Source organism: Eptesicus fuscus, chromosome 21 (genome assembly GCF_027574615.1).
Source record: "Eptesicus fuscus isolate TK198812 chromosome 21, DD_ASM_mEF_20220401, whole genome shotgun sequence".
NCBI classification, from domain to species: Eukaryota; Metazoa; Chordata; class Mammalia; order Chiroptera; family Vespertilionidae; genus Eptesicus; species Eptesicus fuscus.
Window position 1 is genome coordinate 19,445,799 of NC_072493.1, and position 138,170 is coordinate 19,583,968.

The following is a 138,170-nucleotide window of genomic DNA, read 5'->3' on the forward strand; positions in this document are numbered from 1 at the left end:
GTCAGGCGTGGGGCCAGTGGCCTCTGCCGGAGCGAACTCTGCCCTGGAAACCGCACACGGTGGCGTCACAGCCGTGCCAGATGGGTGGGCGTGGCCTTGTTCCTCTTTGTTTACAAAAACAGCCGGTGGCAGAGCGTGGTGGTGGTGGTGGGGGGGGGGGGCAGCCCTCTGCAGCTGATGCTGGTAAGTTTCAGTCTTTGTTGAATGAATGAATGGACCTGAGGGGGTTGTTGCCAGGCCGCCTCCCTGTCTGGTGGCTCGGTTTGGGGGGGTGGGGTGGACACGGGGCTGGGGGTCAGTTTTCCCGTTACCTCAGCCTCTGACTTGCTGTGTGACCTTGGGCCAGCTGCCAGCCCTCATCTATAGGATGGAGGCAGCTACCTCCCTTTGCAGGACTCCGGGAGAGAATGAAATGTAACAGAGGGCACGGAAGGGCCTGGAAGAGGACAAGGAGATCCCCACTGGGCAGCTCAGGGCAGGCACGCCCAGCGTCCTGGAGGCCTGGCAGCCCAGGCATCGTCACTTTGGCAGAGGAAAGAAGGGGTGGGGGCAGCCAGGAGCGTGACCCGAAACACAAACAGTCCCAAAGAGGGGCCGAAACTCCCAGCTTGGTGAAAACACGCCTGGCAGGTTTCTGTCCTGCCTCCGAGCAGGGCAGGGGAAGGTGCCCCAGGCTGGTGTCTGTTGGCAGGAGTTGTCAGTGGCTGGCAGGGCCTGGGCCCCTCACGTGCTCCTGGGCGCGCATCCAGCCAGAGGCGGCCCCAGGTGCCCCGGAGTGCCACTGTTGATCAGCCAGGACATGGGCTCCAGAGCCCGAGGTTGCACCGCAGGAGCCAGCCCCCCAGCCCCATGCAGGGACCCCCCGCCCCCTGTCCCCAACACTCTGCAGGGCTGCCCAGTGGTCTGGTCAGGCACGCTCTCATGGGACCTGGAAGGGCAATTTGGGAGCACGTATGAAAGTAGACAATACAGCTGGGCCGGCGTGGCTCAGTGGTTGAGCATCAACCTATGAACCAGGAGGTCACGGTTTGATTCCCGGTCAGGGCACATGCCCGGATTGCGGGCTCGATCCCCAGTGTGGGGCGTGCAAGAGGCAGCCGATCAAGGATTCTATATCATTGTTGATGCTTCCATCTCTCTCTCCCTCTCCTTTCCTCTCTGAAACCAATAAAAATATACTTAAAAAATAAATAAATAAAGTAGACAACACCCATTTCCAGGGACCTGAGGAATTCACCTTCTCTACGGATGAGTCAGTCAGAGCTCTGTCAGGATCCAGAATTCACTCCAGACAGGCCACACACAGCAGAGAGAGTGTTAGTGACTTCCAGAGGTGTGGTCAGGGTCGCCAGACCCCGTGAGGACAGGCGAGGTACCAGACCAGGCCGGAGAAATGCTCTCGAGAATGCACGAGGAGGAGCGTAGGGAAATAGCAATTGCACCTTGGTCTGCAATGGAAACACGCTGGGAGCAACCTATCACTGGAGGGAATTGTTTTCAAAGCCATTACATCCAGACTATGTCCGTCAGGTCAGACAACATCAAGCTGCGGGAACAACTGAACTCTGAAATCTAGGATTTAACACGGTTTTTCTTTTTGCTCAGCCTGAGTCCAGTGCCGGGGGGAGGGGCGGGGGGGGGGCATGCCGAGCGGAAGCGGGGTGGGCGGAGAGGAAGGCGCATCCTCGGCTCCATGCAGTCACTCAGGGACTCAGGCTGAGACAGTCTCCTCTATTGTACAGGCCCCACCTTCTCAACAGGAGGCTTCAGGAATCAACCCTCGGGGGAGAGGAAGGAGGGGGAAGAGGAAGAGCAGGGAGAGGAAGAGGGGGAGGCCTCCTTTGAACTGCCCCTCACTAGAAGTGACACTCTACTCACAGTCCATTGCCTCCCCACCCCCCAAGCTGCCTTCCTGGACACTCAGGGCGGACAGAACACTGGCTCTCTTAGTCCTAATATCTTTACTACCCAGAAGGCTAGCGGTTAAGAAAAATGAGGTTGGCCCTCTCTAGTTGGGCTCAGTGGATAGAGCGTTGGCCTGCAGACTGAAGGGTCCCAGGTTTGATTCTAGTCAAGGGCTCATGTCCAGGTTGTGGGCTCGATCCCCAGTAGGGGGCGAGTTGGAGGCAGCCAATCAATTATTCTCTCTTATCATTGATGTTTCTATCTCTCTCTCCCTCTCCCTTCTTCTCTGAAATCAATAAAAAAATAGTGTTTTGTGTTTTTTTTGTGTGTTTTTTTTTTAAGAGAAGAAGAATGAGGTTGCTCTTTAGATGGTGACATGGGAAGAGGTCCAGGACATACTCTTGGGTGAAAAAGCAAGCAGCAGAGCACTGCACACAGTGTGACAACATTTATATTAAACAAACAGACCAGTGGCAAACAAATACTGTCTCTATTGTGACCATATAACCGCACAGAAGTGACCTGGAACGATGGAAGTCACCAGGAGAGAGCGGTCACCTCTGGGGAGTGAGACGGGATCTGGGTTCTCGTCTCCTCGGCAATGTCTTCACTCTGCACACACACAACGTACGCACACACTGCGCTTGAGTAAGTAAGAGTGGGGCCAGGCCTGGCTGGTGTGCTCAGTGGTTGAGCGCCGGCCTATGCACCAGGAGGTCACGGTTCGATTCCCGCTCAGGGCACATGCCCAGGTTGCAGGCTCGGTCCCCAGATGGGGACGTGCAGGAGGCAGCCGATCCGTGATGTTTCTCTCTCATCGATGTTTCTGTCCGTCTATCCCTCTCCTTTCTTCTCTCTCTAAAAGTCAATAGAAACATATTTTTTTTAAAAAGAGTTTCGGGTCATGACCTGCACCTTCTTCCAGGGGCCAGAGGACCCGTCTGAGTCTAACTCCGCCACGGACTTTCTCTGGGACCCTGGGCAAGCCATGGGCGTCTTTTTGGACCTCAGTTTCCCCAACTAAAAAATGAACCAGATGCTCTTGAAGGCCCCTTAGTCCCCCTCCCGCCCCCCATCCCACCCCCCACGGTGCTCATTTCACTTCTCCTCGCCCCTCCCTCCTCTGTGAGTCCCAGCGGAGCCCCCCAGCCCTGGTGGCCTATTCCGTGTTGCTGAATGGACGATTTCTAGAGTCGCCACATCAGACTTGTGCCGTGGTATCCCATCAAAGGCCACGCCGCGACTGACTGAACCCACGTCCTGTTATTGGACCTTCTGTTTGTTTCCAGTTGCTCCCATCGCAAATACAGAACAATAAACATTTTTTTTGTGCACAAAGCGTTTCCCATGCTTTGAACGTATACTTCCTCCGTATCGATTCCCAAACGGCTCGATTCGTGTGTGAACCCGAGCGAGAGCACGTGTGTGCAAAGCCTCTTGTTAATGGCAAGCTCTCATGGATGTGAGGGAGGGTGGCTGGGCTGCGCATCAGGTCAAGCAGCTGACCCCGGGGAGCAGGGCACCGCGGCCGGGGATCGTGTGTCTGCGCTTCCGAAGCCCTCGCTCCACTGCTAAGTTGTGTGAGACCTGGGACCGGTCTCCTCTGCCCCTTGAGCCCCGGACTTTGGCGATAAAGGACCGGGCTGAGGGACAGTTGTATTGGTTGTTGTTGTTTTCAGTTACAAACACAGAAATGCCAGGTCAAACTGGATGGACCAAAGGGAGTATTTAAAGAGTCAGGGCAACAGCACCGGGTCTGGCTGTACCCAGGGCCTCAAACAACGTCACCTTTTTCTTTGTCTCTGTTCCCTTGTGTGCTGCTCACGTTCACGCAGGCTGTTCCCAGGTAGGGTCGGAGGCCAGAGGCGGCTTGGATCGTTGCCTTTTCCTGGTGGGGATGAGCAGGGGAGAGGGGCCGACTCCGCCTGGGTACCACCTGTCCCCACAGCTGAGGGGGACTGATGAACTGAGGGAGACAGGAGTGGCTCCCTCAAGAAAATCACGGTGCGTAGCCAAGAGGTGGGAGGATGGGTGCTGGGTAGGCAGGGACACTGATGCCACACGGGTTGCCCACTTAAATCCATTATTTTACTGCTTCTTAGCACCGGCTCTGGGAACTGAACGCCCATCTTAGAGCAAAGGCGGAGGCTCAGTGAGATCCCAGGCGGAGGTGGGCCCCGGCCCAGGATTTCTGAGCCCCATCAGGACTTGCTCTGATTCACTCCACTGCCCCTCCTCTGATGCCCCGTTCCTGTTCGAAGGCCTGCCTCTGCCAGCCTTCCCATCACAGCCTGTGGCCCCTCCTGGTATCTGGGGACAAGGAGAGGACAGGGGCCCCATCCCTTCACCCCCTCCCACTCTCCACCGCACCCAAGAAATGAAGCTCTGCTCCCTGGAACCCATCCTCCGGGGGTGACATCATCTGTGCTCAGTTGTCTGCAGAATGTCTCCTCTCCATCAAGAACCAAATCGGAGGCTCTGGTGAGGGACTGGGTGTGTGTGTGTGGAGGGGGGGGCAGGGGAAGAAGCCAATAGACAGCAGCAGGGGCTGGAGGGAGGGCAGGGGATCTCTAGGCTTGGCACACAGCTTAAAGCCCTCCTGGGACCAGCGTGGCTCCAGAGACCTGGGAACACGAATTGGAGCCAATCGTTCGGGCCTCAGTTTACCCATCCGTACACAGGGGCTTGGGCTGAGAACTTTCTAGCTCTGAATCTCGTGAAATCACAAAGTTGTTTAAGAGTTCCTCACACTATAAAGAGCTCCTACAAATCCATACGATGAGATACCCCAAGAGAAAACTAGGCAATGAGCAGGCAATTCTCCCTCCCATAAAAAAAAATCCCCAAATAGTTAACAATTGACAAGGGAGAAAGTTTAAACTCAGCAGCAACCAACAGGATTGCAAGTAAAACCAACAAAGCAACATGACTTTCACTGATAACAATGACCTCAGGCCTGGTTGTGGGGGGTGGGGCGGGCACTCAACCACTTGGGGGAGGAGTAGAAACAGGTGCTGCTTTCTGGAGGGTAATTCCTCGTGTAATAAAAGCCTTAGCACATTGTGGGCGGGTGATCCCACTTCGGTTCCCCTTTCCAGGACTCTCTCTGAAGGCAAGAATCATGGAGATTTGCAAAGGTAGCTTAGCAAAACAGGCAGTAGCCGGAGAAATAGTCTTAAAATCATAGCTCATGCCACCTTCTCCCCTGCCCCTTAAAATGCTCCGACGGTTTCTTGTCAGGCTTAGAATACATCCAGCTCCTGACCCGATAGGCTGGTCCTGCGCCTGTTCTTTCTCTCTCCCTCTCACCCCCTTTGGCACCCTGCTGTCTCCTTTCTGTTCCTCAAACATGCCAGGCCTGGCCCAGCCTCAGGACCTTTGCACTGGCTGCTCCCTTACAGATAAGCCCCGTGAGAGGGTCCCTGTATGATTCACTGCTGGATCCTCGCCTGAACCCTGACATCCATAGATGTTCACTGAATAAATGAACAGCTAAGAGCGTGAGCTTTGGGGTCAGGAGAAGGTATGGGCTTGAGTTCAGGATCCACCACTGATTCGCTGTGTGACCTTGAGCAAGTTCCGCCACCTCTCTGAGCCCTGGGCTCCTCCGGTGGGAAGTGCAAACAGAAGACCTGCCCCGTGGGGTCCTTATCAGGATTTACTACTGTAAACCATATCAGATCTGGTGCAGAGAGAGCCCTTGAGAACTAGTGATAATTACGGATATTTCCAAGATATCATCTGTGATTGTCCTGCCGTGGCATGGAAGCCCCTCCGTAGCATCGTAGCATGAATCCACCAATAGGATGTTGTAGAAAACAACCTGTGGACATGAAAGGGGGTTAGAGATAACCGTTTAGCCCGGCTGGCCTGGCTCAGTGGTTGAGCGTCGACCTATGAACCAGGAGGTCATGGTTCAATTCTCGGTCAGGGCACATGCCTGGGTTGTGGGCTCGATCCCCAGTGTGGGACATGCAGGAGGCAGCCAATCCATGATTCTCTCTCATCTTCGATGTTTCTATCTCTCTCTCTCCCTCTCCCTTCCTCTCTGAAATCAATAAAAAATATATGACAAAAAAAGAAAAAAAGAATATACACTGTGTAGTCACTCCTTTCACCATCCAGGGAATGGGTCGCGTGCTCGTAATAATTCAGGCAGCAAATAAAGAAAAAGCCTCCGATACTTCACGATTCTCATCCAGATCTCATGCTATATTAAGTGAAAAAGGCATGACTGCAATGAACTCACGTTTAATAAATAAAATTTATTAATATACACTCGTAAGGGAAAGCCTGTGGGATTTACAATAACACGTTAAGGTAGAGTAGAAGACAGGGTAGAAATTGCTGGCATTTTCAGAGCCATTGGCTTTCCTGTGCTTTCCTCATTGGCCAACACGCGTTACCGTTTGCAATCTGAAAAAGCCCACGTGACAGTTAATGGAGCCCCCGCGCCCCTCCTGCCACCATCTGGCTCCTTGCTTCCCAGGCCTCTTGAGAAGATCAAGTGTCCTGCGTTGCCTTAGGCAGCCGGGGGTTTGTGTCAGGACCCCAGAGTGAGCCCCGGCTCTTAGTGAACATCCAAGGATTGAAGAGATTGGTGCCTTGTGGTCCTGGGATTGGGCTGTGTCCGGAGAAGAGTCCTAGATTGGCAAGAAGAATGCATTAAGCTAAACACGCATCTGGGCACCCTGGGCATCAGTCGGGATAAATGTTTTAAAATCACCAAAACCAACTCACGTTGGCTTAAGAAAAAAAAGGGGGAGTTTATTGGTACATGTAACTGAAAAACCCGAGCCAGAGAGCTTCAGGAATGGCTGGATCCAGGCGCTCAAATGGTGCCTTCTAGACTCTTCAAGGCTCCGTTTTCCCCTGTCCTGGCTCTGCTCCGAGGCAGGCTCTCTCCGTATGGTGGCAAGATGACCCATCAGCAGCTCTAGGCTCATGCTCCTGTAGCTCAGCAATCCCCCCCTGACATAGGGCTTCTCCCCCAAAGCTCCAGAAAAAGCCGCCAGGAGACCCTGATTGGCTAGACTTGAGTTTCCTGCCCACCTATGAACCATGCCCTGGGTGCTGATTGGCTGGCCCTGGTTCACAAGCTCATCTGGCCACCAATCGGGATGGGGTCCGCTCTACCAGAGCCCTAGACTGAGAGGGAACCTGGCGTTGTTCGCACAGGACCGTAGGGGGGCTGTTCCCGGAGGGGGCGCTCCTGCCCGCGGTGTGTGGAAGCGCAGAAACGCCCTTGATCGGGAACGCTGGGCCCATCGGGACACCCTGTGCTCAGCTCTGCTGAAGAGCAGAAGAGGAAGGCCCGCCGTGGGGAGGGGAGGTTGTGGGGGGAGTGTCGAGGCGGGTGTGGAGGAGGAGAGCCTGGCCTGGGGACTGGGAGAGGTAGTTCAAGGTCAGCGCCCAGGCCTCAGGTTCCCCATCTGGAAAGGGGGGTGATGTGGTGAAGCCCACAGGCTTCAGGACGGCGCTGTGTGTTGTTGGAGGTTACCGGGCTCCAGCGGCCCCTCCCTTCCCACGCACTCGGAATGATCTCCTAATGGAAGCTCGTGGACGGCTGCGATGCGTGCTGGCAGCGCAGTGATATCGTTTTTCCAGGAGGGGCCTGCGAGCTTGGCTGTCCGTGGAGCTGGGAGGCTATTTCTGGCCAAGACCGAGGTGGTGGACCTGGGGGGGTGGAGGGTGTCAGGCACACAGAGGGCGGGAAACCTGAGCCGGGCCTCCTGCCCAGGGCCTGGGAAGGAGGGCTGCTGGTGCTGCGGGTGGGGAGGGGCCGGGCCGGCAGGAAGAGGCTTAGGCAGCTGGGAGAGGAGATGGTGGGACTTGAATGTCCCTCCTCCCGGCACCTGTCCCCCGGGCTGGTGACCTTTGACCCCATGCCACACACAGCCCTGGGGAGAAAGGCGAGGAGGGATGCCTCCTCCTCAGTGCCCACCAGGTCCCTGCACCTGAAACAGACACAGTAACAAATCACTGTACCGGGCGAGGGCCGATCTCAGTGTTTACAAGGATCCGCTCAATCAAGCCTTGCAACTGTGTGAATCCGGTGTGGCTAACTAGCCTCCGAGGGAAGGAGAATCTCAGACAGGTGAAGTGACTTGCCCAAGGACAACACAGCCTGTGAGCAAGGGAGCCACAGTCAGCATCCGGACTCCAAGGCTGGGCTCCAAGGCAAGGAAGGGCCTGGACACAAGTGCTGGGTGAGCCAGAGGCGGGAAGAAACGCACTCACCTCGAGGAGGGAGGGAGGGAATGTGGAAAGGCAAGCCTTAATCCGGGCCTTCGAAGGATCTGCGCAACCTGGACGGGATTGAAAGGTGCAGGGAAGGGCTTTCAAGCAGGAGGGAACAGCATATGCAAAGTCACAGAGGCAGGCAAGTTCAGGGGACATGTGGGACGGACAAGAAGCCTGGCAGGGGCCTCTGCCAGTGCTCTGTGGGTCCTGAGGTCGCTTGAGCAGTGGGCTGAGGCGGGTACTGCTTTGCCCTGACAGTATCTTGAGGCCGGGAATCCCCAGCATTTGCTGGAATCGCCGAGGGGTGGCTGACCTCTACCCTTTGAGTGATTTCATGGGTTGGGAAGCAAAGCCTGGCAACCTGGGGCCCCAGAGGCGGGACTGGAGGACACGGAGGGGCAGGAGCCCTGCCTCTCGCGGGCCTGCATGGAGGAGTCCCCCGGCCTGGGCGGCTGTGGATGGGCAGGAAGCCGGCCATGCCTTCGTGAGAGCTGGAGGAGAATGGCCTCTGTGTGAGCCACAACAAAAAGGCTTTTCTGCCAAGTCGGAGGGGGAGGAAGCGGCCGGCTTGGCCCCTGCCCCCGCCTGAAAGGAGGCTCTGTTGGTGGCCCCGGGGTCTTCCATGCCTAGAATGTGTGGGGAGGGAAGGCCAGGGTGGCTCAGTGGTTGAGCATCTGTCTCCGGGTGGGGAGGCATTGGGCTGCTGCGAAGTCGGTCCCTGTAGGTTCTAATCCCGGCACAGCCGTTTCCTAGCTGTGTGACCTTGGGTAAGTCACTTCACCTCTCTGAGCCCCATTGTTCTCACGAGTAAAATGTAAGTGGGGGAGCATGCGGGTCGACCGAGGCCGCCCAATGCCGGGCACTGTCGCCAGCACTGCAGCCACCATCCTCTGTTCATCTTCCCAGCAGTGGTCCGGGGGCAGGTCGCGTTATCCCTCCCACTGAGGTTTAAGTCTGCAGTATCCGGGCTGAAGCCACAACTCCACGCTGTGCAAACGCAGAGGAAAAGGGGCTGGAAGAAAACCCGTCAGGTGTCAGTACTGGCTGGGGGAGTTTATGGGACTCATCTTCTTCCCCTTTCTCTGTAGTGTCTTCATTGTCTTACTTGGGAATTAGCAAAATCTAAAGGAACAAAAGATGCGGAAGGGATGGGGGCTGTGAGGGGCCCAGGGTGAGTTTAGGTTACAGCCAAGTTCATCAAAAAACCAGTTTAAAGATGCAGGCTCCTGTTTAATGCTGGGGTAGCGGGGCATCAAGCTGGGGCTGCTAGTGTCTTGGGGTGGGGTTGAGGACTAGCTGGGGTGCTCCACCCATCCCTCCCCAGAGACCTCCTTCACCCAGCCGGGCCCCAGAGGGAGAGGAAGGGGCTCCAGAAATGCGCTGGCTGTCCCCTCGGCCACTGGGTTTCTTAAGATTTTACCGAAGAGCTTGGGGGTGGGAGGCCCCTCAGGCAGTTTCCTGCCGGGCTGATCCCTCTGCCAAGTCTCAGTGAGAGGCCCTTCCGCCTCTGGTCCCTGCGCCCCACACTGCCTTCCACCTGTCCGGTGACCTCGGGCAAGGTTTCAGCTGAAGGCAGACCTGGGTCGGGGTCCTGTGACTTCTGCCACAGAAAAGCTTAGAAGATGGGAGTCCTTCCTGGAGCCCCAGGCCCCCTCCCCATCCCCCCCCCCCCCCCGCAAGGTCCCTGTGTGGGGGGGTGCGCACAGGCGTTTCCAAACTTAGCCTGACGGGCCTTGGGGCTTCCTAGGGCCAGCATTTCCGACTCTCAGCCAGTTTTCAATACAAAGAGAGGAAAGGGCGGGGTCAGGGGGGTTGGGGAGGGGTGTGCAGCTGCGGGGGAGGGTGGAGCCCGGAACAGGTTGCAGGACCCCGTCCGAGGAGTTGTGGGACCCATGACAGCTGTCACTGCATTCCTGGGGGTGCAGGCTGGTGCCCGATAGGATGGCCCAGAAGACAGCCGGGCCTGGGCGTGGGGGGAATCCAAGGCGGACCGAGACCTGAGGGCCGGCACTGCGTGTCCCCTGCTCTCCTGGCATGGCCCACACCCAGCCCGGGCGAGCCTTCTTGCTGCTTCAAAGATGCGAGGGCAGATCTGGGGTGCCCCTCACCCTCCGAGCAGAGCACGAGGTGAGGGGAACGTTTGGAGTCCACAGTGGCATCTTCTCCCATTCCCTCTTGACCAGGCTGGTCCTCGGGCTGCTCAGAGCCCAGCCTGGATGGGTGCAGGGCCTCCCACGCCTCCTGGGTGTGCAGGGTGTGGGAAGCTGGCCTGCCCTTTCTCGCCAGGAATGAATGACACATCTTCCCCACGCCTTCCTGTCCCACCCCAGCCCCCTGCCCCAACCTCCTCCCCGCTATTGAGGGCAGCTGCCTCTCACTCTCACCCCAACTCCTCCCTCCCAGGGCCCCTGGGAAGGAGTCCCACAGAGCTGGCAGTGAGGCCTGTTAGGTGTGGGAACAAGTCCCCCCTCCCCCCACCAACCCCCCACTCCCGCTGGGGACTCTGTCACCTGTAGCCCCTCCAGCTGTAAGCTCCGGCCCAAGGCCTCTTAAAAAAGAGGCCACGCTTGCCGGCCATACGGTTTAATCAGTGCAGGTTATTTACAGAAAGACACATATGGGGGTGGACACGGACCCCCGTTCCCCCTTGGCTGGCTCTCCGTTCTCAGGATGGAGGGGGTGGAAGCTGCTGGACCCGCATTTGGGGGCCAGCCCATGAGAAGTTCTTCCCTCGGGGCCTCGGGATGCTGGGGGGCAGACCACTGTCAGGTCAGGGCCGCAGGAAGCAGGGGGACAGAGCCGGCTATACAGTACCATTTCCCACAGCAGCCTCGCCTCTGCTCGGTTTGGGGAGGAGAAGGGAGCAGCTCGCTCTCAGGGCTGAGCCCAGGAGCCTCCAGGCCCCAGTGGCTCCTGCTGGCCTCTCCCACCAGAGCCCAGGGAGACAGGGAGCTGCAGGGGAGAAACCCCCTCCAAGCCTGGTGCATGCTGGGCTGTGGGCACCCACACAGGTGGGCATGCTCTGTGACATCCAGCACCCCAGCCTGGGCACCCATCACCCCCCTCTCTCCCAGGAGAGCGGGCGTACTGGTAGCTGGAGCCTGAGGCTGGTGGGGTTCCGAGACCCCTGAGGATGGAGGTGTGGGTGAGAGAGGATGGGACTGGGCCCAGGTGGGCCCTACAGCTCAGAGAGAAGGTAGACTGGGGGCTGGAGGCCCAGCCGGGGAGGCGAGGCTCCTGGCTGGAGGGGCCTTGGCAGACGCCCTTTGGTCCTTGGTAAGGCGGGCCCAGAACCCCTTCTCTAGACAGATAAGGAGGTGCGGGCTCAAGGGGTACGTGGGAGCTGGGGGCCGCTGGCCCCTCTCTGGCCAGGGGCGGGTAGGGTTCTTAGGCACAAGGAGCTCGGGCTGCTGGGGTTGTGAGAGGTTGGTTGGGAAGGGACCAAACTCCACATGGACTCACAGCCAGGGTCACCTCCCCCTTCCATCCCCCTGACCTGGGGTGGCCCCGGCAGCCTACACCTCCTTAGCCGTTCCTAAGGCAGAGAAAGACGTAGGTGGGCGCAGACCACGGGAGCTCCTGGTCAGGCCCTGGGGCTCAGGCTGCGGGAAGAACCCCCCCCCCCCAGCTCAGCCAGGCTCCCACCTGCGCCTTCTGACCCTCCCCTCTGACCCTCCCCTCGGCGGGCGCTGTGGCCTCGACAAAGGTGGGTGGGGGCCTAATTCCCGGTCTGGAGCTAAACTCCATTTAGAAAGCTCTACCCCCTGCCCCGAGGGACTGGCCCTGGCCAGGAAAGTAGAAACCAATGCTCAGTTAGTGTGCAAAGACAAAACAACAAAAATCCTGGGCATAAATAAACAACGGGGGCAGGGCTGGCAAGGATGTCGGAGGGCCTGGGGGGGCCCCACCCAGGGGCCGAGGGAGCCACGGGAGGCTCTTGCCGGGTGCCCCAGGGGCAGTCTCAGAACCACAGGCGCCGCCAGCCTGGCCCTAGCACCGTGAGGAGCAGGAGGCGGCTCAGACCCACTCCTGCAGGGAGCGCTTGCAGTACAGGAGCACGCGGGGCGCGCCCTTGCGCTGCATCTGCACCAGGGCGTACGTGAGGCCCAGGATGCACAGCAGCAGCAGCAGCGGGGGCACCAGCACCATCACCATGTTCACGGTCCGCGTCACCTCCTCCATCTGCACCACCACGCGGCTGCCCCCGTCCTCGCCCGTCCCTGCCCCGGCGCCTGGGCCGGCCTCGCGGCCCTCGTCACCCTCCTGGCTGTCCCCGCCTGCCCCGGGCTCTGCACCCGCATCGGGGTCGGGGTTGAAGGGCGGGCGGGCCACGTCGGGCCATCGGGGCCCCGGCTCTTCGCAGCCCATGAAGTCCCGCAGGATGGACTTGGGGTAGCCGGGCTCCATCCGCAGGCGATCGTTGTCGAACTTCCAGTATCGGGTGCCCTTGTAGAAGTAGGTGTAGGCTGCGGGGCAAGCAGGCCGGGGTCAGAGCGGGGCCCGTCATCAGCCGAGACCCCCGCAGAAGACCGGGGCGTGCGTGCTGCAGGAGCCCTGGCTCGGAACACCCTCCTTTTGTCACGGCCGGTCTGGCTCAGTGGATAGAGCGTCGGTCTGTGGACCGAAGGGTCCCAGGTTCAATTCTGGTCAAGGGCACGTACCTCAGTTGTAGGTTCAATCCCCGGCCCCAGGTTGGGTGTGTGGGGGAGGCAACCAATCGATGTGTCTCTCTCACATAGATGTGTCTCTCTCTCTCTCTCCCTTCCTTCCACTCTCTCTAAAAATCAATGGGAAAAATATCCTCGGGTGAGGATATGACAACACACACACACAAAACAACCTCTTTTTACTTGCATCCCTGAGCATTTTCAAATCTGCCTCTACCCAATTACAGGTGCCCTTGACCCAAACCCTGCAGAGAGGGGCAGGGTTTGGGTCAAGGTCACCTGTGCTTCTTGGCGGGGCTGACACCGACGAGGGCAGTGCAGGGGGCAGGGTCCTACAGCCTGCTGGGCAGGAGGCTGCAGTCCGGGGACCCTGTCCTCTGTCCCAGGTCTGGCTTCACCCCACATGAGGCCGGCCCGTGTCTCGCTCAGGGCCACACAGCGCGCCTGCAGCGGACCTGGAGCGGAGCCCAGCACTGCCTTGGCCCGGCTCTCTGGCCTTGGGCGTCCTGCCACGTCCCATCAGCCCCAGGAAGGGCCAGAATCATGGGGTGAGTCTACACCCCGCTGAGCAGGGAGCTGAGAGCGGCGGCAGAGGGATGGCGTCACGTACAGAAGTAGGGCGATCACCTGAGCCATCGCAAAGCCCGCAGGGAATCTAAGAACCAGGGCTATGGCTCTTGTAAGCTCGCCAGAGGCCACCCTGGAGAAGTGAAAGCCACAGCTCCCTGTCGCTCCGTCATAATGACAGAGATCTGGCTTCCCTTCCAGGTGGGTGAGTGGGCACCTGGGAAGACTCCCATCCCATCGCTCTGAGCCAAGCTCGAGGCTGCCTGCAGGCTGCCTGGCGAGCAGGGCGGTTCTGAGCGCCCGTTCTGGACACAGGCGGGCCTGGGTGGGACTCCTGACCCTGCCACTTCCTCGCTGTGGGGCTTGGGGCCCTTTATTCAAGCTCCGTGGTTGAGTGTGTCCGTCTGTAAACCAGGCTGGTGAGGTTACAGGGAGGACCAGGAGGGTCCTGGGCTAGAAGCTCCCAGCAGCCCGGGGCCTGACACAACTGTGTCCCCCACACCTGTCCTCACAAAGTCTGATGATGGCCTGGGGCAAGCCCCGCCCCCCGTGTGTGGAGGAGGGGGTGGCGCACGCTGGGCAGACTGCAGGGTGCTGGCCTTGGTACCTGCATCGTTGCTCAGGAAGGCCCCTCTGGGGGAGACGGGGATCCCCTGCCAGACACTGATGGGCTTGGGGTAGCCGGGGTCTCCACGCTGTGTCTCCTCATTGAAGCGCCAGTACCTGTGACCGAAAGCACAGACCGTGGGCCCGCGTGGGCCTGGCGCCGGGTCCCCCGTGGGCGGGGTTCTCTCCGGGTGGGCCTGGGAGCAGGGCCACGTTCCCTGTGGGGAGGGCGCTCACCTGTCCTCCTGGAAGAAGAAGGTGTGCCCTGTGGGCTCCCACCAGATGGCGGTGTCGATGCGGTCGTAGGGGATGCCCAGGCCGTAGCTGGTCAGCGGCTGTGGGTAGCCGGGCTCCAGGTTCGCTTCTCGGAAGAGCCAGTAGCGGTCACCTGTGCGAGGAGTGGGAGGTGGTGAGAGCAGGGCTGGGGGCGGAAGGGGTGGGCAGGGCGGGGGCAGAGGAGGGTTATTCTGGGCCCACAAATCCATTCACATCCACTCATCTCACACACATACACACACACACACACACACACACACACACACGGTAACACTCACACCCTTATACACAGCACAGGCACTGACACCCACGACAACACACAATGCAGCTCACCCTTGTGTCACACCCACTCTGCCCTCATGGACAACTGTGACACACTCGTTTACACATTAGTACACGCACGTCACCGCTCACACCTGAACACACACCACACCCCAGTCACACGACATCTAAGGGCCTGCGTTCCCATGTGAACACTCACCCCCAGCAGTTCTTGTAGAGAAGAGCGCCCTGCCTGGCCTCTGGGTCCGAGGGCTGTTCCCGGGGGCGCCCCAGCACACGGCCCAGGGCTCCCCACTTTTGGTTTGGGCCCAGCCCTGTCCTGGGGGAGCTGCTGCCTCACTGAAGCTCAGGGGGGGGGGGCCCTGGGACACAGGTGATCAAGGTGCTGCCCAATGGGTGCCAGGCCCTTTGCCCTCCTCCTCCTCCTCCTCCTCGGGCCCAGCCCCGCCCACACCCCAGCTCACCTTTGAAGAAGACAAAGCGGCCGTCCTGGCGCTCGTAGGCAGCACTGATGTCACTGGGCAGACCTCGCCAGAAGTGCCCAATGGGCATCGGATAGTTGTCCAGGACGCGATTGTGCCGGACCCGCCAGAACCAGCGGCCCTGGGGAGGGCGTGGGTGTGAGCGGACAGAGCGTGTGCACTGCCTCGGCCTGGGAGAGGGACCACCTGGGACCACCCCTGCCTGGACCAGGGAGGGTCTGACGGAGGCACTGAGATCCTGCGGGCAGCACTGCGGGGAGCCCTCGGCGGAAAGGGGGGGGGTGGGGGGGCGGGGGCAGACCCCTGGCCTGCTGTAGGACTCCAGGGAGATCCCTCATCCCTTGGCTGGGGCTCCTCAGTCTAGTCTCCTGGCTTCCCAGGGCTGCTCAGTGAGGAAGTGGGGGTGCTGAGCAGCAGGTGGGGCACGGCTGTGGGGGTGGGGAGGGGTGCTCTCGGACTCTGAATCTGGGCCAAGGGGCCGAGGGAGGCACGGTCAGGGGCCAGACCTTGAACACGAACATCTCCCCACGCAGCATGGCCACCGTGTCAAAGTCCCCGTCGCAGATGTTGGGGCCATACTGGTCAGGCCGCTCCGTGGCTCGGGGCTGGACCGGGGGGCCTGGCCTTGGGGGCCGCTCCGGCTTCCCGTCTGGGGGTGGAGGCTGGGGCGGCCGGGGGGGCCGATGGTCTGGCCGGCCTGGCCGCCGGGGTGTAACAGTGGGGAGGGGCCGGGTGGGCTGTGGCCGACCGTCTGGGGTGCCTGTAGAGTCCGGGGAGGGGGAACAAGAAATGAGGAAGCTGCCCGGCCGGTGTGGCTCAGTGGTTGAGCATCGACCTATGAACCAGGAGGTCACGGTTCGATTCCCGGGCAGGGCACATGCCTGGGTTGCGGGCTTGATCCCTAGTAGGGGGCGTGCAGGAGGCAGCCAATCAGTGATTCTCTCTCATCATTGATGTTTCTCTCTCCCGCTCCCTTCCTCTCTGAAATCAATAAAAATATATTAAAAAAAAAAAAAAAAAAGGAAGTGAGAAGGAGGCCCCAGAACCCAGCCTTGTCCTCCTCAGAACCCTGGGACCCCAGGCCCAGCCTGAAAAACCCGTGCCCCAGGCGAAGGGCCCGCCCCGGTGAAAGGCCCTGTCTGTCCACAGCAGACCCCCTCCCTGCACCCCCACCCTCAGGAGGATCTCCATCCTTCTCCATAGAGCCCCCTCGTTGACCTTCCCACGCAGGGCTTAGGTCCCCGGGCCCCCGGTTCCCCCAGTTCCACTGGAGGCTCGCGGGACACACACATAGCAACCCCTGCCCAGTTCCATCTGATGCCCAGGCTGCTAGGGATACAGTGAGGCATGTCTGCCAGTGCCCAGCAAGGTGGGCATTGCCGGTACCAGTGAGGTGCCTGGCGTGGGCACTGGGCGCAGGCCCTGGCCCAGCAAACCGGCCCTCAGGAGACCTCACCACTGGGGCCTGGGTGAGGGGGTGCCTCCTGCCTGAGGACACTGCCAAGTGATAAACAGACAATATTAGCGGAGCGTCCAGGACAGGTTTGGGCTGGGAGCGACAGGAGGAGGAATGGGGTCCTGGAACCTCTGGTCTAATAAGAATATCACTGAGGCTCGGAGGAGAGGGGGCCAGAGATGGAACCCCCCCTCCCCCCCGCCGTCCCCCTTCTCGCAGGCTCCAGCAGGAGCCACTGTGAGGGCTCTGGGTGCAGGTTCTGGGTTTGATTTTCAGCATCATCTGAGTGATACGGACACGTCACCAATCCTCTCTGGGCCTCAGTTTCTCATCTACAAAATGGGACAGCAGCAGCACCTATGCCGCGTGGGGCAGGGTTGAAGGTAGGCGTGCAGAGTCCACCGGCGTGTCCGTGCCGCTCGCTCGCTCGCTCGCTCGCTCACCGTAGAGCTGCTGGATGCCCCGGAGGTCGTCCTCGGGCAGCTGGAAGTTGTCGATGTCCATCCACTGGTAGAAGGGCGCCATGATGGCGCTGGGGTTGCTGGAGTGCTCCAGCCCCAGCGCGTGGCCCAGCTCGTGCACTGCCACCAGGAAGAGACTGTTCCCTGAGGTGGGACAGCAGCACCGTCAGCTCTGGCCTGGCCCAGGACCTGGCCCCCTGCACCCGTGGGCTGAGGCTGCCAGGGAGCCTGCCCTTGTTTCCGCTCTTAGAAGAGGCTGGGCTGTTCTGACTTCTGGGCCTTCGACTTCCCCATCTGAGCAATGGGTACAATGATCCCTTCTCTTCCCTCCCACTCCCTGAAGACGGTAGGACAACAGCTGGAGACCAAATGTCAGTGCCCCAGAGGACCGCACCGGGGACGCTCTCCCCTCCCAGCCCTGCGTTCCCAGCTCTGCCTCCTTTGCCCGCGCCTGGCCAGCTGTTCTCACCATGCATGTCGGTGCTGGAGAAGGTCCAGGGCTCATCGGCGTCGAAATGGGTGTCCCCGCCCAGACCGGGGCCCGGGAAATAGGCGTGGGCCAGAAAGCCGCCTGTGCCATCAAAGGGTGAGCTGTCGCCATGGAAGCCGGAGGCAAAGAGGACCATGATGTCGGCCTCCTTCTGCCTCCGCAGCCTGATGTCCTGGTAGGGCACCTCCTGGAAGACCAGGGGCGTGGCCTGCTCCCACACGCGGAAGGCCCGGCGCACCGCCTCCAGCGAGTGGTACCAGCCCAGCTTCTCCGTGTAGTTCTGGATGCTGCAGGCGGGCGGGGAGACAGGCGCGTGAACCCAGGGCCTGGGGCTACTGCCCACTGCTGGCACCCGCTGGGTTGGAGGCCAGGACACGTGGCCTCACGGAGTGTGCAGGGCCCCGCCCGGTGTGGCTCCGTCGGTTAGCATCGTCCCATGCACGGAAAGGTTGCTGGTTTCACTCCTGGTCAGGGCACATGCCCGAGTTGTGGGTTTGACGCTTGGTCAGTGTATGCGTGGAAGGTAACCGATCGATGTTTCTCTCTCTCTCTCTCTCCAAAAGGAAAAGGTCTGAACCGATTTAACAAGGATGCCTGAAATATCAGCCATTAGTCTACTTGGAGGTGAATTTTAAAAAGAGGAATGTCAAAACCAGGGATTCATTAGGATATTACCAAGGAAGGCTGCATTGTGCCAAATAGGCCTACTTTCTGGAAGAAAACGTTAAGTAAATGAATGTACAGGGGATATGTAGCGGAAAGACCCAAAAAGGGCAATGCAAATGGCTGAGGTTTGGGGAACACGGGGCTATCGGTTCTGAATGTTGGGTTCCAGGTCAGGCTGACCTGAGGTTCAAGGCCATTATCTGTGTGACTTTGGGCAAGCGAGTTCTCTCTCTGAACTTGAGTTTTCTCGTCTGTAAAATGGGTAAAGGTTAGCGCTTTCACCACGGTGTCCCCGTGAGGGTGCAATGAATGAGCTCGTTAAATCAGAGGAAGCGTCTGTGTGCCGGACGGATCTCCAGCAAAGCTGGCTGGACCGTGAATTCACTGGGGGCCTGGGGTCTAAGAGGCCGTGGGAGCTACGCCTCCTGGGGCGACGGAGCTCTGGTGGGGCCGAGGCTGGACAGACACAGGAAGAGGAGCCCTTGGGGACCGCCACAGGCTCGAGGCTCGGAGGCTCTTCTTGCCCGAGGACTCGGCACAGAGGAGGGTGGTGCCTGAGGGTTTTTGCAGGGGACTTGCTGCCTGCCCACCCGGCAGATGCCTGGATTCCGGCCCCCTCACGTCCCGCACCCTCAGGTGCCTGACACCCCATCCCCGCACTGTGGAGGCCCTCAGTGTGTGCGGGTGCAGTGAGGCCAAGCCAGGCAGCTGGGGGTGGGGGAGTGGGGGGAGGGAGGGGGAAGGGCGGGGGAGGGAAGGAGGAGAGAGCGGAAGCCACTCCAAAGGTCCCCGACCTTCTCAGGAGGAAGACAGCCTGGGGTGTGCAGCCGCGGTCAGCGTGGGAGCCAGAGTGGGTTAGGACTGTCTATACTGAGCACCCTGGGGGGGGGGGGGGCTGCTGAGAAAGGAAACCTTCCAGACAAGGCCACTGGGAAGCCGGGGTCCCTACCTGAAGGTCAGATGGGGGTTGTTCCACTTCCTGCCGGTGAGGGCATAGCGCTTGCGCCGCCGCCGCAGATTGGCTTTCACATGCACCCCGAACTGATCGGGCACGCCACAGCGGGGCCGCTTCATCCACCTGGCTCACGGGCGGGGAGCGGTGAGCACACAGCCTCCTCCAGGCAGTCCTCCTCCGCCCACCCTCCCACCTCTGGCCTTCAGCTGCCTCGTAGGGTGTGGTGGGAGACGAGCTAAGCTTCCGTTTCCTCACCAGGAAAATAGGTGCCATGATCTCGTCCTGGAAGACTGGACGCCCAGCGAGGCCTCCGCAGAGGTGAGCCCCTTCTCAGCGGAATCCCCCCGGGGTGGGACCGTTACTCCCCAGGCCTCCTGCCCTTGATCCGTTTTGTTCTGTGCATGCTCATCAAGGATGGGGCTTTGGGTCACTCCCCCTCTGTCCCATTCCGAGCAAAGCCTAACTGTGCTGCCCCATCCCAGGCCTGCATGCTACCGAGTCCCTCCATTCCTATCAGTGATGGCAGACATCACTCATCTACCCTACGCTCCCGTGGCCAAGCTGGGATTCGGCCTCAGGAGCTTTCTCAACACAAGGCTCCAGGCAGCCACTCCCCACCCATCAGAGCTAGCACAGAGGATCAAACCATCGGTCATCTCTTCTCTAGACCACGCTTTTCTGGTAACCCCGTGTGCCAAGACCTCACGAGAGCAGGCCAGGAGGAGGGCAGGGGCCAGGAGGGTCTGGGAAGGGCCCGACAGAGGGACTCACGTCTTGGTCTCTTCGTCGAGCACGCCGGTCACAGGGATCCCGTAGAAGCGCTGCATTTCGGAGAGGGCTGAGGCCAGGATCTGGGCCGAGCGCATGGTGGACATGTGGCGGCTGGGCTGAGGCAGGTAGCCGTAGAGTCGCAGCCAGTTCTGCAAAGGAGAGACCACCAGGGTCAGCACGGCTGGCTCTGGATACATACGGCCTGCACCACACCGCCGCCCACCACCGCCGCCGCCGCCGCCGCCCAGAGCCGCTCTATCTCATCTCCTTTTCCCTGCTTTCACCTCCTGCGGTGGTTTTTTTCCCTCTCTTAAAAAAAAAAAAAGTTTTTATTGAATTTGGGAGAGACAAGAAGGGAGAGGGAGAGAGATAGAGAGAGAAACGGACTGGGGGCAGAACCGAACCTGAAACCTGGACATGTGCTCTGTCTGGGAATCAAACTGGCAACCTTTTGGTGCATGGGACGACACTCAACCAACTGAGCCACACTGGCCAGGGCCCTTGGGTCTATTTTCACACGAGAGCCCAATCAAAAGCCCTTTACAAGTCAGGTCTGGTCTCCAAAGACTTCTCATCTTAGAGGAAAAGCCAATTTTTACAGAAGCTACCAGGCCCTCGCTACCTGACCCCACCTCAGCAATCAGCCCTCACTCCTACCATCCACCCAGCCAGGCTCCCTCCTGCCTCAGGACCTTTGCACGTGCTGCAGCCTCCCAGATGTCTGCACAGCTCCCACCCCATGTTCTTCAGGTCTCTGCTTCAGCCTCACCTACTGGAGGGTGTTCTCTGACAACACTAAAAAAGACCCCCCACCTGCTGTACCCTTGCACCCCCTCTCCTCCTTTCCTGCACTTGTCACCATCTGGCACGCCGCATAGGTCACTTAGGTGTTTATCACTTGTCTCCCCCACTAGGACGACGGGAGGACGGGATCCCTGATGAGCCTGGCCGAGCTGTAGTGAGAAAGGGGACTCTGGGCTGCCCACCTCATGGCCCCAGGGCCATGAGCACACGACCACAGTGGGAGGCTGGGGCACAGAGGCCAGGGACTTCTGTGGGCCTTGGCCACATGCAAAGGTGTCCTTTGCACCTTTCCTGGCCCGCCCTGGGTCTCTGGGTGCCCCCAGAGTGACAGGACCTGAAGGCCTGCTGCGGGCCCACAAGGCAGGATGATGACCGAACATGGTGGCTGCTCTGGGCTGACAGCCAGGTGTCAGCTGGCCAGGGCCACGCCCCGATCTGTCTGCCACCCGTGTCACAGCCAGCTCCTCGGGGACTTGCTCCCTCAGTGCCACCCTCAGCCCAGCCCTGGTATCCGGCCACACCCCGGGCTCTGCAGCACCCAGACTGCCGCTGGAGGGAGCGCTGCTGGGCCCAGGAGGGCAGCGCAGAGACACGCTCAGAGCCACCAGGCTTCTCAGGCCCGGGAAACAGCCACAGAACCAGGAGGCAGAGCCGGGGGATGAGGAACAACCAGGGCTCTGGGGACAGACAGGGCTGGGGACATCTCCAGCCAAGCCTCGTCGGGGTGCGGCTCTGCTCTCCGAGGACTTGCCTCCCCTCCTGGGTTTCTGTGAGGACTCAGCGGGGACACTAGCGCTTGCACTGTGCTGGGCAGGGGAACGTGCTCAATAAACGTGCCATTAACGGCAGAGCCGGGGCTGTCGGGCTGTCCCAGGCGGGGCAGGCTTTTGCTTCTACCCACGGGGCTGAAGGTTCCAGGTTCCAACAGCGCCTGAGGGAGGCGGGTGGCCTGCCCTGCCCTGCCAGCCCAGCCCAGCTGTGTGGCCCAGAGCACCTTCCCTCCGCTCCACCAGACACTGGCACAGTCTGGGCACCTCCCCTCAGCTCCTGCTCTTTCCAAGCACGGGAAACTGTTCCCCAAGTTCCTGGGTGTGTGTCTAAGGGGGGACACCCGCCACCCTTAATGGCTGATTTTCCCGAAGAAGCTTGGAGAGGTCTAGAAGGTGAGGTCATGATGCTGGGCCAGCTCAGCTCCGCAGGGAAAGGGATCAGCCGGAGGCGGGGCTGCTGCTGACTCGAGAGGGCACCTGACATCACTTATTTGCATAAGGTAAAAATATCTGCGGGAGCTCAATCACAGGCACCCGGGCTGATTAGCGGTGTCTGCTGAGTGACAGGAGGGCAGGGAGGGGGAGGCTCAGGCTGGGGCCCTGGGGTGGGGGGAGGGGAGCGAGTTGGGCCTGTCTGCAGGGAGGAGCTCAGAGCCCAGCAGAGGGCATGGGGTGGGGGAGGCCTTTTAAAAAAATATTTTTTTTTAAGTGAGTTCAGAGAGGAAGGGAGAAGAAGAGAGAGACAGAGATATCAATGATGAGAGAGAACCACAGCACGCCCCACACTGGGGATCGAGCCTGCAACCCAAGCATGTGCCCTGACTGGGACTCGAACCGTGACCTCCTGGGTTATAGGTTGACGTTCAACCACTGAGACTCATGGGTCGGGCACGGGGGTGGGTGGGAGGCCTTTAATTCTGGCTGCAGTTCAGGGGCTGATGGGAAGGTCCCAAGGGTGCCTACGGACCCTCCTTCATACAAATGAGCACCTGTTTGAGTTTTAGGGAAGCCGAGAGCTTCCATCTCAGTATCAGCCAAGCCTCGAACCCGCAGCCTCCTGGTGACAAATGCCTCCAGGCTAACGCCAGGGTGAGAAGCAGAAGCGGAGGCTGGGTGGCATGGGAGGGGGTGGGGGGAAGCAGAAACACTGGGCCCAGAGGTCAAACCTCTGAATGACAAGGCGAAGAAGCAGAGTGTGCCTGACTGACCAACAGCTCTGATGGATGGGAGCTGCCAATCCATCTACGCCTCCCACACAGACTGTGGGCCTCTCCTTTCCCGTGTCCAGGGGCGAGTTTCTCCCCCCTACTGCTGTGCTATGTGTGATGGCCCAGGAGGGAACAGTGTGGGACAGGGGCGCACAGCTGGGCTGCTTGCACCCTAAGCCCCAGCTTCCTGAGGGGCTCTGCCGCCATGGGACAAAAGTGGGAGCCATTTCCAAGGCCATGGCTGACCGAGTAGGGGAGGGGCTGTGTCCCAGCTCCTGCTACTCCCCCGGGGGGTGGGGAGGACTGACTGGCCCTTACCCAAGGGGCCTCCTTTCCCTCCCCTCACAGAGTCTCACAGGTGGAGGGCCAAGCAGGTGGAACTTGGTTTCTCAGCCGGGGAAACTGAGGCTTGGGGAGGCCAGTAAGCAGCAGAATAGAGGGTCACTTGGTAGGAGGCAGGGAAGGTTCTAAAGAGAACTCTGGAGCCACGAGGCCCCTCCTACCTGCAGCCCATCCTGAAGACCCCGCCCACCCTGGCTCCTTCAGCCATTTCTTCCTTGAGCTCCACAGGTGTGCACAGATGCTTCCTGTGAGTGGCTGGGCCCAGGCAGGGAGACGTGGGGCCATCAGGAGTCTGAGAGGGGATCCCTGGCCCCCTGCCCCTAGGAGAGGCCATACGCGCAGCAGGCCAGGGCTGAGACTGGCCACCCGGTCAATGTTCACAAGAACCCATTCCCGTTCCACAAACGGTGAGGTTCAGAGAGGGTGAGTGGCCCACCCAGGGCTGCACAGCTGATCTGGCTAGAGCCCGAGCCCACAAGCGGTGCGACCGGACCAGGCTGCTCTCGAAGCAGCACCAGCTCCGCTTGGCCTGAGGCTGGGGACACGGGGCTCTGGCCCTTCCTTCCCAGGAACAGTGCCCGGCATAGCACTGGGGGAGGGCGCCCGATCCTCCCCACGCTCCCCAGCTCTGGCTGGGTCTGGGCACTGGGCCATGTCAGCTGGGCTGCCCCCCAGGACGGCCGAGACAATGCCCAGGCAGGCCCGCAGGGAGGGTGTGTCTGGGAAGGAGCTTCCAGATGGATCAATACTGTGCATTAAGCACAGCCGTGGGGGCAGGGGCGGGGGCTGCGGCTGTCACCACAGCCAGCTCCTCCCACCGGCCTTATCAGAACCTGCACGATAAGGACAGTCGCAGGGCTCCGCTTTGCTTCGGTCACCGAGGCTCTCCAAGCAGACCCTGGCGGGGCTGCCCAGACCCTTCAGGGCGCTGGGGCCTTGCTGCGCTCGCTCCCACCCCGCGTCGCAGTCTGAGGGCTCTTGGGTGCAAGCCAAGGCCATGCCGGGCACAGAGCGGGATGATGAGCCTGGGGGAGTCGCAGACTCTGCAGAGGCAGAGCAGGCACCCCAGGCCCGCTGGGCCCAACCCTGTCCATGGGGTCTGAGCCAGGCCTAGGCTCCCCCAGTCTCAGGCTGGAAGGGACCTCAAAGCCATCAAGTCCAACTACTTCACTGAAACCTCCATGGGCCACCACTGGGCCAGGGTCCCATCAGGCCTGCTCCCCTGAAAAGATGGGGGCTCAGGGCCAGCAAGGAGGCCCGTTCCATCTTCGGGCAGCCTTGACGGTTCGCCCTTCCTCAGGCAGGGCAGAAACCTGCCCCTGTGACATCTGCCCCGTGGGCCGGCCTGCTTGTCCACAGAGCAGGCCTTGGAGTAACGGTCTCCCAGCCCCTGGCCCTCCTCTGCAAAGTGTTCACTCCCCAACGGCCGCTCAGGGGTGACAGCACAGGTGACCTAACCAGCCCCAAGGCCGCACCGGCCAGGCCACCCCGTCCTTGGAGGATGATTTACTACTTTTAGAAGCAGCACGGTCCATATCTGAGCAATTCTATAACTGCCCTTTGAGAAGGGAAGGCTGCGGGTGGGAGAAGGGGCTCTGGGGGGCATGGGGCCGTGCAGCCAGAGAAGCAGGAAGGAGGCTCGCGGCCTGTGTTCTTGCCTCTTCTTTACCTTGTGGCCTCCCCGCCTGCCTGGCTTTCCTTAACCTGGAGCAGGAAACAGCAGGGTCCCTTGGCCAGTGGGTGGGCAGGGTGGGGTGAAAGAGGCCTGTTTGCTAGTGGTTTCGGCTGGCTGGGGGCCAGGCCCGGGCCTCACCTGGAAACCCTCAATAGGTGTTAATCTCCTAGATGGGGATGTCCACAGGGCAGAGCCTGGACGGCCGGACAGGTGAGGGGGCAGGCTCCAGGTTCGGCCATCCCTCACCTCCACCATCCCCTTCCAACCTGGCTGGGGCCCAGCACGCCCCTGCCTGGGCCTTTCCACAGGATGGCTCTCTGGCTCTGACCTGCAGCTTGAACCCAGCGTGGGGGCTGGGCGCTCAGGCTCCAAGCCGGACCGACTGGGTGCAGATCCCAGCTCTGCCACCCCCCGCTGGGGACTTTCTCTCACCCAGTCTCAGTTTCCTCTTCTGTACAATGGGGGAATGACAGCACCGACGCTTACAGTCAATACCAGAACTAAATGTGAAAATGCTTACCAACCAGCCGTGGGCCCTGCCCAGGACAGAACCAAATGTGTTGAAGGTGCTCAAAAAAGCAAGGGATCCTGCTGGGCCCAGGTGAGGCCACTGCGCACAGCGGTTAGTCCGCATTTTACACGTTAACGCATGGACTCTCCCCAGTAACTCCACCCAGTAGATGCTCTGACGATTCTCATTCTGGAGATAGGGAAACTGAGGCTCGGATGGGTTCAATGACTTGCTCAGTAGCCAATGCTGTTTGCTCCTCACTGTCACTGCTTTGCCACCATTTCCTAGGTACCAGGGGCCATGCCCACAAGTGTAGGACATGGCGCTGGGCTCTCACCCTCAAGGGTGCAGTCGCTCCTGGGAGAACAGGGTGGTGTCCGGAGCCAAGGATCAGCTTGGAGAGGCGCCATGGCTCCGGTAGCTCAACCATCAGATGGCAATGGGATGGGGGCATCCACCAAGGCTGGCTCATGGCTGGGACCCAGGCCCTCACCTGTCAGCCCAGATGCTGGAGGTTGAATAGCCTTGCTTGTTTCTCGCTGTCCCCCCATGGGGAATGGGATCGGGCCTGAGGCATCCATCCTTGTCTCTCGATTCATGTCCAGCTCTAATACCTCTGCTGTTCTTGCCCCAGGCTGCAAATTCTGTGCCCCCTCCCCCAAAGGGTCCAGGCATCCCAGAACCAGGTCTTTCTGGGGTTTATCTTGCCAGATGGCACCTACTGTGTGCCACAGGCCTAGAGTGTTCGGCCACCTTCAGGGTCCCAGGTCCTCACATTCATTATGGAGTCTTCCCAGGACCCTTTTTTGCGATGGAGCAGGCTCCAAAGTGAGCCACATAAATCTTGGGACGAATCTGAAGATGCCCACTATCTTAGTCCATTTGGGCTGCTATAACAAAAATACCATAAGCTGGGTAGCTTATCACCACAGACATTTATTTCTCACAGTTCTGGAGGCTAAAGTCCATGCTCAGGGTGCCTTCGTGGTCAGGATCCATGCAGGCCCTGTTCCTGGTTGCAAACTTCCTGGATGCTCACTGTTCTCACATGGTGGGCGGGGCATGGAGCTTTTCTAAGAGCACTAATCTCATTCATGCTGGCTCTCTATTCCTCACCTCATCACCTCCCAAAGGCCCTAATATCATCACCTTGGGAGTTAGCTTTTAGCATATGCATTGGAGGAGGGGGCGGGCATTGGTGAAACACTCAGTCTATAGCACCCACTTTAATGTGTGCTGACCATAGCTGGCCTCACAGAAGTCTAGCTCCCAGCTGGGCAGAGGTGACTTTGGCAGGGCACATCTGGAGCAGCAACAAAAGGTGGATGGAGGGGGCAGCCAGAAGCCAGCACTGAGCAGGGAGGGGCTTTTCCATTCTGGCCAGCATTGCCCTTCTGAGTTGGCATCAGAGAACTTGGGCAGTGGGTGCTGGGGTTCGGAGGAAGGCTTCTTGGGGGAGGGGGGGCGGGGGTTCTATGTCATTTCCTCTCCACCCTTCTTGGGTGGAGCAAGGTGAGGTGTTTGTCCAAAGGTTGGAATGTGCAGGTCGGACTGATGCTTTGTTCAAACAAGGAGGACACCCTTCAAGGAGGCAGCTGACTGAGGGGACCCCAGAGCAGCCCAAAAGCAGGGACCTGGCAAAGGGCTGGGCATGAGGGGCACGGCCCAATCGGATCCTGGGTCCCTGGCGGCACCCATCAGTCCAGTTCTCTGGGGGTTTTCAGATACACTATGGAGGGATGGTTTGTTAGCAGAAAGAGAACAGACTAAAAAGAAGGGATGGGTGGGAGAAGAGAAGGGTTGCCAATAATAAGGCTCACACTTTCCTCAAGGGCCGGCCCGGGCCTCTGGAGTTTCTGCTCCGTATTTAAGAAAGGGTATTAATAAGAGTGTAGGAGGGGGTGGCCAGCATGGAAGTGCCTGTGGAGATCAGAGCACAGGAAACCTGGGGCTATGGCTCCCCAGTCAGATCTGGGGGTCAAAATCAGAATTCAAGCTGACCGCCCCTCCCCCCCCCCCACACACACCTCCTTTTGCTCATTCTGCTCAGCAGCCAGGTAGGGGCAAGAAAGGTACACAGGAAGGAGTCTGTCCAGGGAAGATGAGTGTGCCCATGCTTTAGTGGCAGCTGCATCATACCTGTGACCTCTGGCAGCCTGAGTCATCTGGATGGGGCTGGCTGAGGGCCTGAGATTATATCTGGGGAGCAGGGGGCCAGTGGGAAGAGACCATAGCTTCTCTGGTGAAACCAATGGCATTTAAGCAGGCCAGGTGCCGTAGCCAACAAGAGTGGGACGGAGCTGAAGGGGGGCCTGGACTCAGGGGCGCGGGGGGTGGGGGAAGGCCAGGAGCTACAGCTGCTACCTCAGTCAGGTGAGGCCTGCATGTAGGCAGGGGCGTCAGGCTCCAGCCCAGAACAGCTGGAGACTGGCACCTGGCATCCAAGGGAGAGAGGAGGACAGGGCAGAGTAACTCAGCGGTGGCTTCTTTAAGAAAGACAGCCTTGCCTGGCTGCTCAGTGGGTAAGCATCGACCTATGAACCAGGAGGTCACAGTCTGATTCCCGGTCAGGGCACATGCCCAGGTTGTGGGCTCGATCCCCAGTGTGCGGTGTGCAGTCAGTGATTCTCTCTCATCATTGATGTTTCTATCTCTCTCTCCCCTCTCCCTTCCTCTCTGAAATCAATACAAATATATTAAAAAAGAAAAAAAGAAAGACAGCTTTCTCCAGGAGGGGGCTTGGCAGGTTGCAGGTGTCTGCCAGCTCCTAGCACATGCCAGACTCCTGGTTCCTTAGTCTAGTGAAACTCCTGTGGTTTCTGCCTGGGAGGGAGAGGGGCTGGCCTTGGCTCCGTTACCAGGATGCTCAGAGAAGGTGCCAGCCATGACCCGACCTGAAGCCTGGAGCTGTGTGTGTGTGTGGTGGGGGGGGGGGGGGGGGTTCTGGGACGAGGACCAGAGCCTTCCTCAGGGGAGGGAGGCTCTGGACACAGGGTGCAGGCCAGGCCCAGGAGTCTCTGAGGCTGGTCTTAGCGAGTGTGGACAACTGTCCCCAAGCCTCCTGGCAAATGCACTGGCTGCTGAAGCCATTCAACTCTTTGGGCCTAGATCTGGCCAAACTTGGCGAAACTCCAAGGAACAGTCTGTACCCCAAAGCCAATTCCAGGAGCAGGGACAGCCCCCCTGTCTCTAGCCCTCCATCTACCTCGGTTTCCATGTTGGGCCCCCTAAACCTTCCAGTCTCTTCCAGCAACAGCCAAACCCAAATTCTCCGCAAGAGAGAGGCTGCGGGTCACTCTCAGAGTCCAGAGTGCTAACCATTACACCATGGAACCTCTCCTAGCAGGTCACTCTCAGAATCTCTAGCTAATGCCACCAAAAATTTAGGGCCATGGTCTGTGACCCCCATCAGGACCTGGGAGAGGAGGGGGTGACAGAGGAGCAGAAGCAAAGGAAGGAGAGAAGGAAGCCCTGCAGACCGCAGGTCCCAGGGCCTCATCTCCTGGCCACCTAAGATGACACTTCCTAATGCACGGCCACCAAATTCCAGCGTGGTAGGTAATTGCTTCCTGTGCCGCGATGCCATTGCTTCTTAGTGGATTAAAAAACGGCTCCGGGTGTGTCTGTGACCTGCAATCCTTTAGCACTCCACTCCAGAGAGCGGCAGGTGGGTCCAGACACGCTTCACTGGGTACTTGGCTCCCAGGCTGAGGGGGCAAGACCCACCGGCAGAAGCCCCCTGAGTGCCTGTCGCTATGAATGAGGGGGAGGCGGCTGGGCCGGGCATGGGCTGGGTTCCCACTCCACCTCCTGCCAGGACCCGGCTCCCTGCAGCTTTCCCTGGCCGGCCAAGGAGCAAGGGAAGAGCAGGTGGGGAACTGGCGGAGAGGTGTAACTTGAGCCGGGAGGAATTCCCTGCCCTTCCTCCAAGCTTTTATTAAAGTAGGGCGGGGAAAGGCAGACTTCCATCGGAAAATCTCCCAGGCAGCAGGGAGATGTGGGGAAGCCGCTGGGGGCTGGGAGAACGGGCGCTCAGCCCGGCAGCGGGAGGCTTCAGGCCGGCCCAAGGGCACCGAGGCCCCAGCCTACCCGGGCGAGCGCAGAGGCGGTCTTTCCCGGCCATCCACTCTCCCTTCCTAGTCGGGACAGGGAACCGGATCATAGAAGAGGGGGCCCTAGCCGGTTTGGCTCAGTGGATAGCCTCGGCCTGCGAACTGAAAGGTCCCAGGTTCGATTCTGGTCAAGGGCACATGCCCAGGTTGTGGGCTGGATCCCCACTGGGGGACTTGCAGGAAGCAGCCGATCCATGATTCTCTTTCATCATGGATGTTTCTCTCTCTCTCTCTCCACCTCTTCCTTCCTCTCTGAAATCAATAAAAATATATTTTTTAAAAAAAGAAGTCGGGAAAGAGTGTACCCCACTTTTAATTTGGGGCAATGGAGCTGGTGCCCTCACTATCCTGCCCTGAAGGATGGCGCTGGGTGACTCCATGGAGCCGCTAGTCCTGGCTAGACCCAGCTCTTCCCCGGGAGGCCGCACCTGTCCACCCATGGGACCCACCCAGAGCAGGGGCCCCGTCAGGCGGGCTCCGGGTGAAAAGATGTGCGGGGTCCGTCCTCTGCGCAAAGGGGCCTGGGCGCAGAAACTCCAGTGGCCAGGAAGGCCGGGGAGACTGGGTTTCTCTCTTGGACTCCACCTGGCCGTGGCGCGGCTTCGGTCCAAGAGCCCAAGAAAGTCGCCAAAGCGCCCCCGCCACCCGAGTCTGCGGTCTCGGAGATTTGCATCCCTCCCCCCATCCCGGCCCCCGCGCGTGCCTCAGTGTACCCCAGACTAGATGCTTTCTAGGCGGGGACGCGGGGGCGCCGCCTGATCAGCTCGTTCCCCCCCCCCCCCAGGGCAGCCCCCACCCCACTCGCAAAAAACGTCACGGCGCCCGCAGGGCTCTCGAGGAATCGGCCGCCGGGAGGGAGGGAGGGAGGGAAGGAAGGAGGGGAGCAAGGGCCGGGGGCGTCGGAAGCGGCTCCCGGACCGGGGCTGGGGCGGATCAGCGCCCAGGGCAGGGTTGTAGTGGTGGGGAAGGGAGGCAAGCCCTGCGCCCCCCCAGGGGTTGGGAAGAGGTGCGCAGCAGAGGGAGAGCCGGGGGAGGGCCAGCTTGCCTGGCCCCTTTCTGCGCCTCCCGCCACCCACCCCCAGGGACTGGGGGGCTCGTCTCCTCGCCTTCTACACCCCGGACGCAGGCTGCGGGCGTGGCTCCTTCCCTGCCCCCCAAGTCTCCCAGCCCACGGCGAAGTACGGGCGGGGGTCCTTACCTCGGCATTGACTTCTGCGTCCTCCGCTGCGCCGCGGCCCAGGCAGCCCAGAGCCACCAGGAGCAGCGGCAGCAGTCGCGGCCGCGCCGCCGCCTCCCGGCCGCCAGGGAGGCTGCCCGCCCAGGACGGCCGTCCGGGCGCGCTCCGTTCACTGCCCATGCTCTGCGCGGCCAGCCCGGCCGGGAGCGCCGCACGCGGGGATCGCCCGCTCCGTGTCCCTTCACGCGGCTCGGAAACTTGCGACGCTCCCTGGCTCCCCGCCCGGCGGGCGCGCGGCAGACGGACTCCCGGTCCCGGTCCCCGCCGCCGAAGCCGCAGAGGTCCCCTCGGCAAATTCCCACGCCCGCGGAGAAGCGGGCAGGGCAGATCCGGGCACGCGGAGCCGGCCCACGGGGGAGAGGGCCGGCCAGAGCCGCCAGCCGCCGGGTCCCGCAGCCTGGGCGCCCGGGGCCCGGCTCCCGAGTGCAATTGCAACTCCCGAGCCTTTGTCTGGCTCAGCGCTCCGGCCGCCCGGTCCCGCGGCGCCCCCTGCGCGCCCAGCTCTCTCTGTCCATGCCCGGGGCCGGGCGCTGCCCAGAGCGCGCGCCTCCCGCCCGGGGACCCTGCTCGTCCCGCGCCCGATCGGGCCCGGGTCCCCGCGCAATCCCGGGAGGAGGCGCAGGGAGCCGGTCGGAGCGATGAGCCAGCCAGGGAGCCGGAGCCCGACGTCCCCGGCGAGTTCGGCGCAGCTGGGGCGCTCCCAGCCCTCCTCCCGGCGCGCGGTCGCCGCGGCTCTTAAAGGGCCAGTGCTCTCTCTCTGCGCGCGGCCGCGGGCGGGGGGCGGGGGCTGGGGGGCGGTGTCTTCGGCGGAAGCTTCTTGGTAGCAGGTGCCGGCTGTGGGGCCGGACAGGCGGCCCTTTCACTCTTTCCAGGCGGGGGGAATCCTCCCCAGCCCACCTCCTTCACTCCGATCCCTGCTTTTGGAGAGTGGGGTTGATCCCTAAAGTGACCCCTCACCGAGCTTACGGGTAAGGAGAAATGAAGACTCCCACTGCTCCCACCCGGTGGGTGGGTGGGGCTACTGAGGCTACGGTGGGCAGGAAGGAGGGCTGGGAGGAAGGACCCAGTATCCTGTTTTAGGCTTCAGCAGCAGCAACAACAACAAAAGATGAACAATATCTAGGGATTTGTTGTTTTCTCAAAAGCCCTTCAAGTCTTTGGCCCTTCCAGTGACTTTTCTTAATTGCAAAGGGAGGGGTTGGTTATGTTGCGTGTGCCTGCAGTGAGACCACGCCCGGGTTCCGGAGGGACAGGTAGCGACCTACGGTCCCTCTTACCTGGGGCACGTGGGCACGTTACTTCACGTTCCTGAGCCTCCATGTCCTTACCTGGAACGCGAGCTGAGGGCTAGGTATGCTTCCGGCCCCTGGCCTGGCACACCTCAGGGTTCCGAGTGGAGGACACTATTTTGTGCAAGTGCCATGTGACAGTTGGGCCTGGCCAGGTGCTGGGCTGGGAGGCACATCTTCCCACCGCCGAGTGGAGCTTGCAGCGCGAGATTTAACCCTACCCCAGGCCAGCTTTGAGGTCCCCTCCACGTGGACCTCAAAAGCCTTGAAAGGGGGGCGGTCCCTAGTCTAGAGTCTGAAGAGGCTGTGTGCCCACAGCAGGGACAGCCCTGGCCCAACACATGGGTGTCAGGGGTTGGATGTGAAGGCGCCCAGCAGGGCAGGAGGGCTCACCTTCCCTCCCCTCTGCCACCTCCCAGCCGGAAATGGGAGCTTTCCTCACCACAGGAGCTTTCTCTTGAAACCTCGCCTCCCGCCGTCCCCCCGCCCCCCTCTCGCAGCCTCACCTCCCGGAAATGGGCAGAGATCTGGCAGAGTTTGAGAAATTGACTTGTTCACCGACCTGCCAGGTGGGAAAAAGGAGCACTGTTAAAGAGAACAGACTGAAGTTAAAGCGGCAAAGATAGATTTTAAAAAGCAAAACAAGCCCAGCCAGCGTGGCTCAGTGGTTGAGCATCAACCTATGAACCAAGAGGTCACGGTTTGATTCCTAGTCAGGGCACATGCCCGGTTTGCAGGCTGGATCCCCAGTGTGGGGTGTGCAGGAGGCAGCCGATCAATGATTCTCTCTCCTTATTGATGTTTCTCTCTCTCTCTCTCCCTGCCGCTCCCTTCTCTCTGAAATCAATAAAAAAAAAAAAAAAAGTTAGCCGAAACCGGTTTGGCTCAGTGGATACAGCGTCGGCCTGCGGACTGAAGGGTCCCAGGTTCGATTCCGGTCAAGGGCATGTACCTTGGTTGCAGGCACATCCCCAGTGGGGGGTGTGCAGGAGGCAACTGATCGATGTTTCTCTCTCATTGATGTTTCTAGCTCTCTCTCCCTCTCCCTTCCTCTCTGTAAAAAATCAATAAAATATATTAAAAAAAATAAAATAAAATAAAAATTAAAAGAAAACGAAACAAACAAAAAAACCTATGGCAATAGAGGAAGAGAGAGTATAGAACTGGGCCTGATTCCCAACACAACCAGTAACAAGTGGGGATTTACAGCTGAGGAGCAAAGGGGTAGGGCATTGGTGGATGGCAAATGACTAAGAGGAGACATCAAGCCTGGGGCCGGGGTGGGGGGGGGTGAGATTCTGGCTGAAGGCAGGCCAAGGCGATCAGATTTCACCTGGGGGGCAGTGGGGTTCTAGAGGTTGACCAGATATTAAGGGTGAGGAATTCTCATTAAACTGACTTAGCAGGTTTCTTGCTAAAACTGCACCCTACAGAAAGTACAGGCATGGACGCTGCTGGGGAGAGGGCTCAGGGGCGCCATACTAAAGGCTGATCAAGCAAAGAATCCTTGCAGTCCCCCTCTTGTTCAAGGGAAGAGCCTTTTTTTTTTTTTTTTTTTTCTCTGAACAACCTAAGTCCATTTCTCACTTGGTTGCCTTTATTCCTTTAGAACCAGCTGGACCATCTGTCGAGAGACTTGGTGACAGTGGATGATTGCTGTACTACACGACCCACAAGACATTTGACGGGAGGGATACTTGGAAGATAAACGGAAAGACGAAGATTAAAGGCTGAATCGGCTCGTGTGCCCCAACCTTGTAGACCTTCGTGGAGAGACTGGGAGACGTCCATGACCCGTGGCCCTTCCTCAGCGGTGACGCACCATTTCTCCGGTCACCTCTGGAACAATCCTGGTTACGGCCGAGATGCCAGGTAGGTTTCAGGGGACGGAGGTGCAGCAGTTGCTTCCGATCACTGTGCAAGCGCCCCCTTCTGCAGCCAGGGTCCCATGAAGGGCGATGCCATGATGGAGACTATCGGGCTCGGTTTCGCATAGCTGGGGAGTCCCCAGTTCACGGCCAGTGGTGAACCAGGGACAAGGTGGATTGCAAGGTCAGTTGCTTAAGCAGTGAATGTGGTTGTCCCCTCTTATCTGTGATTTCACTTTCCGTGGTTTCAGCTACCTGCGGTCAATCCTGGTCTGAAAACATTAAATGGAAGATTACAGGAATAAACAATGCATACGGGCCCTGGCCAGTTTTGCTCAGTGGTTAGAATGTTGGCCTGTGGACCGAGGGTCAAGAGCTCGGTTGCAGGTTCCCCAGCCCCAGTAGGGGAATGTGGGGGAGGCAGCCAATCCATGTGTCTTTCTCACATTGATGTTTCCCCACCCCTCTTTCCCCCTCTTCCTTCCCTTCCACTCTCACTAGAAATTGTTAACGTAAAAAAAAACCCATTAAAACCTGTAAAGAATTTTGTGAGTTTATTTGAGCCAAACTGTCGACTTATGCCGGGAAGCAGAATCTCAACGAATTGAGAGAATGCTCCGGAGAATGGCGGGTTACATTTGTATTTATACATTGCCATCAAAGGAGGGACATAGGTGGGTTACATGAAATTCATTGGTGATAGATTAAGGAGGTGGGATAAAGCAAAGCGGTGGGAAATCCCTGGGATTGGATAAAAAGTAAAATGATGGACACATAACATACTTAGGTGAGTGCAGGAACAATTAACATGATAATGAAGGAATTTGTGGCATCTGTCCTGGCGCCCACCACATTTGGTTGTACCCCAGGGGCTCCAGAAAAAGAGAAGTTACAAGCTACCCAGACATTTCAAGGGTATGTTATCATAGATGCAAAAAGACAGATAGGCTCAGTTAAGGTAAAGGTTGACCTTGTCAGTGAAGATACCGGCCTAGGACATAACTGCCCACCATAACTGCGTTTAGTTAAAGTTTGATTTCAGACCATCCTTTGTGGTTACTTTAGGTCTCTGAGTTTGCAAGACTGCCATGCAGGCCTCCCCTGAGCTTGTCAGGTCAGCATGTGGCCCCTTTCATCCACAAAATCTATGGAAAAAATATCCTTGGGTGAGGATTAAAAAACCCCACAATGCATATATTTTAAATTGCCATCATTCTGAGTAGCGTGATAAAAATCTCGTGCTGTCCTGCTCTGTCTTGCTTGGGATGTGAATCATGCATGGGGCATGGTCCCAAGGCTTGGGAACCACTTAGATTTCTTGGGTGGTGGTGGTGGGGGGGGGGGGTAGAGGCTGCTAATTTAGCATATTTATCAGCCCATCTATTTCCTCAGGCCTCATCTGAATTTTTTGTGCTATGTCCCTCAAGTTTCTTTTTATTTTAAAGATTTTAAATTGATTTTTAGAGAGAGAGGAAACGAGAGGGAGAGAGAGAAAAAAACCACACACAACATAGACGTGAGAGCGAAACAGCTATTGGCTGCCTTCTGCACGAGATTGAGCCTGAAACCTGGCATGTGCCCTGACTGGGAATCAGACTGGCAACCTTTTGGTGCATGGGACAATGCCCAACCAACTGAGCTACACTGGCCAGGGCTGTCCCTCAGTTTTAACTGCAGCGATCTTCTGGGGTAATAACAATGCCTCTAGAAATTCTGCTGTTTGGAGTCCATTTTTTACTGGGGTACCAGCTGCTGTCACGAATCCTTCGTGTTTCTGTAACATACCCAAGTCAGGTGCCAGCACAAAGGCACAGCGGATATCAGTGTGAATGTTAACCTTCCCTCTGCTCCTATGCCAGCCCGAGTAAGAGTCATGAATTCGGTAACGTGGGCTGATTTGGCATTTGGCGGGGCTCGGTATTCTAGAAGTTTATGTTGGGCTGCGATGGCATATCCAGCCTGGAGGGCCCCAGCCTCCTTCCGGAGGTGAGAGTCATGGACGTGAAGAGGAAGGTCAGCTTGGGAGAGGGGGTTTTCTGGTAAAGCTAGCCTAGGACAGAATAATGACCTGGTGTGACTAATACAGTTGTGGGGCGCCCCATCTGTGGGCAAAGGAGGCAGGGTTAAGACAATGACAGTGATGTATGGTGATGGGAGAGGGAGAAAGGAGTAAGATTTCATAGGAGGTAAGCTGAGACGCAGAAAAGTGCTGTATATTTTATTAAGCGAAGGAGTCTGCAAAGCCTAAGGAATGTGTATGTCGAGCGGGTGACCTAATACTACATCAGAGGTAGCTTAGACAAGTGAGGTGGTTGCAGCCCTGGCTCACAGGGGGATATGCCTTGGCCTCTGGGTCAAAGGCCAAACTAGAAGATCCCAGAGATCTTTGATGTCCATTATGTTTCAGGGGTAACATTCCAAGGGCGTGACCCTCTTGCTTCGTGCACGAGCAAAAGGCAAGGAGTAATTGAGAAGTCCAAGGATGGGAGGTGAAAGAAGAGAGCCCTTGCCCGGCCAGCGTGGCTCAGAGGTCGAGCATCGACCTATGAACCTGGAGGTCACAGTTCCATTCCCGGTCGGAGTACATGCCCAAGTGGTGGGCCCAATCCCCAGTGTGGGGCGTGCAGGAGGCAGCTGATGAATGATTCTCTCTCATCATGGATGTTTCTATCTCTCTATCCCTCTCCCTTCCTCTCTGGAATGAATAAAAAATATATTAAAAAAAGGAAAGAAGAAAGCCCTTAAGGTTCTTGGAATCATCGTTGGATAGGGGGTCCCAGACTCCTGGGTCTGGGGATGCTTCCCTAGTCATGGCATAGAGGAGTGAGGCAATCGTGGAGAAATTAGGCATCCACATCGTACCCCACAAGACCTAAAACACTTTTCAGTTGTCATTTTCTGGGAGAAGAAAATGTTGAATTGTAGAGGCTCTGTCTGTGGAGACGGGCTACCTGCAGCTGAAATATCATGACCCAGATACAGAGAGAACAGTTGGATATTGTCTCTAGCCACTACTGGCTTATGAAGGTGTTCAGTGTCCAGAGGAATTGTCACAACCGTCAGAACAGAGAAGGAGGCCATCTACATATTGGCTTAAAGTGGAGTCTCCTGGGAATGTCAAGTCCCTCCAATTGGCCATTAGGGTGTGCAAGAAGGAAGTAGGAGGAGCCTCAGTCAGTCCTTGGGGCATAACAGTCCAAGTATATTGGTGGTTTTCCCAGGTGAAGGCAAACAAGTATTGGGATGCCTTACACAGGGGGTCCTAAACCAGACGGAACACGAATCAAGGACTGCGAAACGCTGGGTATTGGAAGGAACACCCGACAGGATAGTGTTGGGATTGGGCACCAAGGCAAACCTGGGTTTGACGACTTTATTGATAGATCGCAGATCTTGGACTAACCCATACCCTTGCCTATTTGGTTTTTTGGCAGCCAAAAGGGGAGTATTGCATAGACTAGAAGTGGGGACCAGACGTGTTTTGCCTAACAAACCTTGGGTTGTTGGGCAGAGTCCCTCACGTCCTTCTGGCTTTGAATGACATTGGGAAATCATGGGGAGGGGCAAGCAGACTGGAGGCAAAGGTCTAGGTCACCCTGTCTGATGGTGGTTATGATCCAGATCCGAGTAACGGCACTAAGCACGGTTAAAGAGAACCAGAGTTGACAGAAGTTAAAGTGGTAAAGATGGATTTTACTAAAAAAACTATTGCAGAAAAAATAGAAAGAGAGAGAGAGAGAGAGAGAGAGAGAGAGAGAGAGAGAGAGAGAAACCATTGCAAAAGGGAGAGACTCCAGTATAGAATGGGGTTCAATTCCAAATACAACCAGAACAAGTGGGGATTTATCAACAAGGAGCAAATTGGGTGTGTGTGTGGGGGGCATTGATGAATGGGAACTCACCCAGAGGAGAGAGGAGAGGTCAGGTCCAGAAGGATTCTGGCTGAAGGCAGGCCATCAGGGTGATCAGATCACTCGGGGGGGCGGGGGGGGGGCAGTGGGGATGGGGAGTTGGATCAGGTAACCAAGGGTGGGGGTTTCTTGCTAATCGGATTCAGCGGGATTCTAGATAAAACTGGATTCTAGAAGGAAGCACATGCCTGGGCCCTGTTGGGTGGACGGTTCAGGGGGGCCAGGCTGAAGTTTGGTCAAACGAAGAATCGGCAGCATCAACAGTGGGACATTACCTGGTGTTTGACAGAGGTTCCTTGGGGAAAGGAAGTCCGGGTTTGGAGAAAAGGGGGGGCAATTTCACCCCTTTCCATGGGCAAACTTCTCTGTGGGGTCCCTCCCATGGGAAATGGATTTCTAAATTTTTTTTGCTCTGAAATTCCCTTTTGGAGAGTGTACAGTAACGTCGGAAATGAACAACAGAGCTGTCCCAGTTTAACTGCACGCCTTGCCGTCTTTCACACTATTTATTCCCAAGCAGCCATTTTTTTTAAAAAAAAGTTTGGATTTAGGGTGCTACCTAGTAAAGAGAAGTGCCTGGGAGCCGTGAGCTGAGAGGCCTATGGTAAACTATTGGGTCACTGTTTTTCTCTTGGTAGGAGCTTCCTCTCGTGTGAGTCCTCTCTGAAGGAGATGGCATCCCCGGGACCAGACCTTGAAGTTCCCAGTGATGGGTTCCGGCTCCTACAGGTAGCTCGGGGCCCAAGGTGAGTTTGTACATCCATCCCTCCCAGGGGTCTGTGGCTCTCTGGGGTCTGGCCAGCACCCAAAGCCTGAGGGGACAGGGGGACTGAGAGGTGTGAACCCCAGCCCTGCAGTCAGCCAGCTCTCAGCATTATCCACATTTTACCGTATCGTTTCACCGAGACCCTCGCCTCCCCCATCCCTTTTCCGTGGAGTCTTCTGAATTTAAGCCCAGACACAGCATTTCACAGCACACGCTCCTTCCGAGACCCTGGTGGTGTGAGGGGTTGTCCGAACAGCTCTGGGTTAGACGCCGGGTTCTCGGGGTTCCTGCCCCACCCCGATTTACGGCTCCATCGGGTTCAATCGTGAGCAAGCCGTCGTCCCTCCGTGGGGTTGTCGCCCCAATTGTAAAGGGAAGCTTCTGGCTCAGGGAGTGGCCCAGGCCCCTTGTTTGGTAAAGCAAAGGCCCTGTGGATGGGAACCGGGGCCCCGCCCCCACCCCGGCCGCCCCACCCTGCACCCCCCACAGGCCTCTCAGGCTCCTGGTGCCACAAGACAAAGAATAAACAAACAAGACGAGGCCATTTCCCTCTCCCTGGGAAGCAGAGCTCGGGTGGTCTGCTCTGTGGCGCTGCGTGGGGAGCCCAGAGTGCCAGGTGGAAGCGGGCCAACCCGGCGAGGGATGGTCCTTCCCCTGCCCCGCGGGGAACATCTGAGGACACCGAGGCCAGATGTGTTGATGTTGCACCCTCCCTGGTGCGATAACATCCCCATCCCGAGCTGGTCTTCACTCCACGCCAGCCTGCCTGGGGCGGGCAGCCGGCCTGGGGCGGACCGGCCGCTCTGGTCCTGCCCGAGTCTCCGGAGCATCGGAGCATCAGACACATCGCCTGTTAAGGAAGCGCCCCAGCGGCTTCTGCACTGTCAGCGCGCACTCCAGGTCTGGGCGCCCGCCAAGCCCCTGCCGCCCCGCCCGGCCTCCGCCCCTCCCCCACCGAATCTCCTACTTCCTTCCTCTGTCACCACCTTCCATTCTCCATTGACGAGCCGGTTATTGATCTTGGTCCGTTTCTCAAAGTTGCCCCACGCTCATTCCATCCATACCCCTTGCTTCCCCCCTCCCCTCCCCCCCTTCCCCCGCACCCCCACGGTCCAGTCCTCCCAGTTTGTGGATGGAGGTGCTCCATCGCACCCAGCCCCTCCCAGGAAGAGCAGGCACCCCGGACGGAGGCTGGTGTCCCTGGTGAGGAAAGCCAGGTGGTCTGTGGCTGCCTGTGGGAGGCTGGCTTCCATCCTGAGCCGGCAGCCTGCGGGAAATTGGGTGGCTGAGCCGCACAGAGCTGGGGAGGGGGCTTTTCCTCATGCACCCTGCCTGTGCGCCCCCCGCCACCCACCCCCATTGTGAGCATCCAGAGGCCCGGATGAGCCTGATTCACCGAGCTGCCCAGGTCAGGGCCTGGCACAGAGCAGGCGTCAGTAACTGCTGACTGCACAGCCGGATTGCCGTGTTCCTTCCGTGCCAGGAAAGGCGCTTGGCTGCCGCTTCTCCGTCTCCAGCGTGACCTCAAAAGCCAGAACGGACTGGCCAGTCAGAGTTGACTCAGCAGATCAATGTGGTGGGGCTGGGGAACAAGGCACCGAACGGGACTTCGGGGACCTTCGGCGCAGCGACTGGGAAGCACAGGTGCAGGAGGCCTGGCCCCCGTTCCCCACCGTTCCCTCAGTTCTGACCGGGGCGGGATGGAGGTGAGGGCAGAGGCGGGGCCTGCCTCTGACTTCTCACGTGACCTCAGGCTGGTCATGGAACCTGCTCTTCTATGTAATGGAATAATCATTCCTCCCAGTTCATCTTTCAGGGGGCTTATTGGGAGGAACGGACGAGAAGATCCCAGAAAGGGCTTTGGAATTGTTTTAGTATCTAACTGTCTATTCTTACACCGATGACGAATGGGAGTGGCGACCTCCAGCCTCATGCCAGGCCCCGGGCTCGGTGTGGCATGTGTGACCTCACTGGTGTGCAGGCCTGGCAGGCTGGGTGACCCCACCCCAACATGAACGTCTCTCGTGGCCACGTTAGAAGTCGTAACAGACTTCCAGGGTCCCCCCAAACTGTGAAGCACCTGAAGAAGGGGGAGGGGTGGGTGGAGAAGAATCATCTTTTCACATAGTTAGATAGAAGCAACCCAAAATGAAATAACTGTAATTTTTATTTGTGGAAGATAATTTAACACTGTAACATAAAAATATCTCTTTATCCATCACTGGAAATCCAGGAGGCCACCCGAGGACCAGCCCTTTGCTCTGTGAGGGCTGGGAGAATAAAACCTCCCGTGCAGCCCCTGGCCCTCTGTCCGTGTCCCCGCAGGGGGCCTGCAGGTCGCTGGAGGCCAGAGAGCCAGCCCTGGATGGGGAAGGCGCCTCTGCCTCTTTGGGAAAGCTGATGGGAAACCAGAGGTCACAGCAGAGCGTTGGAGGCCTGGCTGAAAGCCACCAGCGAGGCCAAAATGAAACATCTGCTGGAGTCTCCCCAGGCACCTGGCTGGGGCGAGTGGGAGGAAGGAATGGAGAAAACTGATGCTGAACCTCAAATTAGCACCCTGTGCCTTGGCCCTGACATGGCCTTTGCTGGCGTAGGAGGGGCTGAGGCTAGCAATAAAGGGACGAGCTTCAACGAGGGAGAGTGACAGACCCGCTGAAGGACCCTCTGTCCTGGTTTGAGCAGGGATGAGCCAGGACACATGGTTTTGAAAAGGCTGGTTTGAAGCCAAGGGCCTCGCAATGCAAACAGCTGAGGGAGCCGTGGGTGTGTGTGTGGGGGGGTAGGGTTGGGGGGAGGGGCTATTTGTTGGCGGGACTACAGTGGGGATTCTGGCTGAGTATGGGTGGGCTCACCGGGTGACCCCATTTTTATTTATATTTTTGCATAAGAACTACAGATCTAGAACTAGGGAGCCCGGTCTGCCCTCTACTGGTGGTTTTTGGGAACGACCACAGCACAGCAGGACCTGCAACCCAAAAGGGCCAGGAGAGGACCAGGCCCCGGGACCACCAGGCCTCCGAGGCCGGTTCGTGCAGGCTCCTCCACCTCTGCCTGGCTTTTGGTGGGACCTGGGACGAGGAGGGCCTCTGGCGCTCACTTCAAAGGCATCGAGAAGAACTTGTTCCCGGACTTGCAGCGGACCTGCTCGGCATGCACGCGCAGCAGCATCTCGGAGTCTTCAAACTCGTCCACGATTTCCTACAGCCGGGAGCCAGGAGAGGACAGCCACTTTAGGGGACTTGGGACCAGAGGGCGCTGCGAACAAACAGCTTACTGAGATCCCTCAGAGGTGGTGATGAAGGGAGACCCCGGGCTCTAGCAGCTCCACCATCTTGTGAGGTCGGCCCTACCATCCCAACTCGGCAGAGGAGGGAGTGGCTGCTCAGAGCCCTGCAGTACGGAATCCAATAAAACCAGGATGGGCACCCGGGTCTGCTGGGGCCCCCCGCAAGCTCTTTGCCACCTCCGGCACCATCGGGCCAAGAGCAGGGGCGGCTGCTTGGTGCAGGCCCCTGGCTCGATCTAGCATGCAGGTTTTGTTTGGCCTGCAAAATGTTTTTGAAAAACATACAAATTGGTTGCCAACATTAGGAACTAGGGAGGTGATACATAAAAATCTGGATTTCTGGCTTCTCTGGAAAAAACAGGAGTGGCAGCAGCACGAAGCCACATTCCTGCTCAGCAACACTCCCACCGTCTCCCTGACCCGAGGGGGCGTGTGGGCAGCTCTACGGACCGATGGGAGAGTGAAATATTTCACCTCATCACAATATGAGAAAGGCCATGAAGGTGGATGTTCCTTACACCCGGCTCGTTTCACTCATTTCCAACCCCTGCCAGGCCCCCGGGGGCATCCCAGCCTTTGACCTGCTGGCAAGGGGCTAGGACTTCAGGGAAGGCCCGCAGCGTCCTCTCGGATTCGTGTTCTGGGGCAGCGCCGCTCAGGTTTTATCGAGCACACAGATCCCGAGGGAGCTTGTTAAAACTCGGTTCTAACAAGAACTAAGACGCCTGCTAGCACTGCCTTGGCGTCTGCAGTGCTAGCAGGCTCCCGGGTGACGCTGCAGCTTCGGGAGCCAGGTAAGGCGGCGGGGTCTCCTGCCACGCCATCGATTTCCCGGGGATTCAGGGTTGCACACCTAACCCCCGGGGCCAATCAGCACCTCCCACTTCCCGACACCCCTCACTCCGGAGTTCAGCACCTTCCGGGCTCCTGCTCTGGGAACTCACCTGCAGCTCCCTCAGGCACTGGCCTTCCAGCTGGAGACGCGCATCACCCACGCACCAGGCCAGGCTGATGTGGAAGGAAGGGTCCTGCAGGGGAAGGGCAGAGAGGCGGGCGGTCACCAGGCGCCAAGGCCGGCCCGGGGATCACAGCAGATCCGTGACAGAGCTGTCATGGCATCCCCGCTGGATCCCTGGACTGCTCCATGGGAGAGACCCTCAGTGCTGATCCGAGTTGGTCCCAGGCACCCTCTACAGGTAAACAAAATAGCCCTGGACCGAACTGTGTTCCCCCGGGTTCCTATGCTGAAGCCCTACCCTCCAATAGAGGGTAGGTGGGGTACTTGGAGGTGGGGTCTTTGGGAGATAATTAGGCCATGCGGGTGGGGCCTTCATGATGGGATAAGTGCCCTAAAAGAAGAGACAGCTGAGAGCTTGCTTCCCCTCTCCACCACGTGAGGACACAGTGAGAAGACGACTGTCTACAAACAAGGAAAAGAGGCTTCACCCAATAATGACCATGCGGACACCTTGCTCTTGGACGTCTAGGCTCCACAATTGGGAGAAAATAAAATTCGGTGTTTAAGTATTTTGTCCTGGCAGCCCGAGCTGAGACAGTTCTGTTCGCATAGACTTTCCTTTACCTAGGGGGGCGAGTCATTGAATCTGGGACGCGGGAGAGAACCCAGGCTCTGAGCCTGTTTCCTGATCTAAAACGCTAAGACAGATGGCACACTTTTTAAGATGAAATGAACAAAAAATCAAAGTGTCTAAAACTATGAAGAAACAATCATTGTCTCCATTCAAGTTCACACTTATCTACCTCAGGATGATTGGAAAAGAAGATATTAAGCAAAACCAGCGGCCCTTTAAAGCCCTGATACTCAGCTTGGAGTTTGAGAATCCCTGGAGACCATGAGGGGAGGTGCAGGAAGGTATATGAAGCTATACCCTTTGGGGTGTCAATACTGAGGAAAACTGCCTCTTACAAAAATCCTATATAATAATAGAGGAATATGCAAATTAGCTGGATGCTGTAATGTCACGATAGAACAGCAGGGACCTGAGGCTGCATGGCGGCTGGCCGGGGCTAGGGACCTCAGGCCGTGCCTCCCGCTCTGCGGGGCTTGACAGGGGACTTCAAGTTGCGCCCCCCGCCTGGCAGGGCTTGATGGGGGAACTCATGCTGTGCCCCGCATCCGGTGGGGCTTGACAGGGGTGGGGCCGGCTGGGTCTGGGTCTCACCCAATGGGGGTGGGGCCAGGCGGGCGTGGGTCTCCTGCGTTTTTGAAGTGTGTGTGGGTGGTGGGTGTGGACTTGACTCTAGGTCCCACGGTGCGCCCCAGACTCTGATAGGAGGGAGAGTTTCATATACATTTTACTAATTTTCTTTAATCTCTGACACTTCTATTATAGAGAAAGGGCAAAGAGCAATATTAAAATATTTCCTCTAATTAATTCCCTTTTAATGTGTACGAATTTCGTGCACCAGGCCACTAGTATAAAAATAAAATTAAAAACAATATGGAGTAGAAGGCATAACTCTTGTGCATATTTAAGATGCAAACAAGAGAATTCTAAGGAATGTCGGCCTTCGGATGGGCTGCGTCTGACCACATCTCAGACCCCACAGCTTCCAGGGGTGCGTGTCCTCTGAAGGCTGGCGCTGGGGACACCTGGCGTGGGACAGTTCTGGGGGGCTCTTCAGTTTGCCTCTAACCGAGGCTGGTTTTACGCGAGTAGAAGAAGAAGGGGCCGCAGGAGAAGGAAAGGCCCGTGGGTTACCTTGTAGAACGTGGTGAGGTCAAATTCCTCCATGACTCTGTCTACCTCTGAAACCAGGTCCAGGAACTGGGCGTGGCCGGAGGTGACCTCCAGCCCAACAAAGGTCCTGGGTGGGAGACAGAAGTGGAGAGAGACCACAGGGCGTGAGACACAGCCACCGAGAACAGGAGCATCTGTGAGGCGGTGGAGGACGTGACAGACGGATGGCCGAGCAGGCTGGACCATGAGTGCTTGCTCCCCGTCTCCTGTTCATCCTCCCTCCTCCGTCTGGAAACCGTCCTTCCCTCGGTCTAACCACACGCCTCCCTTCCTCCCCAGGGTCTGATAACGCTGACAGGAGTGCTTTCATCGGCCACTGCCAAGACTGCAGACCCCGAAGCCCCTGGACTCGTCTCTCCAGCACCACTTTGGAGTCGCCCCTTTCTCGAGGACTTGGCTCCGTGGCACCGGCTACCCTCCCATCAGCACCCAGACATGTCCTCTTTCATTTTTTAATCCTCACCCGAGGATATTTCCCCGCTGAATTTTAGAGAGAGTGGAAGGGAGGGGGAGAGACAGAGAGAAACATCGATGTGAGAGAGACACATCCATTGGTCGCCTCCCACATGCACCCCAACTGGACTGGGGGCGGGATCAGACCTGCAAACAAGGTACGTGCCCTTGACCGGGAATCAAACCCAAGACCCTCCCGTGCACAGGCCGATGCTCTAACCACTGAGTAACGCCGGCCAAAGCCATCAAAAACTCGTGAGCCTCACAAGTGTCCAGTGATGAACGTATCAAGGACAGGCTGTGTGACGTGGAAACAGGTCACAGAGCTGGAGATAGGAGCTAAGCGTTAAATTGGGGGCAGAGCTGGGCAGGAACTCAGGTTTTCTTCTAGCCGCAGTACACCAGGATGTTTTCTCTACCTCTGCCCCTCCCTGCCCCTCCTCTATTATTTCTCTTAATGAAAGAAAGGCTCAGATTTGGGACCAATCGCCTTTGTAGTCATAGAGTCGGTTAAAACACAAGCAAATGAAAAACTGCGACAGACCAGGCCAGAAGCAAAGCACCCCGCCCCAATCTTTATTCTAAAGAACCTTCTGGAAATGACGGGGTCTAGGGGGAAGACCCACCTGGTTTTCTCTTCATTGGTATAAATCTTTACCCGGTCGGCTGTAAAGCAGAATCTGAAATTTAGAAGAAAAGACCACATTTCAGGAAGAATAAGGAAAAAAAAAAATCAGAAAAAAAATTTATAGTAAAAAATAAAAAAAAAAAAAATAGCACTTTGAAAATATAGTGAACTCACAGTGCACTTAGTATTGCCCCCCTATCATACAGGCAGTAAATTGAACCCTAACATATTAGAGCTGGACAAGACCTTAAATAATCACCCAGTTCAAGGAACACACAGCTTCATCCAGAGGCCAGCAAGATTTCTACTTTAGGAATAGCCAGTCCTTCCATTAAACGGGTTGAGACTATCTCAACTTACCGACGGGAACCGAGAGAGTCTTATTCGTCAAGTAGGTGGTGACGGATCACGGAAGGGATAATTTGTTCCTTGTATAGTTAAAAAAAGACAATTCTGATCTCCCCTAAGCAATGACAAGAACAGTCCCTGTGTGCCAGGCACTATCATGATGCCCATTTCACAGACAAGAACACTGGGGCGGTTGGATTTGGTGAGCCACACTTGGAACCTCAGTGTGCCCGATTCCAAAGTCCTTGCTCTCCTAGTGGATTGGGTATAAAATTGGGGCAGAAACTCCCTCCCACCACTCAGATCAGTTACACAGGGACCGTCCGCTGCTTCTAGAACCAGCACCGGAGGACCCAGGGACGATCTGGGGGCTCTGTCTGGCCTGCGCACTCACTCACTGTATGTCCGGGGGATGCCTACAGGGAGCAGAGCACCTGGAAACAAGGGGGGAATTCCGAGAGAAGCCGCGTTCCTGGGCTTATAGGAACTTGGGTTCCGAAGGGACATGGGAAGGACTGGGTATGAGGAGGAGTGAAATGAGCTCTAGGGTGTAAACAGCCGTGGGATGGATGATCCTGGGGATTCCCCCCTGAGGGATTCTGGGGGAAACACCAACTGGGAGAGCAGTGAAGGGGCAGGACTCGGATCTGGCCAAGTCTCGGGGAAAAGGCATTCCTGGCAGGCCGATGTGTGAAACAGTTAAGATTTTTAAAAAGTCCTAGAATGGCAGATACAACGAGAAGTGGGGTCCAGGTCCGATCCTTCGCCAAGTGCCATGGGAAGGGCACCCCGGATCTCATGTCACTCTCCCAAGTCCCCTCCCTGAGCAGCTACCACCACGCCCATGACCTGCACACAGATGAGGACTTGAAGGCTCCAGAGCAGGGGTCCTCAAACTTTTTAAACAGTGGGCCAGTTCACTGTCCCTCAGACCGTTGGAGGGCCGGACTATAGTTTAAAAAAAAAAACTATGAACAAATTCCTATGCACACTGCACATATCTTATTTTGAAGTAAAAAAACAAAACGGCAAAAACACCTGCATGTGGCCCGCGGGCCGCAGTTTGAGGACGCCTGCTCCAGAGCTTACGTGGCGGGCCGAGCTCACACAGGATGAGGTGCAGACGTTTGGCCTGCTTGCTGGGGTGATACACCCCACGCCTACATGGCCCTGGTAGCTCAGGACAGGAAGAGGAGCCTTGGAGGGGAGGGAGGGGAGAGGCAGGGGGGCGCTGGGCACTCACCTCTGGCGGGAGGCCACACGCCCTTTCAGAGCCTGCACGAAGGGGAGGATCCAGTGGTGCCGCAGAACCACACTCTGGGACAGGCTGAGGTGGAAGGCCTCCATCCTCACCAGCCGGGGCACGTAGGTCTGGGCGTGGGGCAGCAACGCGTCAAGCAGGTCCGGGAACTCCTCCCCGGCTTCATCTGGAGGGCACAGTGCAGAGGGTGGGCCATTCTCTTAGCCAGCGGGGTGGGTGGGTGGGTGGGTGGGGGGGGGGAGCGGGGGGCGTGGGCACGACTGAGTGAAGGAGCCCAGAAAGCAAAGGCCTTTTTCACTCTGGGTTTTAGGAGAAAATTACCTCAACAGCAGCCTGTGTCTGTGTACTTTAATAATATCTTAGCCTGGCCTGTGTGGCTCGGTGGTTGAGCGACGACCTATGAACCAGGGGGGTGGCATGGGGGAGGGACGTGTTTGTCATGGTTCGATTCCCAGGTCAGGGCACATGTACGGGTTGTGGGCTCGATCCCCAGTAGGGGGCGTGCAGGAGGCAGCCGATTAATGATTCTCTCATTGATGTTTCTATCTCTCCCTCTCCCTTTCTCTCTGAAATCAATTAAAAATATGTATATATATTTTAAAAATCTAAAAAAAACAAATACAAGAGGCACCTATGGGCCTCAGCCACTTGCCTTTCACACATTACTCACATGGAACGTAGACATGGGTGGCCCAGTTGCCCCGTTCGTGGGGAAAGGAGCGCACCCGGCCCCCATGCTTTGCGCTGTCGTCTTCAGGGCCCTCTTCGGTGCCTGGGAACATGTGCAGCACGCTGTCCGGTACTGGCAACCTCTGGCTGGGAAGGGGGCTCTGGGCACTGCAAGAGGAAAAGAAGGAAATGAGCACTCGTGTCCTCCGAGCATTCTCTACCTCCGTACAGAGGGGCTGTGCGCCTTTTCCCACCAGGTGCTGTAAGCCACTGCAAAGCTCCTTCCCTCCCCAGGATTGTCTCATTGGGGTCTCCCCACCACTCAGAGTCAGACCTCAGCAGGGAGCATGGTTCTCCTGGGAAACAACTGAGCAGGCAGCAATGTGTGGCTCAGATGGCACCTTCCTTAAAGGGGCAGACTGAGCTGGGGCAGCACTTCCTAGCTCTGTGGTCTTGGCCAGCCGTGTGCCCTCTGTGGGCCTCAGTTTCCTCATCTGTAAAGTATACTTGGACCTGATGGCGCCATTGGAGCGACTGCTGGAAAAGCACTCAGCTGCCCCAGGCCTGCCACCTCAGAGCCGAGGCTCCGCCAAGAAAGAGGCTTCGCTGGTTCTGCTCCCTGCTGAGTCCCCAGTCCCCAGCCTGGCGCAGAGCGGTGCTCAATGAATCTTTGTTGAATGAATGAAAAAAACTCTCCATGCTTTAGCTATTATTATTATGCAACTGTGTAAAATGAGGAAACAGACCTAGGGCGGTGCAGTGATGGGCGCCAGGAGATGGTCAGCCAGTGGCAGAGGCTGACCCGAACCCAGGCTTCTTGCCTCTTAACCTGGGTCTAACCTGTGTGTGTGTGTGTGGGGGCATTCTGGGGCTTTGTCCAGGGGTGTCTCCTGGAATCTCCATTCCTCCCCCACTTCTCGCCCCCTCCCTGCCCCTTCTCCTTCCCTGCCCAGTCGCTTCTCACTGGGATCTCCCACTCTCCCTTCGGGGGCTCACGTGAACCCGCAACCCCCCAGAAAGACTTCTTCGCTTCTCACCGAGGGCGGCATCCAGCCCCCGGCCTGGCCTGACGCCCGGCCTCGGCCTCGGCCTCGGCCTCATCCTCATCCTCAGAGCCGCTGCTGCTGTAGCCCACCAGGGGAGCCGCGCTCATAGGGCCTCCGGGGCGACAACAGGGTGGCCGGCTCACTGCACTTAGCACCCGGAATTCCGCGACGCCGGAAGTACCCCTGGGGGGCGGGACATGAAGGGGCGGGGCCTGCGTTAGCACCGCCTCGGGGCGGGCCCTGGAGGGCGGGGCCAGCACCGCCCAGCACTCTCCCTCCCCACCCAGACCGCACCGCCTGCCTCTCGTTGCTGGTGCAGGGTAGTCCGGCCCCTCCGGGTGCCCTCAGCCTCCGTGTGCCCATTTCACAGGTCGTGCGGGAGCTCTGTCTGCAGCCTCCGGGACCAGACGTCCCAGCTCCCGACAGTCCCTAAGTCAGCGGGCCGCGTTCTAGACCCAGCGGAGATCCTGCCCTCGTCGCCCCGGCCGGATCCGAGGTCCCCGAGCCCCCAGCTCAGGCCGGCCCCTCCCTTAAGAACCGGCTGAGCCGTCAGGCGGGTCACTTCCAGAGGACCCGGGGTCTAGGGGCCCTCCTCTCAGGTGCAGGGGTCGGGCCGGGGCCAGGACCCCCTCCCCTACGGCTGAGCGGGGTGCTCGGCAGCGGCGGACCCTCCCGAGTCAGCTGAGGCGTGACGGCCGGGCGCCTGCAAAGCCGCCCCGCGCGCCCGGCGGTCCGACCTTGCGCGGCCGGGCCTCGGGGTCCCCGGCAGGGGGCAGCCTCGCTCCGCGTGGCCCGCTCCTCCCGCAGCCGCCACCGCCCGGGCCGCCGCTCCTCCTCCGGCCCCGCCTCCCTGGCCCCGCGCGCCCGCCCGTCCTCCGGTCTCTGCAAGGCCATCGGTCCGTCCGCTCGTCCTCCCGGCGCTCCTCCGCTCCGAACCGCTATCCCGGCCGCATTCATCGCTTCCTCGGTTCCGATCGCCGATAGCGCGTCCCCCGCTCCCGGGCCGGTGCCGCCGCTACGCGAGGCCGGGGATTGGCAGCGCGCGTAGGCCGCGCCTCGGCCGATCGAGCCGGAATAAAGGGGCGGCCGAGAACAGCGGGTCTCCTCTCGCCCCGCGCCCGACTCCGCGGGTGGCCTGGAGCAGGTGAGCGGCGGGGCGCCCGCGGCCGAGTCTGGGGGCCACTCCCGCGCCCGCCGCACCCCTTCCCCAGCCGTCCCGGCCGCCCGCCCGCCCCCCCCTCCCCGCAACCATCCAGCCCGACCCGGCGGCCTCCGAGCTGGGCGGCCAGGCCGGCCTTGAGGCGCAGCTGCTTCCTGGGCCGGGCCTGCGCCCCCAGGCCTTCCTGGGGCCCATTCGCCCGCGGGGCCAGCGCCCGGGCTGCAGCGGCCTGGCCGTGCCCGGCGAAGGCTGACAGGCGCTGCGGAGCTGAGCGGGCAGGCAGTGCTGGCGGGGAGGTGATGGGCTTTCATTCGCCCTCCCCGGGAGGAGGAAGGGCTGGGGTGGGGCGCAGGGGTGGGCCTCCCCTTGCTTCCCTATCCCACTCTTCTGCAGGGCGATCAGGGAGGCCTCATGGCTGCACCTTCTTGGAGCGGGTGGGCAGTGGCATTGGGGGCTCTGGGCCAGGGACCTTATGTTTGGCAGCCATTCATGCAGGAAAAAACAGTTGTGTTGGCGCAGCCTAACCTACACCGCCATTGGAGTAGCCCCGCTTCCCTCTCTTCTGGGGAGGCTTTGGCACCTGCTAGCTCGTGCAACCTGCTGCCTTCACCCAGAGCAACGGCTCCTTTCCTCCTCTTCCCAGAAGATGGAGGATGACAGCTTTTAGCCGGATTCTCATGTTTCTTTGGCAGAGCAGTTAGAGGCCAGGCTGGCCTGTGAAGGGATCCACCTCTCTTTCCCTCAGGAGAAAACTTTGAAACTTTTCAGTTTTAGAGGCAGAAGAGCTGGGAACCTGTAAGTGGGCTACATTTGATTCTAAAAGTTCCTCCCTCTCGCTGTCATTACCTTATGCTGCCACAAAGCGGTGAGTTAGAGATTTGCCTGGACTGGGTGGTCTTTACCTTCTATTGATTACCCGGGAAGTTATATAGACTTGGAGCCAGGGAGCAGGATTGTCTCTGGAAAGGTGATGAGGAGAAACGCTCTGTGGTTAGCATGTTACTCCTCACAGTGCAGAGGCAAACTTGTAATTGCTCATATCTTCCTGCAGGCCTCGGCACAGTCACATCAGAGGATTTAGCACTTTTTTCGATACTCCGTGGGATTCGTAGACATTCTCCTTGTAGATATTGAAGCTTGGTGGGTCTGTGGACCTATCATTTAATCCCATCATGCATTGGCTCAGGTCCCCGCAAGACCTGTGTGTGGAGAGAGAGCAGTCGCATGGTCAGGGTGGAGGGCCTGGGGGATAGTTGAAAGGGATGTGGGCCAGCCCCTCACAAGAGAAGGTTTTGAGATGGCCCTTTGTTCCATGGAGTTGTTTGAAATATTGACTGATTGAGGCTGTTGGCTGCGGGGCTCTCACACCTGGGAGGCCTGGCCTCTTTGAGCCAGCAGGCTGTTCTGAGCAGTGATGTCCTGAGTTGAAATTCAGGGCAGCAACGGGAGAGGAGCTGGCAGGCCTTAGGGAGGCCCCAAACGGAGCCTCTCTGCTTTTATCCATCTGATATACTGGGCTTCCGAGTAAGAATTTATTTGCAAAAAAAAAAAAAAAAGTTATGCTGCTAAAATCATTGTTTTGGATATTGTGGCCCCAACTGGTCAGCTTTTCTCGGAGCCTGAGCGGAACTTGTGACCTCTTTGTGTGGTGGGCCCCGGACCCGCACCTGTGAGGGAGGCAGCTGGTGGAAGAAGGTTGGCGGTACTTCGGAGGCTGGGACTCCCTGGCCCGGGTGGGGCGGAGACAGCCATTGTCCCTTCTGCTGGAGGAGCTGAGCGGCCAACAGACTTCTTTGGTGGAGTGTGAAGGGAGCAGACCTCCCAGCCCCGAGCCTCCCCCTTCCCTGGTGTGGTTTATGTCACTGTGGCAAGTGCAGGAAAAACAGGGAGAGGGCCCAGTGGCGGGACCCTGCCTCAGTCTCACGAGTTCTCTCTTTTCTACAGAACCCGGCATCCGGGAAGGCAGAGCCTCCCTGGCATTGGCGGCACCTGCCTCGAAGAGCCCCCGGTGCTGCAGGCAGAGCCTTGTAGTCTGTCTTGGTGAATGACTTGGGCCATCTGACCAGTCCCTGTTCTGTGCCTTGTCTGAGGTCCTTGTCCACCCCTGATCCCGGGCACCTTCTCTCTCTGGGTTGGGTCATCTTCATCGGGGAAACTGAAGCCATTACTGTCCAAGCCCTGCTTCATCTTCCCAAGCATGTCGGAGAGCTGGCAGCAGCCGCCGCAGACGCAGCCGCAGCAGCCGCAGCCCCCGCAGCCTCAGCACCACGCAGAGCCGCCACCGGCCCTAGCGGAGCACTCGCTGCCCCCAGGCACGGCCGAGAACCCTCTGGGCTGTGCCGTCTATGGCATCCTCCTGCAGCCCGACCCGGGCCTGCAGCCCCCACAGCACGAGCCCCTGCAGGCGGCAGGGGAGCCGGGCCCCAAGTGTGGGGTGTGCGGGCACGACCTGGCACACCTGTCCAGCCCGCACGAGCACCAGTGCCTGGTGGGCCACGACCGCTCGTTCCAGTGCACGCAGTGTCTCAAGATCTTCCACCAGGCCACCGACCTGCTGGAGCACCAGTGCGTGCAGGTGGAGCAGAAGCCTTTTGTCTGTGGCGTCTGCAAGATGGGCTTCTCGCTGCTCACCTCCCTGGCTCAGCACCACAGCGCGCACAGCGGCACCGGCGGCCTCGTGAAATGTTCCATCTGCGAGAAGACCTACAAGCCGGCCGAGGCGGCCGAGCCGGCGGCCACTGCGGCCCCCTCGCTGCCCCCGCCGCCCCCGCCGCCCGCTGTCGTCCCTGCCGAACAGGTCGACAAGCCCTACAGCTGCCCCGTCTGCCAGAAGCCCTTCAAGCACCTGTCCGAGCTGTCGCGGCACGAGCGGATCCACACGGGCGAGAAGCCGTACAAGTGCACGCTGTGTGACAAGAGCTTCAGCCAGTCGTCCCACCTCGTGCACCACAAGCGCACGCACAGCTCCGAGCGGCCCTACAAGTGCGCCGTGTGCGAGAAGACCTTCAAGCACCGCTCGCACCTGGTGCGCCACATGTACGCGCACTCGGGCGAGCACCACCTGTTCCGCTGCAACGTGTGCGAGCTGCACTTCAAGGAGTCGTCGGAGCTGCTGCAGCACCCGTGCACGCCCAGCGGCGAGCGGCCCTTCCGCTGCGGCGAGTGCCAGAAGGCCTTCAAGCGGCCCTCGGACCTGCGGCAGCACGAGCGCACGCACAGCGCCGAGCGGCCCTTCAAGTGCGACCTGTGTCCCATGGGCTTCAAGCAGCAGTACGCGCTGATGCGGCACCGGCGCACGCACAAGACCGAGGAGCCCTTCAAGTGCGGCCTGTGCGAGAAGGGCTTCGGGCAGCCCAGCCACCTGCTCTACCACCAGCACGTGCACACCCTCGAGACCCTCTTCAAGTGCCCCGTGTGCCAGAAGGGCTTCGACCAGTCGGCCGAGCTGCTGCGGCACAAGTGCCTGCCGAGCGCCCCCGAGCGGCCCTTCAAGTGCTCGGTGTGCAACAAGGCCTACAAGCGGGCGTCGGCTCTGCAGAAGCACCAGCTGGCCCACTGCTCCCCGGCCGAGAAACCCCTGCGCTGCACCCTGTGCGAGCGCCGCTTCTTCTCGTCCTCGGAGTTCGTGCAGCACCGCTGCGACCCAGCCCGCGACAAGCCGCTCAAGTGTCCGGACTGCGAGAAGCGCTTCAAGTACGCGTCCGACCTGCAGCGGCACCGGCGCGTGCACACCGGCGAGAAGCCCTACAAGTGCCCCAGTTGCGACAAGGCCTTCAAGCAGCGCGAGCACCTCAACAAGCACCAGGGCGTGCACGCCCGCGAGCAGCAGTTCAAGTGCGTGTGGTGCGGGGAGCGCTTCCTGGATGTGGCTCTGCTGCAGGAGCACAGCGCGCAGCACAGCGCCGCTGCCGCCGCCGCCGAGGGCGCCTACCAGGTGGCCGCCTGCCTGCCCTGAGTCCCTGCCGTGGCCCCCCTCCAGGCCAGGCCCATCCTCCTGGTTCAGAGGCCCCTCCACCCACCTCCATGTTCAGAGGCACTGGGCATGAGGACAGGAGAGCACTGGGCAGGTGGAGAGGCCTGGCACTTCTGGAACCTGCCTGGTGGTGGGGGAGCCAGATTGCCCTGGCTGGTCCCCATTCCACAAACCGCTTTCCCATGAGAGGATTCGTTTTCTTGGGAGCCATTGGCCTTCCTTGTCTTAGGGGGCCTGGAACCAGACTGGAAGTCAGGTGGCATCTCTCCACCCCAAGGAGGGGTTAGTGCCAGCCCAACCTTCCCAAACCTTGTAGCCTAATTAGAAACCAGATGGTTAGGAAAGAGGACAGCCATGGTAGGGCCTGGGCGAAGGGCTGGACTCCAGAGGTGGGCTGGGTGTAGGGCACCCTCCTTCAAGTTGCTGTTTGAGGGAGAAGGCCAGCCTCGTGATTAGTCTTGGGGACCAGGAGGGCACACCATGAACCGTAGGCCTCTCTGTCTGCCCCAGCCAGGCGTTTCTGACAGGTGAGATGCATAAGCGGGCTGCACACCTGTGGGCTGGGTCTGCCTGGAGAGCCATCGGCTTGGCCAGAGGGAGGAGGCTGAGAAGTTCTCCAGGGGGGACACTCAGCCAGGGACAGTGCCCAGGACAGTGCCGTCCACAGGGAAAGGAGGAGAGGCAGGAGGTCTAATCCTGATACTTTAGAAGCGCCCCTCCCCGCTTTGCAGCCTGGTTCTGAGCTCTGCCGGGGAGTGTGCTCTCAGCCAGACAGAGCTGCCGATGCGACAGAGGGGGATTGTTAGGCCACCTGGTGCCCGGGCCACGCCCATGATCTTCCCAGTGGTTGTGGACAAGTGTCCTCCCCCTTGAATTGTGTGAACCAAAGTGTCAAGGGTGTGGCCTCAATCAGCTCGGGGCCCTGCCTCATGGCCCAGACCAGGCCTGTGTACCCAGGGTGGGGCAGGTAAAAGGACTGTGCGCGTGGCCAGCCCACGGGAACCCTCCCCGTCAGGGACTGCAGCGATTTCGCATTGCCCAGGTGCCCTGGACGACATCCAGCTACTTCCAAGGCCAGCAAGTTCTCCCTTGGGTTCTCCCTGTCTCTGGCTGCCCACAGTGTGTGTGGAGCCGAGGTGCTGGCAGAGGGAGCAGGCGGGGAAGGGGTTAAGGAGATCAGTAGGTGGATGGAGTCCACTGATGTCAATGGACGCCGGGGCCCTCGGGAAGCCCAGAGGACCTTTATCATGGAAGTGATTGTTTAGGCCCCAGCTCTGCCCCTGCCTCTTCCAGCCCCCTTCCCTGGTCATGGGTCTTAAAAGAAGACTTTAATCAATGCACCAAGGACCCAGAGGAGCAGGGAGCGCCACCTCGTCCCACTGTCCCCTTAACACGTCTGAAAAGCACATCCACCTCCTCCATCTGACCGGGTCCCCTTCCCGTGGGGCTGGGCCGACCCCCCAAAAGACAGTCTCAATGCCTCAAAAGACATTGAACCCAGGCTGACAACCGTCCCGACTGCTACTTCTTTCTTTTCGTTTTGCTTTCTAAAAGCTATTGTTATACTCTTCATAACATCGTCTATTTTAATTTCATGTCATTTTGAATCTTATATAAAAATGTGAGAATTTGGGTTTTTAAAAAGAACGTCTCCATTTTAGATAGCCCCTTTTGATGTTAATATATAGTGAGTCCAATGTATGCTTTAGAAGTAAAGACATTGACCATCACAGACCAAAGCGCTGCGTGTTCCGGTCCTTCTTCCACGGGGGCGTGATGGGACGTGGAGGGGGAGAGAGGTGCGCGGGCCAGGGTGGCAGGCTTGAGACTGGGACATAGGCTGGGTTCGGATCCTGAGTTTTTGAACCTTGTGGTTGTGTGACTGGGCAAGTCACCGTGGAAACTCCCTCGCTGGGACTCATCTGTAGAACGGGGAGGTTAACCCTTCCCTTGCTTGGCTGTTGTGAGCATTAAATGGAGTCGTGTATGGAGGCCCTGGTGGGGGAGCTGTGGAGATGCTGACAATACCAATGGCAGGATACCCGGGACCCTCAGAAACGGCCCTGCAGCCCTGGATCGCGAGGACTAGCAGGTCCTGGATGGTCAGAAGCCGCTTGCTCAGCGCCAGTGGAAAACCAGCGCCTGCCTAGAGCAGCAATGGACCCAGAGGAGTGGCTGCTCTCACCCACTTCCACTCGCCCTGTGATCCGTCTGCATGCCCAACCCAGCCACCTCCCAGCTCAGCCCTCCTACACCCCTTTTCTCCTGTACCCTATCCCTGTCTCCCAGCGGCCCAACTCCAGCTCAAGCTTCTTCCATTTCTCAAAGGCCAGGGCGGAGGTGGGGAAAGAGAGGGAGAAACAACCTTCCTAGGTTGGGGCATCTGAGAGCCAGTGGAGGGTGGTCAGCAAAAACACGCTGTCCTGGGGGTGGGGGTGGGGGTGGGAGTTGAGGCTAGAAAATCAAGAAGACAGGGAGCTGCCCACAATGCAGGGGCTCAAAAATGGGTACAGAAGGCTTAGTGGAAAGGCTGGGGGGACCCCAGATAGGACCCGGACCTCACACTTTTATTTCCTCTGTGTGTAGCCACAGGAGGACCCCGCCCCTGAGACTGAGAAACCTCTCTGCAGGCGGTCACCACTCAGCAAGAGGACACCCGGTCCTTTGTGCCTGTGCCAGGCTCGGATCCTGGCTTCCCTTCTAGCTGCATGACCTCAGGCAAGCCCCACCCACCCCGCAGAGATGCCTGGAAAGCACTGGCATGGGCCTGGTGACCTATAGCTTCAGGTTGCCCTTCCCGAACGGAGGATGGTCTGCGCACACCAGAGGTAGGAGCAGCCCTGGCTGGGAATGGCTGAGCCCACGTGGAGCCTGCAATGACTTTTTCTTCCTTTGTCACTACCCCAGTGACTGGATAGAGTGTCGGCCTGCGGCCTGGGACCCTCCCTCCAGTCCTCTCCCTCCCCTCCCTCATTCACGAACCACCGAGGCCCCGAGAGCTCCCACCTGGCCCTCAGCCTCTGCGCTCCAGCCTGGGCCCAACTCGTGCCGTGAATAAAGCCTGGAGGCTCAGTTTCAAGTCCTAGCCCTTTGATAACAAGGGACCACAAGCCTTTCTCTGCCCCTCTCAGGGCCTTAATTCTCCATCTGAAGCAGAGGTCTTGACCCCTGATCTCCAAAGGCCCTTAGAGACCTGAGGCTCTGATTCTGGGAAGGTGACAGGATCGATCCACCTCTCCTTCTCCCTCCGCGTCTCTCCTGGCCTCCAGCCGGCTGCCCTCCTGCCTCAGTCTGCGTTCTCTTGGTTGTAAGTGACAGGAACGGCACAAACTGGCTTACGCAGCTGCGCAATGCACCTGGCCACACACACAGGTACCTCTCTCACCTGTCCCATACCTGATGCGACTCTCCTTCTCTTAGAGCAGGGGTGGGGCATGTCCGGCCTGTGGGCCATATACGGCCTGGGAAACCATTTGGTCTGGCCCTGCCCAGGCAACTGCATGCGGGACTCAAAATTCAATAAATCTAGAAGGTTTCTTTCATAGCAACATAAATTTATATTAAGTGAATTACAGTAAGCAAATGGTGATATAAATATCCAAATGGCCCTCGGCAGAAGCAAGGTTCCCCACCCCTGTCTTAGAGCGTAGCATTCTCACAGGGGAACGTCAGACATTGTGACCAGGGTGGCAAACCAGCGCTGTCTTCTAGTCTCTGGGTGATCATCCCCTTTGCCCCAGCCACTGACGGTATGGCAAGAGGGGGTGGCACCTTGTGGGGGGTGACATCGGATGCGAGCCAGAGCTGGGAGGAGCGAGAGGGGGAGGCCGACATAAACTCTACCTTTTGGAGTTAGTCATTCCCGCTGGCTGGGGGGAGAGGCACTGCCCTGGTGGGGGTGGGGCATTCTCCCAGGGTCCACAGGTCACCGCCGGGGCAGGCAGGGCCACCAAAGACAACTTCCCCTGGGAGCCATCATCCTGGCAGCTCTGTCAAACTCCCACTGTGTGGCTGGCTCTGTGCTTGGCCCTTCAGGGGACAGTGGGAGGGGACCCTGTGCTCATGAACTGCGGTGGCGTGATGACGAGCATACGGTCACAGCTGGCTAGTGTCCCGCCGCTGTCACTCATCAGTGGCAGGTTGTTGGACTTTCTGAGCCTCATTTTCCTCATCTGTGAAATGGAGCCAGTAATGGCCTCCCCTGGGCTTAGGGTGAGGGCACGGTGAGGTGACCTGTGTGTAGTGTTTGGCACATAGTGGGCACTCAGGAAAGCAGAGCACTGGGAGGGCAGAGGAGAGAGGGGGCCGGCCTAGCCCTCCCATCGGAGTGCCAGGGGTGTCCCACTCCCCTCCACACCCTGTTCCCAAGACCTGTCCCGTCCCCCAGCTGGCCTGAGCCTCAGGCCATCTCCGTGAGATGGGCAGGGCAGACCCTTGAGATGGGCAGGGGCTGCCCAAGGCCATGCAGTTAGTGATAAAAGGAGCCTGGCACTGCGGGCGCTGGCCGGACGGGCCAGGTGGGGGACAGGCAGCGGGGCTGGGACCTCACAGGCCTCCGGCTCCAGCCACTGGCGCCTGGGGCTCTGGCTCCCACCCACTGCAGTTGACCAGGAAGTCGGAACAATGGCCGGGACTGGCGCTGGCACTGGGTCTGGCCAGGGGAGCAGGGAAGCTCTTTCCCAGCAGGCAGAGGGGGCGGCCAGCCCTCTGCTTCCTCAGAGGTCGAAGCCACCGGGCTCCGTCTCCCCATCTGTGCAGAGCAGCTTTAGAAAGAGCCCGGGCCTCCGCAGGCCTCCAGTCCTCCCTCCTGACCTCTCAGCCCCCTGCTCCCCCCTACCCCCTTCCCGCCTTCACAGGGGGCCTCAGACAGGACCAGGGGCCTCCCAGCCCGGGCCAGGCTCCCTGTGATAAGCTGCCATCCTCACGCTGGTGGGTTTCTTTGTTCCTTGAAGGTCATGCCTCCAGGAAAAGCCTGACCTTCCGCAGATTCACAGATTCCGGCTGGAATGCCTGGCCCTCCTCAGGGCCCAAAGAGAAGGTGGAAGGAGGGCTGGGCTGGGTGGGGGAGGGCCTGTGGGTCTCCCCGTCACGGAGGGCGTCCATCCCCACCCGGCTGCAGGCCTGCCTTTGCTCACCCGCCAGCACTGGGTAGAGCCCACAATGTTTGCTCACACGGTGTGTTCACTGGCGGTGCCTGTGGGGCAGGAAACTCACTTCTCTGAGGGGCCTGGGGCATCATCTTACTTCTACTCTCGGCTGTGTCACCGGGAAGAGTCCCCAGGCCTGGCCAGCCCTCCAAGCTGGCCTCCACCTCTCCAGCCCCAGCACCCCCCGCCCCCCCCCCGCCCCCACTGTATGGTGTCTAAAAAAATCCCCTTTGAACCTCCTCTTTTCTCTTTAGGGCTCAAGTTCACAGTCTGAGGTGGAGGGGACTTGCTTGTGGTGCTACAAGCAGGGGACAGGGGCACGAGGAAACCCCAATTCTCAGGTCTGCTTCTGCATCTCACCCCCAGCTGGGCCTCGGGGCTTAGATCCTGACTTTCCCCCGGGTCGCCAGACTTCCTCCCCCGCCCCCCCCCCAAGTCTTGCAGGAGTCAGTAGGGGCAGGAAAGGATAAGATATTGTCATCTCCAGGTCCTGGCCACTCCCAGTCCCTGCCACACACACACACAGACAGACACAGGCACGCACACACACACACACACGCACACACACACGCACACACAGACACACACACACACACACACAGGCACACACACAGACAGACACACACACATACACAGGCACACACACGTACACACGCGCGCGCGCACATGCACGCGCGCGCACATGCACGCGCGCACACACACACACTCACAGGATATGAGCCTGGTGCCTCCCTGTGGGAGCATTAGGTTTATTTCCAGTGAGGATGAACTCTTAGGGAGCTGGGGGCTGCCACCGTACCCCCTCTGTCCAGCTGGGAAACTGAGGTGGCATGGTCCAGCAGCCTGGGCATCGGCCTCCTTCTCACAGATTAATGCCAGGGGATCAGGTAGTTGACACGACTGTGGAGAGAAACAGGGGTGAGGTGGGCGCCTCTGGGGAATCCTGGGGGAAAATCAGGATGTCTACTCCCCCAAGCCCACCTTCCTGCCCTCAAAGCTCTGCAAACACAGCTTCCACCCTGCCTCTCTGTGGCTCAAGAACCTTCAGTAGCGGCTCCCTATTTCCCTTGTTATATTTTCAGTTGCTCTGCCTGACTTCCAAGCCCCCTTCCCTTCCGGTTTGCCTCACCTCTATCTCCCTCTCATCCCCAACCATGCACCGCATTACTCATGTTCACCCTTTAGGGAACCGCACTGGCAGGCGTTGTGTGTTAGTATCAAAATCGCACGTGCTCCCTGGGTGTGCACAGGGTGGGCGAGAGGAGCAAGCTTCCCATCAGCCACAGAACACAGCAGTCTGTGCACCATCAGACAGGGACACCGTCCCTAGGGAGGGCGTTTGAGCTGGAGGCGAGAGGCGGAGGGACTTCGAGGATGGGATATCCGTGGGCTGGGCCTTAAAGACTGGAGAGGAGTTTTCCAGGCACAGAAAGATCGGCACATGCGAAGGTGTGGAGCGCGTCGTTGTGCCGCGGCTTGTGGGAGAGGCGGGAGCCGGCCCAGTGAGGGAGATGCCTGAATGCCGTGCACACGCGGGCTGAGAACGCTGGCGCCAGCTCCTACCAGCTCTGCATCCCGGACGGCAGCCCTGACCCTCTCCATCATGTTTCTTATATCTGTCTGCTCTTCTGGCCCCTGCGTCCTCTCCGGTAACCCTCCCAGCCCTGCATGGCCAGGGGCACATTGGGTGGAACAAGCTCTCCGTCCCCCCCAACTCTAGGTGGGCTGCGCTTTTGCCTGGGCGGGTCCCTGGAAGGAAGCCGCTCTCTCTGACGCGGTTGGGGGGGGGGGTCTCCATCCCTTGGAGCCCCCCTCGCCCAGGAGCCCAGGCGGAGGGAGGAAAGGTCAGGTGTGGGGCAGGGAGAGGAGGGGCGGGGCGGGGCAGTTCCCTACCTGTACTTGGAGCCGAATTGTCGGAACGCATTCCTGCGGAAGAGGGAGGAGGGTGAACCGGGGTGGGGAGGCGCATTCCCATCTTAGGGAACCTCGCCCCCCGGAAACCCAGCTCCCACCTCGGAGGTTGCAGGCCACCAGAAGGATTTCGCCCACCCGAAAGGGTGAGGTGGCCAGGGACCGGAGGACAGGGGGCTCCATTCGGCAGAAGTTCAACAGTTATTCATTTTGAAATTGCGATCTTCTTGCGGTGTATTGGAGCCAACCAATTTTCCCTCGCCTCACAGGGGTCTGGGGCGGGGAGGAGGGGTGGGGGTGGGCTGTGGCTTCACTTACAGGGACTCGAAAGGCAGGGGCTTCTGTCCGTAGCGGTCCAGGCTGGGGTTCTGGTTGAGACAGTACTGGGGCAGGCCAGAGGAATGGGGGTGGCCCGTGAGCCGGGGAGACACGCACCCCCCAACCCCACCCCGCTCACGCCCCACACAGCGCTCTATGCGGGTTCGGCCCTGAGGACTGGGAGACCCTCCCTCTGCCCACGTCCCATCCCGGGTTAGCCGCTCCTCCCTCCACCCTGCCGGGCCCCCAAGGACGGGCCAGCGCGGCGGCCCTCCCTACCCGCCAGTTCTGGGTCAACTCCGGCTTCAAGTAGCGCACCGCGTAGCCGCTGAAACTCTCGACTGCGGGAGAGAGCGCCTGTCTCCCGCCCCCAGCACACTCGGAGCAAGCCCCGCCCTCTTTCTCACCTGAGCCCCGCCCTGGATCCAGCCCCGCCCACACCTGCTCCTAGAACCGGCCCCGCCTTCTCTCTCACCTGAGCTCCGCCCCTAGACCAAGCCCCGCCCACACCTGCTCCTAGAACCGGCCCCGCCTTCTCTCTCATCTGAGCCCCGCCCCTAGACCAAGCCCCGCCCACACCTGCTCCTAGAACCGGCCCCGCCTTCTCTCTCACCTGAGCTCCGCCCCTAGACCAAGCCCCGCCCACACCTGCTCCTAGAACCGGCCTCGCCTTCTCTCACCTGAGCTCCGCCCCTAGACCAAGCCCCGCCCACAGCCGCTCCTAGAACCGGCCCCGCCTTCTCTCTCACCTGAGCCCCGCCCCTAGACCAAGCCCCGCCCACACCTGCTCCTAGAACCGGTCCCGCCTTCTCTCTCATCTGAGCCCCGCCCCTAGACCAAGCCCCGCCCACACCTGCTCCTAGAACCTCGACTGAGCGGCGGGAACAAGCCCCGCCTCCAGACCCTGCTTCACGGGTCGCAGAACCCACCTTTGGCTCAGCCTCAGCCTCCAAGGCTCCTGGCCCGGACCTGGCTCCACCCTGTCCCTAAGACGAACCTCGCTTCCCTATCCCTCAATCCGTCTCAGCCCTTCCCTCTCTCAGTACCCCCACTGCTCCCCAGCTTCCCCGCCCTGTCCTTGCTGGAGCGCCCCCCGCCTCCACCTCCCCATCCCTCTGTCCCCTGTCCGTGGTCAGGGCTGCGGATCCCAGACTCCCGACCCAGGGCATCCTCCGCCCCCCGGAGACTAACCCCTCTTGCTCGGGCAGGGCAGCTTGAACTCGCCGGCAGAGGACACGAAACGGGACCAGTCCTCGATGGCGCGTGTGAAGCAGGGCCAGTTGACTCGGTTGATGCCCGGAGCGATGGGCGCCAGTTTTCCCTCGCGGCACCTGTGGCGGATCTTCTGGCCAGTGGCGGTGATGTCCTGACCGGGCGATGGGAGTCAGGGCCCCAGGGGCAGATGCAGAAGCCTGGGAGGCCGACGCAAACTACCCTGGAGGGCGGAGCTGACCGAGGGGCAAACTACCCTGGAGGGCGGAGCTGACCGAGGGGCGCCTGAAGCCCCTGATGGAGATGGGAAGGGGACCAGGGTCCCCAGGCGGCAGCTGAGGAAGTACACAGAGTAGAGCCCAAGACCTGGGGCTGGGTGCAGGCTTGGCCTTGGTTCCTTTCCCCTGAGCAAACCCAGGGCCAGGGGCAAAGGACACTCACTCACCAAGCACTGCAGGGGTTTGTTGGGGACACCCAGGAGTGTGTAGTGTGCGTTGTCAAAGTCATCTGAAGAAGGAAGAGAAAGGCAGAGGAGATGTCTCCTGCACAGCAGTCACAGGCCCACACCAGAAGAGGTTTGGCCCACACTGCTTAAATTTTTTTTTGGGGGGTGGAAATATTTGACAACTTTAAGAAAACTAAGATAAAGTGGATTTTTACTTAATATGGCTTACAACAGAATAAACTCCAAAAGATCAAATATTTTAATATTAAGAAAACAGAAACTATAGAAGTACTAGAAGAAAACATGGGTAGCCCTGACCAGTGTGGCTCAGTTGGTTGGGTATCACCCCATGTACTGAAAGGTTGCTGATTTGATCCCCCGTAGGGGGCATGCAAGAGGCAACCAATTGATATCTCCCCGCTTCTCTCTCATCTTCCTCCTCCTCTCCCTCTCTCTCTATCTTAAAAAAAAAAAATCATCAATTACAAATAATCTTTAGAAAAAAAGAAAAGAAAGAAAACATGGATAAATTTCTTCCTAATCTTGGGGTGGGGAAGGCCGTGCCAACTCTAAATCTGGGAGCCTTAAAGAAAAAGTTGATAACTTGGGCTACATAAAAATAAACTTCTGGCCCTAACCGGTTTGGCTCAGTGGATAGAGTGTCGGCCTGTGGACTGAAAGGTCCCAGGTTCGATTCCGGTCAAGGGCATGTACCTTGGTTGTGGGCACATCCCCAGTAGGAGGTGTGCAGGAGGCAGCTGATAGATGTTTCTCTCTCATCAATGTTTCCAACTCTCTCTCCCTCTCCCTTCCTCTCTGTAAAAAATCAATAAAATATATTTAAAAAAATAAATAAACCTCTGCATTGCAAAAACAACACGAGAAGTCAAAAGACAAATGGAAAAAATATTTCCCCTTATTTTCCAGATGGAGAAGGATTGGGCAGAAGTTGTTATTAGTGCTTTTATTATTAACTAGAGGCCCAGTGCATGATTGAATCATGCATGTGTAGGGTCCCCTACACGCTTTCGCTTTTCATGGTGGAGCTGGGTGCCTGTCTGCTGGTGCACCAGGCCTTTCAGAAGCCTCGGTGGAGGCTTCTGAAAGGCCTGGTGCCAGAGGGGTTAGTCCCACCCCCTGCGCTTCTCAACAGCAGGGTAGCCCCCCTCAGTGGCAGCGGATCCGTGCCTCTCAATGGCCGGATAGGCCACCCCAAGTCCCGCCCCCAGCCTCCCGCTGCCCAATCGTGGGCGTAGAGGAGTGATGGTAATTTACATGTTACTCTATTATTAGATAGGATTCCTGCTGCTGCAACTACTGACCTCTGCACAGTTGTTCTCCATGAATAATAACAACATCTACATCAATATGCTCAATTCGCTGAGACCTGTTAGGTGCCAGGCACTAGTCTAATTACTTTTCCTGCCTTATCTCATTTGAACCTCACACTCGGCCTTGGGAGGCAGGTCCCATTCTCATCCCCATTTTACTGATAAGGAAACAGAGGCTCAGGCCTTGTGAGGTTTCCTGAGTAGGAAGTAGCAGAGCTGGGCCTAGCCCCTTGGATGCTTCCACCTGCCACTCATGGCCTTGCATTCCCAGATCTCTCTCCTCCAAACCATCCACCCCTTTGGCAAAGGCCCAGGGGCCCCAGCAGCGGGCGAGGCGGCCTGACCTTTGCGGCAGTAGGTGGTGGTCTGGCAGTGCTCGTCCGACAGGCAGGCCCTGGCAGAGTCCATGTCCATGCGGCGCAGGCTGGGCAGGGCCGGGTGGTAGAGCTGCTGCTTCACGCTGGCCAACTGGTTTCTCTGCCGCTCCATCGGGAGCAGGACGGCTGGGGACGCGTACATGTGGGTGGAGCCATCGTCCCAGGGCACCAGGTCGATGATGCGGGCCATAGCTGGGGAGCAAAGAGTACAAAGGGGTTCACCCTGGGCTCAGGTCAGCCAGACACCCTTCAACATCAAACACCACCTTGGCCGGTGCTGATTTGTCTTCTGGCCCCACATTTATTGAGCACCTACTGTATGCCAGATCTTTTTTATTTTTTTCACGAGCTCCCCGTGGGGTGGCAGGGACAATCAGACAACATGGCACACACAGGAGGTGCTAAGGGCTCTGACAGGGTCAGGACAGGGTGTGTGTGTCTGGGGAGGCTGGAGTTGGGGCATTCGGGGAATGGTCTAGAGGAGGTGGCATTTGAGTCTATTCTTAAATAACGAGCAGGAAGCAGCAGCAGCAACTGGGTTCAGATTTAGCTCAGAACGGGAACTAATTATGGACTTTTGGCCTTAGCTAAGGCCTCTGGCATTTACTCAAAATCCTACAGGGAGACAAATGCATTTTAAAAGAAGGGGGGAGACAAGATAGATACGAACGAGGGAAACATTGCTGCCCGGGCAGTGCCGCCCTTTAAAAGGCAGGTATTCCCAGGAGCCATTCCGCCTTTTCAACTGTAGTGAGGATTTGCTGACTCAGCTCATTTCCTTCCTGAGCCCCCGTTAGAGGCCAGAGATGGAGGTGGGTGGTAGGTGGGCAGGAGGCGAGGACCTGGGGCCATGGAGGAGCAGGGAGAGGGCACAGGGGATGGACTTGCAGGGGGAGGGACAGGGTGATGAGCAGGGAAGGGAGGCCTCTCTGCTCCTGACCCACCGACAGTGGCTACCTGATCTGCAAGACTCAGGCCCCAGGTGCTCAGGCTTATAAGGATTTTCTCTTCTTCCAGCTGCTCAGGGCGGGGAAGAGGCAGGGAAATGGGCCAGGACCAGTGCCTTATAAGACAGTAGGAGAATAAAGAATGTTCTGCAGAGACAATGCCCATTGCAACCTGATTGTGAGGGCACCCACTCCTTGGCAACCCTGGCAACCACAGGCTCTGGGGAGAAGAGCCTGCTGCCAGGGGTCTCTGTTCCTCCCCCCACTCAGCCCACCCCTCTATTTCAGCCTTCCTGAAGGTTGCTGTCCCCTGGGCCACAGCACAGGCCAGGCATGTTGGGAAATGTCAGACAGGGAGCTGGGCTCCCTGGGAATGGCCATGTCAGGGCTGGCCAGGGAAGGCGGTGTGATCCTGGACTAGTTACTGTCTGTCTCTGGGCCTCAAGGCTCCCATCTGTGTTAAGCAAGGGCCCCAGGCCCTGCCATGATGGGGGTCTGGGGTCTGGGAGGGTCCTCCCTATAAACCTCAAGGAAGAGGGCACTGTCCTGCTTGCCAGCCCTTGGGGCTCCAGGGGTGGAGATTAGTGGTGGCCAGTATCCAGGGTCAGCATAAGGGGATCAGGGAGAGTGGTGGCTTCAGCAGGACAGGGATTAGCAGTGATACATCATCCCCAGCCCCCTGCAGCCTCCCTCCCTCCTTCCCAGAAAGCAAGGTCATGAGTGCCTAAGCCCAGCAGCCCGAAGCCCTGGGGCCTGTTACCACCTTGGTTACAACCAGTAGAGAGAGACCCTCAGGTGAGGGACCCCTGGGAGAGCCTGAGCTATTTGCATATATTGGCATGTACTTTGCATATGCCTGCCCGGGTGCTGAGCCTGTGAGATCACGTAGGATTTGACGCCCCGTTGCTGATCCTGCAGGGCTCCATACAGCCCCAGGGCAGCATCCCCAAGTCCGAAGCTCACGGAAAACTCTCCCAGAGTTGACTTCATTCACAACACCGCCCCCCCCGCCCCCCCATTTGTTTCTAACTATTTTGAAGCTGTAAAATGTAACAAAATACAGAAAGTGCATAAAAAATGTAACCAAAAATTTATTAAATGAGACCTCATGTAACTACCACTCAGGTCAAGACATGGGGCACTACTTTGCAAAATAGTTTAGCAGTTTCTTAGAAAGTGAAACATAGCCTGGCCAGTGTGGCTCAGTGGTTGAGTGTCAACCTATGAACCAGGAGGTCACGGTTCGATTCCCGGTCAGGGCACATGCCCCAGGTTGGGGGCTTGATCCCCAGTAGAGGGCCTGCAGGTGGTGATTCTCTCTCATCATTGATGTTTCTATCTCTCTCTCCCTCTCCCTTCTGCTCTGAACTTAAAAAAAAAAAAAAAAAAAAGTGAAACATAAATTGACATACGACCCAGCAATTCTACCTCTAGGAATCTTCCCAAGGTAAATGAAAGGATATGGCCACACAAAGACTTCACACAAATGTTCGTTCTTTATAATGGCCCAAGAGTGGCAAACAGATAAACAGAGTGCGTTCTATCTACACCATGGGATACTCTTTTTTTTTTTTTTTAAAAATATTTTATTGATTTTTTACAGAGAGGAAGAGAGAGGTAGAGAGTTAGAAACATCAATGAGAGAGAAACAGCGATCAGCTGTCTCCTGCACACCTCCCACTGGGGATGTGCCCGCAACCAAGGTACATGCCCTTGACTGGAATTGAACCTGAGACCCTTCAGTCTGCAGGCTGACGCTCGGTCCACTGCACCAAACCAGTTAGGGCTCCATGAGATACTCTTGAGAATGAAAAAGAAACGAAGATACGTGTTATCATGTGGATGATCGTCAAAAACATTATGCTAAGAACATTATGAAAGAAATCACACAAGAAAACACTCCACAGATTGTATGATCCATTTATATAAAACTAGAGGCCCAGTGCACGAATTCGTGCACGGGTGGGGTCCCTTGGCCTGGCTGGTGATTGGGGCTGATCGTGGCTGATCAGGGCAGGCCGGCCGGGGGGAGGGACCACGAGAGGTTGGCCAGCTGCAGGAGGTTGGCTGTGGGAGCACACTGACCACCAGGGGGCAGCTCCTGCATTGAGCATCTGCCCCCCTGGTGGTCAGTGCAGGTCATAGCTACCAGCCGGTCGTCCGGTTGTAACGGTCGCTTAGGCTTTTATGTCTATAGATGTGCACAAAAGGCAAAGCCTGGGAGACAGAAGGCAGATTAGTGGTTGCCTGGGGCTGGGGTGGGACAGGAAGTGACATGAGGAATCTTGTTGGGGGGATGGGTGATGGGAATGTTCTAAAACTAGAGGGTGCTAATTTCCTAGCTCAGGCATTTTACTAAAACTCATTGTACACTAAAACGGGTGAAATTTATGGCATGTAAATTATACCCCTTAAAGTTGTTCTAAAAAAAATAGATGCCAACTAAAGAAAGCAAAAAACAGAGTCTAGAAGCTTCCAGTACCTCTTCCAAGTCACAGCCCCAACTTCCTACAAGTGGCAACCCATTTTCCTGCTGCATAGTTTAACTACGGCTTGTCTTTACTTATGTTTGCAGCCACAAGACAGGCTAATGTGGCCCATCGACTAAAACCCAATCTTCTTGTCGTGGCTTACAGGCCTACATGACCGGCCCCTTGCCTCCTCAGGTGCATCCAAGCTCATTCCAGCAACAGGACCTTGACCTTGGCAGTGTCCTCTGCCTGGACCACCGTTCACTCAGATCTTGCTTTTCATGTCTCAGCTCAAATGTCTACCTCTTCACAGACACCTGCCAGCCCCTACTCCCTGCCCTGTTTGCCTCTTTCATGGAATCAGCAAAATTTGCAATATTTCTTTTTTAAAAATATGTTTTTATTCATTTTTTTTAGAGACAGAGAGGAAGGGAGAGAGAGATAGAAACATTGATGAGAGAGGAACATCAACATCCATCAGCTACCTCATGCACACCTCCTGCTGGGGATCAAGCCCACAACCTGGGCATGTGCCCTGACCGGGAATTGAAGTGATCTCCTGGTTCATAGGTCCACGCTCAACCACTGAGCCACACCAGCTGGGCTGCAATATTTCTTTACTCATCCTTCATCTGTTTTACTTCTGTCCCCTCCGTTGAATAGAAGCTCCAGGAGGGCAGGCCCCATGCCTGTCTTGTCCAATGTGCCAGGTTGGCACGCTGTGGGGCACATAGGAAGGGCTCGGGAACTATTGTGGATGATCAAGTTAGGTTCCCATCCCTTTGCTGAACATCCCTCTACCCCACCGCCCGTCCAGGTCCTGTCGCCTCACTGCGTCCCTCTTTACTGGGCCTCTGTCCCTCTTGTCCTCTTCCCCTAGATCTCTGTCTCCCCTCTAGGGTCCCACCTCAGTTCAGGGGGCCAGCTCACCCCCAGTCAGTCACCCATCAGTCCTTGGATCCTTCCTAAAGGCCTGGCCCTGGGACCACAGTGGTTCAGGCAGAGCCCAAGGCAGGGGCTGCTGAGGCCCCGCCCCGCCCCAGCTGCCCAGGATTTGAGGATTTGGGACCAGAGAGAATCCGCCTGAGTTCGGCCTTGGGGCTGGGGGGCTGGGATGTATGGCCACTGATGACTGAGAGTGTACAAGCCCCTGCCACTTTGAGGAGTCTCCCAGGATCACCCGGGGACCCCAAGCTGTCCTTCCCCGACCAGTCACTCTGCAGTTTGGCCAAGGTATGTGGGGAGCCAGGCTCCCAAACCTCCTCCCCCCCCCCCCCCCCCGCCCCCTCCCGCCCCGCAAGGCTCCTTGCCTGGGCCCCAGATCCCTGCTGGCCTCTAGGGGGCTGCTAGAGTTGGCTCCCTGAGCATCAGCCTCCCCGCACCCCCCTACTTCCCCACTCCCATTTGGCACCTGCTAATCCTTTGCACACGGCCCGCCCGCCCGGTGCTGTCAATTAATCCCGTGTCTGAGAGGGCAGCTGTGAGTGGTGGGGAGAAGGCACTTCCTGGCTGGTGGCCGGCCTCAGAGCAGGTAACTGGGGATGAGGGGGCGGTGGGCCTGCTGATGGGATCCCCGTGCTCTCCTGCTAGCAAGGCCTTCAGACACGGAGAACCAGGCGAGGCTGAGAACCCGGGGCTTCCCTCCCCCGTCCCTCCCCAAGAGGCTCAAACCTTAGTGTGCATCCGGCTCCCAGGGCAGCTTGTGGAATGCAGATTCTAGGCCCGCAGAGGGCTTGGGGGCCCAGGAATCAACATTTGCACCAGCTCCTCACAAGATTCTGAAAGGCTGGAAGGAAGGGGGCCCTGAGAGGGACAGCCCTGGACAACAGGGGTGCCTGGGCCACCAGCCACTGTCTATGCACCCCCCCACCCCCCCACCCCACCCAACAGGGACATGGATGCCTGGAGGGGTCATGTCGGCCCAAGTTCACTTTTTTGGAGGCTGAGCCTCTCATAGGGGAGGCTGGCTGCTGAGGCCGGGTGGGGACAGAAGTCAGAGCTGTGAGCAGAAGGAGGCAGCGTGGCCACGGGCTTCAGAGAGGGGGGCCCCGGGGCAGGGACAGAGGAGCCCTCTACTAACACCTGGCTGCCCGGGGCTGGGGCGGGCACACCGTGCCTGGCATTGCCCGGAAGGGCCCGTTCCGGGCTGGGAGTTTGCACGGCCTGACCTGTGTGGTGTCGCTGGGCCAGGCCCTCCTGCAGGGATCTGATCACGAGGGAGGGGGCTCCCCGTTCCCCGAAGGGAAAAGATACCAGAAACTGAACCCATATAAGGTAGGGCTGAACTCTCACAGTAAACCATGCAAGAGGGGCTTCGCTGTCATTTTACTTTAAGAGATTTAAATCAGGAAAATAGGTTAGTTTTGTCTGTATTCAAACAGATTTCCCACTTACATATTAGAATGTATTCATAAAAATTTGCAGGGGGATTATGCTGAACATGATATTCCACAACAAGCATTTTTACTCCATATAATAGTCACAGCCGTTTATTAAGCTTCCAGTGTGTGCAACTCGCTGTTCTAACCAGTTTATTTCATCCTTACACTCACCCCTACAAAGTAGGCGCTCATATCCCATTTTACAGCCAAGCAAACTGAGGTACTATGAGTTCCACTGATTTGCTCACGACTAGAGCATGTGAAACTTTCCATGTTAGTTCAGATAGATCCACAATATTCCATCATTGGATGTAGTGTAATTTATTCAACATGCGCCTCTCTTACAGGTGAACATTGAGGTATTTTCAGATAGCCAGTCTCCTGTCGAGGGATATTTGAATTTTTTCATCTTTTGCTATAACACTGTTGTGATCAGCCTCTTTCTACACATGTGTTTGTGGGCCTGACTGTTGCTACTTGGAGATATAATTGCATAAATATTTTAACAGATGAGAGGAGAGGGAAATGTGTAACCCACAAAAGTGGCCCCCAAGTGGTGGGGAGGCCTGAGGACTCTGTGCTCTCCAGGTGTCAGGATGTGGGGCTGGGTCCAGAGGGTGCTGCCTCAGCCCCCAGGGACCCCTCAGAAGACCAGGATGGAGGAGGAGGAGGAGGGGGCAGGACCAGAGCCAGAGCCCGACCTGGAGGCGGAGCTGGAACCAGCGCCAGAGCCTGACCCAGCCCCCCAGGAGGCCAAGCCAGAAGGCGCGTCGCTGGTAAGAAGGGAGGGTGAGGGAGGACCTGCTCCAGAGTCAAGAGTTCAGGCTTTGCGGGTCATGCCATCTCTGTTCATCACTTAACTCTGCCATTGACGCGTGAAAACAGCCATAGGCTATTCGCAAACGAAGGAGCATGGCTGTGTTCCAATAAAACTTTATTTACAAAATGCGCAGCAGGCTGGATTTGGCCCACGGGTGTTGTTTGCCAGCCTCTGGAGCAGGCGTCCTCACACTACCGCCCGCGGGCCACATGCGGGTGTTTTTGCCGTTTTGTTTTTTTACTTCAAAATAAGATATGTGCAGTGTGCATAGGAATTTGTTCATAGTTTTTTTTTTTAACTATAGTCCGGCCCTCCAACGGTCTGAGGGACGGTGAACTGGCCCCGTTTACAAAGTTTGAGGACCCCTGCTCTGGAGTCCAGGACAGAGCTGCCGAAGCAGCCAGGGTGTGGGCTGTTCCTTAGCAGTCCACCATGAGAATGAGTCCACCATGTCACTGAGCGTGCTGAGCAGAGTCCTCAGTAGCTCAGTAGGTGTTGGTTTGGTGGTAAGCCTGCCTCAGTGAAGAAGGCAGTGTGTTGATTGATGAACATTACGGTGCAAACCGCCTGTTCACTGTGGACCAGTGTGCAGACTGACACTGGTTCGTGGACCACACTTCGAGCAGCACTGCTCTAGAACTTTCCTTCGAGCCCATCACAACTTGCCAGGCTGCATCTCATTCATCCAGGGGCCTGGTGAGAACTCATTCAGAAGCTCAATTAAACAGATTCGATTTAGCTCCTCGTGGACGCCAGGCCCTGTGTGCGGTGCCGGGAGCTGAATGATGAAGTTAGCATTGCCCGGCGGGGGACGGGGGAGGGGGGGGCGGTCAGCAGACAAGTACCTGTCCAGGTCATTCTGCAAGGAGACGGAGGTGATGAGGAGGTGCGCTGAGTTCCAACCCTGGTCTCGGCTCCACCCCCCTGGGAGGCCACATAAGTGTATCAGACTGAGGACAGTGGGTGTTCAGAATAGGGAGACTGGAAGCTGGCAGGTGAGTGCTTCCTAGACACAGCGGGGCCGGGCTGAGTTATAATTGTATCCACACAGGTTTGCATGTGTCTGTATGTGTTTCGGGGCATGGAACACAAATGTATGTGCACATGTTTGTGCCTCCACTTGTATGCGTGCGTGCTTGTGTATGTCTGTGCCTGTATGTAAGTGCATGTGAGAGTGAGTGTGCCCGTGTCTGCGTTTGTTGTACACGCACGTAAGTGCATGTAGCAGCAGGAGGTGCTGCTGCAGAGGCCGATGAGGGGCAGGTGGCAGGGGCCGGCTCCCCCGGGCTGCTGGAGGGGGTGGAAGGCTTGGCCCAGAAGGAGAGGGAGAGCCTGACTGGGGCTGGGGCGGGGGGGGGGGGGGGCTCCTTTCACCTCCCTCTTCCCCTCCAAGGCTACACAGCTCTCTATAACATTGCCCCTCTTCCCAGGCCACTGACGTGGGGCAGCTCCCTGGGTAGCTTCGTGGGGACCGCTGGGGGTGTGTGAGGGCCCTGTCCTGGATGAGGGGCCCTTGGGGCTGGGAGGAAGGGCGTGTCCCAGGGGGAAGGTGAGGCCGCCAGGATTTACAGAGACCATTATGAGAATAGAGTTGTTTGGTCCCGTGGGAGATAGAAGGGTCCCTTACCGGTGGGTCAGGGGCTGCCCCTGCCGGAATCAGACTGGCCTCTCGAGGGCTTACATGGTCCTCTCTGAACCCCCCAGCCACCCGAGGAGCCACTGGAAGGGGAGGAAGGAGCTGTGGCTGCCCCGGGCCCTCAGGGTGAGTGCTGCAGCCCAGGATGGCAGGGCCCAGGTGGGACGGGCTGTGTTCTCCCCTCGGCCTGTAGAGGAGCTGCGAGGCTGGCATGCCTGCTTCCCAGTGAGGCTCAGAGAAGCTGGGGGTGGGCTCCTGGGCACTTCGTAGCTGAGCTGAGCTGGAATCCCAGCCTCCTGACCTGCTTGGGGCTCTCCCCTCGCCCCTGCCTCTGACTTGACCTCCCAGACAGGGTAGAAATGGGCTCTCCAAGGCTCCAGATCTTAAAGTGTGGGGGACTTGCCTGGCCGGCGTGGCTCAGTGGTTGAGCATCGACCTATGAACCAGGAGGTCACGGTTCAGTTCCCGGTCAGGGCACATGCCCCGGTTGTGGGATCGATCCGCAGGGTGGGGCGTGCAGGAGGCAGCTGATCGATGATTCTCTCTCATTGTTGATGTCTCTCTCTCTCTCCCTCTCCCTTCCTCTCTGAAACCAATAAAAAGTGTATTAACAAATGTACATGAAGTGTGGGGCCTCTTTTTCCAGAGACCCAGAAAGCTGTCTCTACTCCGCCCTCCTCCCTCCAGGGCCGGGTGGCTGTGGACCCCGGAGTGAACAGGTACTGTACCCCTTCCCCCTCCTGAGGGCCGGCCCCCCACCCCAGGTAGGGAGCCATTGGGGGTGGGGCCCCACACTGCTCTCAGATCCACGGTCACTCCCAGGCCAAGTGTGGGACCTTTGGGGAATTGGCTGAAGAAAGCCGCAGGAGTGGGTGGTGGTCTCTAGCCAAATGGGCCACGCGACCAAGAGAAGTGAGGGTGGGGTTCTCAGGGCCGGAGTGAAATGGCCAGAACTTCCGGCTTTCACAGGAAATCTCTGCTCGGCTCACCTGTCATCCAAGGCAGTGAGCCCGGGACCCTCATATCTAGGATGACCAGCCTTGGCCACAAGGAAACGACCCTCCCCCCACCCCCCGGAAACCCTCCACCCTCTGGAGGCAGGACGTGTGCCAAGCGCAGGGTGGGGACCCCTGAGCCAGGCCAGGGGGAGGCAGGATGATGGCGAGAGCTGGCTGCTCTCAAGCATGGGCTCGGGATGGCACCGGGCACACCCAACTCACCAAGACTTGGTGCCCCTACTTCCCGGAGAGGGACCTGAGGCTCAGGGGGAGACGGCGTGTCTGAAGTCTCCCCGTGGGGAGATAGAGGTTGTGATTCCAGCCAATTGCTTTAAGTTGAAAAACCCAGGATCTTTAGTTGTACGGCCACTCGGACCAGGCGGGGGCTGGGGAGGCTGAGGGTGGGTGTGTACCTCTGTCCCCTGCAGCCCCAGCGCCTGGGTGCTGACCTGGCTGAGGAAGGGCGCGGTGAAGGTCATCCCGCAGCCCGTCCATAGCACTGTGGCCGGCTTCGAGGGCCCTGATCAGGTACTGCTGGGTCTGGGAGGGTTGGGTGCGGAGGGGACCCTGGGAGGCTGGTGCACCTGGACTCTGCCCACAGCTGTCTGTCTGTCTGTTCCCACAGGCAGGAGCTCAGATCCTTGGGCATTGCAGCACTGGGGCCTCAGGTAAGGAGGGAGGGTGGCTTTACAGAGCTGGGGCTGAGAGGCCATTGGCATGGGCCTTGCCCTGGGGAGAGTCCACGGGCCGAATTTCATGGGACTGGCCCTGGCTTCAAACCTGGTTTTGAGTTGGGGTGACTGGGGGGCTCTGGGCAGGCCTCTTGCTGCTGACCACCATGCTTTCTTCTGCAGATGGATCCAACGAGGCCTCCAGGGCAAAGGACACTGGGTGAGTCCCTGTCCCTGAGCACTGGTTTGGGTGCCCTGAGCCTCATCTGTAGTGTGTGTGTGTGGGGGGGGGGGGGGGGGATGGAAGAGAGGAGGCAGTGTGCACAGAGCCCAGGCTCTTGTGTTTAAGAGCAGGGTCCACCACCCCCTCAGTGTGTGACCTTGGACATGCCGTTGGTCTCTTCTGGGCCTCACTTTTCTCATCCACAAAATGGGGCTATGGGTTCTGTGCCGCCCACGGCTTGTTGTGTTGATTCCTGGGAGATCCCCAGGCGGGGGCACCTTCTGAGGATGGGAGGAGGTGTGGGTGAGCTCCTCACAGGTGGGCTTCGTGTAGGCGATGCCGTGTGGAGCCCAGAGGCAGAGCCTGGGCCACCGTGGGGGACATGGGAGGACCTAGGTTGGCCTCATAGTTGTCAGCAGTGTTGAACTTGCCAGAGGTGACCGAGGCGGGTGGCTGCCTTGTCATCAAGGGGGGCAGGCTGGGTGAGGAGCCCGTGTCCTCCTCCAGGGAGGGGCCTGCTCAGTTCCAGGTCCTCTGCCCTGTAGGAGTGTGGGCCCGGGGTGGCCAGATCCTCCAGTTTTTCAAGAGAAGCTAGAAAATACAAGTGCCATATGGTTTCACTGAGATGTGGAATCAGAATAACAATATAAGTGAACAACCAAAACAGAAACAGACTCACAGACACAGAGAACAGACTGATGGTGGCCGGCGGGGAGGAGGGCTGGGGGACTGGGTGGAAAGGTGGGGGGATTGGGAAGTATAGTTCGGTGGTTACAGCGTAGTCGTGGGCATGAAAGGCCCAGCCGAGGGAACATGGTCAGTAGGGTTGTAATAACCGTGTATGGTGGCAGGTGGAACTGGGAGTCTGCGGGGAGCACTCTGTAAAGTATATTATGCTGTACACCTGAAATGAATACAAAATAATATTGGATGTAAACTGTAATTGAAAAAAGGAGAGATGCTAGAAATGTAGGTTTTAATGTCAAATTGCCAAGTAATTGAAAAGTTGTCAGAACCATGTGGGCTCCCCAAATAAGCCTGAAGCCCCCAGTTTGCAATCTCTACTGGAAATCCAGTCATGCGTTCATCTCCATTTACCCGTTCATTCAACCCTTCCCTCATTCATTCTTTTAAAAATATAAGGACACATGTGTAATACCTTAATCAATAAAGAAATTAAAAAATATATGCACACATACACACACACACACACACACACACAGACACATATATATTGATTTCAGAGAGGAGAGAGAGAGATAGAAACATCAATGATGAGAGAGAATCACTGATCTATCGGCTGTCTCCTGCATAACTCCCACTGGGGATTGAGTCGGCAACCTGAGCATGTGCCCTCACCGGGAATCAAACTGTGACCTCCTGGTTCCTGGGTTGATGCTCAACCACTGAGCCATACGGGCCAGGCCTGAGGTCCTTTGAGAATACTCAGTACAAGGCCCCCACTGGGCAGAATGGGAGCCGAGGGCTGGGAGGGGCTGGGTGAGGCGGTCGGGACAGCGTGGCTGGACACTCCTCAGGCCGCCTGGCTGACCACCGGCCCCTCTGCAGGCCGGTGCCCTGGCTGCTCAGGTGGTTTGAGCAGAACCTGGAGAAAGTGCTGCCTCAGCCTCCGAAAACCTCCGAGGTAAGTGGAGAAATAGGGGCAGCCGGAAGCTGACCACCTGGGCGGGTCTCTGGGGTCTCAGGCAGTCTGTCCCCACCCCTTCCCTGGAGGGTGTCTGATGGGAGGGGTGACTGGAGGAGGGACTGGTTCAGGGGGAGGATGGGCGGGTGCACAGCTGGCCAGGGGCGGGGTGCATGGGGCTAGCCCTGCTCCATGACCTCTCTCCCTGCTTATGATCCAGGGCTGCAGAGACGAGCCTGCAGACGCTGCCTTGGGCCCAGGTACAGGCAAGGGACCTGGGAAGGGGCTGTCTGAGATGGTCACGGGCTGGGCTGGGGTAGCACTGGGGCCTAGGGGTCCCGGCGAGGGAGGGGTTCAGGACTGGCTGGTCTATTGTGGGGGGCACTAGAACCCCCTCCCTAGTCCAGGCTGAAAAGCCAGTGGCCTGGGACAGCCTAGTGAGGTCTTGGACAAGTCTTTGCTCCCTGGGCCTCAGGCCATGTCTGTCTGCTGATGGGGGTGGTTGGGTGATCCCCAGGGGCTCCCCATTCAGTCATGGTTACCCCTCAGATCTGGTCCCCTGTGCCCTTAAGGGGTCCCCTGGAACCCGGCCTGAATCTCCTCTCCCTGCTGCTTAGAGCCCCCAGGGTGCCCCTTGGAAACGGAGCTCGTGCTGCAGCCCCCAGAGGGTCCCCCCCTGCCCACTCCTGGCCCCCCAGAGCCCCAGCAGGAGCCTGGGGAGGAGCCTGAGGAGGAGCCCGAGGAGGAGGCCACTCCAGAGCCCCAGCCCGGCTTCCAGGCTTCCTCCCTGCCACCCCCCGGGGACACTGCCAGGTGAGCCCCCCTAAATGCCACACCTCCCGTGGGGAGCAGCCCAACACCCAACCTTCACCAAACTCTTTTAAAAGTTATAAAAGTGACACATGCCCCTGGGAGGAAACTCAAAGGGGTTTCCAGGGCCCCTGCCCAGGGCCACCCCATCAGCAGCTTCTCAGCCTTCCCAGCATTTTCTAGGCACAGACAAGATTGTGTGTGTTTCACGTTTAAACACACCCACCCGACAGCAGCAAACTGTATGCACTGTTCTGCACCTTGCTTTCTTCACCCCAAAAATGGTTTTAGACACCCAGGCCCGCTTCATGCTTTGCATGGCTGCATAGCACTCCACTGTATGGGTGTACCGGCTTTTATTTAACCACTAGAGGCCCGATGCATGAAGATTCGTGTAAGAATAGGCCTTCCTTCCCCTGGCTGCCAGCATCACCTTCGCTCCGGCCCGGAGCCACCTTCTGCCTCTTGCCTTGTCATGTCAATTTGCATATTCCCTCCTTATTGGCTGTGGGTGCTGCCATCTTTGTCGCAGAGTTACGGTCAATTTGCATATTCCATCTTCATTAGATAGGATGCCGTACACAGTTAGGTGTGTTTCCACTCTTTTACTGCAAGCAATAGCCTTGTACGGGCATCATTTTGCCACATGCAAGCAAATATGTAGGATAAATCTGTGGGAAATGAAGTTGCTGGGCCAAAGGATACATGCATTTAAAATCGGGCTAGGGCCTGGCCTGGCGTGGCTCAATGGTTGATCATTGACCTATGAACCAGGAGATCACGGTTTGATTCCTAGTCAGGGCACATGCCTGGGGTTGTGGGCTTGATTCCCATTGATTCTCATTGATGTTTCTGTCTTTCCCTCTCCCTTCTTCTCTGAAATCAATACAAATATACACAAAAAATAAAATAAAATCGGGCTAGGTAATGACCAGTTCCCACCCTGGCAGTGGGCGAGGGGCCTGAGGGGCACCTGCAGTGGGTTGGGGTGGAGGTGGGGGAGCCTGAGCTACCTGCTGGCGCCTGAGCAGTAGCCTGAGACTTGCCTAAGGAGGCGGGGGAGGGGGACCATGGTCTTTGGGGCTGGAGGCCTGGGTTCCGGTCTGCCTTCTGGCGGGCTGGCTGTCTGCCCTGGGCATCCCTTTCCCCCCTTGACGTGGCCACTCTCTCTCCCCCACAGGTTGGTGGCGTGGCTCCTGCATAGGCTGCAGATGGCCCTGCCGCAGCCCGTGCCCCGTGCGAAGGCTGGGGAGCAGGTGGGTGCTGGGCTAGGGGAGGGCGGGCCCGGATGGGGCAGGAGTGGGGTGGCTGGTCTGTGTCTCAGGGGGGCCATCACACAGAATGAAGAAGGGCGCCGGCCACGGGAGCCCAGCCCGCCCAGCTCGCCCGTCTGCACGGCCCCGCCATTCTGCACTCCCTCAGGCACCATGTCTGTGGGGCTGAGGGGGCCGGCTCAGCCCTGCCTTTGAGAGGTCACAGTCGGTGGGGGAGGTGCTGCCATGGGGGAGCAGAGAGGATGTGGGGTGCAGAGGAGGAGCCGCCCGGGAGCATGACGGAAGGCTTCCCCGTGGAGGTGGCCTGCGAGCTGAGACCCGAGGAGGAGTAGGAAGTGGGTGGGTGACCGTGAATGTGGGTGATTGGAAAGGCCCTCGGGCAGAGGACCAGCCTGTGCAGAGGCCGGAGGTCAGAGAGGACTGGCATGTTCTGGGAAGGATGGGGCTGTAGGAAGCCCGAGGCTCCGTGTGCCTCCTGACAGCCTCGGACTCCAGCGTGGGTGGGTTTGGGGAGCAGGGCCCGGGCGCCTCTTCCCCTCCAAGAACCTGGCCCCTGGCCCTTCTCTCTTGGGGACAACTGGACACCTTCATCGAAGCACCTGGAACTGGGGGTGGGCGGCCTGGATCCCGTGCTGCTTCGGTAGGGGGTGGAGAGCGACTGGAGCAGAGCCGACCTCGGAGGCAGGAGAGGAGAGGCAGGGAAGCGTGGGGCCCGGAGCACGGGGATCTTCTGCGTGTCCTGGCCGTGGGGGGTGGGGGGTGGGGAGAGTGTCCTGATGGGGAGAAGGAAGCTCTCTTGCCCCTGCATGTGCGGGAGGGACGGTGGAAGTGGGGAAGCCGGTGGGGAGGCCACGTGGTTTTCCCCTTTCTCCCCGTGCAGGAGCCTGACTCCCCTGGGCCGTGTGACGTGCAGACCAGTAAGTGACAGGTTGGCGGGTGCTCGTGTGCCTCTCTGGGAGGGTTGCTTGGCCTGAGCGCGCATGGGCCATGGTCTGCCCCTTGCCAGGCCTGCACTGGCTCGGGGGCACAGTCAGGGTCCTGAGGGAGCCTGTGCTCCGGCGGCCCCTCCTCAGGTCAGCCTGGCCAGGGAGCCAGAGCCCGGCCCAGAGCAGATGGTGGCTGGAGGCCCTGCTGGAGGCTGGGGAGATGGGGGAGGGGACGGACTTGAGCGTCCACGCAGAGGAGCCGGTCCTGCTGGGACACCCAGAGAGAGCTCCCCACAGCCCCTGGCAGCTGGGCCGGGATGGGGGTGGGGGCGGTGGTTAGCTGAGCAGAGTCCCTGGTTGAGCGAGGAGGGGAGATGGACAGGGACCTGGACCCCACAGACTTCAGCTGGCTTGAGCTGGGAGGGTATCCCCTCACCTGTGACCTGGTCAGGCAGGTGAGTGTGTTGCCTTTTGTCTCAGACCTGCATCGGGACTGGGGGAGAGGCTGAGGCAGGAGGGGTGGGCCAGGGTCCAAAATCTGCTCGTCTTTCATTTTGTGGCCTCAGGAAAGGCCAAACACACCTGGAGGACAGGGCATCCATCCATCCATCCATCCATCCATCCATCCATTCATTCAATCATCCATTCATCCGTTCATTCATCTGCTCATTCATTCGCTCACACATGTAAAGGAGGGCCTGCTGTGTGCCAGGCCTGTGATGAATGCTAGAGGTGGCAAAGTGGCGCTCAGGCCCTGAGTGCAGTGGCCCTACACACGTGGGTCCGGGCACTGGGACTGTGGGTCTCAGGGCCTCCCAGGGCTGCTCTCACCGTGTCTGTGAGGCTGCGTCCAACCCCAGTCCCATTAGGCCGGTGGGGACCGCCGTGGACAGCAGCAGATGCTTTCATTGACATTAAAGAGCGTAAGCAGCCCAGCTGGCCTGGCTCAGTGGTTGAGCATCGACCTATGACCAGGAGGTCACGGTTCAATTCCTGGTCAGGGCACATGCCCGGGTTGTGGTCTTGATCCCCAGTGTGGGACATGCAGGAGGCAGCGGATCCATGATTCTCTCTCATCATTGATGTTTCTTCTCTTTCTTTCTCTCTCTCTCCCTTCCTCTCTGAAATCAATAAAAAAACATATGTAAGTCTCCATTAGTCATGCATGCTCGGCGTGAGGGCTACCTGGACCCCTGGAACTTTTTGGAAACACCTGGTACCCCAGCAAACCTCCCCCTTTCTTTCTTTCTCCTGCCTGGGGGTGGGCTTAGGTTCCCGATGAGTCTCCCCTGCACCCACTTCCGCCAAGTTCACAGCCCCACAGAGTGTTCAGGGTCAGGGGTCAGGGTACACGGAGAAATGTTGAAAATTGCAGATTCCCTCTGAAGGTGGGACCACCTCCATGAGAAAGTTGACCCCCCCCCTTGGGGGGTGGAGCCTCTAGGTCCAGGAAGGAGAAACAGATGGCCAGAGGCAGGTGCTGAGCTTACAGGCCTGCAGCGTGCCGTCACCAGGGGGCGGCATCGAGAGAGCAGGCAGTGGGCGAGCTCTCTCTGCATCGCGGGGCCACTCAGGCTCCCTGCACCTGGGCGTGCAGGTGGACCCCGGGCCTCGGCCTGTTGGCAGCACCTGCAGCACTGTGGTGAGAAGCATTGCTGCTGCTCCTGCACAGACGCCAAGAAGGAGAGACAAAGACTAGCTCTGATGGAAGCTCTGTCTCCAGAGGAAAACGAATGGCAGGAGACAGGCCGACTGATGACGGGCTACAGCCCATCCCTTAGCGCTGATCCGGTTGTTCATGGTCCCGCTGACCATGGTGCCGGGTCCACAGCTGGGCTGAGGGCTGGCGCATGGCTGGCGATGGCCAAGGCTCCCTGGGTGGTCCCTGGGACTGAGCCCCAAGCCCACTGTCCCCCACACCCTGTGTCCCCTGCAGTCAGCATCCTCCCTGGAGGGCCAGAGGAGCCCGAAGATCTCATCCTAGAAGAGGTCGACCCTCACTGGGAGGAGGACCTGCCTCAGGACGGCAGCACCGGCCCGCAGGGCGCAGAGGCGGTGGCGTTGGCTTACGCGGAGGAGAATGAGGCCGGGGCAGAGATGTCCAGGTGGGAGCCAGGGGAGGCCCTGAGCAATGACTGGGAAGATAACAGGCACTTAGTACAGAACCTCCAGGACTTACAAGGGCGCAGAGAGTGGACCAAACCTGCCTCTCCCTCCCTCCTCTCCCCTAGACACCCATCCCTTTCCCAGGTTCTTCTGTGCCATTCCAGGGACCATCTGAGCACATGCAAGCGTGGACTCCCCTCCTTTTATTTTTATTTACAAAGCATAGCGTGCACCTGCCTCGCTGCACTTTGCTCTATTCATTTAGCAATCTATCTTGTGATCTTTCCACCTTCAGTACATAGAGATGGCTCACTTTTTTTTTTTTAATGAATGCATCATATTTCATCATACGGATGTGCCAGAATTGATTTAACCTGTCTACTATTGATGGACATTTAGGTTGATTCCAAAAATGTGTTATTATAAGGAATTCTGCAACAAACACTCTTGGGCATGCCTGCGAGTGCATCCGCAGGAGCTCTCCGGTCCTCAGCCCCACGCCCCGCATTGCACAGCGGGGGAAACTGAGGCCCAGAGAGGATCAGGGGCTAAGAAAGGCCCCTCCTGCCATGAAGAGGCCTTGTTGTTAGCGAGAGCCTGGGGCTCCTCGGGTGGGGGTTTCCAGGTTGATTCTTTTTTTTTTTTAAAATATATTTTATTGAATTTTTACAGAGAGGAAGGGAGAGGAATAGAGAGCTAGAAACATCAATGAGAGAGAAACATCGACCAGCTGCCTCCTGCACACCCCCCCTACTGGGGATGTGCCTGCAACCAAGGTACATGCCCTTGACCAGAATCGAACCTGGGACCTTTCAGTCCGCAGGCCAATGCTCTATCCACTGAGCCAAACCGGTTTCGGCCCAGGTTGATTCTTGGTTGAGGGGTTCAGGTCTGATCTCAAGGGGTCACGGGACATCTTACTGAAAATTGGGGCAGGAGGTGGACTCGGGGTGCATCTTCAGGGGGCCTCACCTCTTGCCTCTGATCTCATTTCAGGGAGTTTCCCTGGATTCCAGAGGACAAAGAAGATGAGGAGGATGGGGAGGAAGAGGAAGATGAGGAGGAGGAGGAGGAGCCTGAGTAAGGCACTACGCCCTTGGCTAAGGAGTGGACCAGGGAGGTGGGCCTGCGAAGTGATGATTCTTCAGAGACAGTGGGCCATATTGTAAAGGCCTTGAATTTCCTGGGAGCCATGGGGAGCCATTGAAGGCTTGTGAGCAGGGGAGTGGCATGATCTGGCAGCTGCGTTGTGGAGAGATGGAGGCAGGGAGGAGCCTGTTATCCCATCAGGCCAGACTGATTGAATGGGACCCTTTGCTCCACCCCCTGGCACGATTCCCTGTCACTCTGCCCTCCGTGGTACCCCCTGGCCCACATCCTTCCTCCCTGACCTGCCCCTCTGGCCGTAGCCTGGGGCAGGGTAGCCCCCTGAGTGTTAGGGGCCCAGGCTCTGCTGCTCTTAGGGGCATCCCTGTACAGAGCTTCTCCTCCCACCCATCAGGTGGGGGAGAACAACAGCGCCCTGCAGGGTGGTCACTGGCCCAGCTGTAAGAATGGGTGCGGCAGGATGTTCGAATCCCCACCGAGGGTCCGTTTTAGTCCCTGCCAGGAAAGAGTTAAACCATGAGGCCAGCATAGGAGCCTGCTCAGTGTCATCTACCTTTAGTCTACCCTTGCCCAGGTCGCATACAATCTTTTCATCCTCGGCAAGAGGCCACACAGCTGTTTGCTTCCCTCCAATGATGGGGAGCTCACCGCCTCACAGAGGCTGTGCATTCCATCCATATGCCCCCCTGGCTTAGGAAATTATTTCTTCCACCAAACCAAGCGTGCTTCCTTATGACTTCTGTCACCTGGTCCTAATTCTGCCCTCTGGGCCCCCGAGCCAGGCTGCTGTCACGGACAGGTGACCGCTCTTGCCCTGGGTGAGGACCTTTGAGGCTGCCCGCTCCCTTAGTGCAGCCTCTGTGTGGAGCATATAGTGGGGGAGTTGTTCCCCCATTAAACCTGTGCGCCCGACACTCAGGCCTGAAAACCCCTTTCTGTGCCATGGCTCCCGAGTGAAATAGCCCTTGAGGCCAGTGATCCAATGTGCTCACACACATCTACATGTGCTAACTACATGTATTCTCATGCACACAGGTACATGAGACAGACGAGAAAACAGGCAGTCAGAGGGCGCCCCGGTGACTTGCCCACACACACCAGCACACAGGCACAGACACACAAGTCTGCATACATACACAGCACGCACAACACACACATGTTCACACATGCGTGCTCACAGACACACTTGCAGATAGATACCCACACGGCACCCTGCACGCATGCTCATGCACACAGCACATGCATAAAGTTACCCACACGTGCTGCGGCCACATACACACGCCTACACAAATGTTGACCCAGAGTTTCAAACTCAGGGAAGTGTTGGGCCCGGGCCTCAGGCAGGGATGGGGGCTCTGTGGTAAGAGAGCGAGGGATCCCAGAGCCAGGGCCAGCGGGGTCTGGCGTGGGCAAGCCGCTGGGCTGTCCCTGGCGGGGGAAGGAGGCTCTGGGCCAGCTTTGTGGAGGCACAGGGGTGACTGATGATGCTGGCAGATGGTCGCCTAGCGACCAGGTCTCTGCCGGCAGCAGCTCGGCTCTTCCTAGCAACCGCAGCCTTTTGGTCCCCACCTGGCCTCCCTGGGGGCGCTTCTGCAGAGTTGCCCGCACAATCTGATTAGAAGCAGGAAGAATTGGTGGCTCATCCGCCACCCGGGTCTCACTGGCTCCAGAGCCAGCCCGGCAGGCGCAGGCTGGTAGGCTGTCCAATCCTCCACTTGTTCGCGCTGCCTCGGGCCCTGGGATGAATGGCACCGCCCCCCGCTGAGCTCCTGCACCATGGCTGTCCGGGTCGGCAAAGCCAGTGAGACCCAAGTAGGTGGCTGCTTCTCCTAAGGGCTCCCCGCTTCCTTCTTTTGGGGTTGGGGTGCCGTGAAGAGTCTGCAGAAGGTGACTGTGAGGACCTTAATTTGGGGGCACAGCCTGCTGGGTGACCTGGGGGAGGAGGGGGCGGGCAGACCCTGGCAAGCTGGCTTCCTGGGTTCCTCCTTGCACCTTTAACCCTTTCACTGAGAGAGCTGGGGTGGGGGTGGGGTGGCTGCTCTGGGGTGCCCACCTTAGCCAGTCTCTCTGACCCTCCATTTAGAATTCCCTGGGGTTTGGGAACCTTCCAGAAGTCGATAGCCTGCTGCTTCTGGGACCGGCAGTAAGGGGTCTTGGCGGGCACTGAGCACACTGCGGGCCAGGGGCAACCATGACTGTGGGTGCCCAGGTCCCCAAACAGCCCCTGGTGGTGCTGACAGGGCCACCGCAGGGCTGCTGAGGTGTCTCAGTGGCTGGAGATGTTTGTGCACAGCGCTCCCCAGTCCACGTGGGCGGCTCCTACCCCTGAAGAAGGTGCCTCCTCCGGGACTGATAGGAGTGAGGACAAGGACGACCTGAGAACAGCTGCCATCGGACTCGGACTGTTCTCTGTGCCGGACACCGGACTACGGTGTCTGTTATTAATCCCGGCTCCCAGACCAGAGACCCGAGGCTCCAGGACACGGGGGTCTGCCGGCAGGCGCAGAGCTGGCCCGTCCCAGGTCAGGCCGGCTCTCTACGCTCGCACTTGGGACCCCAGGCCAAGCTGCTGACCGGTCGTTAGAGATGGAGAATCGAGAATGACCGCTGGCATGGGGAGTCTTTTCTGACTTTTCCAGGAGATTCTCAGGGGCCCTCTGAGCTCACCCAAATAAGTCAGGCTGTGCAAGTCCTACCCATTGGACAGACGAGCAAACAGAGGCAGCCAGAGGGCGCCCCGGTGGCTTGCCCACAGCCACACATTGACTTCCCGGCCTGATTCTGGGAAGGTCAGGACGCTGGGCAGCCCCTGCCTGGGCCGTGGGAAGCGCATTTCCTGGGCCTGTGTGCTCTGAGGCCCCAGGAGGCATCGTTGCCACAATACTTTTAGGGGACGCTGTACTGCCGTGGGGCTCTGAGCTCACGCGCGGGAACAAACGCAGGGCCTGTGTTTGAGGGTCTGTGTGGCGTGTGACAATTTGCCGTGTGCTTTTGGCCAGGTCGGTTCACCTCTCTGGGCCTCCCTTTTCTCAGACTCCCTGCCCTGCCTGCAGCACCGAGGGCGCCGGGAGACTTCAGAGGGACGTGCTGGGCCTCTGTTGTGAACACTGGACAGTGCCCTCGCATCACACCCAGAGGACAGTTCCTAAACCGCCCTGCACACTTCCCTTTGCACATGCTGTTCCCCCTGCCTGGACACCCTTCCCCGCCTGTTCCTCGTGGTTCACGCATCATCCTGGAGGTTCAGCTCACAGGCCACCTCCTCCGGGAAGCCCTCCTTCCTAGGCCGAACTGTGGCCGTGGCCTTCACGGCCCCATGTCCCAGCACACGTCTCAGACTGAGGGATCGTTAGCAGGACACGCGCCTGCCGCCTCCCTGTGTGGGAGTCTCACGAGGGGAGGGCCTATTCAAGGGCATCTCGGTGCCCCAGCTCCCGGCACAGAGCTAGCCTTCAGCCCTGACCCCAGCCCTCTTCCCTCGGGGTCACAGTGTCCTGCTGGATAGCTGTCTGGTGGCCGAGGCTGGCGAGGACCCGGGCGGAGTAGACAGGACGGTCACCCAGAGGGCCTCCTGCCAGGTATGGCGCAGCACCGGGCCTGGCCCCGGCTGCCCTGGGGTGTGGGCTGGCCTCGGTGGAAGGGGCTGGGACCTTGACTCCCTCGTTTAGGGGGGGGTTTTCAACGTGTGAGATGCCCGCCAGACAGAGGGAGCAGGGTGGTGGGACGGCAAAGCCCTGCTGGTACCAGGGGCCAGATGGTGTGAGGAGGGGCCTTCGGTGGAGTGGGTGGGGAGCTGCTGGACCTGCACTTCTGTCCTCACGTGGCTGTGTGACCCTGGACCAGTCACCACCCCACGCTGGGCCTCAGTGGCCACCTCTGTGAAATGGGGCCAGCCCCCTGCCCCTGCAGGCTGTGCGCAGTCGTGCGCCGTGAAGTGAGGTGCCTGTGGGGAGGACTGTGGTGGCTGCTCTAGTGCCTGTGTCCCCACAGGCACAGGTCGGGGTGGGGCCTGGGGCTCCTGTACGCACTGCCCCTACGAGATGGAGGCCACCTCCCCGGATGCCCCAGGGGATGGGCTGGACAGGGCTAGGGTGGGGGCGTGGCTTGCTGGTCGCAGCTTCTGTTTCCCCTGTCTATTTTGCAGGAGGAAGCCGCAGCCGCCAGCTCAGGAGGTAGGTGGTGGTGGGGTGGAAGGTTGCAGAGAATGTGCAGGGCCACCCCACCTCCTCCCCCTCCGTCTCCACCATCCCTGTCCCCCTCCACCTGCCCCATCCTCAGGCAAACCACCCTCTGCGCCTGGGACCACATTATCAAAGCGGGTGATGGAGTTCAAGGGCCCGGGGGATTGCCCTGAGGCCCAGGACTCCAGCAGCCGGGGGAAGCCTGATCCCAGCCAGCCAGCCAGCCCCCCCTCCCACCACCCAGCCCTCTGGGCTGCCACCCAGCAGGGGTTTGGCTCAAACGTGTAACATATTACAGTGAAAATTAGGACCAGAGCTTGCTAAAGGCATGTCCTAACTCCACACCCCTTCTGAGCTTTTTTTAAAAATTTTTTTTATTGATTTCAGAGAGGAAGGGAGAGGGAGAGAGAGATAGTAACATCCATGATGAGAATTATTGATCAGCTGCCTCCTGCACGCCCCTCACTGGGAATCGGGCCCGCAACCTGGGCATGTGCCCTGACCAGAATCAAACCGTGACCTCCTGGTTCATAGGTTGATGCTCAACCACTGAGCCGTGCTTGCCGGGCTGATTCTGACTTTTTCGAGTCTGAGGTGGGAAATGCTACCGGGAGTTGGTTAACCGAGTGCAAGGCGTTAGGGGCTGCAGGCTGTCCCTCGGAGCTCTGGGGAGAGCCAGCCACAATACGTGGTGAGGCATTTGACATCAAGTTCCAGGGACCAGGGTGATGTTCCAGGTTTTGGGAGCAGCTGCTGCAGGTGCAGCCGGGTGCCGGGCTGGTCAGTGTCGGTGCTAATGGGGAGACCCCACTCCCCTGCCTCCCCCAACTCTGTGCTCCTCATTGCAGTCCCCAGGGTCCCGCCTCTGCCTGAGACCCCCTGGCCCCAGCACCATGGCTACCCCAGGCCGGGACATGGAGCTGAATGGCCGGGTCCAGGACCAGCCGCCTGGCCAGGTGGCCCCCAGGCTTGCCCCCCTAAACCCGGCGGAGCACCTCCCCAATGTGCCCAGCTACTGCCCCCCAATCACCCGCATTCCCGTCCTCATCTCCCGGAGGACGGCCTTGTCCAACTCCAGCTTCGCCAAGGAGACCAGGAGCTCCGTCCGTCGCCTAGGTAGCGTGATCCCGCCCACCCAGCATGCTCGCGCCCGTGCTGTGTGCTTCTGCATGGCCGGGGCTGTTTCCCAGTGTGGGTGCCGTGGTCACCGTGTGGACCACTAGCTGGGCTCGTGGAAAACCACCCCTCCCTCTGCTGATCACTGCCTTCCTCATGCTTTGTGGTGGCTTGAGGGGTATTCGTCTCCTTCTCCCTGTGCCTAAAATCCCACAATTAGCAATTCATTTCTTTGGGTTAAACATTGCTTTCTCCAGATCATCATCATTTGTACAAATAGTCACTCACACCCTAGTGTAAACAAGCCACTCAGATCTCCAGGCCCAGAGACGTGGGGCAGGGAGCTGGGTGGGGGAAGAGGGTAAGTGGCGGGGAATGGAGCAGGAGAGGAATGTGGAGTCTGTTGCAGACAGAATCTTCTGACCTTGAGAGTTTGCCGGGAGCTGGGATTTCTGAGGACCGTGGGTATCTGCCCGGCAAATTCCATGTCAGGAAAGGAGAGGCCCCAGGTGCTGGCAGGCAGAGCAGGAGGCGCGGCATCCCCCGGGGGTGGGCCAGGGCAGAGGGCGGGCCGCCTGGATCTGTTCCGCTGTGACAAGGTGCCCTCCGTGGCCTGCAGGCTTGCTACTTGCTGTCTGGTGACCAAGTGCTCAGGGACATACTGACCCCTCTGGGCTGACCTCCTGCCATTTTCTCCCTTAACTCAAGCCAGACCCGCCCACTTTCCCTTTCGATTTGTGTGTGCGGCTGGCACGGGGCAAGGCTGCCCGTGAGATCAGTACGAAGGGGATCCACCGTGGTCCTTCTCCCCTGCTCCTCACGCGGGGTGGGCAGAGCGGGGGCGGGGGGGGCACGCAGTCATCCTCATGACGAGGGGTGTCACCCAGCTTCCGTCTTCTGGGCAAGCCCTAAATCCACTCACTCCGAAGGGTCCCCCGACTTCCACCCTGGATCACTCCCGGGTTTTTACTCCGGTCTGTGCCAACTCTGCTTTTATTTACCTACTGTTTTCCTTTCAAACGATGCGCCTTTTTATTTAAGGAAGTGTATTTATTTATTTATTTATTTTAAAATATATTTTTATTGATTTCAGAGAGGAGGGGAGAGGGAGAGAGAGAAACATCAATGATGAGAGAAAAATCATGGATCGGCTGCCTCCTGCACGCCCCCTACGGGGCATCGGGCCTGCAACCCCGGCATGTGCCCTGACCGGGAATGGAACTGTGACCTCCTGGTCCATAGGTCGACGCTCAACCACGGGGCCACGCTGGTCGGGCTTACTGAAGTGTATCTAAACAGGAAACGTGCCATTACTATAAAAATGAAAACCGGCACGCCTTGCCATAAAAGAAGGCACAAATAGAAAGAACCACGAAGACACTGAAAACAAGGTGATGTTGGCAGTTTTTAGGGGCACAGGGTGGCCAGCGGGGGCTCGGGCGGAGACCTGCTCTCCCGGGCACAGAGGGGAGGAGGGTGGGCCACACAGGTGTAAGGCCAGAGCAGCGCTCGCCCGAGACGTCCTCTCTGGACCCAGAGAGCGCTGAGCGAGAGGAATGTCCTCATTCTGTGCTGCCCTTTGCCTGCTCTGTGCCATCTAGTCGTCTCGTGTCCTCCCTGGTCCTGGGGAGCCCCACACCTTGGGAAATACTCCCAGTGACACATTAGGACAATGGACACCTGGCCCCGCAGTCCCTGGGGTGGGGGAGGGAGGCTGGGGTGGGACCAGTCTCAGGATGTGGGACTTGGCACCAGGCCTCTCAGAGGTCGGGAAGGGGTTGCAGTGATGAATTTGGGGGGCTCCTGGCATGGAGAAAAGCAAGGAAATACCGCCCGGCCAGTGTGGCTCAGTGGTTGAGTGTCGAACCTGTGACCCAGCAGGTCACGGTTTGATTCCCGGTTGGGGCACATGCCCGGTTATGGGCTCGATCCCCCGTGTGGGGCGTGCAGGAGTCAGCCGATCCATGATTCTCTCTCATCATTGATGTTTCTGTCTCTCTCTCCCTCTCCCTTCCTCTCTGAATTCAATAAAAATATATTTAAAAACAAACTAAGAAACACCCAAAGGGGTCCCCCAACAGCAGTAACGCTCACTGCAAAGACAGGCTGCTACCCTCTCCATGGAGGCCTTCAAGAGAGCGAGGCTAGTGCCTTCTCCTCCCACCCCCAGGCCTGGGAAGGCATCATCCCCCCTTCCTTGGGATGGGGAAACTGAGGCCCAGAGGAGGGAAGCAGCTGAGCCAGGCTGTGCTAGGCCAGGCGCTAGGACTGCCCGCCCCCTCTCCCCCAGGCTCCCCATGCCTTCTCTGTGGCTGTACCCCGACTCCCTGCCACCCTGGGTCCTTGATGTGTCCCAGGCCCAGGGAATGCAGGTGGGGCTTTGGAGGCCTGGACTCCAGGCCGTGTCCTGGAGCTCCTGTGGCTTCCGTGGCATCACGGCTGCCTCTGTGGGTCCTGGGCTGGTGGCCGGGGCCGCGTGGCCCTCGGAGGCCTCTGGGCTCTGTGTCTTGTGTCTTGCACGTCCTGCGTGGAGCTCCGTGTGGGCCCTTTGGGAGGTGGCTGCCAGTGGCTGCTCCAAGCCTGCGTCTGTGTTCTCCCTCCCTCTTCCTCTCCTCCCTCTCTCTCTCTCTCTCTGTGTCCCCTCCTTCCTCTCCCCAAGTGCCTGCCACGAAAGAGCACCCGGAAGTGCAGGTGGAAGACACTGATGCTGACAGCCACCCCCCCATCGCGGAGGACAAGCCACCCTCACCCGAGCGGCTGCCACCTTCTCCTGCCAAGTCCGACACCCTCACGGTCCCGGGATCGGCCGCGGGGACCCGCAGGTCACCTTTTATGATTCTCATGGGCTTTCCGCAGCACTGTGCCACCTGCCCATTCGGCAGATGAGGAGACTGAGGCCAGAGAGGGGAAGCAGCTGGCCCGAGGTCACTCGGCGAGTTGGGGTTAGAACCGGGACTGTGCCCTCCCTTGCTGGTTCTCCTAATTCTCTGCAAAGAGCTCTCCAGGGAAGCCCTGTCCCTACTACCCTCAAATGCATGTCAGAAGGGGGTAGAATGTGACAAGCCTGAATTCTAACTCCGCTTTTTAAAAATAATTTTTTTTTAAAAAATATGTTTTTATTCATTTCAGAGAGAGGAAGGGAGAGGGAGAGAGAAAGAGAAACATCAATGACGAGAGAGAACCATTGATCGGCTGCCTCCTGCATGCCCCCTACTGGGGATGGAGCCCACAACCTGGGCATGTGCCCTGACCAGGAACTGAACTGTGACCTCCTGGTTCATGGGTCGATGCTCAGCCCCTGAGCCACGCTGGCCGGACGAGGGCAGTGACTTTAGACTGGGACGGGAAGGGAGAAGGATGTTTAGGCCGGGCCGGCTGAGAGATCAGTATCTCACTGCGTCGGGTGGATTTAGTCCCATTTTACAGAAGGGGAAACCGAGGCGGCTCAGAGAGTTTAAGCCACTGCCAAGGTCACACACTGGGAGGAGGCAGGGCTGGGTGGGAACTCAGGTTTGCCTGAGGCCAAGGCAATGCTGTTACGTTTATGTTCGGCCATTGAACGGATGTGGAGACTGAGGTCAGAGAGCAGCTGGGAACCTCCCCTCCCCCTTTCTGTGTCCCTGTGGGGAAGTGAGGACCCTTGGGCAGCAGCATCTCCTGCCCCATCCCCACCCAGGATTTGGCTCTGGGTGATCTGCGAGGGGCCGAGTCGCCCCCTTCCCCCGGGGGCCTGCCCTCGCTGAAGGCCCCTCCCATATTGTGTCTTTGCAGGAAGAGGCTGCCCTCCCAGGATGATGAAGCGGAAGAGATCCAGGAGCTGCCACCAGCCGAGACCCCCGTGGTCACCTGGTCCGACCCCCCCACCCCGCAGGGCACCGAGTGAGTGGGGCCCACCCCTGGGGCCTCGGAGAGTCAGAAGGCTGGGTGGGGATGGGTGGGCAAGAGGAGGTGAGTGGGGCGGGGATGGGGGGGACCATGGATGCTTTAAAATGTCTTTTTTATTGATTTTTAGAGAGAGAGAGGAAAGGAAAGGGAGAGAGACATCCATGAGAGAGAAACATCATTGATTGGCTACCTCCTGTACGCCCCACACGGGGGATCAAGCCCACAACCTGGGCAAGTGCCCTGGCTGGGAATTGAACCGTGACCTCTTGGTTTATGGGTTGACACTCAACCACTGAGCCATGCCGGCCGGACACCATGGATGGTTTTAGAACCCTCTACCACAAGGCAGCCTCTGCCAGTGACTTCCAAGAAGTGAGACAAGGCTGGGTCTCCAGATCTGAAAACACCGGTATTACACTCCACTCAGCGAGGGGGCACAGTGAGGCCACTCAGAGGACAGCTGACTTACATGTCTGCGTCCAGCCACCCAGGGCCCTCGCCACATGCCGAGTGGAATGTCAGGCAGACTCTTGCTCGTTCGTTTGTTCATTCATTCATTCATTCATTCAGTCTCTTTCTCTTGCTGTGAATTCATAAATTCCTGAAAGTTAAAAAGATATATAGTATATCTGGACTGTCCTCCCCTCCCCCCCCCAGCTATTTCTGAAGCCTAAATAACTAGCCCTGCCCCCCTCTGATCTGTCCCAGACACGTATCTCAGGTGAACCCCACACTAGGACTAATAGCCCTGAGCTGTGCTCACCCCTAGGTCACAGTGGAATCAAAGTTTTTTTCAGAACTGCCCATCTGACTTAGAGCCTGCACGGTTCATTTTCTTTTCTTTTTTAAAAAATGTATTTTTATTGATCGTAGAGAGGAAGCAAGAGGGAGAGAGAGAAATAGAAACATCAATGACGAGAGAGAATCATTGGTCGGCTGCCTCCTGCATACCCCACACTGGGGATCGAGTCCGCAACCCAGGCATGTGCCCTGACCAGGATGTGAACCATGACCTCCTGGTTCTTAGGTCGATGCTCAACCACTGGGCCACGTTGGCCAGGCTGCGCAGTGCGTTTTCTGAAAGCTGGGCCCTGGGCGTTACTCCCAGGCGGGCTTCCTGCCAGGAGATAACAAAGTGGGCTTGATATTTCTGATGTCCAAGGGATTCACCTCCTTCTGACTAGGTGGGGTCAGGTCTTGCCCGGGGCACAGGGGTCCTTTCCCACTCGGCCAGCTCAGCTTCACGTGGTGTTTCCATAGCGACCAGGACCGGGCGTCCTCCACCGCCAGCCAGAACAGCGCCATCATCAACGAGCGGCTGCAGGAGCTGGTGAAGCTCTTCAAGGAGCGGACGGAGAAGGTGAAGGAGAAGCTCATTGACCCGGACGTCACCTCCGATGAGGAGAGCCCCAAGCCCTGTGAGTCCAGAGCTGGGATGGTCCACCCAGGAGGGCTGGGGAGGGACCCCTAAAGCCCTGTTGACTTTGAGGGTGGTCCCCCAAATGATTAGGGTGTTTGAGAGAAGCCACATCCCCACTGTGTGGATTTTGGGGCCCTGTATGTAGAGATTTAGCTATATACCCAGGGGAGGGAAGAAGGTCAAAGTTCGGACCAAGGATCTAGTTGTACTTGGCTCCACTGTCCAACAGGGCAAGTACCCTCATGGGCTCTCCTTTTATTATTATTAAATATATTTTTATTGCCAAAACCGGTTTGGCTCAATGGATAGAGTGTCAGCCTGCAGACTGAAGGGTCCCAGGTTCGATTCTGGTCAAGGGCATGTACCTTGGTTGCGGGCACATCCCCAGTGGGGGGTGTGCAGGAGGCAGCTGATCGATGTTTCTAACTCTCTATCCCTCTCCCTTCCTCTCTTTAAAAAAATCAATAAAATATATTTTAAAAAATAAATATATTTTTATTGATTTCAGAGAGGAAGGGAGAGGGAGAGAGAGAAACATCAATGATGAGAGAATCATTGATCGGCTGCCTCCTGCACGCCCTCTACGGGGGATCAAGCCTGCAACCCGGGCATGTGCCCTGACTGGGAATCGAATCGTGACCTCCTGGTTCGGAGGTCAATGCTCAACTACTGAGCCACACCTGGCCAGGCGACCCTTCTGTCTTTATCCACTGGCATCAGGTGGTCCACCCTGGGACGTAGCTCATGGTCTCACACTCAGATGGTGTCCATAACTCACCATGGAGCCAGACAGTCTTGTTCACATGCCTCACTTGCAATGCTCTCATGGGGCTACCTGAATGTCTTCTGCTTTCCATGTGCCAGCAGGAAATATGGAACATGCTCTGTTGCTGGGGGGCGGGAGAGGGGTTTCTAGGTCTTTCCAAAGGAGGACCGTGCCTTAGAACTCACGGTGCCAGCAATGAACCGGCAGAGCCTTTGCAATCCTACGGCTAGGAACATAGCCATATTGAACCTGTAAGAGCCAATCTCTAGGTCACCCACCTCACCATCCACTGGCTGTGATCCCATTCAGTGTCTTGTTTTAGAGACACAGGAGCTGAGATTCCTGCTCTGAGGAACCTACAGCAATGTTGCCCTGGTTTCTGACCCTGGGGGGTGGAAGTCCTGGGTCCGAGGCGCTCCCGGCCCTACAGGGGGAACCAAAGGGATCCAAACAGATGCACAAACTGACACTCACCTGACACATCAACTTGCCCAGAAACGCCTCCTTTGGGCCGTTTCAGATTGGTGGCTGGGGAGCGAGTCTGGACAGGGGCCCAGGTCGCTGTGAGGAGGGAGCTTAGGGTTTTATTCCAGGAGAGCACCCTGGCATCTGCCCACAGAGCTGGGAGCCTTCTCTCTGCATCCTCTGCCTGAGCCTCAGGGCTGGGTCAGGGGTTACCAGCGTCATCCCACAGCTCCGGCCAAGCAAGCCCCGGAGCCGGCCACGGGCACGATGCCCGCCACGAACACGACGCCCGCCGGGGAGGCGCAGGCGGAGGAGGAGCACTACTGTGACATGCTCTGCTGCAAGTTCAAGCGCCGGCCCTGGCGGAAGTACGAGTTCCCCCGGAGCATCGACCCGCTGACCAGTGAGTCCTGGCTGGGCCGTGGGCATGGCCGCCATGTGACACGAGAGGCCGGGAGAGCGGGACGGGAATGGAGGGGCTGAGCCAGAGGTGGGCTGGGAGGCCGTGGACATCCAAGGCTGGTGACCCCAAAACAAGCAAACATATCCATGGAATGGGAAGACAAGATCACAGCCATCTGTCAGACAAGGGAACAAAGGCACAGAGAAGGTCACCGCCAACACACACAGCAGATGCTGGCGCCTGGGCCCCTGACTACTGACCAGGCCTCTCTGCTAGGCTCTTGCTGGCTCCTTCCTGGAGGTGCTGCTCTGAGCAGAAAGGGGAAGTTCTTCCCACATCTGAAGTGAATCCTCTCTTTTAGCCCATTTGATATTCCTCAGGAGTAACAGTCCTTCCTGTGTGCGCGGCTCTTTATAGTTTACAATCTCCCTGTGTTTCTTATATGACCTTCCCTTGTGACTTCTCTGAGGAGGGCAGGGCAGGTGCCACAGAGGGACTGTCCCAAGGTCACATAAGCAGTCATTTGGGAGACACTGGTGTCCACGGGGCCTCTAAAATGACCAGGTGATCTATGGTATCCATCTATCCATCCATCCATCCATCCATCCATCCATCCATCTATCATCCATCCATCTACCCATCCATCCATCCATCCATCCATCCATCCATCCATCCACCCATCTATCCATCCATCCATCCATCCATCCATCCACCCATCCATCCATCTATCCATCCATCCACCCGTCCATCCATCTATCATCCATCCATCCATCCATCCATCCATCCATCCATCCATCCATCCATCCATCCATCCATCCATCCACCCATCCATCCACCCATCCATCCATCCATCCATCCATCTATCCATCCACCCGTCCATCCATCCATCCATCATCCATCCCTCTACCCATCCATCCATCCATCTATCCATCCATCCACCTGTCCATCCATTCATCCATCCATCCATCCATCCATCCATCCATCCATCCATCCATCCATCCGTGTATCCAGCTGTCTATCTTCTGTGCATTACTTACTACTATGTATTTACTAAGGCAGGAACTAGATTTTACCCCCTCCAAGTTATAGGAGTGTCACACTTACATAGTGCTTATAGGAAAGTGCAGACAGACAAGTGGAACCAAGAGAGCCCCACCTGATTGCACTGGCTGAGGCTCTGGCTCGCCCCGGCCCCTCCCGTCCTCGCAGACCTGATGTACATCCTGTGGCTGTTCTTCGTGGTGCTGGCCTGGAACTGGAACTGCTGGCTGATCCCTGTGCGCTGGGCCTTCCCCTACCAGACGCCAGGCAACCTCCACTTCTGGCTGCTGATGGATTACCTGTGCGACCTCATCTACTTCCTGGACATCACCGTGTTCCAGATACGCCTGCAGTTTGTCAGGGGAGGGGACATCATTGTGAGTCACCGGCAGGCGGAGCAGGTGGCTGGGGGCTCCTTCCCCTCCTGGAAACCTGGAGGCTCTCCCCTGAGCTCAGCTGCTCCATTCTGGCTCCTCCTTGTCCAGGGGCTACAACTCTGATAGAAAGGTGGGGGCGGTCATTAGGGACTTCCATCGCGGCTCCCCATTTCACGGTCATTATTCCATTGCCTTCCAGACAGACAAAAAGGAGATGCGCAATAACTACCTGAAGTCTCCCCGCTTTAAGGTGTGTGCCAGGGATGAAGGTGGTACCTCAGGGGGCCCTGGGTGCTCCGGGGCAGGTGTGACGTGGTTCCCCAGGCTGTGCAGGCAGCAGCCTGTGGGTGGGAGGCCTTCTGCTCTACGCTTAGGCCCTCCTGGGCCTCCTGAGCTCACCTGTCCGCTGAGGGTAGAGGCCCCATCCCAGCCCGGGGTTTCCTGTGCACACTGTGCTGCCGCTGGGATTGCAGATGGACCTGCTCTGCCTGCTGCCCTTGGACTTGCTCTACCTGAAGTTCGGCGTGAACCCCCTCCTGCGGCTGCCCCGCTGTCTGAAGGTAGGCCAGGTGGCTTCCCAGCCACGGCCCTCCGCTGCACCAGCAGCACCGGGAATGGGAGGAGCGGGGAGGGTGTCCCCCTCGGAGAGGCAGGGCGAGTCCGATCTGGGTGCGAGCCCTGGCTCTGTCACTTCCTGCCTGTGTGCTTTGGGTGAGTGCTGAGTGCCCGTCTCCTCTCTGTAAAAGGAGAATGCTGATGCACATGTAAAACATGTACTAAGGTAACATGTATACAGCTATATAGTCAGATGCACACACATATATACAGTATAGCTGACCTTGAACAGCACGGGTTTGAACTGCGTGGGTCCACTTACGTAGATTTTTAAAAAATGAATACATATATTACTATAAATGTATTTTCTCTTCCTTATGACTTTCTTAATAATATTTTCTGCTCCCCAGCCTCCTTTATTGTAGAAATACAGTGTGTGATACGTACAACGTACAAAACATGTGTAAATCAACTGATTATGTTATCGGCAAGGCTTCCGGTCAAAGTAGGCTGTTAGTAGTTAAGTTCATGGGGAGCCCAAACTTGTACACGGACTTTCGACTGCACAGGGGTCCGCACCCCAACCCCCACGCTCTTCACTGTACGGAGCGATGGTCCACGGTGCTCAGCACAGAGCGCGGCTGTTATTATTACTTTTATTGTAAGTGAGGGGTTAGGGACACGGTTCACTAAAAGGTTGTTTTCTTTCTAAGCTAACACTGACAAGAGTCCTTACCTGGGACACAGGTGCCCTCCAAGGTTCAGGATCAGAGTGAGAAGGTCTAGGCGGCCCCTGAGATTAAACTGTCAGCACAGGATGGCGTGTCATTTCCAAAGGCAGAGGTGCCATGGTTCCCATCGGATTAGTAACTGGAGTTTCTGGCCCTGACCCTCTGAGGACTCAGGGCCTGTGATTTCGAATGTCCCCTCTCCAGCCCCCTCCCGAGTCCTGGCACCCGGGGGAACTGGGCTATGGGGTGAGGGCGGGGTGTCACCCACAGACCTCGGGCTGCCCTGATGCCTTGTTCTCCCTCTAGTACATGGCCTTCTTCGAGTTCAACAACCGCCTGGAATCCATCCTCAGCAAAGCCTACGTTTACAGGTGAGACACACACACACACACACACACACACACACAACACACACACACACATGGGCGCGCACACACACACATACACACAGACACACACCCTCCGTCCACGCTTCCCCTGGCCTGCAGGCCTCCGCACGGCCGGAAGCCGGGCCCCTTCCTGGCCCTCCTCGGAGGGATGTTTGTGTTTTAGGGAAGCAGGGATGTCCCGTTTCCCGCGATTGTGAGAAGGGTACACCTAGGTTGGCACGCATGGCTCACCCGTGTTTCCAGGGAGCAAAGCCTCTTTTTGGTCTCAGTTCAGGGAACTGACCCCTCTGCCCCAATCGCTCAAATCCACCTGGAGCAAGGACACAGCGGGCCATCGGGTGGATGTCCAAGGATGGCAGGCCAGGGCAGGCTCGGGGGCAGGGTCCTCTCCCCTCTCTCGTGGACTGGCACTTCCGCGCACACCTGTCCCTCCTCTGCCCCTGCCCACGACGCACTGCCCCAGGACTGTCTGCACAGGTCGCTCTGTGCCAAACCAGCCCTGGTCGTGACAGCGCTGTTCCGAGCCACCACTCCCAGCGCGCAGTCTCAAAAGAGCGTCCGGTTGGCTCAGTTCATTGGCTGCTCTGCTGTCTCTATTGGCCAGGGACCGCCCCCCCAGGCAGTTGGGCAAGGCCATGCAGCTCTCAGGGATGTCTGTGGGGTGGGTGCCGGGAGAGATGAGGTCGGCTTGGTCCCTGCGTGCCTGACCCTGGTGAGATGTCACGGCCACCCTTCCCGCTGCATGTTCACGCCTTTCCTTCCCTGGCAGGGTTATCAGGACCACCGCCTACTTGCTCTACAGCTTGCACTTGAACTCGTGCCTGTATTACTGGGCATCGGCCTATCAGGGCATTGGCTCCACCCACTGGGTGTACGATGGCGTGGGAAACAGGTGAGCCAGCCTTCCTCCCGGGCCGTACTCCCCACACAGCGACTCCCATACACAAGTCCCATCCCCGCATGCTCCCCAGGCCTCCTCCATCCCAAGGAACCTCCACCGTGATGAGGTTGAGGGGCCAAGTCTCCCATCCTGGCTAAGCTAACATCTGAGCCTCTGCCGCGTGCCAGGCAGAGGGGGCTCAGACATGAGCCAGACCTGCTGGAGAGCCCCTGCAGCGTCCCGGAGTCTAGCAGAGATGGCAGAGTCACCGCATGTGTGCATTGGGGTGGGTACCCTAAGGGCACAGCTGAGAGGGAATGAGGCCACCACACCTTAGCACAGCTCCCGGGCGTCCCTGACCTGGCGGGGGCTGGCCAACAAGGCGAAACCTACTTGCCCTTTTGGGCCGGCATGGCTCAGTGGTTGAGCGTCGACCTTTGAACCAAGAGATCACAGTTCGATCCCCTGTTGGGCACATGTCCAGGTTGCGGGCTCGATCCCCGGCGGGGGTGTGTGTGCAGAAGGCAGCCAATCGATGATTCACTCTCATCGATGTTTCGCTCTCTCTCTCTCTCTCTCTCTCTCCCTCTCCCTTCCTCTTTGAAATAAATTAAAAAAATTTGTTTTTTTTAAAAAGAAGAAACCTACTTGCCCATCCAGAGAGCTGCCATACACTGTGCTCAGATGATGATGATGATGATGGTAATGATAATAATGCTAATAGCAGGAACCACAGAGCAGTTATAATGTACCAGCCCTGCTAACACAGTCACTCACTTAATCCTCCCAACAAGCACCCAAGAGAGGTACAGTCATTGCCCCCGTTTTACAGACCAGGTAACAGGTGTGCCGTGACCTCTGAGGGCAGCACAGTTCCCAAGTTAGAGAGCTGGGATTTGAACCCAGGCAGAGTGGCTACAGCATCATAAACATCTGCCTGGGGCTGTAGAGGTGGAACGAGAGGCCAGTTCGGAAAGACTGCCTTTGATCTTGGCCTTGGCAGGTGGAGAGAAGGGGCAGAGAATGCCTGGGGGAGGGAGCACCATGAAGAAAGGTGTGGCGTTGCAGGACGATGGAGCTGAGGAGTGGGGTGCAGCTTTGTGTCTCCGGAGGGGACAGGGTGTGGAATGACTTGGGAAGGTAGGCGGGGCCTGGTTGCCCAGCAGCCTCCCTACCTGAGCAGGTCCAGCCTCACCGTCTAGGCCTTCGCTGTTCGACACTGGAGCCACTAGCCACACGGGCTACCGAGCACGTGAAACGCAGGTGCAACTGAGATGTGTGGGACACACTGGCTTTTCGAAGGAGCAGTCCCTGGCTTTATTAAGACTCTCAGAGGAGTCTGTACCCCAACAAGCTATGGATCCATGTCCTGGGGCTGGGCCCGGCACCCCCATCGCGGGCACAGGGAGGAGTGGCCAGCAGGGAGGGGAGAACAGAGCCTTCCTCCTGTAGGGCCCCTGGGAGCTCCAGGTGCTCAGCGTGGAGGGCACCCCTTTTTTGGCAACACTGCTCTTTTCCAAAGGAAATCCTACAGGGAACCCCGATATATGGCCAAAGCACAAGTAGCGAGGGAGGATTCCTCTACTAGTCCAATACCAGGGGTGATTATAATTTTCATAACAGCGACCGTTTGTCGAGTGTCTGCTACGGGCTGGGGCTTGAGCACCCAAGTTCCCACATATCTGGTCCTTCATCCTGCAGGGTCCCCACTGACCTGGTAGCATGGCAGTCAAGGCTGCAGGGAGGCCCCTGAGATGTGCCATGCCAGTGGAAGGTCCCTCCCACCAGGAAGGGTTTGGGGAAAGGCTGAGGTTTGCTGACATCACGCCTGTTTTCTTCCTGTCGGCCCCGCAGCTCCCAGCTTCCTTGCTCAGTCCAGCTAAAGGCTGTTCCTGCGCCCTCTGGTGGCCAGGACCGGTACGACAGGGGACTTCCCAGGGCCGGCCTGTGTTGTCCTGAGATTTCCCTGCACCAGGTGGAAAGGAGGGACAGGGCGGCTCAAAGCCCTGCCCCCGGCCTCCAGCTAATCAGAGCCAGAGACCCCTCCCCTCCCATTGCCAACCACCGCTGCTTCCCGCCCCCATTACGTGTTTGCTCGCCTGTCCCCACTAGATGGTGAACTTCTTGAGGTCGCGGGAGCCTATTGTTCCCACAGCAGGCAGGCACGTGGCAGGTGCCAGCCACAGTGAAGGCGCTGACGGGTGGCATTTACTGAGAGCCCACCTGGGCCAGGTGTTCTTCTAGCACCTCAGCTGGCCTCGTGGTCACCTGTGATGGATGTTTTCTATGAACACACCCACTTGAGGGAAGGAAGCTGGGCTTGGTCCAGGTTATGCAGCTGGAGGGTGGCAGCGCTGGGTTTGCATCCAGGCAGCCCGGCTTCAGGGCCCCGTGTTCCTTTAAAAAAAAAAAAAATATATATATATATATATATTTCGGAGAGGACGGGAGAGGAAGAGAGAGATAGAAACATCAATGATGAGACAGAATCATGGATCAGCTGCCTTCTGCACGCCCCACACTGGGAGTCGAGTGTCAATCTGGACATGTTCCCTGACCGGGAATCGAACTGTGACCTCCTGGTGCAAAGGTCGATGCTCAGCCACTGAGCCATGGCGGCCGGGCAGGGTTTTCTTTCTTGCACGAGGCACACCTGTCAGAGCCACGCCACCTGGGTCGCGGAGCGGGGCTGTGATGCCTGAGCCGCCCTTCCTCTTCCTCCCCAGTTACATTCGCTGCTACTACTGGGCTGTGAAGACCCTCATCACCATCGGCGGGCTGCCCGACCCCAAGACGCTGTTTGAAATCGTCTTCCAGCTGCTGAACTATTTCACGGGCGTCTTCGCCTTCTCCGTGATGATCGGACAGGTAGCTGGGTCACTGGTCCGGCTTCCCACACCTGCCTGCGCCCCAGCCTTTCAGACGAAGCCTGGGAGCCTGGGCTCGGGGGCCCATCCCCTCGGGGCGGTGGCTTCCCTGGGAAATGCCCCTCCTTTGGGAAGTCCGGAGAGCTGGCTCACTGGTTTCTGCAGAGGCTGAGGAACGGGGCTGCGCCCTTGGAGAGAGCAACCCCTGGAGCGGGGATTCTGATGTGCTGGGGGCCTATCTCCCATTCTAGTCAGTGCAGGAGGCGACACTCAGCGGTCCTCAGAGTTACCTTTGAGGGGCCCCGCCCTCACCGGGCGTATTTCCTGCAGCCTGGGGTCCAAGTGCCCCTGGCACCAAGCGGCTGTGTGGTCTCAGCATCAGCCCAGCCCCTGGGACCTGAGGCCGCCCAGGGGGCCAGCAGCCTCGCCCCCGATTACCCCCCCCTCCTTGGAGACAGACTCCCCGCCAGCAACTCCTTCCCTGGGTGGACATGGGCCTCCCTCTCTCTGAACCCCCACTGCACCCTGGTCTGTATGAAGTTAATGTGCCCGTGTCCCACATCCCCAAAGCCCATGGAACGGCCCCGTTCTGACCCAGCGGCTTCCTCACCTCCCCCCCGCCCCCTCCCCCCCCCTGCCACCTTGCCCCAGATGCGAGATGTGGTGGGGGCCGCCACGGCGGGGCAGACCTACTACCGCAGCTGCATGGACAGCACCGTGAAGTACATGAACTTCTACAAGATCCCCAGGTCCGTGCAGAACCGTGTCAAGACCTGGTACGAGTACACCTGGCACTCCCAAGGCATGCTGGGTAAGACTCCCCCTGCAGCCACCCACCCTCCTGGGCCTGCCCTCGTCCTGTGACTCCGAGGCCAGCCTGGGGCCTCTGTTGGCTGTGTCCCTACATTTAAGTGAGAGGGGCTGGGAGGCCTATGGGGCACCCGGAGCTGGGCCGTCAGGAGGCCCTGGAGACTCGAGGGGGCTTGTCTTCTGGGCGCTCTGCCCACCTCACTTCACCCACCTCAGAATGGGCACTCATTGGAGATGGGAGTACAACCCAGTCAGGAGAAAAGAAAGCCTCTCTCTCTCTCTCTCTCTCTCTCTCTCTCTGTCTCCAAATATATACATATGTATGTATAGATTTCTTTGTAAATTTGTGCTCAGTAATTCTTTCAAAGTGGGAGAATCTTACCTGAAATTTCTTGCAGATGTAGAAAGATTTTCACAGGTTCTAAAGGGAACCCTTAATGGAATCTGAATATGCTAATCATATGTTAATCATTTAAAATTTCCCAGTTTCCTTTTTATCTCTGGGAGCTAGTCATTTTGTTCTCAGAGCCTAGACGTGATTTTGGAGGCCTCTGAAAAGCCCGTAAGCCACCCTATTGTGCCTCAGAGCCCCCCAACTTCTCCAGCCAAATAAAAGGGCCCGTTGCCTCTGTGGGGTTCCCTCTGGTCTCAAAGAAGCCACACCTGAGCCTAAGGTCGTGGCAGTCTGTGGCCACGAGTGTCAGGATCTTGGTTACTATCGGTTGCTAGTGCCTGTGACTCTACAAGGGATGCTGCATTACCCCATTCCCCGCAGTGACAGCTTTGTGACATGGGCATCTCACCCCCTTTCCCAGGGGAGCAGATCACCAGAGGGCTCTGACCGGCCCAGGCTCGCTCAGAGCTGGAGCCCATAAATCATCGGGTGCAGTGGGCGGGGCATCAGGGTGGGGACCGGTAGGGCATTTCCTGTCTCCAGGGACCAACATTCATCCATGCCAGGCTCTCTGCCGGGCACCACAGACCTCCTGGTGGGCAAAACAGTCTCGATCCCTCCCTTCCCGGGACAGACTCTGGCGCCCACGGCCTGGGTGGGCTCCTGTGTCCATCCCCTGGGGCTTCGTGGCCGTGGGCAGGCCACTGCTTCCCCAGCCTCCCCGTCCTCGCCTGTAAAGTGGGGGTTATAGTAGTGGGCCTCTGGGGTTGCTGGGAGAATGAATGAAATCACTTTGTAAAGCATTCTGTAAAAACACTGCTCGCTCTAGGTACCTGAGCTCTTGCTGATGTTGTCATAGTGTGAGGAGGGAAGGTAGATCGCGTACACACAATTGCAATGAAGGGTGTGATAAGTGCTGTGGCACAGGGACTGCTGACGTCATAGGTAGGGGGTGCGTCTCAAGGGAAGGCTTCCTGGAGGAGGTGACATTAGCACTGGTTTCTGAAGGACGAGTGGGAGTTAACCATGAAGGTGCACACAAGGGAGTGGCATCTGCGAAGGCAAGAGAGGGTGCTCTCCTGTCTACAGCGGGTCTGGTGAGAGGGATGGCGTAGCGGGGCCGAGTGCAGTGTGGATAGGCCGGGTGCAGTGTGGATGGGGCCGGGTGCAGTGTGGATGGGCCGGGTGCAGTGTGGATGGGGCCGGGTGCAGTGTGGATGGGGCCGGGTGCAGTGTGGATGGGGCCGGGTGCAGTGTGGATGGGGCCGGGTGCAGTGTGGATGGGGCCGGGTGCAGTGTGGATGGGCCGGGTGCAGTGTGGATGGGGCCGGGTGCAGTGTGGATGGGGCCGGGTGCAGTATGGATGGGCTGGGTGCAGTATGGATGGGCTGGGTGCAGTGTGGATGGGGCCGGGTGCAGTGTGGATGGGGCCGGGTGCAGTGTGGATGGGGCCGGGTGCAGTGTGGATGGGGCCGGGTGCAGTGTGGATGGGCTGGGTGCAGTGTGGATGGGGCCGGGTGCAGTGTGGATGGGGCCGGGTGCAGTGTGGATGGGGCCGGGTGCAGTGTGGATGGGGCCGGGTGCAGTGTGGATGGGGCCGGGTGCAGTGTGGATAGGCCGGGTGCAGTGTGGATGGGGCCGGGTGCAGTGTGGATGGGGCCGGGTGCAGTGTGGATGGGGCCGGGTGCAGTTTGGATGGGCCGGGTGCAGTGTGGATGGGGCCGGGTGCAGTGTGGATGGGCCGGGTGCAGTGTGGATAGGCCGGGTGCAGTGTGGATGGGCCAGGTGCAGTGTGGATGGGGCCGGGTGCAGTGTGGATAGGCCGGGTGCAGTGTGGATGGGCCAGGTGCAGTGTGGATGGGCCGGGTGCAGTGTGGATGGGACTGGGTACAGTGTGGATGGGGCCGGGTGCAGTGTGGATGGGGCCGGGTGCAGTGTGGATGGGGTTGGGTGCAGTGTGGATGGGGCCGGGTACAGTGTGGATGGGCCAGGTGCAGTGTGGATGGGCCAGGTGCAGTGTGGATGGGACTGGGTGCAGTATGGATGGGGCCGGGTGCAGTGTGGATGGGGCCGGGTGCAGTGTGGATAGGCCGGGTGCAGTGTGGATGGGGCCGGGTGCAGTGTGGATGGGCCAGGTGCAGTGTGGATGGGCCAGGTGCAGTGTGGATGGGGCCGGGTACAGTGTGGATGGGGCCGGGTGCAGTGTGGATGGGGCCGGGTGCAGTGTGGATAGGCCGGGTGCAGTGTGGATAGGCCGGGTGCAGTGTGGATGGGCCAGGTGCAGTGTGGATGGGCCAGGTGCAGTGTGGATGGGACTGGGTACAGTGTGGATGGGGCCGGGTGCAGTGTGGATGGGGCCAGGTGCAGTGTGGATAGGCCGGGTGCAGTGTGGATAGGCCGGGTGCAGTGTGGATGGGGCCGGGTGCAGTGTGGATGGGGCCGGGTGCAGTGTGGATGGGCCAGGTGCAGTGTGGATGGGCCAGGTGCAGTGTGGATGGGACTGGGTACAGTGTGGATGGGGCCGGGTGCAGTGTGGATGGGGCCGGGTGCAGTGTGGATAGGCCGGGTGCAGTGTGGATAGGCCGGGTGCAGTGTGGATGGGGCCGGGTGCAGTGTGGATAGGCCGGGTGCAGTGTGGATAGGCCGGGTGCAGTGTGGATGGGCCAGGTGCAGTGTGGATGGGACTGGGTACAGTGTGGATGGGGCCGGGTGCAGTGTGGATAGGCCGGGTGCAGTGTGGATGGGGCCGGGTGCAGTGTGGATGGGCCAGGTGCAGTGTGGATGGGGTTGGGTGCAGTGTGGATGGAGCCGGGTGCACTGTGGATGGGGCCGGGTGCAGTGTGGATGGGACCGGGTACAGTGTGGATGGGGCCGGGTGCAGTGTGGATGGGCCGGGTGCAGTGTGGATGGGCCAGGTGCAGTGTGGATGGGCCAGGTGCAGTGTGGATGGGCCAGGTGCAGTGTGGATGGGCCAGGTGCAGTGTGGATGGTACTGGGTACAGTGTGGATGGGGCCGGGTGCAGTGTGGATGGGGCCGGGTGCAGTGTGGATGGGCCGGGTGCAGTGTGGATGGGACTGGGTGCAGTGTGGATGGGGCCGGGTGCAGTGTGGATGGGGCCGGGTGCAGTGTGGATGGGGCCGGGTGCAGTGTGGATGGGGTCGGGTGCAGTGTGGATGGGGCCGGGTGCAGTGTGGATGGGGCCGGGTGCAGTGTGGATAGGCCGGGTGCAGTGTGGATGGGGCCGGGTGCAGTGTGGATGGGCCAGGTGCAGTGTGGATGGGCCAGGTGCAGTGTGGATGGTACTGGGTACAGTGTGGATGGGGCCGGGTGCAGTGTGGATGGGGCCGGGTGCAGTGTGGATGGGCCGGGTGCAGTGTGGATGGGGCCGGGTGCAGTGTGGATGGGCCGGGTGCAGTGTGGATGGGGCTGGGTACAGTGTGGATGGGGCAGGTGCAGTGTGGATGGGCTGGATGCAGTGTGGACGGGGCCGGGTGCAGTGTGGATGGGGCCGGGTGCAGTGTGGATGGGGCCGGTGCAGTGTGGATGGGCTGGGTGCAGTGTGGATGGGGCCGGGTGCAGTGTGGATGGGACTGGGTGCAGTGTGGATGGGGCCGGGTGCAGTGTGGATGGGGCCGGGTGCAGTGTGGATGGGACTGGGTGCAGTGTGGATGGGGCCGGGTGCAGTGTGGATGGGGCCGGGTGCAGTGTGGATGGGGCCGGGTGCAGTGTGGATGGGCCGGGTGCAGTGTGGATGGGCCGGGTGCAGTATGGATGGGCCGGGTGCAGTGTGGATGGGGCCGGGTGCAGTGTGGATGGGGCCGGGTGCAGTGTGGATGGGGCCGGGTGCAGTGTGGATGGGGCCGGGTGCAGTGTGGATGGGCTGGGTGCAGTGTGGATGGGGCCGGGTGCAGTGTGGATGGTACTGGGTACAGTGTGGATGGGGCCGGGTGCAGTGTGGATGGGGCCGGGTGAAGTGTGGATGGGCCGGGTGCAGTGTGGATGGGGCCGGGTGCAGTATGGATGGGCCGGGTGCAGTGTGGATGGGGCCGGGTGCAGTGTGGATGGGCCGGGTGCAGTGTGGATGGGCTGGGTGCAGTGTGGATGGGGCCGGGTGCAGTGTGGATGGGGCCGGGTGCAGTGTGGATGGGGCCGGGTGCAGTGTGGATGGGGCCGGGTGCAGTGTGGATGGGCCGGGTGCAGTGTGGATGGGGCCGGGTGCAGTGTGGATGGGCCAGGTGCAGTGTGGATGGGGCCGGGTGCAGTGTGGATGGGCCGGGTGCAGTGTGGATGGGCAGGGTGCAGTGTGGATGGGGCCGGGTGCAGTGTGGATGGGCCGGGTGCAGTGTGGATGGGGCCGGGTGCAGTGTGGATGGGCAGGGTGCAGTGTGGATGGGGCCGGGTGCAGTGTGGATGGGGCCGGGTGCAGTGTGGATGGGGCCGGGTGCAGTGTGGATGGGGCCGGGTGCAGTGTGGATGGGCCGGGTGCAGTGTGGATGGGGCCGGGTGCGGTGCAGTGTGGATGGGGCGGGTGCAGTGTGGATGGGGCCGGGTGCAGTGTGGATGGGGCCGGGTGCAGTGTGGATGAGGCCGGGTGCAGTGTGGATGGGGCCCGGTGCAGTGTGGATGGGCTGGGTGCAGTGTGGATGGGGCCGGGTGCAGTGTGGATTCAGCCTACGTGGCGGGGAGAAGCCTGGCTGAGCCTCTGACTGTCGCCAGGGTCTCGTTTGCAGATGAGTCGGAGCTGATGGTGCAGCTTCCAGACAAGATGCGGCTGGACCTGGCCATCGACGTGAACTACGACATCGTCAGCAAAGTGGCGCTTTTCCAGGTACCCCCCACCGCCCGCACCTCCGGGCTCGGGGAGGCCGAGCCCCGCCTTCCTCTGACCGGGCTCCTGGCTGCTCCCCAACAGGGCTGTGACCGGCAGATGATCTTTGACATGCTCAAGCGGCTGCGCTCTGTCGTCTACCTGCCCAATGACTACGTGTGCAAGAAGGTGAGGGGCCGAGGCGGCCACGGCGCCGGCTGGGATTCACCCCCGGCCCCCGGCTGTCGAGAGCTGGGCTGGGGAGGCGGGGGCTGTGAGGGCCCAGCGAGGCTGGGGCGCAGGGAAGGTGGGATTGGCAGGGAAGGGGAGAGTGGCCATAGCTCCGTGCGCTGGCCAGCCGGCCGCAGGGACCCTGGTTCCGTGGCACAGGAGGCTTTGCCCGGCTCCGGGCACTGAACTCAGGTGAGTCTCCGGCTTTGCTTCCTGGACACGGGATCGTGGTGGCCGGGACGAGGAGCCCCACTTTACAGAAAAGGGACGTGCGGAGCCCGGAGAGGGGCAGGGCATGGCTGTGTGGACGGAACTGTTGCCAGGGTCTTGGTCCTGCTCTGGGGAGAAGGGGGCGGGAGTAGAGGTGGGCCAGGGCCAGGCTGCAACTGATGCCCTTGCACAGATGTTTGTGGGTTTCTTTCCACCTAACCATTTTTTAAGGTTTTATTTTTATATATTTTTTATTGATTTCAGAGAGGAAGGGAGAAGGAGAGAAAGAAATAGAAACATCAGTGATGAGAGAGAATCATTGATGGGCTGCCTCCTGCACGCCCCTCACTAGTGACCAAGCCCACCAACTGGGCGTGTGGCCTGACAGGGAGTCGAACCGTGACCTCCTGGTTCATAGGTCCATGGGCCCTCAGCGGGGTGTGTAACGGGAATTTGTAAAGCACCGTTACACCTGCCCCGTTACATCCAGCATTTTCCGTCACCCTCTAACTCCCCACTGCAATCCTGTCACCGAGGCAGGCCGAGGGGGCGGGGGGTCATTCTCCCCAACCCACAGATGGAGGGGACGAGGCCCCACAACACACACCAAGTCGTGGCCGGGCTGGCCCCCCCCGGGCAGGTCCCTCACGGCAGCCCAGTCCTGCATGTCTGTGGTCGCTTTTGACCAAGACAGAGGGACGTTCCCCTTCTCGGTTTCAGGGGGAGATAGGGCGCGAGATGTACATCATCCAGGCGGGGCAGGTGCAGGTCTTGGGCGGCCCTGATGGGAAGTCCGTGCTGGTGACGCTGAGAGCTGGATCCGTCTTCGGAGAAATAAGGTCAGAGGGGGAGGGCGGCGGGGGCGGGGGGGCCACGGGTGGGCCTCACCCTCAGGGCCCCGGGGGGTCAGAGGGAGCGCTGAGGATGCACCCCCGGCACCTGCCCACACGCAGATGACATGCTCTCACGGGTGTGGGGCTGACACGGGTGGAAAGGAAGACCGTAGGGTGATCAGAACCACAGCCCCCCAAGGGCCTCACCCCCCTCCTTCCTCACCCCAGCCTGCTGGCCGTCGGAGGCGGGAATCGGCGCACGGCCAACGTGGTGGCCCACGGGTTCACCAACCTCTTCATTCTGGACAAGAAGGACCTGAATGAAATTCTGGTGCACTACCCCGAGTCCCAGAAGTTACTCCGGAAGAAGGCCAGGTACTTTTCTTCCTTCCTTTCTTTCTTTTTTTAAAATATATTTTTATTGATTTCAGAGAGGAAGGGAGAGGGAGAGAGAGATAGAAACATCAGTGATGAGAGAGAATCACTGATCGGCTGCCTCCTGCACGCCCCAGCCCCCAACCCGGGCACGTGCCCTTGACCGGAATCGAACCTGGGACCCTTTAGTCCGCAGGCTGACGCTCTATCCACTGAGCCAAACCCGCTCGGGCTCTTTCTTTTTTTTTTTTAACTAAAAAAGTCCACGGAGCCCTGGCTGGTTTGGCCCAGTGGATGGAGTGCCAGCCCTCGGACTGAAGGGTCCCGGGTTTGATTCTGGTCACGGGCACGTACCGCATTGCAGGCTCGGTCCCCGGCCCTGGTTGGGGTGGGGCACATGCAGGAGGTAACGGATTGGTGTGTCTCTCTCAGATGTTTCTCTCTGTCTCTCTCCCCGCCTTCCACTCTCTCTAAAAAAAAAAAAAAAAAAAAAAAAGTGTGTGGATGCTTTAGTGCGCGTTCCTGCAGGACTAAGACTTCCTCTTCCAGCTCTGCAGGACCTTCCTGTGTTTCCTTTGGGAAGGACAGGCAGGCCCGCGGGTGGGTTCTGATCCCTTCCTGCCTTGCATGGAGAGTGGCTCACTGGATTCTCTCTGCACGTTGCTTTTTGGCACGTGGCGCCCACCGTGCCGCGCGGCCCGTCGGTCCACAGGCAAGCCGCTGCGGTGAGTGGGCGTCCGGGCTGTTTCCAGGATCTTGTCGTGGGAACAGGGCCGCAGTGAAGGACCTCTGCACCTGGATTGGGGATGGTCAGGGAGCAGGTGCTTTCTTAGAAAAGCAGATTTTTGCTTTTAAAAGGTCGGGCTTTTAGTTGCGTGACGGAGGCCACGTGGTGGGTGGAGGACCCCCGTCGGCGCGGGCGGCTGATAGAGCTCCGACCTCCTCCAGGTGTGGTCTGGGCTGTGTGACCTGGGGAAAGTTACTTAACTTTTCTGGTCCCGGTCTTCTCCCCTGTAAACGAAGGGTGACCATAAATCCACCACTGTGTGCGTCTCCGGCAGGGCGCCCGGCCTGAGGGAGGGCTCAGTAAGACGGCTAATCATGATGGTCCCTCTTTATCCGTTCAGTTTCCTCTATAATGTCCCCATTGGATACTTGCTAATGCACAGATCCGGTGTCTGCCCTCCCTTGCCATTTATCGGATATTCTTTGAAAGAATGCCGTAGGTAACACCACGCACAGAGCGTGGTCCTGGTAAGAGGAACCGAGTCTCCACCATCTGTTCACGCAGCACCGTCATTTATTGAGGACGTAGTGGGAGGCCCTGGGGACAGCAGAGACCAAACGAAGCTGGCATCCTAGTTGGGGGTGGGGTGGGGGGACCGACAACAGAGAAGTGAATGATTAGGTGATGTGTCCGCCGGGGACAAGGGCTCTGCGGAAGCACAAAGCCACGGGAGGGGACACCGAGGGAGGGAGCTGCTGTGATAAGTCGCCAAGGAAAAGCCGTTCTGAGCCGGTGGCGTGTCCACGGCGAGGAATGAGCTGGGCGCTGCCTGCAGGGAAGAGCATGCCGGGCAGAGGGAACAGCATGTGCAAAGGCCCACGGAGGCGCAGGCTCGGTGTGTGTGTGCAGACCAGCAAGAAAGGGAGCACAGCTTGCCGTGGGGATGGAGGAGCGAGGGGCTGAGACTGGGAGGGCCTGTAGGTGAAGCCTGGTGATGGCTCCGCCTCGCGATGGGGCGGGGAAGGAAGCCGCCCTGTAACGCACCTTCTTCTCCCCGGCTGCTCTCAGAGAAGCCGCTGGGGAACCTGAACGTTCCCCACAAAACCCCCCACTTCCCCTCCTCTCCCGAGGGGGGCCGGGAAGTGGGGTCAACACTCACTATTCTCGGAACCTGTATTTGCGACTTGCCTCCTCGCTAACGTTTGTTTACACCCCAAACCCACACTCGGGGGCGTGCAGGCACCGTGGAGCAGGGAACACCCCAGTGGCCCCGAGTGCGTGTTCCAAGCCGAGGGAGAGCAGGGGGGCGCTCCGCCCTCTCCTCCCAGCTCCTACTGCAAACAAGTGTCCTTTTGGGTGTGTGGTCTGCTACGTGCCACGGTTTTCACGTTTCCGTGAAGTCTTGTGGTGCTCTCGCTACTTGAAAAGAAGGCTGGGACATGCCTTCGTTCAGGCTGGAGGTCTGGGGCTGCCGGCCCCGGGCTCGCGGTGGATGGGTCGGCCATAGGATAGATGAGATGTCTTCAAGCAGAACCACACCTGTAAGCAGAGGCAGGTTATGCATGGACCGGCTGATGAAGACGATGTGTTGAGAGGCACACAGAGCCCTCATCCTGATCCCCCCAGCGGCGACCCTTCAGGAGTCACCGATTCCGTGTTTGCAGGGACTTCGTCGAGTTTACCCAAGTAATGGGAATTGACTGTTTATGTCTGAGAACTGGCCCCAGGGCCCTCTCTCCCTTCCTCCCCCCACTACCCCCCAACCCCCGAAAGCCGGGCTCAAGGGGCATGCCATCCCACCGGCTGGGTTAGGTGAAGCTTTGCCAAATCAGCCAGATCCTGCAGAGGCCTGGCTCCTGACCTGCCTGGGGGACAGAGGGTGGGGGTGGGGGCAGCCAGAGGAAGGAGGAGGGGCTGATTCTGGTTCTCTGGACAACAAGTTTGAGGAGAGAGGCAGGGGGCCATGTAGGAGCGCTGTCCATCAAAAGAGAGACGAGATCGCCTGGCTGGTATGGCTCAGCGGTTGAGCGTTGACCTATGAACCAGGAGGTCACGGTTTGATTCCCAGTCAGGGCACATGCTCGGGTTGTGGGCTCGATCCCCTGTAGGGGGCATGCAGGAGGCAGCCGATCAATGAATCCTTCTCATCACTGATGTTTCTATCTCTCTCTGCCTCTTCCTTCCTCTCCGAAATCAGTTTAAAGAGAGAGAGATGGGGGTCTGAGAACCACAGGGCCTGGGGGGATCTGAGTTGGTGAAAGCCACATGTGGGGTTCTGTCTGAGCTCCCCACTTTATGGGAGACCCGTGGCCCCAAATAAGCGAGGCGCTCAGCTCTTGGGCTTGGCCCTTCCCAGAAAGGGGGCCAAAACGTCTCATGCGTGCCCCTTCCTTGCGGGGGTGAATGCTTGATCCTGATGATGGTGAAATGCATGTCATCTGAAAGCGGGGCTCCCTTGCCTTAATCTGGAGGTGCCCCGGAAGCCCACTCAGGGTTTCAAACCAGAGCCAGCCACCAGCCCTCGCGAAGGTCCTGCACACGGTTCCTTGGTGTCGCTTTCGTCCCACGCCGAGCCTTCCTGCAGACGGGCATGCGCCGAGTTACGGACTCTAATAACACGGGTGACGGCACCGGGCACGGAGGAGGCCTCCGATGAGTGATCACGTTGGTGTTCTCCGGGGGGGGAGCCCCAGCTAGCTAATGCAAGTCTTGGGCAATTAATATTGATACGCACAATTCCAATCCATTGCCTCTGATTAGAGAAGCAGCCAGCGGGGCCTCCTTTGTGAACAAACAAGTTTTGCCGGAAGCCTGATGAATGAATTGGCCAATTAGTGGCCTCCGCTCTGCTAGACTGCAGGCGAAATGCCTGTGTTCCTGAGCCAAACCACTCATCATAAATGCGCAGCGTGAAGAATTCCTCATGAGAGGCGGCGGCTCCGTTAGATGGAAAAGTCTCTCCTCATTTAGAGAAGCCGGGTGACATGTCGCACTTAATCTGGGTTGTTATTCTGTCTCTGCCCCTTCCTAGCAACCTTGGGCACGTCACCCTCCCCGCCCCCCCCCCCCCCCCCGCGCGCCTCAGTTTCCCCAGCTCCCATAGGCACAGGAATCCCAGACCTTTCTCGTGTCACAGGAGTGTTGTCAGCATCCAAGAAGAGCATGCCCATGAAGTTGCTGCGATCATTAAGGCCTGGCGTGCTGGGGTCAGAGGTGTGGGTTTGAATTCCAGCTCTGCCACTTCCTAGCTGTGTGACCTTGGGAAAGTTACTCGCCCTCTCTGGACTTCCATACCCTCATTTGAAATGAGGGGACATAACAGGACCTACCTGAGGACTCCTGGGAGACTTGAATGACAGAGGGCGCTGTCAGTTATCACTGCTGCATAACAGCATTACCACAAACGCAGGAGCTTAACGCCACACGTGTTTATTATCTTAGAGCTTCTATGGGTCAGAAGTCTGGGGACGGCTGGGATGGGCCCACTACAGGGCTGTAGTCAAGGTGTTGGCCAGCGCTGGGTTTCCTCTCAAGTTCAAGTGGGGCAGGATCTGCTTCCATGGTCACGTGGTTGTTGGCTGAATCCAGTGCTTGTGGTTGTAGGACTGGTGGCCGCCCTCAGGTTCTTGTCCCATCACTTCCCCCCGCCGTGGGCACTGGCTTCATCAAAGCCAGCAAGGCTTGTCCTTGCAAGATGGAGACCACGATCCTGTGCGACGTGTTCATAAATGTGACGTTTGATCACCCTCGCGGTGTCCTATTGATTGAAAGTAAGTGGCATGTCCCACTCGCCCTCAAGGGGTGGGGATCACACAGAGGCAGGACGGGGACCGCAGAGCCACCCAAGAGCGCCTGTGGAGGACTGAGCACAGGGCCTGACACCACAGACGCTCAGTAAGGGCTGAGCTGGTGCTGGTGCTGATGCTGACATGACAATGAAGCCAGAGAAGAGAAGCAAAGTGCTTTGGGTCCTTTTCCATCTGGGCCTCTTATTTCTGACTAGAGGCCCATTGCACGAAGATGCGTGCAATAGGCCTTCCTTCCCCTGGCTGCTGGCACCCCTTTTCCTCCGGCACCCGGGACCCAGGCCTTCACTCTGGCCGCCGCCTTCCGTCTTCACTCCGGCCAGAGTCGTCGCTCCAGCTGGAGCGCCGCTCCTGTAGCTCCCTCTGCCCCCCCTGCCCCTCATAGCAGGCGTCCCACCCAGCCCAGCCACTCCACGCCTGTGTATGCAAATTAACCTGCCATCTTTGTTGTGATAATTTGCATACTCACTCCTGATTGGCTGGTGGGTGTCGCGGAGGTAAGTCAATTTGCATATTTCTCTTTTATTAGTGTAGATTCCATTATTTCCTGTGTGACCTCAGGGAAGTTGCTCAACCCCTCTGAGCCTCCATTTCCTCATCTATAAGGTACAGACAATAAGACCTACATTCGTTGTTCTGATCATTCAGTGAGATGCTATGCACGAAGCCCTTAGTGCTGTGCTTGGCTCAGAAAATACACTCAGAAATGGTTTGCCAGCCTGGCTGTTGTGGCTCAGTGGTTGAGCATCGACTTATGAACCAGGAGTTCACGGTTCGATTCCTGGTCAGGGCACATGCCTGGGTTGCAGACTCGATCCCCAGTAGGAGGTGTGCAGGAGGCAGCTGATCAATGGTCCTCTGTTATCATTGATGTTCCTATCTCTCTCTCTCTTTCCCGTCCTCTCTGAAATCAATAAAAAAATACATTTAAAAAAAATGGCTCGCCAAACAACCACCACCATGCAAGTCCAATTCTAAGAGCACTATGCAAGCAAACTTTTCCTCTGTCCCTGAGCGTGCTAGGGACATGAGTGAATGCTGCATGCTGGGGACAGGAGCAGACGCTGCGTGCTGGGGACATGAGTGAATGCTGTGTACTGGTGACAGGAGCGGATGCTGCGTGCTGGGGACATGAGTGAACGCTGCGCTGGTGACATGAGCGGATGCTGCTTTCTTACAGGCGCATGCTGAAGAGTAACAGCAAGCCCAAGGAGAAGAGCGTGCTCATCCTTCCTCCCCGGGCCGGCACCCCCAAGCTCTTCAATGCCGCCCTGGCCGCAGCGGGAAAGATGGGCGCCAGGGGGGCAAAAGGCGGCCAGCTGGCCCACCTCAGGGCTCGGCTCAAAGAGCTGGCTGCGCTGGAGGCGGCTGCCAAACAGCAGCAGCTGCTGGAACAGGTAACGTGATCGGGAACCCGGCCACCGACCCGTGTCCACTCTGTTCCAGGCAGAAGGCAGGCCCGGGACCTGTGAGGGGACCCACAGTCCATTCCAGGGAGTGCTTTCCTTCCTTCCTGTCCGCCAGGGCTCCTTTGGTTGCAAGGGACAGTGCAAGCTCGTATTCACTTGAGAAAACAGAGTTTATTGGGTGGAGTAATTAAAAAGTCCGGGCAAGTGTTACCGGGAAACCCCCATTGGGCTCGGGCTGCCTGTCGCTGTGTCCAATAAGGAAGGCAGCGTTGAATCATACAAGGTGTTTATTGAGAAGGCCAGCCAACCAAGAAGACAGGGTGCTTACAAGCATCAAATCCTGCCTTCCAGCAAGGTGCAGGGGGCAGGGAAGTATAAAGGGGAATGGGCCAGGTGCTCCGTGCAGCCAAGGGGGTCCACAGACGTCAGCTATTGTCTTTAGTCATTGATGAGATGATGTTGGCGCGATGACGTTTTGACTCCTGGTGGGTTGGCCTGACCATGCTCATCGGTTCTGCTTGCTGGATTCACCTCCTCCATTGCTTTGCACAGGCCTTGAAAAGGAAACTTTAAGAAAAACTTAACTCCCTATTCTCATATAAGAACCTTAACCCCCTGTTCATATAAGTATATGTGTTCTAAGACTTAAAATAACATGGTTACTTTTCAGATGAATTCAGGTGCTCTACCTATCAGGTTATAGGTCCCCCTATCACAAGGCTGGGCCCAAAGCTCAAATGATGCCAACAGGACGAGGTGTATCACCTCTGTGTTCCTGGGAGAGGACTCCATTCCCGGGCTGGCCCCAACAGAAAGTATAGCAACTCCAACAGAAAGAAAGCACCTCATTCCCAGTAATTCCAGCAAAAATCCCAGGGCTCACTGTCATTGGACAGAATTGGGTCACATGTCAATTCCTGAGCCATTCAGTTGGGTGCTCCCCGGAGGCCTGGCTCACACGCCCCACCCTACGCTGAGGCGGTAGAGTGGCTTTCCCAAAGGGAAGTCCTGGTGTGGGCAGTGAATGTCCCTCCCTCCCCAGATAAAAGTGCCGTTCTCCTAGTTAATGTTGTGTCTGTTGAAAAGATTTGCAATTTAAAAGACTTGGAAAGGCGACAGGCACTGTGCAGACTGCTCCCGCCCCCATAAATCTAAAGGAAATTTTAAAATTAGTTCTGGGACTTTTTTCCTGTGACTAATGCCCAGAATGCCAATTAGAATGATTGCATTAATTATGGCTGCTCATTACTGTCCTGTAGGGAGGCTGCCAGGAAATGGGGGGATGGGCTTAGGCAGGAGCTCGGTGGCAAGGGAGGGGGCAGCAGGCCATGGGAGGCAATTCGGAGGAGCCCAGTGAATTCGGGGCTCAGTGCAGGCTGGTGTCAGAGTCCGGGAACCTGTCAGAAGCCAGGGGACAGCAGGCGTCCGAGGAGTGATACCTGGGTCTCCGGAGGCAGTCACCACTGGCCCCAGATTGAGGACAGACGTGACTGGCTCACTGCCTGCCAAGGGCGGCGTAAAGCCGGCTGGTTGGGTTCTTTAGGGCTGGCTGAGCCGACAGGCGCTCCCAGAGTGTCCTCAGGACAGTGAAGGGCTTGATCCGAAACTGGCTCCTAATGTTAGCTCTTCACCGAGGCAGCTCGGAGACGGGAATTACACTGAACGGCCAGATTATTATGATCTCTGAACGCATAATAATCTGGCCACTCAGTGTGTGTGTGTGTGTGTGTGTGTGTGTGTGTGTGTGTGTGTGTGTGTGTGTATTAGAGGCCCGGTGCATGAATTCGTGCAGGGGTGGGGTCCGGCCAGCCTGGCCAGGGGGAGGGGACATGGGCGGTTGGCCGGCCTGCCTGCTGGTCGAACTCCTGGTTGAGGGGACAATTTGCATATCAGCCTTTTATCATATAGGATATACAGTGAGTGGCCAGATTATTATGCGTTCAGAGATCATAATAACCTGGCCACTCAGTGTAAATGTGCACGCGTGTTCCAATAAAAGGCATTTCCCCTGCAACGCAGAACCAGGGCAGAACGGCAGAGTGCAAGGGGCTCTTCCGTAGCCGTCCAAGGACACAGGTCCAAACCCCGGCTCTGTCACCGCCAGCTGTGACCAGTGTAGCTCCTCAAGCCTCCGGAGCCCCTGATTCCTCAGGGTCGCCACATAGGGTACCAGGGATGAGGCGGGAGACCCAGGATGCCTTTTACAGAAGCATTTGGAACACGGCGAAGACCATGATTCTTCGGGTCCCATCAAAGCAGGATGCTTCAGGAGGTCCCACAGTGGGCACCATCTGGGCATCCTGCCCTGGGAGTGCGTGTCAGAGCTTAGAGTGGGCAGGGGAGGGGGGTACAGGGGTGACAAGCCTGCAGACACATGGGACAGAGGACGTGACCTGTCCCCCAGGACGCCTTGGGTTCTAGGAGCATCTTGTCCCCCACCCCCTGCTCCCCTTCCTTCAACACCTTGCGACTTGAACCAACGTCAGGGGTCTCTGTCCCTTTAATTCCGCATGATGACTGCTCTCCCTTTAACTCAGCACCATTTCAAGCGGGACTTGGACATCTGTGGCCCCCGGGCCTCCTGGCCTGGGGGCTGCTCCCTCCCCAGCATCTTTCCGTGCAGAGATGGGTTTGGACAGGGCAGGAGGGGCCATGAGTACCCACAAAAGCATGGGTTTTCAACCAATTCCCTATGCTACACAGACCGGGGCCAGCGCCCACGGGGGCCCGCAGGCTGGAGGCTAGAGGGACCCACCGAGTCCCCAGGCGTGGGCTCAGCCCAGCCTAATGCCAGTGGCCCTGTGGATCTCAACCTTTGAGACTTTCCAGAAAGGGGGGCAGGCCACAGCTGCTCCAGCCCTCATCGGCCCTTTCCTTGTCTGTTTAGTTTTTCTCATCCACCAGGGAGCACGCAGCCCTGGGAACTGGGTGGGCAGGGAGAGGCCCTTCCAGCATGGTACAGGGGGCAGGGAAGTATAAAGGGGAAGGGGCCAGGGTGCTACATTCAGCCCCGGGGGTCCACAGACGTCAGCTATTGCCTTTAGTCATTTTTTAAAAAAATATATTTTATTGATTTTTTTTTTTTTTTACAGAGAGGAAGAGAGAGGGATAGAGTTAGAAACATCGATGAGAGAGAAACATCAATCAGCTGCCTCTTGCACACCCCCTACTGGGGATGTGCCCGCAACCAAGGTACATGCCCTTGACCAGAATCGAACCTGGGACCTTTCAGTCCACAGGCTGACGCTCTATCCACTGAGCCAAACCGGTTTCGGCATATTGCCTTTAGTCATTGATGAGATGATGTTGACGAGATGATGTCAGAGACCTAACAGAGACCTAACATATCTCCCCAGGACTTTCCAACAGAGATTTTAAGTCTTAAATGCCGCCATAACATAGCGTCTCTGCAAGTAACCCTGATGGCTCCGCCAAGCCCCCATCCGATAGTTGCACCTGCTGATCTCACCATCCTTTTCCATGGGGGTCCGACGAGGGGAACAGGGAGGTAGCTAAGATCCCTTGGACATTCTGGCCTCAGCAGTCACCCTTTTGGGATTCTAGGCCAAGAGCTCGGAAGACGCCGCGGGAGAGGTGGGCTCTGCCACCCCCGACCAGCCTGTACCCCAGGAACCCCCCGCCCCAGCCTCTCAGCCACTTGCCTCGCAAGGGGGCGCTGAGAAGGAGGCAGCTGGTCCTGAGGAGGAACACTCGGTGCGGATCCGCGTGAGCCCGGGCCTGGACCCTGGTGAACAGATCCTGTCGGTGGAGATCCCAGAGGAGATCCTGGAGGAGAAGAAAGAGGTGGAGTGAGGTGCCCACCCCCACCCCACCCAGCAGCCTAGCAGCCAAGACGCTGGTCCACAGTGGTGGCCTGGGTGGTCGGCCCTCAGCTAACTGCTGGCCCACATTCCTCTCCCACACCAGCTTCTCCTGGGTTGGTCTTGACAGCACCAAATTTCCTAGTGTCCCTAAGTTCCCACCATCACTTGAGAACCCTACCTCCCTTGACTAATATTTGCAAGAACAAATATTGTTTTTCTAATTTGCGAGTTCATAGGCAGAGGCTAGAATGGGGCTTGAACACCAGGGGACACTTTGTTGGAGGTCAAGGGTTTTGAATGTTGGGGGTTTCCCTTCAGGAATCGGTCTTCCATGTTTCAAGGACAGGAAACGTCCAGCAGAAAGGCAAGCAGTTGCACTGGCCTTTTTTAAAATTTTATGAATTTTAAAAAATATATTATTGATTTCAGAGAGGAAGAGAGAGGAAGGGAGAGAAAGAAACATCAATGATGAGAGAGAAACATTGATTGGCTGCCTCCTGCATGCTCCCTCCTGGGGATCAAGTCCACAACTCAGGCATGTGCCCTTGGCCAGAATGGAACCTGGGGCCCTTCAGTCTGCAGGCCGACGACGCTCTATCCACTGAGCCAAACCGGTTAGGGCTGTACTGTCCTTTTAACTCACAGGGAATAGGGTACCTCTCACCCCATGTCAATGCTCTCTTTTCTTTCTTTTTTCCCCCCAGTAATTTTTTATTGATTTCAGAGAGGAAGGGAGAGGGAGAGAGAAATAGAAACATCAATGATGAGAGAGAGTCATCAATCAGCTGCCTTCTGCACGCCCCCTACTAAGGATTGAGCCCATAACCCCGGCATGTGTCCTGATCGGGAATTGAACCATGACCTCCTGGTTCATAGGTCAACGCTCAACCACTGAGCATCACCGGCCGGGTGAGCCACTGTTACTTTTCACTTGATTTATTTGGGGGTGTCTTCCCTTTCAGCACATAAAGGGCATGCTTGTTTTGTTATAATTGCACTCTGGTCTGTGTCTGGAAATATCATAAGATTGAACTGCTCTACTGTTCACACGCATTTGCATTATTTCCCATCTTATGCCATAAAACAAAATGCTTCAATAGAAAATCGCACACAGACATAATTTCACTGGTAAACACTATTTCTAAATAGGAGAAGTCTGGAGGTTTGGGCTAATTCTTTTTCTTTATCATTCCCATTTATCATTCTTATATTTGCATTATGCATTCTAATAGAGGTCCAAGCATAGAGAATGCTTTCATCTTGAGCAAGCACTTCAGATAATATCAATACAGTAAGCGTATTGCCCTTCAGTAGATGACAACATGTTTCAAGGGCACCCTCGCTGTGAGATCCTATTTTATGAGGATTTTTTGTTTGTTTTTAATATATTTTTATTGATTTCAGAGAGAAAGAGGGAGGGAGAGAGAGAGAGAAACATCAATGATGAGAGAGAATCATTGACTGACTGCCTCCTGCACACCCCTTACTGGGGATCGAGCCGGCAACCTGGGCATGTGCCCTGACTGGGAATCGAACCATGACCTCCTGGTTCATAGGTTAAAGCTCAACCCCTGAGCCATGCCAGCTGGGCTATGAGGATTTTTTAATATGAATGTACTTATTCTTTTAGATCTCAACCCTTGAATGTATACTGCTTATTATATAAAGCGAGAGATTTTTGAGGTTCCCAAGAACTGTCCTTGAAAGAGAATTGATTTTGAGACGAGATTAACAGTGTCTTAATTTCACTGAGCTATCTCATCAAACTGGACAATGCCACAGAACCTGGATATTAGGTAAATTGAATTGGAGGCTGACATTATTCTCCAAGCAGAATCGGATGGGTTGATCGCCCAGGTGTGGATGGAACAACTCAGAAACACTAATTCTGCCGCTGAACCGGGACCTGTATTTATGCCTGTGGAATCTCGACTGATTTAAAATGTCTCAGCGTTTCCTGCATTCGGCTAGAAAATGAATAGCAAGCTATTTTTTTTTTTATAACTATGTACACATTTTAAACAAAATGAAAACCAAGAAGCTGCTTAAAATTCCATTATCAAAATGTGCTCAGCTACCTGGAATATTTTCAGCTGTTTTCTTAGTAAATGGGCGCCCTGCCTTTCACGCTCTGGCTTCCATCCCAATTACAGCGCATTTTAATTAAAAGAGGTTAAACCAGCGTGCCTGGCTTGTGGATTCATTTCGGGAACTGACCATGCATGACCGACACTTTTGTGAGGAAAGCTCCACCTAGGCCTGGCTCAGGCTCCCTGGCCCATCCCCACTGCCCGCTCTGGGGCTGCCCTCCGGCCTGCAGTCCTGTGGCTGAGTGACATCCCAGTGGCATACCTTACCGATCTCCCTGGGCCCTAGGATTCTAAGACACCCCCACCCCCCGCCCCCGAAAGAAAAATACCCAGCCCCTTTATCTCACCTGTTGGCCTCACCAAGCCCATTGGCCTCATTCAATGGTGCAGAGTGCTGACGAGCTCGGGCCGTGGGTTCCGACGGCCTAGCTTCCACCCCCAGCTGGACCGTATCCGTGGATGGCCATGGACTGCTCTGAGCCCCAACGACCTCATTCTATAAGATGGAGATAATACACTCACCGCACAGGGCCCCTGGGACGATCAGGTAAGAGACTGGCATTCCCCGTCGGAACGGGCATGAGGATGCAAGCGACTTCCATCCCCGTCTGCTACCCCGAGAGCCCCGTCTTCTCTGACTTCTGCCTCCGCCCTGGGTTACGCATAGAAAGGGCAAGATCGGTTCTTTCTTTGCTCTTTAAAGAGAGTTCGTGCTGAGGCCTGGACACATGCTAATTACAATAATCCAAGTCACAGCTTTCCCCACTATCCATGAATGTCTTTAATCCAACTTCATTCTCTCCCCGCCCCCCAACCCCACCCCACTAGACCCTAAAACACCTTCACCAAGGCTTCCTGTCCTGGGCCGGTCACTCTGCTCCGGGCGAGGCCAGGGCGGGTGTCATGGGTGGGTGACCTGGTGCTCCGAAGGGCCCTGCGCTTGAGTGCTCTGCTGCCTCCATCTTTAAGTTCCGGATCATTCTGGGTTTCTTTGTTTATTGACAGGGGGTGGCAGGATTGAGTGTTTGGCAAACATTTAAGGTTAATTCAGGAGAGTCAAGGAGGAGAGCCTGATATTTACTTAGCCTTCCCCTGTGAGCCATTGATGTTCCTTTATTTCTTTTTTTTTTTAAGAGTTTATTTCTATTTTTTTTCTTTTCTTTTTTTATTTTATTTTATTGATTTTTTACAGAGAGGAAGAGAGAGGGATAGAGAGTTAGAAACATCGATGAGAGAGCTACATCGATCAGCTGCCTCTTGCACTCCCCCTACTGGGGATATGCCTGCAATCAAGGTACATGCCCTTGACCGGAATCGAACCCGGGACCGTTGAGTCCGCAGGCCGACGCTCTATCCACTGAGCCAAACCGGTTTCGGCCCTTTATTTCTAATACAGCCTGTACTTGATGGGGGGTTTGGACTTCTAGTGGCTGCCCTAGGATAAGTTTATTGGCCTCTCCTATTAGGAGAGCAGTGGCTGCTACAGGTGGTAAACAATGCCATCTGCTGTAGGATCTAGTGTTTTGAAAAGTAAGCTACTGTCTTTGAGTCAGACCTACTGTTGGGTGAGGACTCTAGAGATAGCCTTGTCTCTCTGCTATATATAGGGTAACTGGCTTTTCTAAATGTAGCAGCTCTAAGGCATGCACACTGCTTGTGTGTGATTTTTAACTCCTTGAAGGCATGGTGGCATTCAGGGGCCCAGTCTATAGGCCCTTTGTCTTCTTCCTTTAAAGTCTCATAGAGAGGTTTAGCAATTAGCCCAAAACCTGGTAGCCAGAGAACAGAAGCCAGCTATTTCTAAAAATTTTTGGAACTGTTGTTTACTTTGTGGGACTCTAAGAGCCTATATGGCCTGTTTTCTTGAGGATGACAGGGTCTGGGCTCCTGGAGTGTGGAAGCTGCCCATTGCCTTCACAAGGAACCCGGAAGGCTGGTCAACCTTGAGGCTCTGGCAAGGGTCAGAGCCATACACCCACTGTCTGGTGGAGACAAAGGGAGCTGAAGCAACTTCCACCTTTTAGTCTCAAGTAAATCCTTACAGATAAGATAGTCTGCCTGTTACTGGAAATTGCCTGCCTCAGGGCTATGGGTGGATCCCAAACCTGAATAAAAGGGATCCCAAGGCCAGAGCAAAGGGGAGTCCTCTCTTGGGCTTCCGTCTGGCCCCCAATTCCCAAATTAATATTTTCTTGTCTTGTCTCTTTCATTTGTGTGCGACCTCCTCCAGAGCCCGAACCCTGAACCATGTGGGACATGGGGGGGGGGGGGGGGAGGGGGGAGAGGACACTCACAATGGGCGCCTTTGACGTGGGACCTCTGGAGGGGATGATTTCACCTAGAGCGAAGAAAGGAAGATTACACCGAAAAGGTGGGGAAGAATTCACCGTAAAGGTGAGGCTAATGATATGCTAAGGCCGCTCAACCGCTTGCTATGACGTGCACTGACCACCAAGGGGCAGACGCTATGAAATGTAGGTTAGCTTGCTGCTGGGTTCCAGCTGATCAGGACTGAGCAAGATGGGCCAGATACGCCCTGGAGTCCTAATGTGGTCCTTCCCCAGTTGGCCAACATCCCGCATCCCTCCCCAGCCCTGATTGTGCACCAGTGGGGTCCCTCAGCCTGGCCTGTGACCTCTCACAATCCAGGACCCCTTAGGGCAGTGATGGGCAACCTTTTGAGCTTGGTGTGTCAAACTTCGCCAAAAAACTGAGCATAACTCGGGTAGTGTGTCACTTTGAGGAAAAAACATTATTTCGCAAATGTTTCATCCTCAGGAGCAGCAAATGTTTCATCCTCGGCATGCGGCCATGTGTCATCAGAAATGGCTACGTGTGTCAGTGCTGACACACGTGTCATAGGTTCACCATCACTGCCTTAGGGAATGTAGGAGAGCCAGTTTTGGCCTGATTCTGCAGGCCAGGCCGAGGTAATCTACAATTACCCCTACTGTGGTTATAGCGTTGCACATAATACCTAACAGCTTCAAATTTCTGTGAAATGCTGTGTGGTTTAACCTTTCTAATGTTTTTGTTTTGATTTAATTCTTTGTTTTGCTACTGTTTATCAATATTTCGTTTAATTGATCTCTTAGAACCAAATTGTGAATTTTAAAAATCTGGTCCACTTTCTTGTTTTCTAGTACACCAGTTTCGGGTGTATACTTACTCATTTTATATTTAACTAAATTTAATAAGCAACGTTTCATAAGAAGGACATGATAATGCCCCAAATACGAGCATACTTGTAAAGTAAAAAGAATAAATATCACAATTACACTTCCTAGAAATAAACTATTGTTAACAAATGGTAGTGTAACTTTCCAGAGAGCTTATCAAGTGCCTTTCTATCTGTATTTATGTATTTATAAAACATAAAAATAGTAGTTTTGTATTGGTACGCCATCATTTCCACTCTGGACCCAGGGTTGTCCTCCCATTCCCTTCTCAGATTCCAGCACCCAGGGCTTAAGACTGCCTGCCTTCAGTCTAGGCACACCCTCAAATCCCAAGACCCGGACTACATTTCCCGGATGCCTCCAGGGTGGACCCAGCCACTATCCCGCATCCCCGCAGCCCCGCAGCTCAATTGGTGCTGAAAAGCCTGGGCCGCAGGGTTACGGCGTTCCTGACCGAGGACTACACTTCCCAGCGGCGCCCAGGTCCCGGGGAAAAAACTCTCCGCTGAAAGGTGAACCCGCCGCCGACCAGGATTGTGGGTCTCCGAGGGCGGAATCGCCCAGGTCCGGGCGGCTCCTAGTTTGCGGCGCGGTGGAGAGTGGTCCTCGGCTGGCCCCGCGCTCAGAGCCCTGCTCCTTGTGGAGAGAACTCTGGGCCGTCGGCTTCCCGGCTTTTAAAGGCAGTTTTGGGAGACCTCTGGGCATCTCCCAGTGTGGGGCGAAGACTGCTGCAGACGGGGTCACCTCTGGGTCTCAGGACCTCCCGCTGGAGGACCGCCCCGCCCTTCCCCAAGCTCTGAGAAGCCTTCAGGTCCACAGCCTGTTCTCAATCCTCCGCAGCCGGCTGGCGCTGCCCAGGTCCTCGCAGGATGCTCAGGTGCACTGGGTGATCAGGTGCACTGGGTGATCAGGGGCACTGGGTGATCAGGGGCACTGGGTGATCAGGGGCACTGGGTGATCAGGGGCACTGGGTGATCAGGGGCACTGGGTGATCTGGTGCACTGGGTGATCAGGGGCACTGGGTGATCAGGGGCACTGGGTGATCAGGGGCACTGGGTGATCAGGGGCACTGGGTGATCAGGGGCACGGGGTGATCAGGGGCACTGGGTGATCTGGTGCACTGGGTGATCAGGTGCACTGGGTGATCAGGGGCACTGGGTGATCTGGTGCACTGGGTGATCAGGTGCACTGGGTGATCAGGGGCACTGGGTGATCAGGGGCACTGGGTGATCAGGTGCACTGGGTGATCAGGTGCACTGGGTGATCAGGGGCACTGGGTGATCAGGGGCACTGGGTGATCTGGTGCACTGGGTGATCAGGGGCACTGGGTGATCAGGGGCACTGGGTGATCTGGTGCACTGGGTGATCAGGTGCACTGGGTGATCTGGGGCACTGGGTGATCTGGTGCACTGGGTGATCAGGTGCACGGGGTGATCAGGTGCAGGGGTGATCTGGGGCACTGGGTGATCAGGGGCACTGGGTGATCAGGGGCACTGGGTGTGATCAGGTGCACTGGGTGATCAGGGGCACTGGGTGTGATCAGGTGCACTGGGTGATCAGGTGCACTGGGTGATCAGGGGCACTGGGTGATCAGGGGCACGGGGTGATCAGGTGCACTGGGTGATCAGGTGCACTGGGTGATCTGGGGCACTGGGTGATCAGGGGCACTGGGTGATCAGGGGCACTGGGTGATCAGGTGCACTGGGTGATCAGGTGCACTGGGTGATCAGGGGCACTGGGTGATCAGGTGCACTGGGTGATCAGGGGCACTGGGTGATCAGGGGCACTGGGTGATCAGGGGCACTGGGTGATCAGGTGCACTGGGTGATCAGCACCGAGCTTCCCCAAGGCTGGGGCTGCGACTCGGCGGAGAAGCCTTCCGCGCCGGCCGGGCCCTCGTTGGACTTCCCTCCGGTGTTCTGCATTTCCCTCCGGCTCCGCGGCGTCGCCATCTACAGCCAGAGCTGGCCGGCCTGGGGTGGGTTTGAGGAAGCGCGCCCCAAACGAGTTCACTGGTGGCGGCGGGTTCGGTCAGACCGCAGCACCAGGCACGCGGGTAAGCGGACACGAAGGACTCCCGGGCGGGGCGGGGTGTCCGGGGCGTGTCCAGGCTGCAGGCCCTGGCTGGAAGAAGGACGCCCGGGAGACCCGGGGCAGCGTGGCCGCGTGTCCTCCCTCCGGGTAGGGCAGTGGTCGGCAAACTGCGGCTCGCGAGCCACACGCGGCTCTTTGGCCCCTTGAGTGTGGCTCTTCCACAAAAGACCACGTGCGGGCGCGCACGTCCTGTGGGATTGAAACTTCGTGGCGCATGCGCAGAAGTCGGTTTTCGGCTCTCAAAAAAGAAATCTCAGTCCTTGTACTGTTGATATTTGGCTCTGCTGACTGATGAGTTTGCCGACCACTGGCCCGGTAGGGCGTAGCGGCAGCCCGCGCGCACGGGGTGGAAGTGGTTTCAGCTGGCGGTGCCGGGAGGTCAGGTGTTGCCGTGGCCGCAAGGACGTGCGGCTCTTTCCCCACCTGTATCGCGAGCCGACGCCCCGCGCTGGGCGGGCAGTGCCCGTGGGAACGCGCGGCGGGCACCGTCCGAGCGGAGCGCTCTGTGGCCCTGGGGTGAGAATCCCATGTGGCCACGGCTCTGTCTCTGCCTTCGGGGCCCGAGCTGGGAAGGGCGCCCCCCTTGTCCATGCTTGGTCAGCGCTGGGAGTGTCCGCCTTTGGATGGCTCCTGGGCGTCTACCCCAGACCCCGCCTGCACGCCCAGCCTGTGCATCTCCAATTACACTCCCAGCCCCGCCGCCGCTGACCAGCCGCCGCCATTTGCTCTCCAGCCCTGTGCAGAGCCTTCGCCCGGGGGCTGTTTCTGCTGTCCAGCCGGTTTGTAGAGCTTGGGCCTGGGAGCTCCTCCTACTTGTGCTTTTTGTTCTTTCACCCTGGTCGCCAGGGGATCTGGCCCCAGAGAGGTGCCCCCAGCCTCGGGGTGTGGGGACTCTGGCACGTGGGTCCACTTTACGCTGTGTCTTGGAGCTGCCGCTCCGGGCTCGGTGTAATCTACGGGGCTTGGAAGAACCCCGAGTCAGGCTTTGTGGAGGAAGGCAGCCACAGACGAGGATACGCTCCCAGGACTCCCATCTGGACCCCCAAAGCCACTGTGCTTCTGTGAGATGCTGGGGAGGATGGTGGGAGTTGCAGGGTTCTTTGGCTTTGGGCCTCTTCTTGCCTGCGTGGAGCTGGGATTTGTTTTAAGGGGGCCTCCTCCAGGAACCTGGGAGAGACTGTTGTCTCCTAGTTTTCTAATCTCTTTTCCACCTTTTTTCTTCTCTTAGAATCCAGAACAGGAGGAAGGAAGATCCGCTGGGCATCAAAAGTCATGGCAGAGGTAAGCTGGATGTGGCACTTTCTTCTTGGAAAGGGTTTCTTGGTTTTCAGAACTCTGTCCTATTTCAGGATTCTGTCTAAGAGATTTACTCTGGGGATTTGGAGAAAAGGGAAGAGAGAAGGAAACCACACTTATGGAGAAGGTTCCTGAACCGGACAGAAGCCTAAAGCAGAGCTCTGATCTAGAATTTTCACTTCCTTGGATTTTGTTCATTCCCGTCGTCCAGGGGTGGGGAACCTTTTTTCTGCCAAGGGCCATGTGGGTATTTATAGCATCTTTTACAGGCCATACAGAGTTATCAGCTTAGAAATTAGCCTACTATATTGGGTCAAACATTTAATTAATTCACCCCTAATGCCTTGGCAGGGCCAGACCAAATGATTTCATGGGCCTTCTATGGCCAGGGGCCCAACATTCCCCACCCCTGCAACAGTCCAAATGTGCCTCAGTGATTTGGCAGGGAAAATTTTACTTATTTTTAATCCTCACCAAGGATATTTTTTCCCATTGATTTTGAAGGCAGAGTGAAAGGAAGGAAGGAAGATAGAGAGAGAGACAGACAGACAGACATCAACCCACTGTCTTGGCTTGAGCCCTGACTGGGGTGGGGGATTGAACCAGCAACTGAGGTACATGCCCTTGACCAGAAATGGAACTTGCAGCACTTTTGTCTGATGCTCTAACCACTGAGAAAAACTGTCCAGGGCTGCTTCCAAATTTGTAGTAGCCTGGGATGCCTGACTGCACTTTTCATTCTAGACATTTTTTTCCCCAACATAGAAATAACCTAATTGTTCTCTTTCTAATGACTGAGATAATATAGGATTCTTGCAAATATTTCAAAACTTAAGAAGCTTATTAAGACAGTTTGTCATCCATGGTCCCACCATCTAGCGATAGTCACTGTTAATATTTTCAAATTCTTTTTTAAAAAAGATTTTTAAAATACATTTTTATTGGTTTCAAAGAGAAAGGGAGAGTGAGAAACACCAATGATGAGAGAGAATCATTGATCAGCTGCCTCCTGCGTGCCCCACACTGGAATTGAGCCTGCAACCTAGGCTTGTGTCCTGACCGGGAATCGAACCGTGACCTCCTGGTTCATATGTTGACACTAAACAACTGAGTCACACCAGCTGGGTTCAAATTATTCTTATTATTTTTAGTCCTCACCAGAGAATAGTTTTTCCTTTTTTTTGTTTTTGTTTTTGTGGGTTTTGTTTTTGTTTTTGTTTTTTTAGAGAGAGAGTGGAAGGGAGGCAGGAGGGGGAAAGAAAGAGACATCAATTGATTACTATCCACCAGGGCCCTGACCTGGAATGGAACCCGCAACCCTTCGGTGTGCCCACCTACGCTCTAACAACTGAGCCACACTGGCCAGGGCTATTTTCAAATTATTTTGTCTGCACATATGTTTAGGTATGTAAATTTGTTTTCAGAATGGGATCATGTTACTGATAGAAGCAACTAACATTGTGTTTGCTTTAAGCCACTTTAAGTTTGAAATTCTTCGTATGTGTTATCTTATTGAATCCACATAACAACCCATAAGATAGGTCGGACTATATTTCATTAATTCTATGATGCACTTTACTTTCACATCGTGATAGGTTTTACAATTTCTGGCAAGTCATAGTTTCATTGATGGCATTTTTTTTTCCTGATGTATAAATCAATAACATCTCAGAATTGATGAAATATGCTAATATTTTAAGTTGAAAAATGAGGAAATAGATTCTGTTAAGTCGCTTGTTTCAAAATTACATATTAAATGATATAACTAAGATTTCTAAATTGTCTACTGATTTCCTTTCCCCACTTGTCAAAGAGTATTATCTTTCTTGGTTTATTTTAAATAAGTTTATATGTCAAGCCTATTTCTCTTCATCATTTATAAGTTGTTTTAGAAATGTTTTTCATAGTCGATCTATTTTTTTGTTTGTGTTTTAAATTCAGAGTTTTTAAAAAATGTTTTCTTCCCTTTATGTTATGCCAAAAGTTTTCCCTACTATAAAAATAGAAAAGTTATTCATATTTTCCTAAAGTATTTTTTTCCTTTGTTCATACATTTTAATCTTTAAGGTATCTGCTGTGAGATATGATAAAAAAATGTGGGCTGTCACATTCCTGATTTAGCGTGTTTAGGCTTTTATCTATGATTAAATTATTTTAAAGAATGGCACACTATTTGTAGTATGTTCAGGTGTGTTGTTTTTTTTTCCTAGATGTGTCTGAGTGTGCCTCTTCATTAATGTTGGCCAGTCAGTTCTGAAGAATTCCTTTCTCTAAAGACTTAGAAATAATATTTGTTTTCTAGATTCATCTGTTTCTTCCTTTCTCTTTGACTTTTCTTCTGTATTCTGTGAGAACTTGTTGAATTTATCTTCCCATTCCCATCCTGGCTAGAACTTTCCTACGATTCTTAGAAAAGGACTACATCCTCCCCATTCATTCTCAGTACATTTTGGTAAGGAAGGAACTCCAGCTCCCCTTGACCTTCAACCTTTTATTGTCAATTTCTCCCTTTCCTTCTCCCCTCAGAGTGGTTATTGTTCTTTCTCTGTATTAATGTGAGGCTATCTATACTAATAAAAGGGTTATATGCTAATTAGACCAGGAGACCTTCCAGACGACCTTCTGGACAAAGCCATGGTGGTGGGGCCGAGGCAGAGGCGGTTAGGTGCGATCAGGCTGTCAGGGGAGGGCAGTTGGGAGCGATCAGGCCAGCAGGGGGGGGCAGTTGGGGGCTATCAGGCCATCAGGGGGGGCAGGTAGTTGGGGGAAAGCAGGCCAACAGTGGGGGGCAGTTGAGGGTGAGCAGGCCGGCAGCGGGGGGGCAGTAGGGGGCAAGAAGACCAGCAGGAAGAGTGGTTAGGGGCGATCAGGCAGGCAGGCAGGTGAGTGGTTAGGAGCCAGCCATCCTGGATTGCGAGAGGGATGTCCGACTGCTGGTTTAGGCCCGATCTCTGTGGGTCTCAGATTGGAGGGGGGGTCTCAGATTGGAGAGGGTGCAGGCTGGACTAAGGGACACTCCCCCCACCCCCCCATGCACGAATTTCGTGCACCAGGCCACTAGTCCTATATAATAAAAGCCCAGTGATTAAAACAGTGGAACGAACAGAGACCAGAACAACCACAGCCCTTTGCCCCACCTGGTTCACCCCCCAGCACAGACCCCCTACCCCGATCGGGGGCATGGCAGCCTGCAAACCACCCACAGTCCCTCACCCCAGCCAGCCCCGCCCCCCATTGGAGACCCCCCACCCCGATCTGGGACCCCCATCAGGGCAGGTTAGCCAGCCCCCACCTGTGCACTGGGCCTCTATCCTATATAATGAAAGGGTAATATGCAAATTGACCCTAATGGTGGAACGACCACTCGACCAGTCACTATGAGGTGCACTGACCACCTCTTGGTCCCTTTCCCTGGCCGGCAGGCTCTGATCACCCGATGGCAAATGGGGAACTGGGGGTGGGTGGCAGGGGATGTGGGTGGTGCCAGGCCAAGGAAAGGGACACAGAGGGTGACCCACGGTGGGGGTGGGGCCGGCGAGCGAGCGGGAATGGCCGACCTCTCAGTCCCTCCCCCTAGCCAGCAGGCTCCAATCACCTGAAGGCGAACAGGGAACTGGGGATAGATGGCAGGAGGAAGGAACGGAGCTGGCTGCAAGCAGCCGGGGAAGATGGCCCTGATTGCAGGCCAGGCCTAGGGTCCTGTGCAAAATTTTTGTTATAAAAACAGCAGTCCTGCCGAAACCGGTTTGGCTCAGTGGATAGAGCGTCGGCCTGCGGACTGAAAGGTCCCGGATTCGATTCCGGTCAAGGGCATGTACCTTGGTTGCGGGCACATCTGTGCAGGAGGCAGCTGATCGATGTTTCTCTCACATCGATCTTTCTAACTCTCTATCTCTCTCCCTTCCTCTCTGTAAAAAATCAATAAAAAATATTAAAAAAAAACCCAGCAGTCCTCTAGTACTGTTCTAAAATGGTAGACTCTTACCCCATTTCTCCTACTTACTAGTTATGTGACCATGAGCTTCCCCATAACTTCCTCTGCACAGTGGTATGCTACAAGGTTTGGGGAATGATGGTAATGGACATTCACCTCAATGTGGAGGTTCCCCAACTCCTACCTCCAGATCTTCCCAACATTCAATAGGTGCCAAATGTCATCGCTCTGTCTCCTTTGTGCCCTACAACCTCCCTCCATTGTCTGGCTGGTGAACAGGGCCGATCGGGGCCAGCAGCTTGGGGGAGGGACCGCGGGAGATTGGCTGTGGGAGTGCACTGACCACCCAGGCGGCTGGGGGTAGGGACAGCGGGAGGTTGGCTATAGGAGTGCACTGACCACCAGGGGCAGCTCCTGTGTTTAGCATCTGCCCCCTTGTGGTCAGTGCACATCATAGCGACCGGTCGGCCAGTCATTCGGTCACTTAGGTTCTTATATGTATGGACTAGAGGCCCCGTGCACTAATTTGTGCACGGGTGGGGTCCCTAGGCCTGGCTGGCGATGAGGGCTGATCAGGGCCAGGCCGATTGGGGCCTGGTGCCCAGAGGGAGGGATCGGGCACGGGAGGTTGGCTGTGGTAGCACACTGACCACCAGGGGGCAGCTCCTGCGTTGAGCGTCTGCCCCCTGATGGTCAGTGCGCGTTATAGCGATTGGTAGACCGGTCGTTCTTATTATTCAGTCGTAATGGTTTCTTACACTTTTATATATATAGATGTACACTAAAAAGCACAGTAAATGTTTACTAGAGCACCAATCCTAGTATTAGAGTAAAGTGGTGAATGAGTATTTTTATTCCTGCCAGGGATGACCTGTCATCTAGGACCTATCTATCTTGGCCCCTTTTGGACTTCTCCATCATCACTTCTAGACATAGTCCTTTCCCAGAATCTCTCACCAGTTACCCCAGTTAATTTCCTACTTCTCAGACACACAGGATGTAATTAGTCTCCCTCTCTACCTTCAGCTTACTCTGTTCACTGTACTTTGGAATGTTGTTGAAATTGGTTTTGTTTATTGGAATCCTATTCCTTTTCTGAATCCCAATTAATCTTCTGCATGCTACATGAAACTTTTACATACCCTTAACCTAATTAAGTCACTCATTTCCCATATCAAGATTCTTCTATTTGTAATAGGAGCTAATTTAACCTGGTTAAAACCCTTCACCTGTGAAAATAAGTCTAACCATCTAAGGATGCGATCCTTCTTTTCAGCCTTATCTCTCTCTGCTCCCTCACTCACCTCTAGTAGTTCCCAGAATACACAGTGCTATCTCTTGTCTTCGTTGCACAAGAAATACAAGAGAGGTGCTTATACCACACCACCATTTTCTCTGGGTTCTATGAAGCCTGCTTGAGTCTCCTAATTATCCTCGGTAACTCTGATCACATTCCCTTATTCTGCATCTGTCATACTTCTTATCACACTATATGGTAACTTTTTAAAAACTGCTTTTATTATATACTAGAGGTCTGGTGCATGAAATTTGTGCACGGGGTGGGGGGGGTCCCTCAGCCCAGCCTGCACTCTCCAATCCAGGCAACTTGGGGGATGTCCAACTGCCAGTTTAGGCCCGATTCCCTAAACCGGCAGTCGGACACCCTCTTGCAGTCTGGGACCGCTGGCTCCTAACCACTCGCCTGCCTGCCTGCCTGATCACCTCTAACCGCTTCTGCCTGCCAGCCAGATGCCCCTAAATGCTCCCCGGCTGGCCTGATCACCCCTTAACTGCTCCCCTGCCTACGTGACTGCCCCCGAATTGCTGACCTGATCTCCCCCAAACTGCTGGCCTGATCGCCTCCCAACTGCTTTCTCCTGCCGGCCTGATTGCCCCCCTAACTGTTCTCCCCTGCCAGCCTGATCATCCACTAACTGCTCTCCCCTGCCGGCCTGTTTGCCCCCTAACTGCTCTCCCCTGCCGGCCCGATCGCCCCCTAACTGCTCTCCCCTGCCGGCCTGATCGCCCCCTAACTGCCCTCCCCTGCGAGCCTGATCGCCCCTAACTGCTCTCCCCTCCTGGCCTAATCACTCCTAACTGCCTCTGCCTTGGCCCCGCCACCGTGGCTTTGTCCGGAAGGATGTCCGGTCTAATTAGCATATTACCCTTTTATTAATATAGATTGAATAGTAGAAAATGTATAAGGTATGATGAATGACATATCCCCCATTTTAAGAAATAGAATGTTGCCGAAATCGGTTTGGCTCAGTGGATAGAGCGTCGGCCTACGGACTGAAGGGTCCCAGGTTTGAGTCTGGTCAAGAGCATGTACCTTGGTTGTGGGCACATCCCCAGTGGGGGGTGTGCAGGAGGCAGCTGATCGATGTTTCTCTCTCATCGATGTTTCTAACTCTGTCCCTCTCCCTTCCTCTCTGTAAAAAAAATCAATAAAATATATTTTTTAAAAAAAGAAATAGAAAGTTAATTATTGTTAAAAATAAAACAAAAAAATAAACATGTGCACCAGGAGTTAGTCCTATCCAGTGCCCTTCTCCACCTCCAGAGGTAACTGTTCTGAGTTTCTTTTTTCTTTTTTCTTCTTTTTTTCAAGTTTCAAATGACGATTTATTTTTTATTTTATTTTATTTTATTTTTTAATTTAATAAATCTTTATTGTTCAGATTATTACAATTGTTTCTCCTTTTTTCCCCCCATATCTCCCCTCCACCCGGTTCCCTCCCCCCTCTGCCCTTACCTCCCGCCCGCTGTCCTCATCCATAGGTGTATGATTTTGTCAAGTCTCTTCCCGTACCCCCCACACAGACACCCCTTTCCCCCTGAGAATTATCAATCCACTCCCATACTATGCACCTGATTCTATTATATTCACCAGTTTATTCTGTTCTTCAGATTTTTAATTCACTTGACTTTTAGATTCACTTGTTGATAGGTATGTATTTGTTGTTCATAATTTTTATCTTTACTTTTTTCTTCTTTTTCCTCTTTTTAAATAATATCTTTCAGCTTTTCATATAATACTGGTTTGGTGGTGATGAACTCCTTTAGCTTTTTCTTATCTGTGAAACTCTTTATCTGCCCTTCAATTCTGAATGATAACTTTGCTGGGTAGAGGAATCTTGGTTGTAGGTTCTTGCTATTCATCACTTTGAATATTTCTAGCCACTCCGGTCTGGCCTGCATAGTTTCTGTTGAGAAATCAGCTGATAATCGTATGGGTGCTCCCTTGTAAGTAACTAACTGTTTTTCTCTTGCTGCTTGTAAGATTCTCTCTTTGTCTTTTGCCCTTGGCATTTTAATTATGATGTGTCTTGGTGTGGTCCTCTTTGGATTCCTTTTGTTTGGGGTTCTGTGCGCTTCCTGGACTTGTAAGTCTAATTCTTTCACCAGGTCGGGGAAGTTTTCGGTCATTATTTCTTCAAATAGGTTTTCAGTGTCTTGCTCTCTCTCTTCTTCTGCCACCCCCATAATTCCTTTTTTTTTAAAAAAATATATTTTATTGATTTTTTACAGAGAGGAAGAGAGAGGGATAGAGAGTTAGAAATATCAATAAGAGAGAAACATCGATCAGCTGCCTCTTGCACACCCCCTACTGTGGATGTGCCCACAACCAAGGTACATGCCCCTGACCGGAATCGAACCTGGGACCCTTGAGTCTGAAGGCCAACGCTCTATCCACTGAGCCAAACTGGTTTCGGCACCCCCATAATTCTGATGTTGGTATGCTTGAAGTTGTCCCAGAGGCTTCTTACACTATCTTCAACTTTCTGAATTCTCTTCTTGCTTTTCTGGAGGTGTGTCCTTTGCCTTTGTATTCCAAATCTTTGGCTTGATTCTTGCGTTCCTCTAGTCTGCTGTTGGGTCTCTGTATAATATTTTTTATTTCAGTCAGTGTATGTTTCATTTCTAGTTGGTCCTTTTTCATATCCTTGAGGGTCTCATTAAATTTATCGGCCTTTTCCATGAAATTCTTGAAAAACCTTATAATCGTGGTTTTGAACTCTTATGTCCATTCGTTTGTTCTCCTCCATTTCTTTCGTTTGGGATATGTTTCCTTGCCTCCTCATTTTCGCTGCTTCCCTGAGTTGGTAGGGTAACTTTGTGTACTATTGGTTCAACGGGTCAACCTCCCAGTTACCTGAGGTGGACGCTCTTGGTGCACCCCTGAGTAGACTGTATGTACAGCCTTGTTGTAGTTAAGTCTTGATTGTTGTTGGTGTCACTGGGAGGAATTGACCTCCAGGCCAATTGGCTGTGAGGACCCGCTGTGTCTATAACGGAAGAATTGCTGTGCTGGAGACACGTTTATGGGCGGGACTTGTTCCAGTAGGGCTTTGGCACTCACTGAGTCTGCCTCTTGAATGTGTCCCTTACGAGCATGGTTGAAATCTGGTGTCGTTTCACACCGACCACTAGATGCCCTAGTTTCTGGATCTCCAATGGGGTGCAGGTCAGCTACTGTCTGAGGCCCCCCAGCAGGAGCTACAGCAAGACCTAGTTTTCTCCTCTTTGCTTGGGATTTGGCAGTTTTGGAGCAGTCTGACTGGAGCTGCAGTTAATTTGGTTGAGCTGCCACAAGGCAGGCCATTTTTATGCAAAAGCCGCTGTGTGGAGCCTGGGCGGGTTTGTAGAATGTGCGAGGCGGGGTCTCAGGTTGGGGCGGGGTCTCAGGGCGTCACTAGGAAAGGGCATGGCAAACGGCGATGGCTGCTGTCAGCCGTCTCTGCCTTTCCGCGTTTCCAAGTCCCCGTGTCCCATGCTCCAGCGCAGTAAACACTGATTGCTGGGCGCACCTCTGCAAAAATGTCACTCTCACTTTCCGACCCGATGGCCGAGAGTCCAGCTTCTCCCGGTGGGTGTCTGGGTCCCCTGCGTGTCCCCAGAAACTGGATTTCAGAGTGATCGGGAGCTTATCTCCCTTCGGGTTGAAAAAAAGCCGCGCGCCCCGTCGCCTGCCACCAGCCCGCTACGTGCGCCTCCGTACCTCAGCTTTTCCGCATTTGTTCTCCTTTCTTTTTCCTTCTTAGTTGTAAATCTACCATTCAGCCAGCTTTCCCGTGGTTCTGGGTGGTAGACGTTTTGTCTTTTAGTTGTATTTTTTAAATTGTTGTGCGCAGCGGCAGTTTAGTTGTTTAACTTTGCCGCCATCTTGGTTCCTCCTCCTGTTTCATGTTTTCATTTCCTTGATTTTGTTTATAGTCTTAACTATATGTGTTTATTTTCATTTTAAAATTTGATGTAAATAAAATCATACTGTTTGAAATCTTCTGCAACTTTATTACTTGTCTCTCAGTGTACATTGAGGAAGTTCATTCAGATTGTGAATTTATCCTACTATATAGCCATTTATTGTATAAATGTACATTTTTCTTCTATATTCATGTGGACTTCTTGAACTTGTTTCTTGGTATCATATGTAAGGATTTTCTCTAGCTATATAACTAGAAATAGAGTTGTTGGGTCATAGGGTATATGCATCTTCAACCTTCCTGACACTGCCCAGTTGCTTTCCAGTGTTTATACCCATTTACAAATCCTGTTACTTCATATCCTTATTAACACTTGGTATTGTCAGACTTTTACATTTCCAGCCAGTTGGTGGGTATGAATTGATATATTATTCTGATTTTAAATTTGCATATTTTGGTACTAAATGAGGTTGAGCCCTCTTTCATGCTTTTGTCACAATTGAAGGGGTTCCTGCCTCTATTCAACAGAAGTCAAGAGAGGAGGTGAAACAGGTTCAAAAGAAGTGGTTTACTGAAAACAAGATGGAGGGAAAGGAGACGGGGGAGATTCTTGATGCATCAAGAAAGCACACACTAGTGAAGAGTATGGCTCCACAGACTGCACCTGCATGAAGAATCCAGCCCTATATAAGCCAGACCCTGCAAAATGAATACCTAAATGTTGGTTGGAGAACAGAGGGATGAGGGACAGCAGCCTTTGGTAGCATCATTTTTGATGACATGGAAAAGTGATTAGGATTTAATTTTCTGGCATATTTATGAGCTTGAGTTTTGACGATATGATTAAGTCACTAAGTTATATTTAAATTCAATTTCAGAAATAGAAGTTTTATAAGATATTTTTGAATGATTCAGACTTTTAAAAAATTTATTGGGAGGATGGGAAGGACATGATCAAGTGTTATGTGCTGAAGGTAGATTTATGTGCTGTGTACTTCAGTGTAGTTTTACTTAGTTGGGAAACACCAATTATCTGGCCTTTGTTTATTCCCAGACCTGAGTGGCTAATGGAAGAGGATAATGCCCAGAGGTAACATTTATAGTTGCAGGCATGCTTAAGAATGATATATGCACCAAGAATAATGTGTGCTCTGATCACTCTTGTTTCTACACTGACCCATCCATGTTGAAGGGTCCAGCATAGCC

General features: G+C 57.1%; 5 protein-coding genes and 1 long non-coding RNA gene across 6 annotated transcripts; 3 read left to right on the top strand and 3 right to left on the bottom strand.

Annotated features, from left to right (window-relative positions):
• Positions 1–11,817: 11,817 nt before the first annotated feature.
• Positions 11,818–31,187, bottom strand: MMP15 (matrix metallopeptidase 15). Its single transcript, XM_008139855.3, has 10 exons — positions 30,448–31,187; positions 19,828–19,976; positions 19,051–19,179; positions 17,415–17,722; positions 16,928–17,089; positions 15,535–15,788; positions 15,011–15,149; positions 14,226–14,376; positions 13,990–14,105; positions 11,818–12,614 (listed from the first exon to the last, which is right to left on the bottom strand). The coding sequence occupies exons 1-10, from the start codon at positions 30,604–30,606 to the stop codon at positions 12,166–12,168; spliced, it is 2,016 nt and encodes a 671-aa protein (XP_008138077.1). The 5' UTR covers positions 30,607–31,187; the 3' UTR covers positions 11,818–12,165.
• Positions 31,188–31,321: 134 nt separating this feature from the next.
• Positions 31,322–45,558, top strand: LOC114230923 (uncharacterized). The gene is made up of 4 exons (XR_003616895.2): positions 31,322–31,454; positions 33,385–33,647; positions 38,193–38,300; positions 44,648–45,558. It is a non-coding gene; the product is annotated as an uncharacterized LOC114230923 (long non-coding RNA).
• Positions 40,478–48,950, bottom strand: USB1 (U6 snRNA biogenesis phosphodiesterase 1). The gene is made up of 7 exons (XM_008139853.3): positions 48,765–48,950; positions 47,729–47,895; positions 47,041–47,224; positions 45,448–45,501; positions 44,330–44,435; positions 42,551–42,634; positions 40,478–41,518 (listed from the first exon to the last, which is right to left on the bottom strand). Exons 1-7 carry the CDS (start codon positions 48,878–48,880, stop codon positions 41,414–41,416), a joined length of 816 nt encoding a protein of 271 aa, XP_008138075.2. The 5' UTR covers positions 48,881–48,950; the 3' UTR covers positions 40,478–41,413.
• A 695-nt stretch (positions 48,951–49,645) lies between these two features.
• Positions 49,646–55,637, top strand: ZNF319 (zinc finger protein 319). The gene is made up of 2 exons (XM_054710508.1): positions 49,646–49,917; positions 51,877–55,637. Exon 2 carries the CDS (start codon positions 52,130–52,132, stop codon positions 53,885–53,887), a length of 1,758 nt encoding a protein of 585 aa, XP_054566483.1. The 5' UTR covers positions 49,646–49,917; positions 51,877–52,129; the 3' UTR covers positions 53,888–55,637.
• Positions 55,638–59,781: 4,144 nt separating this feature from the next.
• TEPP (testis, prostate and placenta expressed) lies at positions 59,782–65,716 on the bottom strand. The gene is made up of 8 exons (XM_054710710.1): positions 65,604–65,716; positions 64,614–64,838; positions 62,939–63,000; positions 62,473–62,647; positions 61,561–61,622; positions 61,282–61,346; positions 60,946–60,978; positions 59,782–59,952 (listed from the first exon to the last, which is right to left on the bottom strand). Exons 2-8 carry the CDS (start codon positions 64,834–64,836, stop codon positions 59,922–59,924), a joined length of 651 nt encoding a protein of 216 aa, XP_054566685.1. The 5' UTR covers positions 64,837–64,838; positions 65,604–65,716; the 3' UTR covers positions 59,782–59,921.
• Positions 65,717–71,041: 5,325 nt separating this feature from the next.
• CNGB1 (cyclic nucleotide gated channel subunit beta 1) lies at positions 71,042–119,153 on the top strand. Its single transcript, XM_054711098.1, has 32 exons — positions 71,042–71,221; positions 72,970–73,027; positions 73,548–73,620; positions 74,328–74,427; positions 74,525–74,567; positions 74,754–74,790; positions 76,363–76,438; positions 76,659–76,698; positions 77,056–77,251; positions 78,429–78,504; positions 79,403–79,439; positions 81,385–81,553; positions 82,551–82,634; positions 86,152–86,239; positions 87,691–87,958; positions 90,618–90,780; positions 91,730–91,837; positions 93,104–93,261; positions 94,724–94,897; positions 96,107–96,315; positions 96,515–96,565; positions 96,789–96,875; positions 97,908–97,972; positions 98,760–98,882; positions 101,597–101,738; positions 102,389–102,548; positions 107,673–107,770; positions 107,855–107,938; positions 108,911–109,029; positions 109,252–109,398; positions 115,112–115,328; positions 118,905–119,153. Exons 1-32 carry the CDS (start codon positions 71,042–71,044, stop codon positions 119,151–119,153), a joined length of 3,879 nt encoding a protein of 1,292 aa, XP_054567073.1.
• Positions 119,154–138,170: the final 19,017 nt, after the last annotated feature.

Bases quoted from the DNA above. Each gene is read 5' to 3' on its own strand.
- USB1 (XM_008139853.3), bottom strand. From the start codon at position 48,880: ATGAGCGCGGCTCCCCTGGTGGGCTACAGCAGCAGCGGCTCTGAGGAT. The intron at 47,896-48,764 runs GTGAGAAGCGAA...TTCCTCTTGCAG, and splicing joins GGGGCTGGATGCCGCCCTCG to TGCCCAGAGCCCCCTTCCCA. The intron at 42,635-44,329 runs GTAACCCACGGG...CTTCCCCTGCAG, and splicing joins ACCTCACCACGTTCTACAAG to GACCCTTCCTTCCACATCAG.
- TEPP (XM_054710710.1), bottom strand. From the start codon at position 64,836: ATGGCCCGCATCATCGACCTGGTGCCCTGGGACGATGGCTCCACCCAC. The intron at 62,648-62,938 runs GTGAGTGAGTGT...TCGCCCGGTCAG, and splicing joins ACAAACCCCTGCAGTGCTTG to GACATCACCGCCACTGGCCA. The intron at 61,623-62,472 runs GTTAGTCTCCGG...TCTCTCCCGCAG, and splicing joins GCCCTGCCCGAGCAAGAGGG to TCGAGAGTTTCAGCGGCTAC.
- MMP15 (XM_008139855.3), bottom strand. From the start codon at position 30,606: ATGGGCAGTGAACGGAGCGCGCCCGGACGGCCGTCCTGGGCGGGCAGC. The intron at 19,977-30,447 runs GTAAGGACCCCC...TCTCCTTTGCAG, and splicing joins ACGCAGAAGTCAATGCCGAG to AACTGGCTGCGACTCTACGG. The intron at 14,377-15,010 runs GTGAGCTGGGGT...CTCCTCGCACAG, and splicing joins CCGCTTTGTCTTCTTCAAAG to GTGACCGCTACTGGCTCTTC.
- CNGB1 (XM_054711098.1), top strand. From the start codon at position 71,042: ATGTGGGGCTGGGTCCAGAGGGTGCTGCCTCAGCCCCCAGGGACCCCT. The intron at 73,028-73,547 runs GTGAGTGCTGCA...CTCTTTTTCCAG, and splicing joins GGCTGCCCCGGGCCCTCAGG to AGACCCAGAAAGCTGTCTCT. The intron at 90,781-91,729 runs GTCACCTTTTAT...GTGTCTTTGCAG, and splicing joins TCGGCCGCGGGGACCCGCAG to GAAGAGGCTGCCCTCCCAGG.
- ZNF319 (XM_054710508.1), top strand. From the start codon at position 52,130: ATGTCGGAGAGCTGGCAGCAGCCGCCGCAGACGCAGCCGCAGCAGCCG.